The sequence below is a fragment of the Pinus tabuliformis genome, chromosome 4_1, assembly GCF_031772625.1.
Source record: "Pinus tabuliformis cultivar Carrire ecotype Pingquan chromosome 4_1, CPIR1, whole genome shotgun sequence".
In the NCBI taxonomy this organism is placed as follows: domain Eukaryota; kingdom Viridiplantae; phylum Streptophyta; class Pinopsida; order Pinales; family Pinaceae; genus Pinus; species Pinus tabuliformis.
Genome location: NC_142303.1, coordinates 469497867 through 469642045, shown reverse-complemented (window position 1 = coordinate 469642045; position 144179 = coordinate 469497867). Strand labels below are relative to the sequence as shown.

The 144179-nt window shown below is 36.7% G+C and overlaps 1 long non-coding RNA gene and 1 pseudogene across 3 annotated transcripts; one reads left to right on the top strand and one right to left on the bottom strand.

Annotated features, from left to right (window-relative positions):
* Nucleotides 1–66987: 66987 nt before the first annotated feature.
* LOC149176476 (uncharacterized) lies at nt 66988–68659 on the top strand. Of its 3 annotated transcripts, none has more exons than XR_016258651.1 (3): nt 66988–67415; nt 67524–67658; nt 68316–68659. It is a non-coding gene; the product is annotated as an uncharacterized LOC149176476 (long non-coding RNA). The 3 variants fall into 3 exon arrangements; XR_016258650.1 differs by having other exon boundaries at nt 68197–68332; XR_016258649.1 differs by lacking the exon at nt 68316–68659 and having other exon boundaries at nt 67524–68189.
* Nucleotides 68660–72413: 3754 nt separating this feature from the next.
* On the bottom strand, nt 72414–120718 carry LOC149176475 (heat shock cognate 70 kDa protein-like; annotated as a pseudogene).
* Between the last annotated feature and the right edge of the window lie 23461 nt (nt 120719–144179).

Genomic DNA, 144179 nt, shown 5'->3' with positions numbered 1-144179 from the left:
TTAAATTCGAATTTAGTCTTAACAACTACTTGGAAATAATTAATTAATTTAATTTAAATTAATTATTTGGAGAAATTCAAGTTAGAAGTCTTTCCGAAGTCATGCAAGAGTTATCCCTTAAATTAAGGAGATAAGATTGAGTTAGATTTGAGTTGTAATTAGTTAACCCGGTTTATTGAGTTAAGTCCAGTTAAATTAGTTCCAAATTGTTTGAGGAACTAATAGTGAGTTAATAGTCAGTGGATGCATTAATGCACTCAACTAGTGCTACTCTAGTTAATTGAAGATTCCCTCATCAGAAACTCATGCATGCAGTCAAGGATTTATCCTTGAGGATTGTGCAGTTTTGATGGATTGGTTTTCCACTTGGTTGAAGGCTAATCATCCAGAAGGAACAACGCAAGGAAATAGGAGCTTGGAGGGAAAAGAGGAAGGCTAGAGAGGAGCCAAGATTCACTGTGAGCATCTGTGAGGATTGTACTGAGAGCTGGCTAGCTGTGAGAGCTAAGGCTTTGTATAATTCCTATGTATTGTGCCATTGATTCTTCTTCTTCTGGTTATATTGTTTAGCTCGATCTTTAAGCTTCCGCAAATTGATAGTAGAAGTAGGTTATAGTATTCTGCTTTGATTTATATTGCATTATCAGGTTAACCTATCACATATTTTCTACATGGTATCAGACCTAGATTTGTAGAAATTATCTACATGGTATTAGAGTTGTGAACAGTATACTGAGAAGAGAATTCGAAGTTTGAAGGTCGGTGTTACAAGTGAAAATCAAATTCATATCATACTTCAAGGTTGGACAATGGCATTCTATGGCTTCACACTCGAGTATGCCTTGGAAGGAAGCTCAAATTACATAGCATGGAAAGATAGAATGGAGGTTGTATTAGAAGATAGTGGCATGAAGGAATTCATTGATCAAGAAATCGCAAAGCCAGCTTCAACTAATGCACAAGAGTTGGTTGAGTGGAAGAAGTGTGTGGCGAAGGCGAGACAGATCATCCTTGAGGGAGTTCAAGACCATATTGTCTCAAGTCTCCATGGGAAGGATACTCCATTTTCAATGTGGAAGACATTGAAGGACCTCTACCAGAACAATAGTGACCAGAGGAAATTGGTGCTCAAGGATAAGCTTCGAAGAATCAAGATGGAGAAGGGTGATACTATTTCCATATATTTGAACAAGCTCACCACCTGCAAAGATGAGCTTGTGTTGATGCCTCTAAAATCTCAGCACCAACATTGGGGATAACCACCTAGTCTGGACCTTAGTACAACTCCTTTTCCGTTTGGTGTGGTGGCTCCGACTAGATATTATGGGACTAGTTTCCCATATAATGAATGGTTTGATGGATGATTGTTTTATAATGTGTAATAAAGATGATAAGTGTCTTAATATATAACTCAAAAAATATACAAATATACTTATCTAACCCGGATAATGTACTAACAATGTGATTTCTGATTATTTCTAATAGATAAATAATCATATAGATGAATTATTGATCGATAGAAAGATGCATTCATAGATAATGATTACTTTATTTAAGAAATTAGACGAAGAAATTATTGATAAAACATTTCGCATTCATAACAATGTATATCGCTGATATATATCTTTAAAGTAAAACAATTCTAAATCTTCAGAAATGACATGATAAAGAATTATTTGAACAACATACATATATCAACAATAGCAACTTTTTAAAAGGAATGTTTCATCACATAAGGAAACAAGACAAAAGAACAGTGATAAAAATACCGCATGCATTTGAGTCTTTCCGATGTAAATAACACTCCGATTCCACTTTCTTATTTGAGAAAACTTCTAGGAGATACAAAAGTGCAGGTCTTGAAAAAGTTTCTTCACAAAAATGTAGAACCTTGATCCACTATTGATAAAAAAATATTCAGAAGTACAAAAATGCCACTTCTCAAGTCAAATCTTATACAAATTGAGGACCCTTTCTTCAAAGACATGAAAGGGTTTAAATAATAAAATAAAAACTAACTGTTAATAAAAATCGCTTTGAGTTTTTGAAACTGCAAACATGAAAATCTGGGATTTGATTTATGAAAATATCAGTGTGATAGCCTTTTAACTGATTCATTGTATCTACTTCTTCTCTTGCACTTGTAGCTGGCAAATTGAGAGAATTTGTTGAATTTCCAGAGGGTGACTCGGCCTAGAATGTAGTTGAGTTGTGTACATAGCATTTGAAAGTTCGGGAACCATGAGATTGACAACGTTGGCAAGGAATTTGGTGGCCATCTGCTGACTGTGCGGCTTTACTAGGAAAAACAAAAATGCATTCCAAGTCAAGTTTTTCACTTTGCCAATTTGTTCTTCTTTAGTGGCCAAATCTTGTTTCCATCGATCTTCTAGCACTTTTTTTTTTGGGAGCTTTCTTGGAGAGAAATCGGAGATCAAGTTAGTTAGATATAAGTTGTCATTTACCAACTCGATCACACTGTTCCTTGTCGCCCTAGCTTTGGAAGTAGCTCTTTTGGTCTTAATTAACTGTGATTCCCACTCTCAAAACAAGATTTCTTTGTGTAATTCTTGGATTTTCGATAGGTTAGCAGCCATTCCTTCTTTTGAACTTTGCCAAGAGAGAAATTTTGTTACCTTATCATCTACATTTTCAAATTCTAGCCTGGTATCAACTACCTGTTCAATGAGTGATGCAATTATAATGCACAGTGGGTCAACCAATAATATCTTATGGAAAAGGATATTTAGTTGCCGAGATAAGGCTTTAGTCACTTCCAGGGCTTCTTTCTTGAATTTATTAATCTTCAGTTAACCCTTGAAATTTTCTACTTGTAATTGCAGTTGTGCAATTTGTTCTTCTTTAGTTTTCTTTTCCTACTGAATTGCCACTTGAAGCTTGTTGAGTTCTTGAGACAACTTTTGTTGTTTCTGAAGAGCCTGTTGATCGATCTTTTGCTTCTCCAGACTTAGTTGTTCTTTTAGTTGCTCATTCTGTTGTTTTTGCTCTGCTAGCTGTTGCTCAAGCTGTCTGATCTTCTACTGTTCCAATGCTGTTTGCTCTTCAAGTTGGGTGATCCTTAGATCCTTTTCCTTGATTAGTTGGCTAACTTCAGAAGCCTTGTCCATTGTAGCGACTGTATAGGCACCTGCATACTGAGACAACTTTGTTAAATCCTCAGAAGGGTTGACTTCTGAGTCTTTCCATACCACATTCATTAGTTCAACTTGAGGAGTTGAGAGTGTTCCTTGGTCAATTTTCCTCCATTTTCTTTGTCTTTTGACCATAGCCCTATGCTTTGGACTGTAAAATACATCCAGGGGTGGTATTTGCTCTACCTTCAATACAATCTCTTTAGAAGGATTCTCTGGAATTATTTCAATGTCCTACTGAGTGTTCACTGTGCTGAGTACTCCTTCAATTGTAGTACTAGTAACAATAGGCTCTTGTGTTGCGAGCAATTCTGGTGTAACGATGTTTTGGGAGTCATTCTGGTTCTCTATCATTTGATCGAACTACTCCCATTCCTTGATTAAGTTGGAATCAATATTTACATCGGTATCTAGGAGCTCATTGGTCTTTTCATTTATCTACTCCTTTTTTGGACTTTGCTCCTTTTCGTGACTCTTCTCATTTTCAAGACTCTTTTTAGTAGTTTGTTCTTCACTGTGGCCTTCTTGCTGCACCATAGGGGTAATGGCCAATAAATATAGAGGTAGTGTTTGTAACCTCTGTGCCCTGAACTGCATAAACTTATCTCTCCCCCTGCTCCTAACTTGATCTGTGCCAGATGTTTTACCCGTGAAAATAACTCAGCCGAAGTGAAAAAGTCATCATATTCATCTATCTCATGTTCAAATTTGGCAAGTTTCACTTGACTGGTGAAGTTGTAATCAACTGCTCTTGGATCATACTGTCTCTTAGGAATGACTGGTAACCTCATAATTTTTATCTTCTCCATTTCTTTCTCTGCATATTTGAAATCATGTAGTGTGTAAGTACCACAGCGGAGGGGAAATGAAGGCCACATTTGTTTCTTGGACTCTTTAAGGTTCTTGGACGTTCTGTTTCTGTTATCTAGTAAGCTATTTATCTGGACAATAGCTTATCAGGAATGTACAAGGGGATAACATGTGGATCTTTGGTGCTACCAAAAAGTCTGACATAGGTGAACATTTCTTCATCGAGCCAACTGCCGATTGATGTTAGGTAAATTTTGGCCTCGTCGGATAACCAAGGAGCATGTTTATTGAATATGGCCTGATGGACGGGTAAAATAAAACCATGGCAAATTCTATATATATGATCTTTATAATGGGACTTCCACAAATACTTATGATAAATGTGAATAGGGGTTGGGTCTTGAGGCATCCATTTCCAACCTAGAATGGGGTAGTCAAAATTGAAACATATGGTATCCATGATGTAGGCGCTCATATAGAATGGGGGTATTGTTCGGGTAGTTACAAACCTATTTCTTCTATAATCAAGGATTTGGTTGGCCATTTTATCTGATAAAATGGTTTCCCAATCCATGATATAAGAGTTAATTACTGCTTCCATTAAAGGCACCATTTCTATGGAAAACCTAGTTGAATCAGAGACTCCAAAGAGTCTACATATCATAGCACCAACATAGCAATAGGGAGATGCTAAGGAGTCTACGAAGTACATACCAGAGGATTCATGCTTATGCTTGTTTGGGAAATGCCTCCATTGCCTAATAGGGTCTGACTCTACATCGTTCTCCTTAACAAAAGCTTCTAAAAATGCTTTGTTGTACTGTTTCTAGGGATCTAGCAAATGGTACATCTTCTTGACATCTTCTGCCCTAAATGTCCCAAAAATCCTTCCATCGGCTGTATAGAAAGTTCTGTCAGTTATGTTGATACTTTCTATAAGCCATCTCACTAGGTCATTGTATGGTAACACTTTTGCATGGGCTGCTATTCTGTGGAGGAAGGAGCTGGCTAAATCGTAAAGAGTATTTTTTGATTTATTAGTTGAACCAGTCGTTGCTCCTTGTTCTTCAACTTTGCTTGGATCCTTGGCTTCGAGTAAATTATTTATGCCCTCCGATGAAGTCTTGCTTGGGCTTGCACAGGTAGTGTCAACTATTAGTACCAACTTTTCTAGTTTATCTTTTGCTACGATGGGGACCTTTGCTTTCCAAGCTCTCTTAGACATTTTTGCTGGACTGATGATTTCGGATTCGCTCTGCAAAATGAAACAGAAGGACGTAACAGTGGAAAAACTTGTTCAAAGCTAATACGCAATGCACAGGACTAACAACAATTAAGCGCAATAGATGCTACGGATCTATGATATATTAAGCCACCATGGATGAAATCCTTGAAAGATTCAACCATAACTACTTCTTAATGATTTCCCCGTAACTTCCAACATGAAACTTTAATGTCGTGATGATATGTCGCATTGAAAATTTATAACGGTCATTTTTAGAATGGGTATTGTGACTTCCTGATCAGCGATTAGCGATAATCACATATCGCAGATCGGGAGTTACAAGTGTCGTGCTTAAATGGTTCCTTTGCATGGTTGCGATTGCGATCAATGGTGAGCTGGCATGGGGAGGCGACATGCTTTAAAATTAATAAATCGTTTAAATTTTCATTATAATTGACTTATAAACTTAAACTGCACATGTTCATAATATTTCATGTTTTGCCTTTATCGAAAGCACGCTTCATGATCATAAAATCACATTGGCAAATTTCAGCGGAAATTTTTGGGATGTATCTTATGATTTTAGCGATGCGCGATTGCGATCAGCTCATTACATCAGAGGTTTTCTATGGAAGACGTGGAGTGATTTGTTGATGAGTAGCGATATGCGATTTCCGATAGAGTTATTGCAACGGCGGATCTCAATGGAACACTTTAAGTCCATTATTGAAATAAAGGATGTGCGCGATGTGATATTTTTCCTTTATAATTGTTTTCGTTCAATAAAGCCTTATGATAAGGTTTTATTATAATTCAAATCGGATCGGACCTTATCAAGAGGACTTTCATGGGTTTGATAGATTTGCAAATTGCAATTGCAATTTAACCTACCCTAAAAGCAAATTTTTAGATGACTTATTATAAAATTTAATTTTCAAACATTTTATTGATTTTATTTATATTCTAAAGGGTACCCATTTCTTATTAAATTTTTTTATGAAAAATTTTGAAATGGGGAGGGTTGTTGTATAGCACAACAATTGGCGATTCACTGGGAGAAACAGTTATCTCTGAAAAATAATGCAATATCTAAAACTTTCTGAGTTTGGAAACAATTGAGGATAAAGAAAACCATCTAAGAATAGCTAGACAAAAATTAACTTTGAATGAAATGATAATTTTTTGCAATTTCTTTTACAATCCCTTAAAAATAAAAACATTTTTTGTTTCTTCAAGTTTGGATTGGTTGATAAAGATAAAGTAGGGGGCTCTTCCAACTTAGCTTTTAAATTTACTCTTTTTGTCACAGTAGTGCCTCTGCTGCCAGCAAACATTTATAGTCTCGAACAGGGTTACCTTTTGACCATCAGCCATCATTGTCCCATCCATCTAAGAGTATAACTTCTGAAAGATAAATCCATAAACATATGTTCATACATATATATATATATATATATATATATATATATATATATATATATATATATATATATATATATATATATATATATATATATATATATCTTGATTTTATATTCTTTTAATTTTTTAAGATAAAAAGCCATTGTCCTGGTTTGGGAGTTAGCTAATGACAATACCATTCACTAGTTATAATTGAACTGAACAAGTTGGCTCATGATGAGACCCCTTGTCTTATGATTATAAGCCATTACCTTGTTTTGATATGCAATATTGGTAATGTCAGTTTAATTAGTTCCCTATGATCATGGTAAGCAGGCTCATGATGAGACCTCTTATCTTTTATATCAGACATATTTTAGAATTACACTCTGAAAAATCATAAACTTAGTGGATGAGGTGAATGAATTTCTCCTTAAGAGTTTGTGGATGAAAATTTTAGAGTTATGGATGCTAAGCTTGGAAAAGTCTTTCCTTTTTATGAATAAACTCTCTTAACTTTATAAAACTTAGAATGATTTACAGTATTTTCAAGGTTTTGTAAGATTTTGCAAATTTTAAATAGGTCTTTAGAGTTTAATGTTTTATTCAACTTTCCAAAACTATAATCATTTCCTTAAAAGTTTCTAGCATTTGAAAGCAAGTATTCACAATATTCTCTCAAAAAGATTTTCAATAGTAAAAGGCCAATGGAAGACTATTTACAACTTTATTTTCTATAATAAACAAACTTGCATAAAGAATATTTACAGGTAAGAAGGGGTTACGTTCTTAAGAAAAGAATTTATTTAAGATAAGCCCATTCACAGGAAGAGAATCTCTCTTTCTTGATAAATCTTGCAGTATGAACATTGATGAGCCTATCTTTTCAATGATTTGAAATGGTCCAAGCCACATATTTTGAAATTTGGTATGTTTACCTTTGTCTTCATGTGTTTTTTCCCATTTCAACACGAGATCACCAATTTGTAATGTTTTTCTGCCAGTAGAAATTGTATCGAAAGAAGATTTAATGACTTGTTGATGTTTAGCATTAGTGATTTTGGCCTTCTCTCTTTCTTCCTCCAATTTAAGGATTTGGTCAAATCTTAATTGAATAGAGGAAGAAGGATTTTCTTCAACAAATTGTACTAGGGCAAGAGATGGGAGTGCTAAGTTTAAAGGTATTACAACTTCTTTCCCATACACTAAGTTAAAAGGAGAAGTACCTATTGAGGCCTTCTGAGTTATGCGGTCTGCCCATAATGCAAATATCAAAGATTTATTCCAATTCTTTTGATTTTGATCAACAATTATTTTAATAATCTTAGTGAGATTCTTATTAGTTGATTATGCCAAACCATTACCTTGAGGATAGTAGTTTGCAGAATATTTTAATTTAAAACCTCTCTTAAGAGCAAATTCAACTATACTACTCCCAGAAAAATAAGATGCATTATAAAAAATAAGAGCACTAGTTACACCAAACTTGGTAATGATGAATTGATCAATGAATTCAATGATTGCATTAGAATTGGCTATCTTTAATGGAATTGCTTCTACCCACTTTGTAAAGTAGTCAGTGGCTGTAAGGATGTATCTGCGTTACTTGGAAGAATGTGGAACAATCTCTCCTATGTTATCAAGCCCCCACTGTTCAAATGGTTGCTCAATGTTTACTGGTTGTAAAGGAAAGGCTGGTTTCCTTTGTCTCCCACTAGTAGTTTGGCATATTTTGCATTTCCTGACATAATCATGGGCATCTTTAAACAAAGTGGGCCAATAATATCCAACATGTATGATTTTGTGAGCTGTACTATCTCCTCCAAAATGTCCACCTACTGGACCATCATGTAATTCCTGCAAAACCTTTTGTACTTCAGTTTTTCTAGGCATATTAATAAAATTGAATCATAATTTATTCTGAATAACACATCATCAATGATTTTGAAGTGTTTTGTTTTTAATCTTAAGGCACGTTTATTTTTGTGACTGAAATTAGGGGGAGCATATCCATTTTTCAAGTAAAAGATCAGATCAACATACTGAGATTCAAAATTTATGATACTTATCTCGTTCACTTGAAGAGTCTTATCTGAATCTTCATGTTCTAGAATATTAGAAGCTCCTGCTAATAACCTGCAAAAACCTTGCCCTCTCACAATTTTCGTTGGTTTAATATCAATATCATACTCCTATAAAGTTGTTACCCAATTAGCTCTCCTTTCTCTTACTTCCCTTTGTACTAACAATTGCCTCACTGCAGAGAATGGGACTAATACTTTTGTGTGTATTTTTAGGAGAAATGGTCTAAAGTGTTTGATAGATTTAAACACAACAAAAGCTTGTTTTTCTACTTTCGAATAGTTGAGTTCAGCACCTTGCAAATTGGCACTAAAGAAAGATATAGGTGCTTCTACTTGCTGATCATTGATTTGTGTTAAAACAACAGCATAAGATGTTTCGGCGGTCAAAGTACACAAAATAAAATGATTAGAAAAATTGGGAGTATTCAATGCAGGAGCATTAATAATCGCTCATTTAATTGAGTCAAAGGCTTCTTTTTCCTTATGTCCCCATTTGAAAACTGTTTTTTTTCTTAATCATAGTTTGTAAAGGTAAGACTATATGAGAAAAGTCAGGAACAAATCTTTTCACAAAATTTATCTGTCCTAAAAATGATTGCATTGATTTCTTGTTATGCGGCAAAGGAATATCAGAAATCCATTTTATCCTATCAGGGTCAACATATATGCCATCTTTGCATACAATAAACCCTAATATTTTGCCTTCATTTAGAGCAAAGAATGATTTCTTGGGATTTAGAGAAATCCCATACCTTTTACATCGCTCAAAGATCTGTTTTAAATCATGTAGATGATTGGCACTTTTCTTGGAAAATATAGTTATGTCGTCTAAGTAAACAACAACTGACCTATTGACCAAACCTTTGAAGGCTATATCCATGGCTCGTTGGAAAGTAGCTCCAGCATTTATCAAACCAAAAGGCATTTTCTGATAAGAATATGTTCCCCATTTATTTTTGAATGTAGTTTTTAGTCTATCATCTGGATGCACTAGTATTTGATTGTATGTTGAAAAACCATTAAGAAAGAACATTAACTCTGAACCAGCTATTGATTGAAGTATCCACTCCATTGTTGGTAATGGGAAATTATATTTTTGACTTGCCTTATTGAGATCTATAAAATCTATGCAGATCCTAATATCACCATTCTTTTTCCTTACAGGTACCAAGTGTGAAACCCATTTATAATGTCTGACTGGGAAAATTATTTTAGCTTTTAGAAGTTTATTCAACTCTGCTTTGATTTGACTTTTCAGATTTGGGTGAATTTTCCTTAACTTTTGTTGTACATGTTTTTCATCAGAAATCATTGGAATTGTGTGTTGAATGATAGAAGTATCATAAGTTCTCAAATCTTCGTAATTCCAAGCAAAAACATTTTTGTATTCGTTTAATAATTTGATGAAATCAAATCTTTCTTTTGATGTGAGTTCAATCCCTAGATTGACATTTTGTGGTTTGGCCTCAGTGCCTAGGTTTACTAATTCAAACCTTAAAGTAGAACTTTGAAGTTTTGCATTAGTGACCTTTTTAAATCTATCTTTGATATCATAGAGATCTTCTAGCTTGACCACAGATTTAGGAATAGAATTATCATTTAGTCTTTGTTTTAGCTGAAGATCATGATCACTTTCATCAATAATCTAATCATCATAAGATTTTTCAGAAGTCAAAAAATTTAAAATGTCTCCATCATGATTAAATACTCGCCAATTGGTAACATTGTCTGCAACAGATGGCCGAAAAATTAGTTCAATTGAAAACCTATCTGGACTATAATCCTCGAATGGAAGGAGCTTAGAAGCAACATTAGCCAATAAATCAGTTGTTGCATTCTGAGATCTAGGAATAGGAGAAATGTTAAATGCCAGAAAATGAGTTATGAGATCTTGAACAAGGGATTGATAATGTTTGAGATGACTTGAGAGACAATTAATAGTGTTCCTTACTTGTTTGATGACAATTTCGGAATCACCAAATACTTTCAGATATTGAATATTTAGGCCTATTTCTTTACAGAGCCCTTGGATCAATGCCTCGTATTCTGCAGTGTTATTGGTACACTCAAATTCTAGTCTGCATGATAGCATAGTTTTTTCCCTTCTGGACTAACTAAAATACACCCTACTCCTACACCGTCATTGGATTTTGATCCATAAAAATATAAAGACCAAAATAAAGGCTTATCTACAGATTTATTTACATGTTCATCAACAATACTAACACATCTTGAGGTATCAGTATGAGAGAAATTTTCAATTTTTGATGTGATACTATTAAAATGAAAAGGCGATTGTTGAGCATTAAAATTTCCAAAGAATGACTCAGCTGAGTAATTTCCGATAATGTTATTATTGAAAGCTACAGGTTGGTTTTCTTGTTCAAACTCCGTTACTGTATGAGTCATGTGTTTTTCTCGATCTATTTTGATTTGATTTGGTTTCCCTTTATAAGTAAGCCACATATGAGACCAATAAGTGGAAATGTAACCATGGAGTTTCTTAGACCAATCCCTGCTTAGAATTAAACCATAGAACTCAGGGATGTCAGCAATCAATATATCAATTCTTTGAACTACTCTAGGATCAGCCGATAGTCTAATGGTAACTGAATTAATCTCTCCTAAAACTTGAACTTTAGTTTGATCTAATTGAACAATATGAACTGTAGATTTCTAGGGCTCAATGTTTAATTTAGAGCAAACTGAGGCTGGCATTATGTTTGATGAAGCCCCTGAATCTATCAGACAGTTATGCAGATTTCTATTATAGATTTCATAAGTCAAGAGAAAAGGAGGAGTATGAGAATTAGACCTATCTCTGATCAAAACAGCATCAGTAGCATCTACTTTATTCGATGGTGGTTTACCTGATCCTTTAGCTACCTTGGATAATACGTTGGTTGGAAGAGGAGAAGAAGGTACCACATTCAATTCTTTTAGTAACAACTTTTGTTGATTTTTTAGCTTGCTAAGTTCATGTAAAGAAATATTTGCTCAAGTCTTCTTCATGTCCTCCACAATGTTGTAATCCATAGAGTCAGAGACTACTAATGTTTTAGATGATGAGGGTGGATTGGAAGATGATGGTTGGTTTTGGGTAGGCACAACTAGATTTTTTTTATGGGAGCTTTGTCTTTAGTAATAGGGATTGAATTTTTCTTCTTTGGATTTGTTTGAACAGGCTCTGTTGCATTTTTACTTTTGGTATTTACTGGGAGACTTCCTGTTCACTTTCATTGTCAGAGTTGGGCAAGATAAAGTCCCACATCCCATGACATTCAATTGTTTCCTCTTCTTCCATTTCCTCCGATGATAAAATTGTGTATTCATCTTCCTCGTCATCTAGAGTTGATTCTGCATTTGATATAGCATTAGGTGGTTTTGGTTCAGTTGACTGATTTCTTCTAAAGTTTCTAAACGGTTTTTTAGTAGAAGTTTCAGCTACCTGCTTTTCTATTTCCACCATTTCATTAGACATAGTTTTCAGAACCTTTTTTAAACCTTCCATGCCATATGGGTCTTTAACTGATTTTTTTTTTGGATCATTATTTAAAGTAACCTTCTTGGATTTTCTTTCTTCAAGAGCATTTTTCTTTTCCAAAACTATGATACGTTTTTCAACAACGATCACTTCCTTCATATTTTCTGCTAATGTGGGTTTGGCAACCCTATCAACGAAGATTGCTATATTTTAAGGCAAGGCAGAAATATACCATTCACTTCAGACTTCTTCACTAGGTTTGGATGTAGCAGGAATTTTATTCAGCAGTTTATTAAATTGGGAGTTGAAGTCTTTGATGGGTTCCTTTGATTCAGATTTCAGATTGGAGAGATCATTAATTAAAGTTGTTGTGGACCTATCATCTCCAAACCTGGTTAAAAATTGTTCCTAAAAAGCATCCTAGCTATTGATGGATCCTGGTGGTAATGAAAAATACCACGATCCAGCTACCCCTTGTAGAGTGTATGGAAAAATCCTAACAACAACATCTTCTTTTGTTACCCCATTCAAGTTTATTGACAACATGAAATTGTTTATATGTTCTTCAGCCAATATGCCAATGTCTGGATTAAATTTTGGTAACCATTTTTCAGGATGAGCTGGTAATTGACTCAAGGGTGCAGGCATAGCGACAACTCCTGGATTTGTCCATGGCCTTGGTTGAGGTTGATTATGTGCCATTGTCAAACTAACAACAGAAGAGGGTGAAGAGGCAGTTGAAAGTGATTGGGTAGAGGATGTTGGAGTACATGTACCCTTATGGACTATGATCTTGAGTTGGGGAATGGATGGATGACTTTGCAATGGTTTAGATGGAATGGATGATGATGAAGAAAGAGTCTCACTGTCAGACTCTAAAGGTGTCTTCCTATCTCTTTTTCTACTTGGCAGAGGAAATTCAGTTGGTGGAATACCAAGCTTTTCACTTTGTGCTCTAGTAAGAGGCTGGGATGGAATATATTGCGAAGTCACACTGCCTTGGGATAACTCAGACTATTCTTGGGATATTGAAAACCCTTGGAGTTTATGAATCAAGGTCTGTACTTCAGGGGGTTCAAGAGAAGAATTGTCAGGTGTGTTTAAGTTTTCAGCAGTGGGTGTTGTATTTTCCTTTTCAACTTCTCGCTTAAAAATAGGAGATTTAGAATGCGAAGGAGAAGTTGGAGGAGATTGTGAGGGGGTTTTACTCTTAGAATGGCCTATGGTTTGGCTTTGCTCACCATTCACAGTTCAGGCCCTCCTTCTACCACCAAAAATGTTAATGCCTCTAAAATCTCAGCACCAACATCGGGGATAACCACCCGGTCCGGACCTTAGCACAACTCCTTTTCTATTTGGTGTGGTGGCTCCGACTGGATATTATGGGACCAATTTCCCATATAATGAATGGTTTGATGGATGATTTTTTTATAATGTGTAATAAAGATGATATTTGTTTTATGTATAACTCAAAAAATATACAAATATACTTATCTAACCCGGGTAATGTACTAAAAATGTGATTTCTGATTATTTCTAATAGACAAATAATCATAGATGAATTACTGATCGATAGAAAGATGCATTCATAGATAGTTATTACTTTGTTTAAGAAATTATAAAAATTAATTATTGATAAAACATATCGCATTCATAACAATGTATATCGCTGACATATATCTTTAAAGTAAAACAATTCTAAATCTTCAGAAATGACATGAAAAATAATGATTGAACATCATGCATATATCAACAATAGAAACTTTTTAAAAGGAGTGTTTCATCACATAAGGAAATAAGACAAAAGAACAGTGATAAAAATACCGCATGCATTTGAGTCTTTCCGATGTAAATAACACTCTGATTCCACTTTCTTGTTCGAGAAAACTTCCAGGAGATACAAAAGTGCAGGTCTTGAAAAAAGTTTCTTCACAAAAATATAGAATCTTGATCCACTATTGAAAAAAAAATATTCAGAAGTACAAAAATGTCACTTCTCAAGTCAAATCTTATACAAATTGAGGACCCTTTTTTCAAAGACATGAAAGGGTTTAAATAAGAAAATAAAAACTAACTGTTAATAAAAATCACTTTGAGCTGTTGAAATTGCAAACATGAAAATCTAGGATTTGATTTATGAAAATATCAGTGCGATAACCTTTTAACTTATTCATTGTATCTATTTCTTTTCTTACACTTGTAGCTGAAAAATTGAGAGAATTTGCTGAATTTCAAGAGGGTGACTCAGCCTAGAATGTAGTTGAGCTATGTACGTAGCATTTGAAAGTTCAGGAACCATGAGATTGACAACGTCGGCAAGGCATTTGGTGGCCATCTGCTGACTGTGTAGCTTTACTAGGAAAAACCAAAATGCATCCCAAGTCAAGTTTTGCACTTTGCCAATTTGTTCTTCTCTGTTGGCCAAATCCTGTTTCCATTGATCTTCTAGCGCTTTTTCTTTTGGGAGCTTTCCTGGAGAGCAATCAGAGATCAAGTTAGTTAGATATAAGATGTCATTTACCAACTCAATCATGTTGTTCCTTGTAGCCCTGGCTCTGGAAGTAGCTCTTTCGGCCTTAATTAACTGTGATTCCCACTCCGAAAACAAGATTTCTTTGTGCGATTCTTGGATTTTTGGTAGATTAGCAGCCATGCCTTCTTCTGAACTTTGCCAAGAGAGAAATTTTGTTACCTTATCATCTGCATTTTCAAATTCTAGCTTGGTATCAACTGCCTGTTCAATGAGTGATGCAGTGATAGTGCACAATGGGTCAACCAATGATATCTTATGGCAAAGGATATTTAGTTGCCGAGATAAGGCTTTAGTCACTTCCAGGGCTTCTTTCTTGAATTCATCAACCTTCGGATAACCCTTGAAATTTTCTACCTGTAATTGTAGTTGTGCAATTTGTTCTTCTTTAGTTTTCTTTTCCTGCTGAACTTCTGCTTGAAGCTTGCTGAGTTCTTGAGAGAACTTTTGATGTTTCTGAAGAGCCTGTTGATCGATCTTTTGCTTCTCCAGACTTAGTTGTTCTTTTAGTTTCTCATTCTGCTATTTTTTCTCTGCTAGATGTTTCTCAAGATGTACAATCTTCTGCTGTTCCAATGCCGTTTGCTCTTTAAGTTGGGTGATCCTTAGATACTTTTCCTTGATCAGTTGGCTAAATTCAGAAGCCTTTTCCATTGTAGCGGCTATATAGGCACCTGCATACTAAGACAACTTTGTTAAATCTTCAGAAGGGTTGAATTATGAGTCTTTCCATACCACATTCATTAGTTCAGCTTGAGGAGTTGAGAGTGTTCCCTGGTCAATTTTCCTCCTTTCCCTTTGTCTTTTGATCACAGCCCTATGCTTTGGACTGTAAAATACATTTAGGAGTGGTATTTCCTCTACCTTCAATACAATCTCTTCAGGCGGATTCTCTGCAATTATTTCAATGTCCTGCTGAGTGTTCACTGTGCTAACTACCCCTTCAATTGTAGTACTAGTAACAATAGGCTCCTGTGTTGTGGGCAATTTTGGTGTAATGATGTTTTGGGAGTCATTTTGGTTCTTGATCATTTGATCGAACTGCTCCCATTCCTTGATTAAGCTAGAATCAATATTTACATCGGTATCTAGGAGCTTGCTGGTCTTTTCATTTGTCTGCTCCTTTTTAGGACTTTGCTCCTTTTCGGGACTCTTCTCCTTTTCAGGACTCTTTTTAGTAGTTTGTTCTTCACTGTGGCCTTCTTGTTGCACCATAGGGGTAGTGGCCAATAAATCTAGAGGCAATGTTTGTAACCTCTATGCCCTGAACTGCATAAACTTATCTCTCCCCCCTACTCCTAATTTGATCTTTGCTAGATTTTTTACCTGTGAAAATGACTCAGCTGAAGTGAACAAGTCATCATATTCATCTATATCATGTCCAAATTTGGAAAGTTTCACTTGATCGGTGAAGTTGTAAGCCATTGCTCTTGGATCATACTATCTCTTAGGAATGACTGCTAACTTCACAATTTTTATCTTCTCCATTTCTTTCTCTGCATGTTTGAAATCATGTAGTGTGTAAGTACCATAGTGGAGGGGAAATGAAGGCCACATTTGTTTCTTGGACTCTTTGAGGTTCCTGGACATTCTTGTTTCTATTATCTAGTAAGATATTTCTCTAGCTAATAACTTATCAGGAATGTACAAGAGGAGAATATGTGGATATGTGGTGCTGCAAAAAAGTTTGACATAGGTGAACATTTCTTCACCGAACCAACTGTTGATTGATGTTAGGTCAATGCTGGCCTCATCAGATAACCGAGGAGCTGGTTTGTTGAATATGGCCTGATGGACGGGTAAAAGAAAACCATGGAAAATTCTATATATATGATCTTTATAATGGGCCTTCCACAAATACTTATGATAAATGTGAATAGGGGTTGGGCCTTGAGGCGTCCATTTCCAACCTAGAATGGGGTAGTGAGAATTGAAATAGATGGTATCCATGATGTAGGCACTCATATAGAATGGGGTTATTGTTCGAGTAGTTACAAACCTATTTTTTTTATAATCAAGGATTTGGTTGGCCATTTTATCTGATAAAATGGTTGCCCAATCCATGATATAAGAGTTAATTGTTGCTTCCATTAAAGGCACCATTTCTATGGAAAACCTAGCTAAATCAGAGACTCCAAAGATTCTACATATCATAGCACCAGCATAGAAATAGGGAGATGCTAAGGAGTCTACGGAGTACATACCATAGGATCCATGCTTATGCTTGTTTGGGAAATGCCTCCATTGCCTCATAAGGTCCGACTCTACATCGCTCTCCTTAGCGAAAGATTCTAAAAATGCTTTGTTGTACTGTTTCTGGGGATTTCGAAAATGGTACATCTTCTTGATATCTTTTGCCCTGAATGTCCCAAACATCCTTCCATCGGCTGTATAGAATGCTCTATCGGTTATGTTGATACTTTCTATAACCCATCTCACCAGGTCATTTTATGGTAACACTTTCACATGGGCTACTATTCTGTGGAGGAAGGAGCTGGCTAAATAGTAAAGAGTATTTTCTCAGTTGAACCAGTCGTTGCTCCTTCTTCTTCAACTTCGCTTGGATCCTCGGTATCGAGTAAATTATATATGCCCTCCCATGAAGTCTTGTGGAGGCCTTCACAGGTAGTGTCAGCTATCAGTACCAACTTTGTTGGTTCATCTTTCGTTACGACGGGGACCTTTGCTTTTCGAGCTCTCTTAGACATTTTTACTAGACTGATGATTTCGGATTTGCTCTGCAAAACGAAACAGAAGGACATAACAGTGGAAAAACTTATTCAAAGCTAATACACAACACACAAGACTAACAACAATTAAGCGCAATAGATGTTATGGATCTATGATATATTAAGCCACCATGGATGAAATCCTTGAAAGCTTCAACCATAATTGCTTCTTAATGATTTCCCCGTAACTTCCAACGTGAAACTTTAATGTCGTGATGATATGTCGCATCCCAAATTTATAATGGTCCTTTTTATAATGGGTATCGTGACTTCCTGATCAACAATTAGTGATAATTGCATATCGCAGATCGGGAGTTACAAGTGCTATGCTTAAATGGTTCCTTTGCATGGTTGCGATTGCGATCAGTGGTGAGCTGGCGTGAGGAGGCAACATGCTTTAAGATTAATAAATAGTTTAAATTTTCATTATAATTGACTTATAACTTTAAACCGCACATGTTCATAATATTTCATGTTTTGCATTTATCGAAAGCATGCTTCATGATAATAAAATCGCATCAGCAGATTTCAACGAAACTTTTTGGGATGTGTCTTATGATTTTAGCAATGCGTGATTGCGATCAACTCATCGCATCGGAGGTTTTCTATGGAAGACTTGGAGCGATTTATTGATGAGTAGTGATATGCGATTTCCGATAGATTTATCACATCGGCGGATCTCAATGGAACACTTTAAGTCCATTATTGAAATAAAGGATGTGCGCGATGTGATATTTTCCCTTTATAATTTTTTTCGTTCAATAAAGCTTTATGATAAGGTTTTATTATAATTCAAATTGGATCGGACCTTATCAAGAGGACTTTCATGGGTTTGATAGATTTTCAAATTGCGATTGTGATTTAACCTACCCTAAAAGCAAGTTTTTATATGACTTATTATAAAATTTAATTTTCAAACATTTTATTGATTTTATTTATATTCTAAAGGGTGCCCATTTCTAATTAAAGCTTTTTATGAAAATTTTTGAAATGGGGAGGGTTGTTGTATAGCTCAACAACTTAACAGTGTGGGAATAACTACTTCCGATGATGATATGGTGAGCCTCGCTCTCCTTGGCCTTCCAAAGAGTTGGAATAGCTACCAGGACTCTGTGAATGGAAGGGAGAAAATATCGGATTGGGAATGACTGTGGAGATCAGGAGGAGCAAATTTTCATCCAAGAATGATGATGAAGAAAATTTGGCCTTAGCAAGTAAGGCAAGGAAAGGGAAGGGGAAGGCTTCCCATTTCAAATCGAATTATTCTCATGGAGGGAAGAAGGGTGACATGTCTAAAGTAAGATTCTTTAATTGTCACAAGATGGGACATTATGTGACTAATTTCCCATCAAAGAAGTCCAAGAACGGATCCTCGAAAGGATCAGAAGGTGAGGTATTAACCTCTCAATTCGAAATGGACTTCACCCTCATCGCATGCATGGTGTCATCAATGATGGGTTGTGTCTGGTATATTGACAGTGGAGCCTCATTCCACATGACCGGTGATAAAATTTATTCAGTGCCTTGGAGGAGAAAGACCTCAAGATGTGCACAGAGATGGGTGATGACGAAAGGTATAGTGTTTCAGGAGTGGGAACAGTTGCTTTTCAAAGGGAGCATGGAGCTCCTCTCACCTCGATAGATGTGATGTATGTGCCTGGATTGAAGAAGAACTAGGTATCGGTTACAATGTTGGAGGACAAAGGCTACGATGTTGTCCTCAGTAAAGGAAAGGCGTTCCTAAGACACATAGACACGGGTCAAACCAGGAGGATAGGGATTCGGGTGAAGAATCTCTATAAACTAGAGGTAGATGATTGTGTAGTATTGAGTACGAAAGCAGAATTGGTGCAAAGCCAAGACATTGGCAAGTTGTGGCACAGGCGGTTGGGCCATTTACATCATGGGGCTTTGAAGATAATGCAACAGATATATATAGGACTTCCCAAAGGTAAACTTGAGCAAGTTGAAACATGCAAAGGTTGTACCTTAGGAAAGTACACCAAGTCTTCCTTTCATGATCGAGACAGTCGAGCAGAGGCTATCTTAGAGTGAGTTCATACTGATTTGTGTGGACCATTCTCGACGGCATCCACAGTGAAGCAAAGGTATTATGTGATTTTCATTGATGACTATTATCGTAAATGTTGGATTTATTTCATGCAGAAGAAGGACCAAACTTTTAAAAAGTTTTGTGAGTTCAAAGCTTTGGTCGAGAAAGAGTCAGGGAAGAAGATCAAGGCATTGAGAAGAGACAACGGTGGAGAATATGTCTCTCAAGAATTTAAGGACTTCTATGCAGTGGAAGGAATTAAATAAGAGTTGACGGCACCTCATAACCCACAACAGAATGGGGTGGCCGAGAGGAAGAACAAAACTATTGTAGGGGCAGCATGGGCAATGTTGCATGACTAAGGCCTACCATTTCACTTGTGGGCTGAGGCATGCAACACAAAGGTCTATTTGCAGAATAGAAGCCCGCATCGCATACTTGGGATGAAGACACCAGAGGAATATTTCTCCGGTAAGAGGCCAAATATAGGTCACTTCAAGATCTTTGGCTCATTGCTATATTTCCATGTGACAAAGGATGCGCGGAAGAAGCTTGAACCGACAGCAGAGTTTGGGATATTTTTGGGGTACACTGCTACACCTCACAACTATCAAGTGTACTTTCCTACTAGTCGGAGGATAGTGGTTTGCAGAGATCTCAAGTTTGATGAGCAGAAGGCCATGCGAGTTTCCCTTGAGAGGGAGCTCCAACTACAAGCTATGGAGGAACTGTTGGTTCCTAAGGAGGAGGAGCCTCAGATGTGGAGAAGCCGCATGCAGAGGTTCCATGAGTGGAGACATCCACTCAAGCAGAGTCTTCTAGAGATAGATGGAAGCGCACAAGAAAAGCTGACAGATTGTTGGAGGATGCGAGAGAGAATGTGGGAGCACCATATTCTCAACGCAGAAAGAGGAGGTCACCTGAGAGGTACAATGGATACATGGCCCTTGTTGGGGAATGTGTTGAGACCAAGCCATCTTACTTTGAGGAAGCAGTGCAGCAGCCGATTTGGGTTGATGCTATGGTGGAGGACTATGACTCCATAGTTCGTAACTATGTTTTGGACGTGGTTCTGAGACCGAAGAATAAGTCAGTTGTGAGTTCTTGTTGGCTTTATAAGGTAAAGAAAGCTGCTGATGGTAGTATGGAGAAGCATAAGGCAAGATTTGTTGCCCATGGCTTTTCACAGGTCGAGAGGATCATGTTGCTGCAGCATATTTCGACAGAGAAGAAAGATGCTGACATTTTGACAAAGGCATTGTCAAATTGTAAATTCGAGTTCCATAGAGACAGGATCAGGGTGGTAGATAATCCCTTTCTTATTGAGAGGAAGTGTTGAAATATGGCAACAAGAATATTCCAATTTATTTTTTCCTTGAATTAAATTGTGAATTAAAATCGAATTTAGTCTTAATAGCTACTTGGAAATAATTTATTTATTTATTTTAAATTAATTAGTTGGAGAAATTCAAATTAGAAGTCTTTTTGAAGTCATACAAGAGTTATCCATTAAATTAAGGAGATAAGATTGAGTTATATTTGAGTTGGAATTAGTTAACTCAGTTTACTGAGTTAAGTCCAGTTAAATTAGTTCCAAACTGTTTGAGGAACTAATAGTCAGTTGATGCATTAATGCACTCAACTAGTGGTACTCCAGTTAACTGAAGATTCCCTCATTAGAAACTCATGCGTTTCTATTCTGAGAAAGAACGTGTTGAGATTAAAGTTCAAGGACAGTGTACTATGAGTTGCATGTGTTTTCTCATGGAGAAAACTCATGCATGCAGTTAAGGATTTATCCTTGAGGATTGCGCAGTTTTGATGGATTGGTTTGCCACTTGGTTGAAGGGATGCAGTCAAGGATTTATCCTTGAGGATTGCGCAGTTTTGATGGATTGGTTTTCCACTTGTTTGAAGGGATGCAGTCAAGGATTTATCCTTGAGGATTGCGCAGTTTTGATGGATTGGTTTTCCACTTGGTTGAAGGGATGCAGTCAAGGATTTATCCTTGAGGATTATGCAGTTTTGATGGATTGGTTTTCCACTTGGTTGAAGGCTAATCATCTAGAAGGAACAGTGCAAGGAAATAGGAGCTTGGAGGGCAGAGAGGAAGGTTGGAGAGAAGCCAAGATTGCCTGTGAGCATCTGTGAGGATTGTACTGAGAGTTGTCTAGCTGTGAGAGCTAAGGCTTTGTATAATTCCTATGTATTTCCACCATGTATGATAATACAATAGTGTGGGGTTTTTAGTTGAGGCTTGCCCCAAAAGTATTTTCATGTGTATTATGCCATTGATTATTCTCCTTCTGGTTATATTGTTCAGCTTGATCTTTTATCTTCTGCAAATTGATAGTAGAATTGGGTTATAGTATTCTGCTTTGATTTATATTGCACTATCGGGTTAACCTATCACGGATTTTCTACACAAAAAACATAAATTATTTCACAATCAAATATTTTATAACAATATGACAAGATTGTTAACCATGGATATTCACCCTCACTTTACCATGGATATTAACTTGTAAATCCACTTTGTTACAATACCATGGGCCAATAGGATGGTTTATCAATACCACATGTCAAAAAACCATAACTTATTTCATAGTAAAAATATTTTATTTTAAATTAATTTTACTACATTTTTTTAATTGAATCTAAAAGGGAAAATGTTACAATTTGAGATATATCTAAACCCTTTATCCTCAAGACTACTAAAAATATTCCCATAGAAATTAAAATAAGGTTTTAATAAACTTAACCTAAGATGGATCTATGTCAATTCTTTTATATATATATATGTATATGTATATGTATATGTATATGTATATATATATCTATATAGATCTATGCCAGTTCTTTATATATATCTATATATATATATATATATATATATATATATATATATATATATATATATATATATAAAGAATTGACATAGATCCATCTTAGCTAGGGATCCAAGGGATGAGAGCAAGAAAATTGACCAATTATAATAGATTAAATATAGTGCATGATTTTTTAAAGTTTTTCATTATTTTATTTTCTTTGACATGATTGATCCAAAATATAGGTTTAATATTTTACAACCAATACCATGGCTTATCAATACTACAAGTCCAAAAACCATAACTTATTTCACAACTAAAATATTTTTCAACAATATGACAAGATTTTTAACCGTGGATTTCACCCCCACATTATAGTAGATATTATTAACTTGTAAAAAAGAGTCTTTGTTACAATACCATGGATTATCAATACCGCGTGCCCAAAAAACATAAATTATTTCACAATCAAATATTTTATAACAATATGACAAGATTGTTAACCATGGATATTCACCCTCACTTTACCATGGATATTAACTTGTAAATCAACTTTGTTACAATACCGTGGGCTAATACCACATGCCAAAAAACCATAACTTATTTCATAGTAAAAATATTTTATTTTAATTTATTTTTACAACATTTTGTAAATGAATCTAAAAAGGAAAATGTTACAATTTGAGATATATCTAAACCCTCTATCCTCACGACTACTAAAAATATTCCCATAGAAATTAAAATAAGGTTTTAATAAAATTAACGTAAGATTATATATATATATAAGAACCGACATGGATCCATCATAGCTAATGATCCCAGGGATGAGAACAAGCAAATTGGCTAATTATAATAGATTAAATATAGTGCATGATGTTTTAAAGTTTTTCATTATTTTATATTCTTTGACATGATTGATCCAAAAGATAGGTTTAATATTTTACAACCAATTAAGTTTTTCTAATTTAGATAATTTCTTGAAATACAATGTGATCAAATTTAAGAGAGAGTTTGGGAGGGGGTGGAGAGAGGGAGCAAGACGGTGAAAATGTTGGAGGATAGAGAGAGAGAAAGAGAGAGTGATGGGGGGGGGAGAGGAAGGAAGAGAGAGAGGAGAGAGAGATGGAGTTGGAGTGGGAGAGAGGGAGGAAAGAAAAAAGACATAGAGAGATATAGGTGGAGAGAGAGAGGAGTGAGAAGGGAGAGATGGAGAGAAAGTGAGGGAGAGAGAAGAGGAGGGAAGAGAAAGAAGAGGAGAGGATAGAATTAGGGAGAGAAGGGGAAGGGAGAGAGATGGAGAAGGACAAGGAGAGGGGGAGATAGTGATAGAGTTGGACGGGAGAGAGAGAGAGAGGGGGAGAGTGATTTGGGGGGGGGAGATAGAGGGAGGTGGGAGATAAGGGATAGAGAGGAAGGAAGATAGAAATGAGGAGAGAGAGATGGAATTGGAGGGGGTAGGAGAGGGAGGGAACAAGAAAAACATAGAGGCAGAAAGGTGGAGAGAGAGAGGGGGTGAGAAGGGATTCATGGAGAGAGAGTGGGGGAGAGAAGAGAGCGAGAGGGAATATAAAGAAGGATATAGATAGAGAGGGAGAGAAGGGGAAGAGAGAGATAGACAGAGAAGGGGAAGAGAGGAAGAGAGAGTGTGTGTATGTTTGGGGGGTGAGATAGAGAGAGGGAATAACAAAGAGACACAAATACAAATATAGATATTATATAGTATTATATAACCAAACTATATCCATATTAACCCTAAAACTATCAAGTGCTGAGAGGGATCCAATCTCTCGAGGTGAAAAGATTTCTGCAAGTTTTGCACTAAAAAAAAAGTTGCACCTCGAGATGTTGGACCCCTCTCAATGCTTGATAAATCTGGGGTTAAGATGGATGTAGGTCAGTTAATATGAAATTAAAGTAGTTTTTATTTGATATTATAGTCTAAAAAAATAAAATTTTCCGTTAAATTAATTTCAAATTAGAACTAGATTGAATTAGATTCAATAAATATATTTAAAAAAAATACATAAATTAATCTTTTTTATTAAAAAATATATTTTTAAATTACAAATTATTAGAGATACATAGTGCAAAGTTGGCTCACCTATACACCATGTGAGGATGAAGAAGTGTTTAAGGAAGGATAATCTTTCAACTAATCTTTAACAACCTTTCAAACCCTTATCACTTGTAAGTTTAGATTGCTTGACACAATTAAGATGACTAACATAAAAAACAGATCCATATTATTGTAGTACTTGTTAGGTAGTTTAATTTTTGTTCTTAGACTAAATTAGTCATTCATGTTAGTCATTTTTAGTTGTATTACTTATTATTTAGTCATATATTTTAACCCGTGACTAAATTAGTGATTTATGTTAGTCGTTTTTAGTTCGGTCACTTAAGATTGCTCATTTTTTGTAGTATTTCACTTGGAAAAACTGTGGTGACTAACTTTTTTAGTCACCTAATCACTAATTGCTCATTTTCTACTAGTGTATTAATGAATGCAAAAGCCAACCTGGTATGGGACTACCACGTTCCACCCGACCATAGATTGGCTGAGCCAATTCTCTCTTTAGCCATTCACCCCCATGCCATATTCCAATCATGAATGTGGGACTCAAACCAAAAGAACCAACCAGGGCATCCCGAGGCTAAACCACCTCACCCTCATCAATAGAAACCAGGCTTTACCATGATCTCCACCAGATCACTAGGCCAAAACAAGCGTGGATTCCACCAGATTTCTCCACCTACATTGTGACGAATTTTCATGTCTCCTAGTCTCTAGGCTTTATCACAATCCACAGTCTGATCCAGGGATCACAAAGCCATAATCGAGACACCAGTCTCTGGGCTTTACCAAAAACCACACCGGATCACTATTCCTTAATTGAGACTCCACCCTCTAGGATTTACCATATATATCGCCATTCACTGACAAGGATTCCTAGGCCTAATCAAGGGCAACCACCTATAGGATTTACCATATATCCCACCATTAACTAGTTGAGGATTCCTAGGCCCACCGAGGCACACAACACCTGGATTTACCGTAACCCATAGTTCGGTTCAGGGGTCACTAGGCCAGTGGCTTTATTGAAATCCACAATTCGGTTAAGGGATCACTAGGCCATGTGTTCTTTCTTTCGGAGATCCACCTCACTGAGCGTCGAATCCATTCGACAATCCATCTCAATCGAAACATGAGAACCCCATCACACCATGGCTATCTGGAAATCAAAAGGCTAGGTTGAAAACACTATCACACCTGGAAAACCCATGCCATGACAATAAAGAACCACATGCAATACCATGCATTCCAAATCTAGTAAGGAAAACACACATGAAAATTGATACTTTCAAATAATCCTATTGTAGCTGCTTGATCATGCTCTTCCTTGCTTGCTCCTTCCTTCCTCTTGCCTTCTTTTCCTTTCTTGATCCAATTCCAAAGTGATCCAAGAAAACTCTAAGTGTCCAAGAATGAGAGAGAGAGAGAATAATGAGAGAGCTCCAAAATTGAACTGACAAAAATGTTACACTAACCAAGTCTAATCCAAAAGCTTGCTAAATGATCCTCATAAGCCTTTTTATCATTGAGGCCTATTTTTTCTTCAATTTCCATTATTTTCCTTCATTTTCCTTCTCACTTGCAACCTGTGACCTTTCACCTTCCTTTTCTCCTAATTTCCATTATTTTCATAAATAAATGTGCCAAAAATGTCATTTTGCCTTTCCAAAGCCTTTGCCCTTTCATGTGCCAATTCCTTTAGACATAATAACCAAAATGAACACCCACTAGGATGTTTTTACCACCATTCATCTTGGAATATGTGTTCCGTGATCGTGGTCTTCTATATTTTTTATATAAATTTTTAACCAGGGATGTTACATTCCATGTCATAGTTGGACATCACAAACCATCACCATATTGGTCTCTACCCAAGCCTTCTAGGGCTCCAGAGCGTTTGTTCCAACCAAGGATTCCAAGACTAGTAACTCAACCCACAACTATCGTCGGGCTTCTAGAGCGTTTGTCCAACCAGGGCTTCTAGGACTAGTAACTCAACCCACCAAGGGCTTCTAGAGCATTAGCGCAAGCAAGGCTTCTAGGACTAGTAACTCAACCGAATTTGTTACAAGGCTCCAAAGCGTTTTTCCAACCAAGGCTTCAGGAACTAGTAACTCAACCCACAACTAAAGGAACATGATAACTAACCAAAAAACAAAAGGAAAATAAACCCACAACACCATGGATACCTAGGAAATGGAAAGGCTAGGAAAATCCACTTTCAATCTAGGAAATCCTCCATGAAAATGACATGTCATAACCAAGAAACCAGATGCATATGCCATGAATGCCAAAATTAGTGAGGAAAACATACATGCAACTTGGTACCTGCAAAAAAACCCACTGTAGCTTATGATATCGATGTCCTCTTCTGATTTCTTGCTCTTCCTTTGCCTTCTTGCTCCAAGCATCCAAGTATGCCACACTCTCCAAGAGTGCTCCATGAAAACTCTAAGTTTTCAAAAGAGAGAGAGAGAGAGAGAGAGAGAATAGAAAGAGAGCTCCAAAACTGAACTAACAAAAAGCTTACCCTGACTAAGCTTGCCCACTAATCCTCAGAAGCCTTTTTATCAATGAGGCCTCTATTTTCTTCAATATCCATTATTTTCCTTCATCTTCCTGCTCACATGCAACCTGCGACCTTTCGCCTTCCTTTTCTCCTAATTTCCATTATTTTTATAAAGAAAAGTGCCCAAAATGCCATTTTTCCTTTCCAAAGCCTTTGTCATTACCTTTGCCAATTTCCTTAGCCATAATAACTGAAATGAACACCCACTAGGATGTTTTTCCCAACGTTTAGCTTGGAATATGTGTCCCATGAATGTGGTCTTATATATCTTACATGAATTTTTAACGAAGGTTGTTACAAAACCCTTCCCCTTGGGGGAACACCATCCTCGATTTCAATGACACCTATAACCAACAAGACTATTGAAAACAAAACATACTGCCCATGGAGATTTATAACAGAGATCGTTGTAGTATTTACAATGGCCACTATTGAAACATGACAATCATACTGTTTATTGGAGCTTTATAACACAACTCATTACGATATCTATAATAATAACCACATATACACACACACATTTGCTTCAACCAATAAATAAACATACTATATATGGAGCTTTATAAATTCAGCTTGATACAATATTTACAATAATATACAAATATGCACATTTTCTCAACCAACAAATAAAGGGATACAATGCCTGCATCCGCAACAAGGGAATCCAGAGGCTCACACCTCCACCCTCAAAGTAATACCAGGATTCACCTCCTTCCCAGGTGTCGTACTATGTAACAACACCCCCATTTATAGGGATTAATATTTAGTATTTGAAATATAAATGGGTACCCTTTTAAATTTTTAGCTTTTGAAAATAAGCGCTAACTCTAAAATTTTCCTTAAACCTTTAGAATAGAACCAAGACTTAAACTTTTATCATCAAAAATTCCATCTCGTAGTTTTCCATGTGACAATTATTAACATCCTAAAGAAAATCTTGAAATGCGATATGCAATAAAGTATCCATTGCGATTTTCCGATCGCGACACTCTAAGAATATGTGATCGCATTTCATAGATCGCAATTTAACAAGGCATGCCACTGTGTTATCCCTTAAAAATTGTGAAATGCGATATTGTGATGGTTCGCAATTGCATTTCACTTTATCTACGAATAGCGGTAAGTTTAGGGTTTGAAAGTAGCAATGCCGCAAATTAGACATAAAGTGTGACAAGTTATTGAGTTTTTAATGAAATATCAAGTGGGTTGACAAAGAAATTATTGTTTAGTAGCTCGAGGAGAGAAGTTAATATTTTCAAGTCATGGCTAGTTAATATAGAGATTGCGTTCAAATCTTCCCATGATTCAAGTCATTTCAAAGAGCTCTTTAGCCTTAATTTCCCTCTACTGTTTACTCTGATATATCTCTCTTTCATTTCAGGAAAGCTTCAAAAGAGATGTCCTTATAGAAAGTAATGCAAAAACAGAAGCAATGGATTGTTTCAGAATCTAAGTTTATAGAGATGCCGCCCATCTTTTCTGATATAGTTTGCACTGCTGATGGAGGAGCAATGGCGTGGAAAGTTATCTATAATAGACTTGAAAATGAGTAGCCTATAGATACTGTTACCAAGGCAACAATAGATTCAATACTACCCTCGACAGCTTAATTCAGAGATGCTGCTTGCTCTTTTCTTCACAGAATAGGAGCAAGAGCCAAGATACTACCATACACGGATATGGTTAGATGGGTAGTGGAGAATGTCAATATTGAAGACAGACAATTCAAGAATTCAAAGATGGAGTTGATGGGATCATTTAAAACCGAAGATTTGAAACAAATGTATCATCTTCCCGACCCTTAGGATATATATGATAGATCATTTTTGGCCAAGTTCGTGAAAGAGAATGAAGAACCCTTTAAGATGATTCAGGGGTGGAGAGTCAAAGAAAACAAATTCAAATATGACAAGATGGGTATGTACCCCATAGCTTCTTTAGCAAATCCCCATAACTATGCAACCTCCATGTTATGTAGATTGTATGGAATGCCTGATAATACCAAGTTCTCTATAGAATGGGTCCCTTTAATCGATGCATGTATCAATTCTCATATAATGAATTGGGATACTATCCTATCCGACAACTTAGCTATGACTATTTCTGAATATCGTCAAAAGAGATCCACCACAGAAATCTTTCCTCCATTTTTTATGAGTGCTTATATCATGGAATCTATCTGTTTCTGTACTAAGTTTCCAATTATGGGTTGGAAATGGACCTTGCAAGACCCATACCCCATCCATCTCAGTCACAAACAAATGTGGGAATCCCATTTTATACCCCATTTTTACAAGATATGCAATGGTGTTATGCTACCATTACATCAAATGATTTTTGATAAAAAGGCCCCGAGATTTTCTAAGGAAGCCGCTACAGACCTTCTTGTAGTAGGCAAGCACTTTTCTGAGCAATGGTTCACATATATCAGAGTTTACGACAATACAACAAAACCACATGTACTTCCTTTGTATGTCCCCGACAAGCTGTTAGCCAGAGAAATAGCTCACCAAACTGTTGGAAAAGGCTTAACCAAGACTTTGAAAGATATGAAAAAATCACTATGGCCACCCTTTCCCATCCAGTGTGGTGCTTTTTCATTGGCAAACTTCAACCATGAAATCAAAGAATTATAGAACTTAGAGAGGCTCAGGTTGGCTACTCTACCAAGTAGGCAAATTGACCCAGAGAAAGTAGCATACAGGTTTACTATGTCAGTAAAGGTCAAACCCTTTATCCATGAAGTTCATGAATTTGAAGATTTATTACAATCAGCTAAGTCATTTGAACAAGCATTCAATTGGGCAAAGGTGAATTTGAATCCTAATGACTTCAAAAGGTTTCGGGAATTTAGAAATCAGAGGCTTGAAACAATCCCTTTGGATTTGTTAAGAACTGATAACAAACCTACACCCAGTGTGACCATTAACAATGAGGAACCAAATTCTCGAACAAAATCTTAGGTGAATGTAGCCCAGAACACAGGGAAGACACAGGAAACAGAGGCTACGATAGAATCTAGCAAAAAATCAGCTGAGAAATAGGTCAAAAGTGACCTAACTCTGGATACCGGTCCTAAAGGAAAAAGAAGTGATATGGAGAAGGAATGGGACCAGTTTAATAAAAAAATCTAAGATACTGTCAAAACAACAGATGTTCAAGAAACTAAAGGATATCATACTCCACAAAAAACTCAAAAAGTTTCAGATTCTAAGCCAATGAACAAACAAGGGACAAATTCACATAATGCAGAAATCATACCTACATTTCCGACATCTGAGATTATCCTAAAGGTTACAGAATACCTCCTTTATATGTATTCTACATCCCACTGAATAAGGTTGTAGTAAGAATATGGAGGAAGATAAGGAGAGTGGAAATACCTAAAATCCCACCCGGGAATGAAGCAATGGATATAGTCTAGAAGGATATTCCTTCAAATCCAACAGAAAATTTAAACAGACTGTCACAATTTGCAGGGGCACATGCTACTACAACCATTGATAAGGCCACTGAAGTATCTGTTTTGTTAAGAGAAAGAGAATAAAGGATAGCACATCTTAAACAATAGTTGGAAATTGAGAAAACAAATGTGAACAAGAAAGCCATTGAACAAATAGTCCAATTGCAACAAAGTATGGAAGTACTTAGGATAAGCCACGAAGCAGATATCTCATAAAAGAATATGCAAATCCAAGAGTTGCAAGAGACAATGGCGAAATATAAAGTTGTCCCCACTATTGATGAGTTCATCAAAGAGGAATTGGAGCTAAACTCCATTTTTTCAAAACAGCAAGGTCTATTCTGCCAGAAGATGTCCAATATAACCCCTTATTTGAAGACCAGTGATCAATTAACAAATAAGGCTATTGATCAGAAAATTGGGCTTAATGACTTAAATACTAAGATCTCTGACTATATTGAATGGCAAGAATCTGAAGAAGGAAGAAGCACTAATATGCCAAAAATTGAAGAAACACACAAAGACATATTATTCACAGATTGGAATGCACAGATTAAGCAGGAAAAATTGGTAGTAGCAAGAGCAACAGGAGTGGAAAAGAATATAATAAAGGAAGTCAATCATACTTTGCGCACCACCAACTTGATAAAAGAAGGTGATCCAAATTCACTACTAGATATGAAAGACTTGGATAAAAACTGGAAAGCAAAGATGAAAATACAAAGAGAGACAATCACGAAATTATCAAAGACCGACTAGGAGGCATATTGGCAATTTCTTGTCAAACCTCACAACCAAATTATGACACTGAATTGTTCACTCAATCCAACACAAAGAATGTTGCCACCTCTTATAGATATCATCTTTACAGGACAGGTCAGAACACAATTATGAGCACCTCCTCAAGTAAAACCAACGTCCTACATATGCAACCTCAAGGAAAAGCTGGTAGACAGTAAGACATTTTCATAACCTCGAGTCATCAAATCGATTTTATTTTTTAGAATTAGTTACCATTTAAGAGGAAGGTTGTTTGAAACCTCCTTAGATATTTTGTATAATCTATTTTAAAACTTTAGTTAGATACTATTTATACCCTTCTCATGCATTTAGAGAAGGGTCCACGATTTTATCAAAAAACATTTATAAAGAATGCACTTTTGTAAGTTTGTAGATGCTTTGATGAAATTATGGAACATGGTCATTACTTTTGAATATCAAACTATTGTCTATTGTTGATGCACCACTGTATGCTTGGAGAATAATTTGATTGAAGAAAGGAGTTGAATATTTCACTAGTCAAATGAGCAAAACCTCACACATATGGTACTTTTATCTTGTATGATCAGTTCCGTTTTACTAAATTAGTGATAACATTTCATTTCATGAATTATATATGTATGTTCTTTCTTTTATGTGTTAATTTCACTATTGTATAATACATAGTTGAAAGCGTTTAATTTCATATATGATTATTAAATATATGTGATATAATTTCCACGTTTATTTAACTAACTATTTAGTCAAAGAAATTATGTTTACATGTTATCATCTATGTTTAACACGTGAATTATCTTTATCACCACGTACCAAACAAATATCTTTTTAGATCGCATATCACATAGAATACCCCGAGTTTATATTAGATTAAGTTAATTAGATATTTGCATGTCAGAATAGGTCATTTAGTTATCATTATTCTTATTGCAATCACTTGAAAACCACCCATCATCATTTTCAAACCCACATTGGGAAATTGGTCCCATCATCCCCAGTCGGAGCCACCATACAAAACGGAAAAGGAGTTGCTTTCTAAGGTCCGGATCGGGTGGTTATCCCCCATGTTGGAGTAGAAGAAATCCGAGGCTTCAACATTATGGTGCTAGAAGGAGGGCCAATTCGACTATGAATGGCATCTAAATCTAAAGATCAATTGAAAAACAGTCATAAGAGTCAAATCCCCTCCAGAACTTCTACATCTGCTGGATCTCGTTCAAAATCTCCAAATCAGAAATATGAAATTGTAGAAACTTCTCCCTCGTCTCTTGAAGTATTAAGACAAGTACCTTCTTCAGATTACACTCCTGAGTCTCCCAAAGTTCACTCCTTAATACATAAATTGGAACAGATATCCATTTCTACTGAGAAACCTGAAAAACCTGAAGCTTCTAAAGAAAGTATCCATTCCCTATTATGAGATACTGGTGTATTAACTCGATTACAAAGTGAAGATCTTGGAGTAACCCCTTTTGAGTTTCCCATTCATTCACGATGTAAGAAAGTTGCCACATCAAAATATGAACAAGATACCAGCGAGATCTCATCATTTTCCCCTCCATATTCTCCCCCTTTCACTTCTACTCGATCCGCCTCTTCTCAACTATCCATTTTTTCGACTCAAACAATTAGTGCTGCTACCAGTAGTACTAGTCCAGTAGTAAGTTCTTCACTATCCCTATCTACTTCTGGACCTGCTTCCTCATCTTTGCACGCCTCAACACAAGTTATGGCCAATCAACCTACTCAACCTTGGACAAACCCTGGTGCTGTAGTGGTTGCTAATCCAAATGCTCTTCCAGCAAACCCAGAAAAATGGTTACCTAAGTATAATCCCGATGATGGTCTTCCTGCTAAAGAACATATAAATAACTTTATGTTAGCCATGAACCTTAATGGAGTTGTGCATGAAGATGTTGTTATCATATTGTTTCCTTATACTCTCGAGGGATCTGAAGGATCCTGGTATTTTTCCCTTCCAGCGGGCTCAATAAGAACCTGAGATGATTTTGAAGAATATTTCTTGCAAAATTTGGTGATGATAAGACTGTGGCATCTTTAATCAATGATCTTTCCAACCTAAGAGCAAGTCCATATGAAAGGATTAAAGACTTCAAATCTAGATTCAACAAGTTACTGAACAAAATCCCAGCTGCCTCTAGACCTGTAGTAGATGTACAAATAGAGTGGTACATATCCTCCCTTCCCTCTAATATCGTAATTTTTGTAGATAGAGCTAATAAGGCTGCCCTTGTAGAAAACATGAAAGAATCACTTTCTGTAGAAAGGAGAATTATTGCCTTATAAAAGAGATCACGGATAGAAGAAAGGAAATCAAAGAAAGTGACATTCAAGGAAAATTCAAAAAACAAAGCTCCAAAGGACCCTTTCGACCTTGAAGGCCTTCAAAAGGTGCTAAAGACCATGTCAAATGAAATGGTCGAAATCAAGAAACAGGTTGCAGAATCATCTACTCCCAAGAAATATTTTCACTCATTTAAAATAAATCCTTCTTCTACATCCCAACCACCAAATACTATTTCAAACAGTGAATCCGATCAAGAACCAGAAGAAGCTTCATCAGCCGAAGAAGAAGCAAAAACTAAGGAATAAGTTGAGTTAAATGGAATCTGGGATTTTATTCTTCCAACTGAAGAGGAAGCAAAAGCTATGCCAATAACTACAAGAAGTAAAAGCTCTACTGATATGTCAACATCAAATCAGAAATAGAAAGTTGCTACTGCTGTAAAGGAGAAAACAGTAAGCAAGAAATCCAAGACTACTCAAACCGATTCTATTCCATTAGATCCTCCAATTTCTTCTAAAAGTTTAGTAATCTCGGATACAGTGGAATGAAATATATTCAAATATATGAAAAAGACGAGAGAAAATATTTCATTACATGAATTGACTAAACTCAAACAACAACAAAAAATCATACTTAGAGTTAAAAGTAGTTCATGTAGCTCCTTTACCAGCCCTTGTATTACTCAAGCTACTAAAGATGTGGGAAAGCCTCCTTCATCTTCAAACAAAGTAAATCCCATAGATCTAGTTCTAATAGGTGACAGGTCTATCTCTCATACTCCTCCATTTCTTCTTACTTATGAGATTTTTAACAAAAACATCTATAATTGCCTTATTGATTCAAGATCCTCTTCAAACATTATGCCAAGAACTATGTGCACAATTAAATATCACACCTCAAAATCTACTGTACGCATAGTTCAATTGGACAGGACAAAAGTAGAAGTACTCAGAGAAATGATATCAGTTTCAATCAAGCTTTCCTCCAACCCAAAAGTTTCACAGGTAATCAAAATTCTAGTGGTTGATATCCCTGAATTTTATGGTTTAATTTAAGAAGGGATTGGTATGAAAATTTACACGGATGCTTTTCAACTAATTGGTCTCATATGTGGTTTCCATACAATGGTAAACCTAACCAAATCAGAGTAGACCATGAGAAATTCATGAAGTACATAGTCACTGATCTCGAGGGGAGAAATGAACCAGTAGCTTTCACCAATAATATCATCGGAAACTACTCAGCTGAGTCATTCTTGGGATCCTTTAACACACAAAGATCTCCCTTTCCGGATAATGCTATAGTATCTCAGATAGAAAAAAATTTGCAAACATATGCTTCCAAATGTATAGATGTAGTCAATAAACTTGTAGATAATTCATTATTTTGGACTCTTTATTTTGATGGTTCCAATTCTGAAGATGGTGCAGGTGCTAGATGTATCTTAATCAGCCCGCAAGGAGAGAAAACCATGTTAGCCTGCAGGCTTGAATTTCAATGCACTAACAATACTGCGGAATATGAAGCATTAATTCAAGGGCTATACAAAGCCATTGGCCTTGATGTCAAGTATTTTCAAGTATATGGAGACTCTGAGATAGTTATTAAACAGGTAAGAAACACAATCCATTGTGTGTTTGGGCATCTCAAACATTATCAATCCCTAGCCCAGAATCTTACTTCTTACTTCATTGCTTTTAACATTTCTAAGCTTATACCTTTAGAGGAATTTAGTCCAGATAGATTTTCTATAGAGTTGATTTTTAGACCATCCATCCTAGATAATGTAACAAATTGGAGAGTGTTTAATAATGATGCTGATATAATTGATTTCCTTATATCAAAACGATCTTATGAGGAACAAATCATAGATGAACACGAACATGACTTGCAAATCAACCATAAACAAGATCAAAATCCAATTCCAAAGTCTGTAGTCAAAATGGAAGATCTTTATTATTTGAAAGACATATTTAAAAAGATTACCAACTCCAAGACTTAGAGTTCTAATTTGAGATTTGAAGTGGTAAACCTAAGCACATATGAAAAGCCTCAAAACGTCAACCTAGGTCTTGGTTTATCATCCGAAGAAAGGATATCATTCATCAAATTGTTGAAAACATATAAAGGTGTATTTGCTTCGGATTATTCATATCTCAAGACCTATGATACCTCTGTAATTCAACACACTATACTGATGACCTCTAATGAGAAACTAGTTCAACAGAAGCTTAGAAAGATTAATCCAAACCTTGAAATCCAAATCAAATCTGAATTAAACAAACTTCTGAAAGAAAAGATAATCTTTCCCGTTATACACTCAAAATGGGTATCAAATATGGTTCTTGTTAGGAAAAAGAATGGAGATATTAGGATTTTTATTGACTTTAGGAACTTAAATAGAGCTTGTCAAAGGGCTAACTTTCCTCTGCCTACCATGGAGAAAATATTGCAATCAGTTGCAGGCTCTGAGTTAATGTCTTTTGTAGATGGATTTTTAGGATACAATCAGATTCTTTTATATCCAGATGGCAGACTAAAGACAACATTCAGGACCAACTAGGGGACATATGCTTATTAGAAGATGCCTTTTGGACTTATCAATGCAGGTGCTACATTTCAACGTGCCATGGATATTGCTTTTAAAGGTATGATTAATAAATCAGTTGTTATTTACCTAGATGACATTACAGTCTACTCTAGGAACATAAACAATCATTTGAATGACCTGAAGCATATTTTTGAAAGATGCAAGAAATATGGCATTTCTCTAAATCCCAAAAAGTCATAGTTTATATTAGAAGAAGGCAAACTTCTCGTATTCATAGTGTCCAAGAAAGGAATTTATATTGATCTTGATAGAATCCAAGAAATTGGAAAGATTCCTCTCCCATGTAACAAAAAGACCATGCAATCATTCCTAGGCTAGATTAATTTTGTAAAAAGATTTTTTCCCGACTTTTCACAGATTGTTTTACCCCTTCAATCAATGATAAGAAAGAATTCAGTCTTCAAATGGGGTAAAAATGAAAGAGAATCATTTGAGTTAATAAAAAAAAGCTATCATCAATGCTCCTTCTTTAAAAACTTTGTACTTTCTTAAACCTTTTGTATTATACACATTTTCATCTGATACATCATATGCAACAGTTTTAACACAACTAAATGATCAAAACATCGAGGCATCTATCTCTTTCTTCAGTTCCAATTTACAGGGTGCCCAACTAAACTACTCAGCGATTAAGAAACAAGCTTTTGCTGTCTTTAAAGCCTTAAAACATTTCATACCTTTTCTCCTCAAAACTCATACAAAAATAGTAGTACCTTACCCTGCAGTAAGGCAATTATTGATTCAAAGAGAAGTGGGGGAGAAAAGAGCAAATTGGGTCACTGCACTTCAAGAGTACTATGTAGAAATCCGACTAGCTAAACTTGTTAGGGGCCAATGTTTTTGCAGAATTCTAACTGGAGCTTCCCATTTATGAACAGAAGAAGACCAAGGTAATGAACTGCAAATATCAGAGGTAAGCCTCAATGATGCACAATCATAGTATGCTGATTTGAAGTTTTATTTAAAGAATGGATATGCTCCTATGCATCTCAATTACAAAACAAAGCGTGCTTTAAGGTTGAAATCAAATCAGTATGAATTAATTGATGATGTATTATTTAGAAAAAATTATGATTCAATATTATTAAGATGCCTAGAAATACTTGAAGATGAAAAGGTTATGCAGGAGTTACATGATGGACTAGCTGGAGGTCATTTGGAGGAAATACCACAACTCACAAAATCTTGCATGCAGGTTATTATTGGCCAACACTATTCAAGGATGCACATGACTATGCAAGAAAATGAAAAATTTGTCAAACTGCAGCTGGAAGAGAAAAGAAACCAGCATTCCCATTACAGCCAGTGAATATCCAACAACCATTTGAACAATGGGGATTAGATATAATTGGTGAGATTGTTCCTAACTCTTCCAAGCAGCACAAGTACATCCTTACAGCTATTGATTATTTCATGAAATGGGTAGAAGCTATCCCACTAAAGGTAGCTAACACAGAAAGTATTACAAACTTTATTGATCAATACATAATCACTAGGTTTGGCTTACCTACAACTTTAATGTTTGATAATGCATCTTATTTTTCTGGAAATACTATGGTAGAATTTTCGTTAAAAGAGGTTTCAAATTTAAGTATTCCACCAACTATTATCCACAAGGTAATGGATTAGCTGAATCAACAAACAAAAATCTTATCAGAATCATCAAGCAGACTACAGACCAAAATCATAGGAATTGGCACAAGACATTTCCATTTGCTCTGCGCAAATAGAATAACACAGAAGGCCTCAATCGGTTCTTCCCCTTTTGCTTTAGTTTATGGAAAAGAAGTAGTTCTCCCCACAAACATAGAAATCCCATCTCTCGCCCTAGTGCAATTTATTAATGAAAATCCTTCCTCTTCTCTTCAAGCAAGACAATTTCAGATCCTTAAGCTTGAAGAAGAAAGAGAAAAAGCTAAAGCCACCCATTCCCATCATCAATAGTTAGTCAAATCCTCTTTTGATACAACCTTTGCCAGTCATAAAACCTTTGAAGTAGGCGATATGGTTTTGAAATGGGACAAAGCACACGAGGAAAAGGGCAAACACTCCAAATTCCAAAAACTGTGGCTTGGACCATTCCAAATCATTGAGAAAATTGGTCCATCAACATTTCTTTTACAAGACTTGTTAGGTAGAATAGATTCTTTGCCTGTTAATGGGAAAATTTTGAAAAAATACTTTTCCTAGAAAACAACCTCTTCTAATTTTGTATCATATTGTCTTTAAGATTCTTAGGAAAAATAAAAGTTAAGTAGTATTTAATTTTGGCTTCTCAAAATAAAGTCTCTGAGAATACTTCGATTTTTCACTTCTATAAATAGGTAAAGTTAAAGAAATAATTAGAGAATTTGAGTATCAAAATGAACCCTATTTCTTTGGAAAAACTTGACCTTGCTAAAAACAATTATTCTATGAACACACTATTATCTTTATAAAGTATAGATGTTTTGTTATCAGTCAAGAAAAGAATATTTAACCTAATAAGGACTCTCTACAAATGAGCATCTCAAAACTCTATTATTATCATCCAAAGACTCTTAAAAAGAGCTAATGATTCACCTCATCTGATAATTTTTTCTTTTTTCAGAGTTTAATTTAAAAATGTGCAAAACTTAAAAGATAATAAGTCACATTACGAGCTTGTTTACCATGATCATAGGGGAATAATTAAACTGATATTACCAATACTTCATATCAAAACAAGTTAATAGCCAATGATATAATCAGTCAAAGGACAAGTGGTCTCATTAAGAGCCATCTTGTTCAGTCTAATTACAATGAGTGAATGGCATTGTCATTATTGGGTTACCAAGCCTAGACAATGTCTTTTAAGAAACTTAAAAAGAAAAATTACATAAAAGGAAAAAACAAGATCCAAATGAGAAAGAAAGAAAATGAATATCATTTTGAATTCTAAAAATTGCTTTGGATGGGACAATGAATCATTGTTGGTTAAAAGATAACTATGTCGAGGCTATGAACGCCTGCTGGTAGCAGAGGCCCTATATATGATAAATGAGTAAACAATAAAAAACTAATATGTAGAAGACACCTACTATATCTCTTTAAATTTTAGTATAGAATGATGCAAACATTTATATTTTTATCATTACAAGAGTAAAGTAGTTGAAATTAAATTGAGTGATGATGATTTCAGAGAAATGTTGTTTAGTTTGTAACTCATGTAATTATTATTCCTATAACTCTTCTAATTTTGAAAGTTTTAGAGATTTCAAAAGACCAATCAGAGATAGTTGGTTCTCCCAAGTGAATCACCAATTGTTGTACTATGTAACAACACCCCCATTTATAGGGATTAATAGTTAGTATTTGACATATAAATGGGGACCCTTTTAAATTTTTAGCTTTTGAAAATAAGCGCTAACTCTAAAATTTGCCTTAAACCTTTAGAATAGAACCCATACTTAAAATTTTATCATCGCAAATCCCATCTCGCAGTTTTCCATGTGACAATTATTAACATCCTAAAGAAAATCCCGAAATGCGATATGTGATAAAGTCTCCACTACGATTTTCCAATCGCGACACTCTAAGAATATGTGATCGCATTTCACAGATCGCAATTTAACAAGGCATGCCACTGTGTTATCCCTTAAAAATTGCGAAATGCGATATTGCGATGTTTCGCAATCGCATTTCGCATTATCTATGAACAACGCTATGTTCAGCGTTTGAAAGTAGCGATGTGGAAAATTAGACGTAAAGTGTGGGAAGTTATTGAGTTTTTAATGAAATATCAAGTGGGTTGACAAAGAAATTATTGTTTAGCAGCTCGAGGAGAGAAGTTAATATTTTCAAGTCATGGCTAGTTAATATAGAGATTGTGTTCAAATCTTCCCATGACTCAAATCATTTCAAAGAGCTCTTCAGCCTTAATTTCCCTCTACTGTTTACTCTGATATAGCTCTCTTTCATTTCATGAAAGCTTCAAAAGGGATGTGTTTCAGAATCTAAGGTTACAGAGATGCCGCCCATATTTTCTGATATGGTTTGCAATTCTGATGGAGTAGCAACGATGTGGGAAGTTATCTATAATAGACTTGAAAATGAGCAGCCTAAAGTTACCGTTACCAAGGCAACATTAGATTCAATAGTACCCTCGACAACTCAATTCAGAGATGCTGCTTGCTCTTTTCTTCGCAGAATAGGAGCAAGAGCCAAGATACTACCATACACGGGTATGGTTAGATGGGTAGTGGAGAATGTCAATATTGAAGATAGACAATTCAAGAATTCAAAGATGGAGCTGATGGGATCATTTAAAACCAAATATTTGAAACAAATGTATCATCTTCCCAACCCTCGGGATATTTATAATAGATCATTTATGGCCAAGTTCGAGAAAGAGAATGAAGAACCCTTTAAGATGGTTCAAGGGTGGAGAGTCAAAGAAATCAAATTCAAATATGACAAGACGGGTATGTACCCCATAGATTCTTTAGCAAATCCCCATAACTATGCAGCCTCCATGTTATGTAGATTGTATGGAATGCCTGATAATACCAAGTTCTCTATAGAATGGGTCCCTTTAATCGATGCATGTATCAATTCTCATATAATGAATTGGGCTACTATTCTATTTGACAACTTAGTTACGGCTATTTTTGAATATCGTCAAAAGATGTCCACCTCCACAGAAATATTTCTTCCATTTTTTATGAGTGCTTATATCATGGAATCTATCTGTTTCTGTACTAAGTTTCCAATTATGGGTTGGAAATGGACCTTGCAAGACCCAAACCCCATCCATCTCAGTCACAAACAAATGTGGGAATCCCATTTTATACCCCATTTTTACAAGATATGCAATGGTGTTATGCTACCATTACATCAAATGATTTTTTATAAAAAGCTCTGATATTTTCTAAGGAAGCTGCAACAGACCTTCTTGTAGTAGGCAAACACTATCCTGAGCAATGGTTCACATATATCAGAGTTTACGACAATACATCCAAACCACATGTACTTCCTTTGTATGTCCTCGACAAGCTGTTAGCCAGATAAATAGCTCACCAAACTGTTGGAAAAGGCTTAACAAAGACTTTGAAAGATATGAAAAAATCACTATCGCCACCCTTTCCCATCCAGTGTGGTGCTTTTTCATTGGAAAACTTCAACCATGCAATCAAAGAATTATAGAACTTAGAGAGGCTCAAGTTGGCTACTCTACCAAGTAGGCAATTTGACCCAGAGAAAGTAGCATACAGGTTTACTATGTCAGTAAAGGTCAAACCCTTTATCCATGAAGTTCATGAATTTGAAGATTTATTACAATCAGCTAAGTCATTTGAACAAGCATTCAATTGGGAAAAGGTGAATTTGAATCCTAACGACTTTGAAAGGTTTCAGGAATTTAGAAATCAGAGGCTTGAAATAATCCCTTTACATTTGTTAGGAACTGATAGCAAAACTATGCTCAATGTGGCCATTAACAATGAGGAACCAAATTATCAAATAGAATCTCAGGTGAATGTAGCCTAGAACACAGGGAAGACACAGGAAACAGAGGCTACAAAAGAATCTAGCAAAAAATCAGTCGAGAAACAAGTCAAAAGTGATCTAAATCAGGATACCAGTCCCAAAGGAAAAAGCAGTGATATGGAGCAGGAATGGGACCAGTTTAATAAAAAACACCAAGATACTGCCAAAACAACAGATGTCCAAGAAACTACAGGATAGAATTATCCACAACAAACTCAAAAAGTTTCAAAGTCTGAGCCAGTGAACGAACAATGGACAAATTCACAAAATGCAGAAATCATACCTACATTTTTGACATCTAAGATTATCCTAAAGGTTACAGAAATACCTCCTTTAGATGTATTCTATAGCCCACTACATAAGGATATAGTAAGAAGATAGAGGAAGAGAAGGAGAGTGGAAACATCTGAAAGCCCACCTTGGAATGAACCAATGGATATAGTCGATATTCCTTCAAATCCAACTGAAATTTTAACCAGACTGTCACAATTTGCAGGGGCATATGCTACTTCCACCATTGATAAGGCCACTGAAGTATTTTTAAGAGAAATAGAAGAAAGGATAGCACAACTTGAACAACAGTTGGAAATCGAGAAAACAAATGTGAACAAGCAAGCCACAGAACAAATAGTCCAATTGCAGAAAAGTATGGAAGTACTTAGGATAAGCCACGAAGCAGATATCTCAGCAAAGAATATGAAAATCCAAGAGTTGCAAGAGACTATGGCGAAATATGAATATGTCCCCACTATTGATGAGTTCATCAAAGAGGCATTGGAGCTAAACTCCATTCTGTCAAAACAACAAGATCTATTCTGCCAGAAGATGTCCAATATCACCCCTTATTTGAATACTAGTGATCAATTAACATATAAGGCAATTGATCAGAGAACTGAGTTTAATGACTTAAATACTGAGATCTCTGATTATATTGAATGGCAAGAATCTGAAGAAGGGATAAGCGCTAATATGCCAGAGATTGAAGAAACACACAAAGACATATTATTCACAGATTGGGATGCACGGATTAAGCAAGCAGAATTGACAGTATCAAGAGTAGCAGGAGTGGAAAAGGATATAATAAAGGAAGTCAATCATACTTTGCACACCACCAACTTGATAAAAGAAGGTGATCTAAAGTCACCGCCAGATATGAAAGGCTTGGATAAAAACTGGAAAGCAAAGATGAAAATCCAAAGAGAGACAAACAAAAAATTATCAAAGATTCACTGGGACACATATTGGCAATTTCTTGTCAAACCTCACATCTAAATTATGACAATGAATTGTTCACTCAATTCAATGCAAAGAATGTTTCCACCTCTTACAGATGCCATCTTTGCAGGACAGGTCAGAACACCTCCTCAAGTAAAACCAATGTCCAACTTATGCGACCTCAAGGAAAAGTTGGCAGATAGCAAGAAATTTTCATAACCTCGAGTCATCAAATCGATTTTATTTTTAGAATTAGTTACTAGTTAAGAGGAAGGTTGTTTGAAACCTCCTCAAATATTTTGTATAATTTATTTTTAAACTTTAGTTAGATAGTATTTATACCCTTGTCATGCATTTAGAGAAGAGTCCACGATTTTATCAAAAAACATTTACAAAGAATGCACTTTTGTATGTTTGTAGATGCTTTGATGAAATTATGGAACATGGTCATTACTTTTGAATATCAAACTACTGTCTATTGTTGACACACTACTGTATGCTTGGAGAATAATTTGATTGAAGAAAGGAGTTGATCTATGTCACTAGTCAAATGAGCAGAACCTCACACATATGGTACTTTTATCTTGTATGATTAGTTTTGTTTTACTAAATTAGTGATAACATTTCATTTCATGAATTATATATTGAGTATGTTCTTTTTGTGATGTGTTAATTGCACTATTATATAGTACTTAGCTGAAAACATTTAATTTCATATATGATCATTAAATATATGCGATATAATTTCCACATTTCTTTAACTAACTATTTAGTCAAAGAAATTATCTTTAAATGTTATCATCTATGTTTAACACGTGAATGATCTATATCACCACATACTAAACATATATCTTTTTAGATCGCATATCACACAGAATACCCCAGGTTTATATTAGATTAAGTTAATTAGAGATATGCATGTCAGAATAGGTCATTTAGTTATCACTATTATTATTACAATCACTTGAAAACCACCCATCATCATTTTCAAACCCACATTGGGAAACTGGTCCCATCATCCCCAGTTGGAGCCACCATACCAAATGGAAAAGGAGCTATTTTCTAAGGTCTATACCGAGTGGTTATCCCCCATGTTTGAGCAACAGAAATCTAGGGATTCAACACAAGGAAGTCCATAATTCACTACCAAATTAAAAAATGCATGTAATGTCCAACACCACAATCCTGAGCCACTTGTCCTCTAAGTGAATAGTTACCGGATCAGTGTTATAGGGTGCACTCCCAATGTGCATATGATTCCATCTGGAAATGCTAATGACCAAAACAAATCCATCCCCAACCTTCCCTTCTCTGCTACATATTCCCTCGGGCAATCCGCTCACCCCCCTTCCGTGCAGTCACACACTTCCAATTTCCGCTAGCACCCCCATCCTGTGTAGTCCATCCCGCAGCAAGGTTTCCTCACATCAGAAGGTCCAAAAACCAAGGCATATCCCTTCCATAAACCATCATATTGGTCATATCATGCTCATGGAAATCAATGGGCACTATTGGGTACAAGTGTCCCACAATGACCCTGCTTCTGAAGTGATTTACCAGCATACTATTATCTGTTTCAATTCCTTTCACTAACACTGATAGCTCTTGCGATCAATTTCAATCATCTAACCGGTCATTTTCATGTTTTCATGTACCAAGCACATAATTTCCATTAGATTCAAAATAATTTGAAATGACTTCAAATCCTACCTCATTGGTACCCCGTCAACAAGGTATACTTGCAATTATGTTCGCTTCCTGTCACAACAAGTCAACTAGCATCTTTGACCAAATCATCATGTATAAACATATCACATCAGGTTAGCTCAAAACACAACCATCATAGAATAAATCACATGTAACCATCATAAACCAAAATCATAAATCACATGTAATCATCGTAGGCCATAATCATAAATCACATGCATAATAAAACTGAAATAAAATATTGATACTTATCCTTTAATCAATCCTTAGCTTCTACCTTTGCCTTTATTCTGTACGTACACCTGATTGGTTTCCACACCCGAAAAACACCCAGTTCCTTCTCTTCAACCATGTACACATACACATAGTGTAAATCACACACATATAACCACACACGATATACAATGCCATGCAATACATGCACCTACACCTAACATACAACACATACACCTACACCCAGTCTACAACACAACACAATGCATATTCCTACATCCGGTGTACACCAAAAGACAATACATAGACCTACACCCAATGTACAACACAATACATATATGTACAAAGAGTAAAACATAGCGAATACACATTTCACTATACCACGACTACACAATGCACATACATAGTACTTCATGCCTGCAACACAACATGTATGACATGAACATAATACCACGTTTACAACATGTACATAGTACCACCTATACACATCACCACCTGCACAATGTGTACACACCATCACATGTACACGTCACCATCGGCGCAATGTGTACACAATGCCACATGTACATCACACCATCTGTACAATGTGTACACAATACCACATGTACACATCACCACATGCATGACATGTACACTACGCAACACACACGACATATACACAACACCACATGTACAACGTGTACACAACACCACATGAACACAACACAACATGTACAATCATACACACAACACCATATGCACATAGCACCACATGTACAACATGCAAACAAAACAATATGTACTTAACACTGCATATACAACATGTACATTGCACCATATGCACACAACACCGCATATCCATCATTCACACAATACAATATGTACACAACACCGCATATCCAACATGTACATAGCACAATCTATACCCACCACTGGATATGCAATATGCACACAACACCATATATACAATAGGCATACAACATCATATATACACAATACTACATATATAGCATTACACATCACCATAGGTACAATCATTAAATATACAACATGCACAACATATACACAACAATAACACTGCACATCCAAAACCATACTTCCTCTACCAAGAAACCTTGATTCTAGTGTCTATCTGCAATCCATGCTTATCCTAATATGTCACAAGGCACATTGTTTTCATTCCGCTGATGTATCTTTTAGTGTTATCTATCATAACATAAACATAGGCGTAATACAAGCATAAAATATCAATTCATATCCACATGATACTGAACTCATATATTTGTCATGACTACTCTTCCCACTTGATTCCTCATAAACCAAGAACCTCTTCATGCCATTCACCTACATAAGCAATCATTCCTCTAGAAGAATGATCCCTAGTGACCCTGTCAGACAACGAAATACATACATACATGTATATATATAAACATCAACATAAAACAATCATGATCCCTGATGACCCTGTCAGATAACAACATACATATATACATATAAACATTAGCATAAAGAAACCACGATCACAACATAATTACTAGATATCGCAAGACCAAGGTCAAGAGAACTTCATTTGTTCATGCACAACATGAAAAATATTGAGAACAACAGTTCCCAACATAGCCAAGGCATCTGAAACCTCAAATCCATTTACTTTACCCTTTCTGTTACCTTTCTCATGATTGTCCTATCGCCTTCCATTTACCACAATGGACCCAACCAATCCAACTAGCATTCATTTGCTTGCCTTCAACTACCCTTATACATATACTGATCTTCATACATGCCTTACATCACCTGTTGTGTACCACACAACTCTCTCCAAACTCCATTAAATTTTATCTTTCCCAACCAATCCCCAAACTCAAAACTTAAAGGCAAGCACAAGAAACAAATAAGAAGAAGACCATGAAAATCAATAACAATACAACACTGCAACAAAGTGGTAAGGCCTTGCACTAGACATAAAAAAAGAAACCACAAATCAAGCTCAACAAATCACAAAAGATCAAAAGCACAACACTGGTAACAAACAACATGACTCCATCCCCATGGGTTTCCAATGCTTCCAAGTGAAAGCTCAATCTGAGCCTTCTTTAATATTTCATGGCAATCTCTTTTTCCATTTAATCCCCTGCACCATACTTCCATAAGCACATAACTGTTAGTGCATAAATGAACATAACATTACACCAATTACCTTACCTTGCTGCGCCATGCATGTTTCCTTGCAACTTCTCACGCATGTCAACCACATGTTCCAACGATCAAGGAAACATATCTACTAATTTGAAATCAACCTTAACCAATACTAATAATCATGTGATAATCCATAGTCAACTCATAGTCATTAGACATAATGCTACAACTATCACCTACTTACACTCAAGTACATATCAATTGTCTCAATACATATGTGTTAGTATAATCATCTTAAAACAAGATCATTTGAACACATTCTCATATTATGCAATTCATCAAACATTCAACCAACTTGTAAACATACCATGTTAAATAAATCAACTAGATGACATAATAAAACACTCAAACATCAAATAGATGACATAGTCAAATCAAACCTTAATGTTATAAACCTAACCATCTACATAGGCCAATCCAATTTAACATGATACATATAACATCAAGATATTAATGCGATAACGCTAATCATTAACTAACATATAGCATGCTCATCAACAACATCTAACATAATCATCAAGTTAACTATCGTAAAACAATAATAGAAATGCATACAACCACAAGTTACTATCATTCATGACTATTTGACACATGTGCATATGAAGACACTAATCAACTATCATTTATCATACATGTAACCATAATAATAGAATGACAAGCATATCAGTAAACCTAATGCTTATAATAAACATTAACTAACATACCTACATGCCCACCATACAAACCTGTATGATGATGTGCTCTTTCCCTGAAGTCCATTGTGTCAACTTCACTTTAATGATCTACATCTCCTGCTTTATCTCAGTAAACACATTATAATCATAACATAATAATGATATCATGATGACATAACTACATATAATGACCTCACAATGCATATCTAACCTATTATGCATGCATAACCATAACCATAAAAATGCATGCACAACAACCTATAGACATTATCATGCATAGAAAATACATATACAACTGACATGCATTCATGATAAACACATCCCAACAACAACATCATCAACTTTGACATGGCGACACAACGATAATAATGACCACCACCATGCATACACAACAAGAACATATTCCACAAAAATAAAGAACACATATGCAATGGACATGCATGCATGAGAGACACATTCCGCCTATCTAGTCCAAGGGTTGAACCATGCTTTGATACACTCTTTGGTATCAGATATCACCCAAAAAAGAACGAAAATCAGACACCACCCAAAGAGAACAAAACCCACACTGATACCACTCTGTGGTATCAGATAACACCCAAAGAGAACAGAAACTAGACATTCCCCACCGAGAACAGAATCATGCTCTGATACCACTCTGTAACACCCTCCTCCCACATCTACTCAAGTAACCAGCTAATTGGGGTAAACATGTGACGAGAAGTTACTATTATATGATTTGACTCCTTATATGTCAGTTAAGGAAGTGAAACCAACAGAAAAAATTACACAGGCCGTCCACATCAACAACAGAACTCGCAGGAGCCATCCCAACCACTGAAGTAATCATCCCCTAAGACCAACTAAAGTTTTAGTGCATCAAATCCCTAGAAGCTCCCTTAATATGGATAAGGGGGCATCTAGGAGGCTCAAGAAACTCCCACAACAAGGGAAAATGGAGCTTCTGGGGACCTTTTTCCCTAGTATTATTCTTATGGCTCCTACATCTGTGCCACTTTTTCATGCCTAGAGCCCAAGTCACTTCCGAGAACTCAATGATACCTTCAAAGATGAATTTACACAACATAACAATGATAAATTTGCAAAAAAATTGAAAAGGATTAGACTAGACCCCTACTAGCCATGATAGGAATTTCTCTAAATATGTCACAAACATGAAAGCTATAGGTCTTAAAAATAGATGCCTCAACACATTAGCTTCAATTTCATATATTATGTCATAGATACGTTGTTCATTCATTTACAAGTAAAAACATGATATGAGCCAAACATGAAGAGAGTCATAAAACTCATTCATAACCAACATATAAACAACAAAGATGCTAAGCATAGAACAACCATATCAGCCATATAACAATACGCATATTTACCCATGAATACCATAGGAAAGAGTTTTTATTGCCACAAGCAAAATGCAACTAAGTCTGAGACTTCCACATACCACTTGATAATAGACATGGATGAGCCAAATTTCTCTTCAACCAGCCACCCCCATGCCATATTCCAAGCATGAATGTGGGATCTCATGGAAAAATCCATTAAACTGAAGTAGGGCTTCTAGAGGAAAAACCACCTCAACTTATCAAAAAATGATTCAACCTCATGGTCGGAATCACAAACCATCACCAGATTGGTCTCTACCCAAGCCTTTAAGGGCTCCAGAGAATTTGTTCCAACCAAGGCTTCCAGGGCTAGTAACTCAACCCACATTCCATGGCATTTGTCCAACCAGGGCTTCCAGGACTAGTAACTCAACCCACCAAGGGCTTCCAGATCGTTTGTCCAACCAAGGCTTCCATGAATAGTAACTCAATCCAAGCTGTTACAGGGCTCCAGAGCATTTGTCCAACCAAGGCTCCAGGAACTAGTAACTCAAACCACAGCTAAAGGAACATGAGAACCAAGTAGAAAAAAAAAGGAAAATGAACCCACAACACCATGGCTACCCAGGAAATGGCAAGGCTAGGAAAATCCACCCTCAATCTAGGAAATCCTCCATGCCAATGACAGATCATAACCAAGAAAATATTGGGAAATACGAGGGGGGGGTGTGGGGGGTGTGAATTAGTATTCCTTAGCAATTAGAACTTTTAAATGTTTTCAAAGCATTAGTTAATCTTCAATTATCATTAATGTTTATGCAGTAACAACAGTGAATAAAAGAACACAGGAGGCACACAAATTTTAGGTGGAAAACCCCCTCTAGGTCAAAAACCACCAAACACTTTTCTAATAATTCTTTAATCTTCAACTCCAATTGAAAAGAAAGCTCCAACTTCCTAGAATCTAGAAAAGCATTATTCTCTATCTCCCATTGGATGGACACTCCAATGCCCAAGATTCTTCAGTAGTCAACTGAACGAATGCCCCAACACCCAATGAGCTACAACTCACCCTAGCACCACCCTACCACCCTAAATTTTTCACAGGCTTGAACCTGTTGGTGACTTCATGCACCAGCCTAGCACCACCCTACCACCCTATAGAAGAATAAAAGAAGAATGGACTCCCGTACTAGGGAAAATGGTCCACTTTACAATGATATAGAATGATGTAGAAGAAGATGACACACTAGACCATAACCCCAACTATGACACAACCACCTAATGATGATCCTAGACCTCCCGACACTGCCTCTTCAACTCTTGGCAGATATACACTTGTACAACTTTTACAAAGATGATTTTACAATGACTCTATACAATGATACTTTTACAATGTCTGTATGCAATGCTGCCCACTTGAAGACTTCATGTGGTGAACTTCTTGGTGTTGTTCTACACCTTGATTGCTGCTATTGTCATGCTACCGTTTCTCATTCCTCAAAACATTAGATTATGCATTAAGTCTTCTCTTGATGAATATATAATACTTTTAAAAAGTCTTCAAGGAAATACCCATGACATGATAATAGCAAAACTTACCTCATCCTGCAGAGCATATGTCAGTGCTAAACAAAAACAACAAATTAGAATACAAAGAACCTAATGAAATTAAGAGATAAACATGCATATACAAAAGATACTTAGTTGTAGCTTACCTCTGCTGCATCATTTTGCTACACCTTGCTCTTTGCTACCCTAGAAAGTCTGGTCCTTTGCACCCCTTGACAACACTTGATCTAATTTTTCTTGCCTCCTAGGAGCATGATATTTAATCTGATGTATATCTGATATTTCAGATCTCCAACATGTGATCTTCGGTCCTATAGAATCACTCTGAGTCTTCTTTCCAATGCCATATGTCTAATCCGATTTTCACTCTTCAAGGCAAAGTTATGCCCAATCTCTCACAATGACCTAATTATAGACTAGTTCAATAGAGCAAACTTGTACAATGTGCCACGTGTCACTGTTTCCTCCTTTGGCTCTGAAATTGATACACAGAAAACTGCAGTCCGTGCACTATCCGCCACTTTTTACAAAATTCCAATCCTTTTCTCAGAGATAGAGTTATGACGATTTTCCCAGGGTCACTTCTTGGAGATGAAATTCGGCAGCTTGCAAAAATCCCTAACTTCCACAGATCATATCTCCGAAAATATAGCGAACCAAGATCTGAAATTCGGTCATGACGTTCATCTGGACTGCAAATCAAATGGGTTTTAATTTTAGAATCTAAGACTTCATAGAAATGAATCTATAGCGAATATTCCATGATCACTACATTTGGAGGATATATGAGATTTCTTTTTATAGAGTTGAAAGGGGCTTTTATAGAGAATGTTGGAGGGATTTTAGGAGCTGAAAAAATTATAAATTAATGAATATTCAATGACAAAAACCAATTATGAGTTCCATGCCACAACCCCATAGGGTTTTAGCCCACTAACTCGGGTTACTAACTTCAAACATGAATATCTCTCAAACCGTGAAGAATTACTTGGTGTGCCATATATCAACGAAAACATCTTGAAGAGTAGAATCTATATAGAAGATCCTTGACTCAAAATAGAGTAATTTTTCAAGTCAAAATTCCCTTTCAAGATCAGGGTATCCCCTGATGCTGCTTGGGTTGACATCAATGACAACCTCAGATCATCTTTAAATCAACAATCTCCCCCTTTGGCATTGATGGCAATACAAGTACTCCCCCTGCGGTCAGGGTGCCTCTTCCTACTGCCTTCTCTCCACCTTTAACATCAATGGCAAAGGGTAACTCCCCCTGAAACACAACCATCTTGCAGACCTATACACACTTCCACTCCCCCTTTATTTTCTAAATAAGGAAAATCTAATGAGAACTTGGGAGAATCCCAAGCTTCTGGTGAAGATATTCAAATGCTTCACGAGGTAAAGGTTTAGTGAAGATATCAGCGATTTGTTCTTTTGTACCAACATATTCAAGTTTGATATTCTTTTCAGCGAATTTTTCTCTAACAAAATGATATTTTATCAGAATGTGTTTTGTTTTTGAATGCATGACAGGATTCTTGGAGATGCTGATGGCACTGGTGTTATCACAAAAGATGGGAATAGGCTCACTGAATTGTACTTGAAGATCTTGCAAAGTTTGTTTCATCCAAAGGACTTGAGTACAACAAGCTGTCGCTGCAATGTATTTTGTTTCCACTATAGATAACGAGATCGAGGTTTGCTTTTTGCTCAACCATGATACGAGACAACCACCTAGATAGAATGCTACACTACTAGTACTCTTACGATCATCAATGATTCCTACCCAATCTGCATATATAAAGGCTTGAATAATGAGATTGTTGCCCTTGGGATACCACAAAACATATTCTATTGTGCCCTTTAGATATCGAAGAATTCTTTTGACGACAATAATATGTGATTCTTTTGGTGCTGCTTGGAAGCTTGTTACTTGTCCAACTGCTTGCATAACATCCGGTTGAGAGGTTGTTACACATAGAAGACTACCAATCATAGATATGTAAAACCTTTGATCCACATCCTTAGATGAGTCGTCTATGCTCAATTTGCAACCTGTTACCATCAGAGTAAGGAGGGGTTTGCAATCATCCATTTTGAATTTCTTGAGCACTTCCTTGATGTACTTGGCTTGACATATAAATATTCCTTTCTCTTGTGGAGACATTTGAAGCCCTAAGAAGTATGTCAACTCACCAAGTAATGACATCTCGAACTCACTTTGCATCTTTGTAGCAAATTTCTTACTTAGTCAATCAGCATTGCTACCAAAGATTATTTCATCCACATATACCTTAACGATTGTTAAATTATCCTTATCTATTTGTACGTAAAGATTGTTATCAGCAGTACCTTTCTTGAACCCTTGTTGACGTATATATCCATCAAGATGAACATACCATGCTCTGGGAGCCTGCTTGAGACCATACAGAGCCTTCTTTAACATGGCACTGGGGGGGGTGTGAATTAGTATTCCTTAGCAATTAGAAATTTTAAATATTTTCAGAGCATTAGTTAATCTTCAATTATCATTAATGTTTATGCAGTAACAACAATGAATAAAAGAACACAGGAGGCACACAAATTTTAGGTGGAAAACCCCCTCTGGGTCAAAAACCACCAAACAATTTTCTAATAATTCTTTAATCTTCAACTCCAATTGAAAAGAAAGCTCTAACTTCCTAGAATCTATAAAATCATTATTCTCTAGCTCCCATTGGATGGACACTCCAATGCCCAAGATTCTTCAGTAGTCAACTGAACGAATGCCCCAACACCCAATGAGCTATAACTCACCCTAGCACCACCCTACCACCCTAAAGTTTTCACAGGCTTGAACCTGTTGGTGACTTCATGCACCAGCCTAGCACCACCCTACCACCCTATAGAAGAATAAAAGAAGAATGGACTCCCGTACCAGGGAAAATGGTCCACTTTACAATGATATAGAATGATGTAGAAGAAGATGACACACTAGACCATAACCCCAACTATGACACAACCACCTAATGATGATCCTAGACCTCCCGACACTGCCTCTTCAACTCTTGGCAGATATACACTTGTACAACTTTTATAAAGATGATTTTACAATGACTCTATACAATGATACTTTTACAATGTCTATATGCAATGCTGCCCACTTGAAGACTTCATGTGGTGAACTTCTTGGTGTTGTTCTACACCTTGATTGCTGCTATTGTCATGCTATCATTTCTCATTCCTCGGAACATTAGATTATGCATTAAGTCTTCTCTTGATGAATATATAATACTTGTAAAAAGTCTTCAAGGAAATACCCATGACATGATAATAGCAAAACTTACCTCATCCTGCAGAGCATATGTCAGTGCTAAACAAAAACAACAAATTAGAATACAAAGAAACTAATGAAATTAAGAGATAAACATGCATATACAGAAGATACTTAGTTGTAGCTTACCTCTGCTACATCATTTTGCTACACCTTGCTCTTTGCTACCCTAGAAAGTCTGGTCCTTTGCACCCCTTGACAACACTTGATCTAGTTTTTCTTGCCTCCTAGGAGCATGATATTTAATCTGATGTATATATGATATTTCAAATCTCCAACATGTGATCTTCGGTCCTATAGAAGCACTCTAAGTCTTCTTTCCAATGCCATATGTCTAACCCGATTTTCACTCTTCAAGGAAAAGTTATGCCCAATCTCTCACAATGACCTAATTATAGACTAGTTCAGTAGAGCAAACTTGTACGATGTGCCACGTGTCACTGTTTCCTCCTTTGTCTCTGAAATTGATACACATAAAACTATAGTCCGTGCACTATCCACGACTTTTTACAAAATTCCAATCCTCTTCTCAGAGATAGAGTTATGACGATTTTTCCAGGGTCACTTCTTGGAGATGAAATTCGGCAGCTTGCAAAAATCCCTAACTTCCACAGATCATATCTCCAAAAATATAGTGAACCAAGATCTGAAATTCGGTCATGACGTTCATCTAGACTGCAAATCAAATGGGTTTTAATTTTAGAATCTAAGACTTCATAGAAATGAATCTATAGCGAATATTCCATGATCACTACATTTGGAGGATATATGAGATTTCTTTTTATAGAGTTGAGAGGGGCTTTTATAGAGAATGTTGGAGGGATTTTAGGAGCTTAAAAAATTATAAATTAATGAATATTCAATGAAAAAAACCAATTATGAGTTCCATGCCACAACCCCATAGGGTTTTAGCCCACTAACTGGGGTTACTAACTTCAAACATGAATATCTCTCAAATCGTGAAGAATTACTTGGCGTGCCATATATCAACGGAAACATCTCGACAAGTAGAATCTATCTAGAAGATCCTTGACTCAAAATAGAGTAACTTTTCAAGTCAAAATTCACTTTCAAGATCAGGGTATCCCCTGATGCTGCTTGGGTTGACATCAATGACAACCTCAGATCATCTTTAAATCAACAATCTCCCCCTTTGGCATTGATGGAAACACAAGTACTCCCCCTGCGGTCAGGGCGCCTCTTCCTACTGCCTTCTCTCCACCTTTAACATCAATGGCAAAAGGTAACTCCCCCTAACACACAACCATCCTGCAGACCTATACACACTTCCACTCCCCCTTTATTTTCTAAATAAGGAAAATCTAATGAGAACTTGGGATAATCTCAAGCTTCTGTTGAAGATATTCAAATGCTTCACAAGGTAAAGGTTTAGTGAAGATATCAACGATTTGTTCTTTTGTACCAACATATCAAGTTTGATATTCTTTTTAGCGAATTTTTCTCTAACAAAATGATATTTTATCGGAATGTGTTTTGTTTTTGAATGCATGACAGGATTCTTGGAGACGCTGATGGCACTGGTGTTATCACAAAAGATGGGAATAGGCTCACTGAATTGTACTTGAAGATCTTGCAAAGTTTGTTTCATCCAAAGGACTTGAGTACAACAAGCTGTCGCTGCAATGTATTTTGTTTCCACTATAGATAACGAGATTGAGGTTTGCTTTTTGCTCAACCATGATATGAGACAACCACCTGGATAGAATGCTACACCACTAGTACTCTTACGATCATCAATGCTTCCTACCCAATCTGCATCTATAAAGGCTTGAATAAAGAGATTGTTGCCCTTGGGATACCACAAAACATATTCTATTGTGCCCTTTAGATATCGAAGAATTCTTTTGACGACAATAATATGTGATTCTTTTGGTGCTTCTTGGAATCTTGTTACTTGTCCAACTGCTTGCATAACATCCGGTTGAGAGGTTGTTACATATAGAAGACTACCAATCATAGATATGTAAAACCTTTGATCCACATCCTTAGATGAGTCGTCTATGCTCAATTTGCAACCTGTTACCATCATAGTAAGGAGGGGTTTGCAATCATCCATTTTGAATTTCTTGAGCACTTCTTTGATGTACTTGGCTTGACATATAAATATTCCTTTCTCTTGTGGAGACATTTGAAGCCCTAAGAAGTATGTCAACTCACCAAGTAATGACATCTCGAACTCACTTTGCATCTTTGTAGCAAATTTCTTACTTAGTCAATCATCATTGCTACCAAAGATTATTTCATCCACATATACCTTAATGATTGTTAAATTATCCTTATCTATTTGTACGTAAAGATTGTTATCAGCAGTACCCTTCTTGAACCCTTGTTGACGTATATATCCATCAAGATGAGCATACCATGCTCTGGGAGCCTGCTTGAGACCATACAGAGCCTTCTTTAACATGCAAACATAGTCTTCTTTTTATGATAGTAGAAAACCTTCAGGTTGTTCGATGTAAACTTCCTCTTCTAATTCTCCATTTAGAAATGTTGACTTAACATCCATTTGGTAGAATTTTATTTTTCTTGAACATGCATAGGCAAGAAACATTCGGATAGCTTCCATTCTGGAAACTGGTGCAAATGTTTTGTCTAAATCAATTCCTTCCACTTGTGCATAGCCTTTGCAAATCAATCTTGCTTTGTTTCTGGTAACTTGTCCATCTTCATTCAATTTGTTCATGAACACCCATTTAGTCCCAATGACATTTTTATGTTTTTGTCATGGAACTAATTCCTAGGTGTTATTCTTCTTGGTTTGATCCAATTCTTCATTCATATCTGCTACCCAATGTTCATTCTGCCTGGCTTCCTCAAAACTACTAGGCTCAAATTTTGCTAGAAAAGCAATGTGAGCTTGTTGTGATGAACGAAGCGATCGACCTTTTCTTGTTCCAATTCCTTCATTTATGTCACCAATGATTTGATTTGATGGATGGTTCTTTTGAATCCATTCTTTTGTTCTCTTCGGAGGAGCTTCTTGTTGTTGTTCCTGTATATCTTGTTGATCATTATTTACTTCTTCTTGGTTGACAGTTGCTTCTTGTTCTAGAATTTTCTCTGTACCTTTTTCAGCCTTTGTCTCAAGTTTCAAAGATTCTAGATCCTCATCATTATTTGTTAGAACACTATCTTCGTCAAATGTAACATTTATGCTCTCCACTATCTATTTTCGTCTTAGATTATAGCATTTATAGGCCTTTCTTTTGCATGAGTAACCAACAAAGATACCTTCATCAACACGCGATTCAAACTTACCCAACTTTTGATCTTCTCTTTTGATATAACATTTGCTTCCGAAGATTCTGAAATATTTTACATTAGTCAGTTTTCCTTTCCATAATTCATATGGGGTCTTATTGCAATTATTTCTGAGAAGACTTCTGTTGATAATGAAGACTGTCGTATCAATTTCTTGAACTCAGAATTTTTCATCCAATTTTGAGTCCTTCAACATTGTTCTACCCATTTCCTATACAGTTTTGTTCTCTCTTTCAACAACTCCATTTGCTAAGGTGTTAGTGCTATTGAAAATTGTCTTTTTATTCCATTTTCGTCATAGTATTGCTGAAATAATTTGGAAGTGAATTCTCTGCCATTATCTGATCTTAGACACTTTATTTTTAAATCAGTTTCATTTTCGACCAACTCCTTATAGATCTTAAAGCACTCAAATGCTTCAGATTTTTTCTTTAGGAAACTGACGGCTGTCATCCTAGTATAGTCATCTATCATTAACATGAAATATAATTCTCCATCTAAGCCTTTTGTTCCCATAGGACCACATAGATCAGTATGTATCAATTCCAATTGATGTGATCCAAAGTGTTCTTTTGTTTTAAATCCGCATTTTGTCTGCTTGACATGCCGACAGGCCTCACTTAGTGTGTTGGAAGGTTTTGAGATTTTCAACATTTCTTGAACTGCTTCCTTTTTGCTTATCCTGACAAGATTGTCAAATTTTATGTGACCCATTCATTTGTGCCATAACCAACTTTCATCTTCTTTAGCTAGCAGGCATGCTTTAGTTGCTTCATCCAGAACATATATGTCGTTTGGAGCTCGACTTGCTGTAGCCAAAATTTTACCATACCTACCTTTCCTGATTTCACATTTTGTGGAGTTGAATAGCATTGTGTGTCCTTGATCACACATTTGTCCAACACTGAGCAGATTGTGATTCATGTTTTCAACCAATAGAACATTCTTGGCTAGAGCATCTTTTCTTCCGAGACTAGCGGTACTTGATCCTATAACATTTGAAGATCCATCATTTCCAAAGGACACGATTCCATCCTTCTTCTCTTTCAGAGATAAAAATTTCTTTCTATCTCCAGTCATATGTGTTGAGCAACCGCTATCAACATACCACACATCTTTGTTTTTTTGAGCCTTGAGAGCGAGAGCACAATTATTAGTGTTCTTCTTCTTCCATGTTCGTTCGTTCTGTGGCTTCGAAGATTCTTCTGGAGGATTTTCAAGTTTGCAGTCTCTCGCTATGTGTCCAAAGTTTCAACATTTGTAACATTCAATATTACTTCTTAAATGTTCAAATATATGATGTTTTGTTGAGCCCTGGGAGATGAATATTTGACAGATCTCCTGGAATTGTATTGGTTCCTAGGGTACATGTGACATTCTAAAGCTTTATGACCAAATTTTCCACATGAATAACAATAGCCATGAAAAATATGTTGGTACTTGAATGGAAATCTTCGTCGGGGAATTGTCTTCCAAGGCTGTTCTTGTGAATCTTGTTCAATGAATTCTACATGCCTGTCAGATCTCATAGGTTCATTGCATTTTGTTGTAGAAGATCCTACTTCTTCTTCTTTGTAACCGAGGCCGGTTCTGTTGTTGTAAGATTGTTGATTGTTGATGAGTTCTTCCAATGCCCTTAAGTTGTTGGCATAGTTTTGGACAATTATTCCCTTCTTCACTTCCTTACGCAGTGAGACTACTTCGGCTTCTAATGCTTCCCTTTCTCGGTTTCTTTATTCCAACTTCTTTTGAAGTGACTCTTCAATAAATCTGTGTTCTTCAACTTCAATTTTGAGACCTTGAACTTTTTCTTCAAGTGTATTGGAACAGATCTTCTTAGCCTTGAGCTCTTGCTTATTGTGCTTGGCCATAAACAATACTCTCTCATTGGCTTCTTCTTCACTGTCATTGTCTTCATCGGATGATGAGCTATCTTCTTTAGATAGAAAGTTCCTTTTGAATCCTTTCTTCTTTCCTTGCTTATTGAATTTATTAAAGCCTTTCTTTCCTTTTGAGTTTCCATCACTTCTGTTCGGACATTTTGCTGTGAAATTCCCAACCTCACCACAACCGAAACATATCAATGGAAGTTTACCCTTGAATTTTCCCTTACCAATTTTTAGTTTTCTCATAAAGTAAGCGTATTATCCATCTAAAAAACCTTCTTCATCATCTTCCTTTTCTTCACACTTGCAGGTGTAGGTGCAAGTCTTTGCCTTTGAAGGTTGTTTGTCCTTATTGGTTTTCTTAGATGCAACAAACACAGTTTCTAAATGCGAAGCACCCTCTTCTTCATCAAGTATCATTTAATATGCTATGAGAACTCCATGTAATTCCTCTTTGTTGAGTTTGTCCAGATTTGCATTGTATTCTAAGACCGATACCTTTGGGTTGAATCTTCCTGGTAACGTTCTAAGAATCTTTCGTATAATAGTCTTCTCGTCATTAGGCTCTCCCAATCCTTCCAGAGTGTTGGTTATTTCATCAACGTGTTGGAAGTATGCAACAATGTTGTCATCCTCTTTCATTTTGAGTTGCTCAATTTTTTCTCTATAGATTTGAAGCTTTGCTTCTTTGACATTTGAGTCACCTGCATATATTCTCAAGCTTGTCCCATACATTTTTGGCGGTTTTACAACCCAACACCTTATGATAAGCAGATTCAATAAGTCCACTGATAATAATATTCTTTGCTTTTACATGATTTACCAAATTCTTCTTACCTTGTTCATCCGCGGTTTGTGCAAAGCCATTTTGAATAGTGTCCCATACTTAGTAACCATGTATCAAGAGATAGACCTCCATTCTTCCTTTCCAGAATGCATAATTGTTCTCATTGAATAGAGGTACACCATTCTTGGTATGCTCCATGATCTCCTTCTAGTTGTTAAATTGCTATTGAAAGAACCAAGCTCTGATACCAATTGTTGGAAAACACTGAGAGGAGGGGGGTGAATTAGTATTCCTTAGAAATTATCACTTTTAAATCTTTTCATAGCATTAGTTAATCTTCAATTATCATTAATGTTTATTCAGTAACAACAGTGAATAAAAGAACACAGGAGGCACAAAAAGTTTAGGTGGAAAACACCCTCCGGGTCAAAAACCACCGAACACTTTTCTAATAATTCTTTAATCTTCAACTCCAATTGAAAAGAAAGCTCCAACTTCCTAGAATCTAGAAAAGCATTCTTCTCCAACTCCCACTGGATGGACGCTCCAACACCCGAGATTCTTCAGTAGTTAACTGAACGGATGCCCCAACACCCAATGAGCTATAACTCACCCTAGAACCACCCTAACACCCTAAATTTTTCATAGGCTTGAACCTGTTGGTGACTTCATGCACTAGCCTAGCACCACCCTACCACCCTATAGAAGAATAAAAGAATAATGGACTCCCGTACCAAGGAAAATGGTCCACTTTACAATGATATAGAATGATGTAGAAGAATACGACACTCTAGACCATAACCCAAACTATGACACAACCACCTAATGATGATCCTAAACCTTCCGAAACTACCTCTTCAACTCTTGGTAGATAGACACTTGTACAACTTTTACAAATATGCTTTTACAATGACTCTGTACAATGATACTTTTACAATGTCTATGTGCAGTGCTGCCCACTTGAAGACTTCATGTGGTGAACTTCTTGTTGATGTTCTACACCTTGATTGCTTCTCTTGTCATGCTACCCTTTCTCATTCTTCAAAACATTAAATTATGCATTGAGTCTTCTCTTTATGAATATATAATACCTGCAAAAAGTCTTATAGGAAATACTCATGACATGATAATAGCAAAACTTACCTCATCCTGCAAAGCATATGTCAACGCTAAACAAAAACAACAAATTAGAATACAAAGAACCTAATGCAATTAAGAGATGAACATGCATATACAAAAGATACTTACCTGTAGCTTATCTCTGTTGCATCATTTTGCTACACCTTGCTCTTTGCTGCCCTAGAAATTCTGGTCTTTTGCACCCCTTGACAACACTTGATCTAGTTTTTCTTGCCTTCTAGGAGCACGATATTAAATTTGATGTATCTCTATGATTTCAGATCCCCAACATGTGATCTTCAATCCTATAGAATCCCTCTGAGTCTTCTTTCCAATTCCACAGGTCTGACCCAATTTTCACTCTTCAAGGAAAAGTTATGCCCAGTCTCTCACAATGACCTAATTATGGACTAGTTCAATAGAGCTAACTTGTATGATGTGCCACATGTCATTGTTTCCTCCTTCGACTTTGAAATTGATATACAGAAATATACAGTCCATGCACTATCTGCCCCTTTTAACAAAATTCCATTCCTCTTCTCAAAGAGAGAGTTATGATGGTTTTTCTAAGGTCACTTCTTTGAGATGAAATTCGGCAGCATGCAAAAACCTTAACTTCCATAGATCATATCTTCGAAAATATAGTGAACCAAGATCTGAAATTCGGTCATGACATTCATCAGGATTTCGAATCAAATTGGTTTTAATTTCAGAATCTAAGACTTCGCAGAAATGAAGTTATAGCGAAAATTCCACGATCACTACATTTGGAGGATATATGAGATTTCTTTTTATAGAGTTGAGAGGGGCTTCTATAGAGAATGCTGGAGGGATTTTGGGAGCTTAAAAAATTACTAATTAATCACTATTCAATGACAAAAACAATTATGAGTGCCATGCCATAACCCCATACAGTTTTAGCCCACTAACTGGGGTTACTAACTTCAAACATGAATATCTCTCAAACCGTGAAGAATTACTTGGTGTGCCATTTATCAACGGAAACATCTTGACGAGTAGAATCTATCTAGAAGATCCTTGACTCAAAATAGAGTAATTTTTCAAGTCAAAATTCCTTTGCAAGATCAGGGTAGCCCCCGGTGCTACTTGGGTTGACATCAATGACAACCTCAGATCATCTTTAGATCAACAGAAACCACATGCATATACCATGCATGCCAAAACTAGTGAAAACATACATGCAACTCAGTACCTGTAAGAAAAACTCATTGTAGTTGTTGATCCATATGTCCTCTTGTGCTTTCCTGCTCTTCCATTTCCTTCTTTCTCCAATAATCCAAGTATGCCACACTCTCCAAGAGTGCTCCAATAAAACTCTAAGTGTCCAAGAGTATGAGAGAGAGAAAATAGAATGAGAGCTCCAAAATAGACATGACAAAAAGCTTACCTTGACCAAGCTTGCCCACTGATCCTCAGAAGCATTTTTATCAATGAGGCCTCTATTTTCTTCAACTTTCATTATTTTCCTTCATTTTCCTCCTCACATGCAACCTATGACCTTTCACCTTCCTTTTCTCCTAATTTCCACTATTTTCATAAATAAAACTGACCAAAATGACATTTTTCCTTTCCAAAGCCTTTTCCATTACCTTTGACAATTTACTTAGCCATAATAACTGAAATGAACACCCACTAGGATGTTTTGCCCAACATTCAGCTTGGAATACGTGTCCCATGACCGTGGTCTTATATATTTTATATGGATTTTTAACTAGGGTTGTTATAGTAAGATTGAATGTTTAAGCCTAAGGTTTGAGTGCACAAAATGAATGATTACATATGTGAGTGACTCTATGCTTATTGTGGAGTCTCAACCATAAGTAAGTATTCTTTATTTTATTCTTAAATATATACATGGTTTTAAAAATTAAATAAATTGTAGACTTTAGAATTCAACACATCAAACATGTTCCTTTGAATATAATTCTAGTGGATAGGTCAAACACGTCAAATATAAAAGGTACATAGAAAAGGAGTTCATTTTCTTTAGGGTTTTTCAAAATGACATGAAATAAATTATGAACATGGAAATTATGAGATATCTATCAGTTAAATATATCACTGGCACTTGGGAGAAACAAATTTTATCAATAAGTTGTTGAGAATACGAGCGAAAAAAAAAAAAAATTACAAATAGAAATTTTGTATCAAGAATGTTGTGAAAGTACTTGTCAAAAGCTCTGTGATTGGGACAACTAAGTATGACATACCTTTTAAGAAATCAAGGAAAGAATGGAGGCACATGTATGTAAATCGGTGAAATAGGAAAGTGACAAAGGAAAAATTAGGAAGCTCAAAGTGGAAAGTGACAAACCAACCTTTGTTCGTGGCCTTCAACCTCGATGTTCTTGTAAATCCATTCATCACTAAAAAATTGATCCCTATTTAGTATATATTGGCACCTATAACTCATTATGTACTTCTTGGCATAATTGGAGTTGGAGTAGACAATGCAACAATCACATTTGGACTTTCTTGCATATTGCTAGAAGCCTTCTTATTTTGGTTTGTTTGTGAATCTCTAACACTTGACATTGTTGGAGTAGGTTGGATAGTCTAAAAAGTTGTCTGTCAGTTTTTGGAATGTCCTTGTGGATTTTATAGAGATGGTGCACTTGATAATCTTGGGCCAATAGCTATGGATTTCCTAACATGACCATTGGTTGCCACTGACATTGAAATTGTTGGGCTTTGAGATGGGGGAGTGGTTGTCTTTCCAGACTAGAAATTTCCATTTCCAGGAAAAACATAATTGCTTGAGCTTTCCATCATTAGTTTCATTCAATTGATTCTCTAGGAAATTAATTGCATTGATTATATAAATGAAAATTCTCTCATACTAAAGAGAACCTACAAATAACAAAAAGAGTATAATAACAATAGCAATACCCACTTGTTACCTAATTTGGCACCTCAACACTGTTTAAAGTGCCATGTGGTCAAAAATGGTTTGATGGAGGAAGATGAAAATGGATGAATCTTATTGGTTGGGATGAATAGTGTCTGACCAGGCCAACCCCACAGAGAGACACCTTCGATGTAACTAGTGAAAAGTGATCCAACCTTTGATTCTAGATATCACGACAGTTGTAGTACTATCACTTGCAATCTTGGTCTAATACCACCTATCATGGAGTGACAATAATAAAGAGTGTCTCACTTTCAAACTTGGTTTTGTCTCACATACCACTCTACATCCTACCAAAGTGTTTTGTTACCACATGGCATAGAGACATAGTGGTGAAGAGCATCAAATAATATTTTGTCAAACGTGCTCTAATACCACCTCTCATAATGCTGAGGACCCATACAAATATGTGTGCTCTATTGACCTTTGGCATGCAACACTAACACCTTTCATCTTAGTGGTGTGAGAAACCCGACTATACTTTGCTTGTACTATGCCTACTTCTTTACTTTTGTTATTAAATTAAGTATTGTTTGCAATAATTTTACACTTAATCAATTAATCATGCCAATGCAAAGTGTCCAACACAACACATTGAACACAAGTAGCTTTTGTGTGGGTGATGCAACTTGACCCAACACCCATATACAATAGTTACAAGGTGTTTACAACCCTAGGCGTTACAACCTAATACAAGAAATACAATGAGGAAATGGTATACATGATCGTGCCAAAGGACAAAGTCATGAAACTCCCTCGTGCACACACTCTCCCAATTCACATGAGTTGGGAAATGTATACCACATACAACCATCATACCATGCATCTCCCATTTGTTTTGTTGATTCATGTGATCCACTACTTGATACGACCTACATTATCCCTTGTGGTATAATCTACACTCGTATCACGTTATGTCTTTCCTTTTCTCTTGTTCACTTACTCCTTGTGACTTGCTCTTATTTGTTTGTTGCTTGTGATTTTCTCCCCTTATTCGACTCATTGTGTGGTATATTTATAGGTGCACTCCATCTTCTTGATGATTGGTTATGTCTCCTTGTTCAAACTCATATCAACCCATTTCATCATGCCTCTTTATGAGGAAACCCCAATTTTTTGTGGGCTTCCCTATCCAACATCTTGCAAATGTGTGCACTTTCCCAATCTCTTTTGATATGTATTGAGTCAACTTTCCATTGTGTGCTCCTACCTTTCTAACGTACCCATGATATGTTGTGTTCATTCCTTTTCCATTCACTCTAGCCCACAAAACCAATCCAACCACCTCAGAAATGTGTCAATGTCATGCAACCCATGAGCTGCTGACAACCATGATGTGATGGGCTTGTTGCACTCATTGTGCATGCCATCCACAAAATTCGACGCATCCATGTGTACCATGTGCCTATCCAAATGCTCATATACTAACCAAGACACCCACTCAACTAACAAAGTGTGCCAAATCCTCCTCATGAGTCATCCATGAAGTTCATGCATGGAAATGTCCCCTTGCTTTCTCACACAACCAAGATGACATGCCATGCTTGATATAAGTGTGGAGTGTCATGGACTATTCAATTTTCTCCCTAGTTGGTGTTGCGACAACCCCAACTTTAGTCTTGATGAAAACTTTGGTGAGGTCATGTGCACCCATCTCAATGAATGACTTAAAGTGTATTTATATTTGAATATAGAAACAATTATAATATTTTTATTGTGATATAAAGCTCATATCAATATAGGCTAGTTTACATAGTATGTTATAACTAATTGAAGAAAATTAACAATACATTTATGGTAAAATAAATATTATCTATTTATTATTAATAACCAATATAAATCCATCTTAACTTAGGATCTACCAAAGGTCGAGAAGAATAAAAAGGAATCAAACTCTAGAGGTGCAAACATTTTCTCAAGTTTTGCACTCAAAAAAAGTTTGTCTCTTAAGAGATTTGATCCCTCTTGACACTTGATAAATCCAAAATTAAGAAATTAACATACATAATTTCTAAACAAATATACATTAACAATTTCAAATAAACATACATAACTTTTATATAGCACCTCTAAATAATATACTTAAATAAACTTTCTCATATCATTTCTATTACTCATTCTTAATTATTTTAATTCTTACATACTTTGTTTTAACGCTAACCTATTTCAATATTTTTTATTTCCTTCCCTAATTTAAAAGACTTCTTCTTTCCTTTGTTAATTTAAGACCTCCCTTATTATACCTGCCGGCAGGTATATAGCGATCGATATCGCTTTGACTACGAATTAATTTCGTTTGACTTTTTAAATATCAACGGTTATTCAATACTTTAACTAAAGTTTTACGTAAAAAGTAAATTTTTTAAATTATTTAAATATTTTTCGATGATTTTCATTGGCCATTCAGCTTTGGGGTCTTATTGCCGACCTCGAACTTGCTTTTAACCGAAGTTTTGCCTTTATCCAAAGTTTTTGGAATATAATTTCAGAGGCTGAACTTAAGTTTTGCCTTTATCTAATGTTTTTAAAAGCAAAATTTATTGGTTTGTGTTTATCTAAAGTTTTACGTTTATCCAAAGCTTTTAAAAACCAACCAAAGTTCTAAATAACTTTATATTTTAATAATATTTTAAAACAATTTGTAGCCATCGATATCGCTGCTACTAGCATTAGTTTGAACCAAAAATGGAAACTTAATATAAAGTTTTTTCGATTTATATCATGTTAAATAAATTTTTAACCCATTGGATATTGACAATTCCAAAAGGAAACTTAATATAAAGTTTTTTCGATTTATATCATGTTAAATAAATTTTTAACCCATTGGATATTGACAATTCCATTCATACAGTTCAGAATCTTATTACCATTGATCTTTATTTTTTGAAGTAAACTTAGGAAATAAATCAAAACATATATCAAAATTCAAAATAAATCAAAACATATATCAAAATTGGACCCCAAATCTGATTAATGCTAACTTTAAAGCCAACATTAAAACATAACATTTTATGTTAACTACTTTCCACATCTATTTGTTAAGATTTTCGACATTATTTAGTATGCTTTGCCACATAATGGTATGCTTCCATGCGCCCCTACATGTGTATGTGACTGTTGGCATGCGGCAGTTGGCACGTTGTCTGGCCAACGACCCGTGGCTAGAGCATGATAAAGGCGAGTAGATGCAGTTTCTTGCAAAAGGACAATGAATTCGAGGGCCAAAGGACATATATCATCCATGGTGGTTCTGCTGCAGAAAGACGCCCTAGAGTTTTCCACAAAACTCAGATGTGATTCAAATTTAGGGTAGGCAAGTGACATTTCAAATCCCGGAGATTCATCCATAGAAGAGAACTGAGGCAGCCTCCCGCAAATTTTCAGCGAATTGGTGCCTCAGATGACCAGGAAATTCAAAGAGACTCCGTGGAAACGATTCAGTGTCGAGGGACAACGACATGATAAATGTCGCCACAACGAGTGGCAACAGCGAGGGGGTTTTGCAGAGACCGATTTATAAGAATCCGTTCGCCTGTTATGAGTCGGAGGCAACGGGCACCTACTCGAACGGAGACAATTTTCGTTATCCTCACGGTAAGCTTTCCCTTTTCACCTTATTTTTTCATGAATTACATGAAAGTTGAAATAAATAATCCATGGTATATATCTTTATACCTTTCTAGCTGGTGTATTTTTGTACAGAGCTTAGGAAACTTGCGGAGAGCGTCGAGGGTTTAAAGAATGGAGACTTTGCAACATCAGATTAGAAACACAACATTTCTAACTTGACCAGAGATCTGAAGTCGGGGAATCCAATCACGATGTCCATCAGAAGAGGTAAGGAACCAAAATTTAGGTGACTGAATCTTCTCTGCCAAAGCTCACATAGATTGTCATTTCGTTGGATCTTCTAACAATCTGTAAAAGCCACCCTCCCTGATTCGTCCAAGACTTGACGAGGATCAGAGAATTGATATTTGATGATCATTAAACATAAATTGGGCCAGTAGATGCTCTGGAATTTAGAAGGATAATAAATTCTGCCAGTTGTTAATTTCTTCCTTGGAGATGTTTCTACTAAATATTCTCTCATATTTTCAGATGTAGAGTTGAATTGGAATGCCTTTTTCAAAGCAATTGTAGTCTAGCGGTATCTTAACTTTTGGCTACTTTTTGGTTAGTGTTATGCCTATTAGTATTGATGTTTTGGACGTCAGATAAGACTGCAACTTTGTCATGCTTTTTTCTCTAACCTAGAATGCGGATTTTGAAAAAAATGTGGATAAATTCAGAGCCAAGAATGTTTTTATGGGACCCCTTAAAAATATGATGGATTAATGCCTAATGCTATTATGTCTACCACATCTCATTTCAGCTTTATTACAAAATTCATGAATGGCATATTGAAAATTTGGGGCTGCAAGATGGTTTACGGTTCTCCAAACAGGCAAACTCTCAATACGCCGAGTGTTGTGAGTGCATTATTTTGTGTAGGCACAAGGATTAGTCCAAGCGGTTTGACTTGCCATATGCCTAACATCCGTTCGCCAAGGAGGTTACAAGGTCAAAGCCACCTGAGTCACTTGGGGCTAGGTGTACATGTCTGCCACAAGTATTTACCTGAGGTTCCATTCATCAAACGAGTGAGTCCCTGGGGGATTTTCATGTGGGAATGTTCCTTGCAATATCCAAATAAGATTTGATCTATCCTAATTATACGTAGAGTGTTCTAAGAATTTACCGTATCCGTATCTGTGCACATATCTGTACCCAGGAAACTATTTTTTCCCTTTTGAATTGTTGAATAAAAAACTTCAGCATCTCTTCATATTTCATTTATGGAATGGATAATTGTTGTTCAAACAGTGTTTCCCGTCATATTTCTGTGACACGCTAACTTAAATGTGATCAAATTTTTGTGAGATCTTTGGGCACTTGACAGTCCAGCAGAGTCACTAACATTTTTGGTCGTTAAGACCACAGCGTTCACAAAGTATGGTGGTCCCTTTATCATATACCACCAAGTTATTGGATCCCTTGATAAGACATTACTTGGTATTATTGAAAAATAGTATGTAAATATAGTGAGGAGCAAGTTCAAAATGCTTTTAAAAAATAGAAACAGTTGTTAAAGAGCATGTTTCTTTTGCATGAAAGATTAATGACTGTTTGCATAATAGATTAATGACATGTCACAAGACTGAGGTTGAACTCGTTGGTGGAAATTCACAGGTTTACGTTAAGTAGGGAAAAACCCCCTGTAGGAGGGGATGTATGATGTCTAAATCCAAGAGAACTTCGAAACCGATTAGGAAAAGTTCTCATTGTAACTAATACATGGGAACCATAGAAGAGAGATAAGGGTGAATACATTACCTTAAAAAATTAGCAGAATCTATGGTGATTGGATCGATGAAGATTGACAATGGTGGGAACCAAAGTGAAGGTTGCTTGAATTTGTATATTGTTATGAATGAATGTATATCCAAGATGTATTTGGAAATGATCGATTGAAGAGAAAGGTGATTTCTCTTTGGATTGTCCCCTTGCAGTCATTTTTCTACAACTCTGGGAAAGGAGTGCAGGCTTCCAGGCTTCCACGTTTTTGGTTTTTTTTTTCCCTATTTTTTACAATTCATCTCATATTAAATACATGTAAATGCATTATCAACATGGTCTCCATTTGGTAGACATATACAGAAAACATGTAAATGCATTATCAGCATGGTCTCCATTTGGCAGACATATACTGTTTTCTGGTAAATATATTATCAACATGGTGTCCATTTGACAAACAAACACTGTTTTCTAGTAAATTTAAACATTTTTAAATAAAAAGGGTCATGAAGAATTCATGCTTATATGCAGCCTAAATTATCTATTAGTATTAGAGTTCCAAAATTATGTATTAGTATTAGAGTTCCAGTTTATTAGTATTAGAGTTCCAAAATTATGTATTAGTATTAGAGTTCCAGTTATACCAATTATACAAAACTAAGTTATACCAATTATACAAAACTAAATTTTGTACCAGAATAGTATGTGGTTAAATTTAAACATGGTTAAATAAAAAAACTTATCAACATGGTCTCCATTTGACAAACAAACATTGTTTTCTAGTAAAACTATTCTGGTAAATTTAAACATGGTTAAATAAAAAAACTTATCAACATGGTCTCCATTTGACAAACAAACATTGTTCTCTAGTAAATTTAAACATTGTTAAGTAAAAAGGGTCATGAAGAATTCATGCTTATATGCAGCCTAAATTATGTATTAGTATTAGAGTTCTAGTTATACCAATTATACAAAACTAAAACTAAATTAGAGTTCTAGTTATACCAATTATACAAAACTAAAACTAAATTTTGTACCAGTAAATTTAAACATGGTTAAATAAAAAAACTAAATTTTGTACCAGAATAGTATGTGGTAAATTTAAACATGCTTAAATAAAAAGGGTCTTGAAGAATTCATGCTTATATGCAACCTAAATTCTATATTAGTATTAGAGTTGTAGTTATACCAATTATACAAAACTAAGTTTTGTACTAGAACAGTATGTGGTAAATTTAAACACTGTTAAATAAAAAGGGTTCTGAAGAATTCATGCTTATATGCAACCAAAATTATGTATTAGAGTTCCAGTGATACCAATTATAAAAAACTAGATATTCGAAGTGAGATATGGACAACTTAATAACAAACAGACCAGCTTAACAATATGTCATATGCACTGGTATCAAGGTTTCTCATTCTCAACATAAGAATGAACGCAATGTTTATGACATTGCATATCATATTCTTTACATAAAAATGAACTTTGTTATTTATTTCGTTATGTCATATGCACTGGTATCAAGGTTTCTCATTCTCAACATAAGAATGAACACAATGTTTATGACACTGCATATCATATTCTTTACATAAAAATGAACTTTGTTATTTATTTCGTTATTTGGTGCACTATAGTTCTGATTAGAGTTAGCAACCTTGGTATAATGGAAACAATGAATTATGAAACCTAACAGTGAATTATCAAACCTTAGGGGAGGCGAAACACTTCAGATTCGAGAACTATCTTAAATTACTAATGTGTATCTTCCAGGGGAAAGTGAGTCATATGAGATAATGTATCACTCATTGAGCAACATTCTGCCAACAAATTCTGCTTTTCCATAGTCTGACTGTTTACCTCGTGTTGTTCTACAAGATTTGTAGAGCTACCATTGCAGTCTTGCGTCTTCTGTGATTTGCTTTTATGCTATTAGTTGGCCTTCCATCTTGCTCCGCAAATGGTGCAGGTGCTGAGCTTTCCACAAGTGCAGGATCTTTGGATTTATTGACTGGACTAATGAAGTTCCAGTCTAAGAAGCAGCTGGGCGGAAGACTAGCAATGTATGGTCAAACTGGAAACTAATACTTTGTTAGTCATGTGTCCTATGCTTCTTTTGAACTTGGTCAATCGACTTCGCTTATTATTTTAATCCAAGTTAATATACAAACTATTTTCGGCAGGTATGCCGTGTGCAACGCGAACTTGTCGAACTTGTTTAAGAATAGTGTTGATCTCTTCAAACTTTGACTAATAATGAGGGGCTTTGCCTCGTAGTACAAAGATACAAGTTAGACATCTATGAAGGATTTTGGTTGAAATTATTTCTGTGGTTGGAATGGAAAGACATCGATATATTTCTATGAATTTATGGGTTATTGAATTCAATTTCATGCTCACTCTGACAAATCTTTTAGTGCATATAAGCAATAATTTGGAATATATATGATCAGCGCATGGACATCTGAAATCCCAAAATACACACGTTTTTTTGAAATCATAATTATAATATTATATCATGGAGCCAGACTATATATATTCATGTTATCCCCTTAGAACTTAACAAACTCCCTTAAGTTTTCACTTCTCCCTTCTCAATTTCCTTTATGAAACTGTAAGTCATAGCTCCGGTTGATGTAATCTTTCAAAGCACATGTTCACAACATTTGTATTGTTAAATTGATTGGGTAATCTTATCTCTCTTATTAAGACTTAATAAGTATAAAAATGGATATATAACATGAAAAGCATGATTATTATATATAATATTTTAATTGAAGCACACGCATTTAGTTTTGTTGGGTTCTATCATATCCATTGAATGAAGACGGGACAAAGGAAATCGATATAAGTAGAATACACTGTCCATTTAATTAAATATTTAATGGTTCTTGTGAAAATTTAATTAAAAAGTAATAAATGCGGTGGAATAATCTTAAAATTCACATTAAAGTGTTTGTATTTGTTTGTCTTTTTTCTTTTTTTTTACTGCAAAAAATCTAGGCGCGTTATATTTCTAGATATTCTGAAATGAGAAAACACTTTTAGTTAAAATATAAGGTTTAAAACTCTCTGTATGAAAGAGTTCAAAATACTACATATTACAAAGAAAAAGAACCCTGAGTCTGACAAAAATGGCTATATTTTAAATTTCAGAAATTCCAGCCTGAGTTATCCAAATGAAATAACAAAAACACATAAAAGGTGATTATAAATAATTCTAATCCACTTCCTCTAGCTGGGGACCAGGGCCACTTTCACCCTCCATAGTCAGCTCCAGAAACTCCACCAATAGCATCAGCACTAGGAAATGCTGCACCACCTTCACCCTGGGACATTTTTGCAATGATAGGATTGCAAGTGGACTCAAGCTCTTTCAACTTGTCCTCAAACTCTTCCTTCTCAGCCAAATAGTTTCCATCCAACCAACTGATAATTCCATCAAATACATCCTCAATTTTCTTCTTGTCAGCCGGGTCCAAATTTACTGCAATCTTGTCATCACTTATGGTATTCCTCATGTTGACAATGCATAGTGGTTCCTTGGCTTCGACCTTAAATTTCAGCTCTTCATCCCGACTTGTATTTCTCTGCATCATGAACCATATTTTCTATCTCATCCTTTCTTAACATGCCCTTATCATTGGTAATGCTAATCTTGTTCTTCTGCCCAGTTGTTTTATCCTCGGCAGAGATGTTCAAGATACCATTGGCATTAATGCCAAAGCAAACAATGATTTGAGGTACACCCCTTGGGGCAGGAGGAATGCTAGACAAATTAAACTTATCCAAAATATTAGTGTCCTTCATTCCTTCTCTTTCACCTTCAAATTCTTGGATCCAAACACTAGGCTGATTATCAAAGTACGTTGATGTTCTTTCTTCATCACAATCATTGTGTTCCGCGGGATCAAAACAATTAGCACTCTTCTGGCAGTTTCCAATCCAAGTGACACCAAATTCTTGGATCCAAACACTAGGCTGATTATCAAAGTACGTTGATGTTCTTTCTTCATCACAATCATTGTGTTCCGCGGGATCAAAACAATTAGCACTCTTCTGGCAGTTTCCAATCCAAGTGACAGTGGAGTGACAACAAGAAGAAAAAATTCTTGCTCCTTCTCATTTCCTTCTCCGTTAAGAATTGCAGCTTGAACCGTAGCACCATAAGCAACAACTTCATCGGAATTGATACTCTTGCAGAGCTCCTTTCCATTAAAGAAATCATGCAACAATTGTTGCACTTAATTAAAAAAAATGCAACATCCTCAATTACAATTACGAATAAATTGAAAAGGTCGTGCACATGATGTTGTTGATATTAGTACCTTTGTGTTATGAAGAAAAAACATGAAAGGACATGAATCACAATACATAGTTTGTTGGCCTAACATGGCCATTTAAGTACTCCCTTACGTTTTTACGTTTTTAGTGAGATACTCAAATCAGTGTAAAATTCTTTGCTGAGTGTCATGGGCCAACTCTGAGTTCTCACAATGAGGTGTTTGTGACAGTCACTAGGGCATACCACTATTTCTAGGTCGATACCTGCATTCTTGAGTGCTCTCTAATCCTAGAGAGCAGAGTTCCTCGCTTGCGGTAGAGGGAGCTAAGGAAGGATTATCTGCCTCGAATTCTCTGAGAATATACACTAGCTTGTGTCTGAACACTTTCATCTCTTTGCTGGTCGACCCTTTGAGCTTCCCATGATTAACATAGTTTCCTTTGACATATCTTCTGTTTGATTCCATGATTGTTTTTCCTTTAGCAAACAGTCAAGATCTTCCTACTGTCCTTAAATATTTGAATACTTTTTCCTTTTGTGTTTTATTGTTTAGAAATGATACAAGAATATCAATCCTTTTTGTTCGTAATATAGTTGTCACTCACTTTGAATTCCATTTTTTTCTCATTTGGAAACGCGTTGAGAGTGCATATATTATGCTCTTGAATGTACATTCTAGAGGTTTCACAATTAATTTTATCAATTTAGTTGATTTCGTGAGATTTCTTTTCTAGTTTCCAGTTCCATATAGTCACAAGTTCTTAAAATCTGTTCGAGTAGAGAAAGAGAGAAGAATTCAGTCATATCATTTGCAAATGCATAACCTTTTCAAGGTTTTTCAATCACAGTGAGAGTTTGGTTGGATGTTAGATGTTGAATCCAAATGAGTTTCCAGATTTTATGGTCATTTTATTTTAGTTCGACCCTGCTAATTGATTATTTGCTTTGTCCTATGCAGAGAGCCTCATTGTTTTGGTTTTGTGTAGTATTTTGATCTTGAAGATGCAGTAGAAGCAAGATATCATATGGATAAATAGATTCTTCTTGGGCAAGAGATTATTGTTGTATCTGCTAAAGGGAGTAGGCAGAAGTTAGAGGCAAAGCAGGTAGAGGTAGGAGCCAAATATTTAGAAGAGATAAAATAGTATCCGAATAATTACATATTCCTCCTTTGTAGAAGTTGGTTATGAAAAGAAGTTGACTGTATAATCCATGATGACCTGGAGCATGATCCGGATTTAAACAGGAACCCAACAAATTACAGATACAACCATAAACATAGAGATGCAGCGGAAATAATACTTCATTTCTGTTATGAAACCAGCTCACAAAAGATAAAAAAGAGAGATCAACACCTTAGAATTTAGCTTCTTCGAGGGGGAAACCTCCTTTACATTACACAAATGAACAATTCTTGAATGATACAAATGAAAAGACCTCCTTTCTATATATAGGAGTCTAAGGGGTCATAATATAATCAGAGCCAACATAACAATAATAATGTAAGGGCACAATAATAACAATAGTGGGCTTCTATGGGGCACAATAGTAACAATATGGGCACTACATGGGTACATCAATATAATAAGGGGGTTGTACTAATAACAATAAGGGGTTACACTAGTAGTATAGGGGCCTAACATGCCCCTCTCCTTCAAAAAGTGTTGTCCTCAACGTTTAAGTAGTTTTTTATGCTTCTATATAAAATTCTTGTCCTCCCATGTGGAATCTTCAGCGAGTAAGTTCTTCCACTTGATGAGATACTCTGAAATTGATCGATTTCATAGTTGTTGAGTTCTTGTTTCTGTGACTACTCCAGGTTCCAATATGATTTTTCTTTCCTCTTCAATTTCTGGCAATATTGTGTGAATTGGGATCTTTTGCAACTTTTGAATAAGTGGCCATACTTCTTCGTCCTTCTTCCATTCATCCCTTGCTTCGTTTATCCAATCTGGTTGGATAATAGAAATAGCACAAAACAATGCTTCCACATCCTCATCCTTTCTTGAGAGGGCATCTGCAACAAAATTTTGCTTCCATTTTCTATAGATGATGTCAAAGTCATAACCCAACATATTTGTGACACATTTTTTCTGTTCTTCTAAAGATAATAGTTTTTCTAAAAAGTATTTAAGACTATCATGATCCATTTTTACCTTGAAGTGTCTTTCCATTTGGTAAGGTCGCCATTTCTTAAGTGCATGTAGTATTGCCAACATGTCCTTCTCATAAATAGCTTGCTTGAAATGTAGTAGTAAAAATACCCAATCACCTACATCAAAACATTTTTCACTACGATGTTGATCTACCTATTGTTTCATTTGATTTTGCACCAAAGTGGCCTTATCCTTTAAAAGTTGGAGAACTTGTTGTTGATGCTCGATGTGATCTTTCACTGCTTGAACCTTTTTCTTCTTGATATGTCCTTCTATCTTTAGAGTTTGAGGAGGGGTAATTTCTTCCAATCCTTTACAAGATATGGTCGGATTCATTTCTTGATGCTCGATGTGATCTTTCATTCTTGAACATTTTTCTTCTTGATATGTCCTTCTATCTTGATAGTTTGAGGAGTGGTAATTCCGGCCAATGAATTACAAGATATGGTTGGATTCATTTCTTCTTTCTCGATGTGATCTTTCACTTCTTGCACCTTTTTTTTCTTGATGTCCTTCTATCTTGAGAGTTTGAAGAGTGGTAATTCTTGCCAATGCTTTACAAGATATGGTCTGATTCATTTTTTCTTTCTCTGGGGTTGGGTCCTGGCGTATATCCTCTTCTTTTGATGTTTCTTGATCCTTTTCTTCCTCCTCTTCATACTCTATGTAAAATAATTTCTTCTCAGGACACTTATGACCTTTAGTGCATTTGCTATCACAATTGTAACAAAGCTCTTTTTCTCTTTTTTCTTCCAATTGTTGTGGTGTAACCCTTGTAGGTTGTGGAAGGCTAGGAGAAACAACACTTCCATATTTATAGTTGTGAGGGGTAGATTCCTTGTTGCCATAATTTTACTTTCCACTATGTCACAAAGCCCTTTTACTCTTTCTAATTGTTGTGGTGTTGCTCTAAAGAAGGTGTTGCTCTTTGTATCCTCATAATGTGTTATCATTTCCTCCGTGAAAATTGACCACATAACAAGTTGTTTACGAGAACAAAGCCCTTTATACCATAAAAATTGATCCGATTCTAAATATGAAGATGCAATACGTACCTTTTGTAACAGTGGTACACCATGTAGATCAAAATATTACTCCATATGAAGTATGCAATTTACCGGATACTTGCCATCAAACTTCTTCATATCACCTTTTCTTTATTTTAGGAGCTTGATCTTGAAATGACTATAACTCCGTAATTTCGGTTCTTCCAGTTCTGAAATTGTGTTCTCTTTCTAATGCCACCAGTCTGATCGAATTTAGATTCTCCAAGAAAGAGTTATGCACAATCTCCCAAGATAACCTGATTATATACCTTTTCAGAAGAGCGAACTTGTATGAAGTACCACGTGTCATTATTTCGACCTTAGGATATGAAAAATATACACAGGAAACTACAGTCTGTCCTCTTTCTGTAACTTCTTACTAAATTTTAATCTGATGCTCAAAAAAAAAGTTATGAATATTTTCCCCAGGTCACCTGTTTGGAATGTAATTCAGGAGTTTGCAAAAAGACCGACTTCCTCAAATCATATCTCCTCAAATATTGCGCGAAAAGATCTAAAATTCGAACCCAAGGTTCATCGTGATTTATTCTCAAATGGGTTTTTTTGTAGCATCTGAAACGTTGTGGAAAAAAAGCTATAGCGAAAATGCCACAATGACCTGTTTGGAGCAGCAAAACCCTAGAATTCAAAGCTCTAATACCAAATGTTATGAAACCAGCTCACAAAAGATACAAAAGAGAGATCAACGCCTTAGAATTCAGCCTCTTCGAGGGGGAAACCTCCTTTACATTACACAAATGAACAATTCTTGAATGATACAAATGAAAAGACTTCCTTTCTATATATAGGAGTCTAAGGGGTCATAATATAATCAGCGCCGACATAACAATAATAATGTAAGGGCACAATAATAACAATAGTGGGCTTTTATGGGGCACAATAGTAACAATATGGGCACTACATGGGTACATGAATATAATAATGGGGTTGTACTAATAACAATAATGAAATTTACTGGATCCTTGCCATCAAACTTCCTCCTATCGCCTTTTCTTGATTTTAGGAGCTTGATCTTGAAATGACTATAACTCTGTAATTTCGGTTCTTCCAGTTCTAAAATTGTGTTCTCTTTCTAATGCCACCAGTCTGATCGAATTTAGATTCTCTAAGAAAGATTTATGCACAATCTCCTAAGATAACCTGATTATATACCTTTTCAGAAGAGCGAACTTGTATGAAGTGCCATGTGTCACTATTTCGACCTTAGGATCTGAAAAATATACACAGGAAACTACAGTCTGTCCTCTTTCTGTAACTTCTTACTAAATTTCAATCTGATGCTCAAAAAAAAAGTTATGACTATTTTCCCCAAGTCACCTGTTTGGAATGTAATTCAGGAGTTTGCAAAAATACCGACTTCCTCAGATCATATCTCCGCAAATATTGCGCGAAAAGCTCTGAAATTCGAACCCAAGGTTTATCGCGATTTCTTCTCAAATGGGTTTTTTTGTAACATCTGAAACGTTGTGGAAAAAAATCTATAGCGAAAATTCCACAATGACCTGTTTGGAGCAACAAAACCCTAGAATTCAAAGCTCTGATACCAAATGTTATGAAACCAGCTCACAAAAGATAGAAAAGAGAGATCAACGCCTTAGAATTCAGCCTCTTCGAGGGGGAAACCTCCTTTACATTACACAAATGAACAATTCTTGAATGATACAAATGAAAAGACTTCCTTTCTATATATAGGAGTCTAAGGGGTCATAATATAATCAGAGCTGACATAACAATAATAATGTAAGGGCACAATAGTAACAATAGTGGGCTTTTATGGGGCACAATAGTAACAATATGGGCACTACATGGGTACATCAATATAATAATGGGGTTGTACTAATAACAATAAGGGGTTACACTAGTAGTATAGGGGCCTAACAATTTCATTAATGTAAAACACTGAAATATGCTTACAAACACGAATGGAAATAAACTAGCTAAGGCGATGGTAGCTTATCTCTGAAAAGAGATGTGGCGACTACATGCCTCTGAACTGTGTTACAATGAGACTCGAAGGGCTATTTATTGTTGAGAAACAATGGAAAACCCTAAACATCCAAAAACCTAACCCTAGAAGATGAAACGCCAAACTGTGGACCCCATTTCAGGTAAATTGGTACATCAACTTCCCGGGGTCGTAACTTTGGCATATGATCTCTGTTTGACGCGTACAATAGCTCATTAGAAAGATATATCCGAGCACAACAACTTTAGGAAGAGCAACATGGGCCCATGGACCTCCCAGATTTCCCAAAAAAAGTTGTTTAGGGCTTCAAAACAACTCTGGAAGTTCAGGACCCGAAAAACTGCTAAATATAGTAAATTGTGTTACAATTACGGAAACTGAAAAACTGAAAGAGACAGTTGTGGGGGTCCAAATGGGATCGGTGGGTGGCCACCAACATCCACCTGGATCAGAGCATGACTAAACCTTGCATGATGTCATTTGAATCTCTATAGTGGCAGACGAAAAATATCTACAATGTTAATAAGTAAAATCTCACAATAAAAGTTCCAATCAACGTAATTATATATTTGTACTTGCATACCCTTTTAATAATGAACTCATCTCCTTTAGCTATCTTTTTTCTTAACAATTCCTATATATTACAAATGGGAATGTAAATGTCCTTATAAGGTTTCTTCATCGAAAATCGAGTGCTAAGAATTATTAGACTATTTAGTGGAACAAGGGACAAAACATAAAACAACTACAAAATATCTGGAAAATAATAAGTTCTAGACAGAGTTGCAAGTTTGTGTTATGAAGATATGAGGAAAAAGTAAATCTCGTAAAGGATTATGCGGTTAGAGGCGCGCGGATTGTAATTTTCCAAGCATGGATTTAATCATTTTTATGCCTACCGAAGGTAGAGTATATTGTAATTAGTTTGGTCAAAATGCTTTGGCTCTTAATTAATTTTCAAATTTTAAGAAACTATTTCCAAAGTTTATTAAAATTTTGGTAAAATTAAATATTAAACTTATCTTTTTAAAAATTGAAAATTATTTTTTGAATTTTTAAAATTGAATTTCTAATTTTTGGTTGGTGGATGATTAATTTTATGTGGTTTAAAATCAATTTTTCGAAATTAAAAATGTTTTTAAAAAAATATAATCGCCAAGTGTCCTCATAAATTAATTATCGATTTTTTTCCCAAATTTATTGATTTTCCCATAATTAATATTTTATTTTCAAAAAAAAAATAGTTTCTATTACATTTCAGTGTTTTACTAACCATGGAAACTGATCGATTTAAAAAACAAAAGCAGAAACACTTCATATTACACTGACTTTTCCTTTTATGCTTTTCTTCATATTTTTCCCTTGTTGATTTTTATTATTGAATGGACTTGGTTCAATAATTTTCCTCAATAAACCTTATGATGCATATATATATATATATATATATATATATAGGAATATTTTGCACTCACATTTGAGCCTTTTTGTAACTAAATTTTTTATTTTAATTTACTAGACATTGTAATTTTTTATATTAGACATTTTATTACATATGAATCCTTTGCCATGCCATTAAGACGTCACAATATACTTCATATCAATTTTATTTTTTCGACATAGAAATTCTACCATAGATTATTTATTTTCCATTTAGTTAGGACGAGTATAAATTTAAAGTTAAGTAAATAGTTTGTTAAAATAATTAGCTTTTTAAAAAAATATTTATTTTATTTACATCATATAGACATTATTTAATATAAAGATACTAGACATTGTAATTCCTCCTCCTTATTTGGTCCCATAAGCTTAAGATGGAATAAAATGTGCACAAGCACAATTCAATAAACTCCTAACTTTTGTAACAAACGATGATGTTAGGGCTAATGATTCATCAAAAATTATCTATGCACCTATTTCTATTTTGCTCCAAGGTTATTTAATCCATTAATTACTTTAGTTACTTCCCTTCGTCGTATTCAAATGTGTTTCATTATTAGATTTATGAATTTGTTCAAGCATTCAATAATTGCTACTGATTACCTTTTGCATAAGAGATAGGTACTAAGCAAAAACGTTGTATATTACACTTGTTCAATTAACCATTGAATATTTCCAATCTATATGGCATTCAATACATATTCCTTCCAAAAAAAAGTTAATATTAACATATCACCTATAATAATTTTGATTTTATTCGTGTTGGTATGGAACAAGAGTGGAAATAAGGAAATAAAAACATTTTCCATAAACCTTGTGGAGACCACACACTTCCTTACAACAACCCCTATACCATATCAAATTGATTTTTAATCATTTCACATAGGTTGGGCAATAGTATTCCCATCATCATGTATGTATATATGTTCTTCTTTGGAGCCCACCACGAATTGATAATGCCAAACTTCGAACATTCTAAAGAGAATTTCTTTCTAAACACACTCCTTGTGGTCACATTTATGCGAACCACCTCCATCGTGGAATGCATTGGATGAACCCACCAATATGAATTTAAAGGATTTGAAAACAATATCGGGGGACAAAGAACATAATCCATTGTTGTCCCTAGAGGCTCCACTGAAGAGGAGTCATTTTCTAGAGTGTTGAGGTCTAGAAGGTTGGGTTGTGTTGCATCATTTTCTTGCTTAGATGCCAGGATTGATTTGATAACAAGGGAACTAGAAACATGATTATGAAAGAAACAAGGTGATGATAGAGTGGAGAGTGGGCCATTTAGCTTACATGTTGCTAATCTTCCTTTCAACTCTGACCATGACATCTATAATGATGATCCTTTGTCTTGAGATTGAGCGACCTTAACCTTGCAAAGAGATAAAACAAAGACATTATTGTCCTCAAATCTATAGTTTTGAGGACCCACAGTCGGTCTTGGATGTCCCCAAGGGCCCACCAAAAAGGTCTGTGAATTGAATGAGGGATGTTGAGAGAAATGATAGATTGAGGAAAGATGATTAATACTAAGAAAAATCGGGGGAGGTTGTGCTCCCCACCTGGTCCAGACACAAAGTCAAAAAATTTGTATGTTAGACAACCCTAAGGGATGACAAGCATCTTATAAAAAACCCATGGATATAAATTGATTACCCTGAGTTGTTAAACCACTTATGAGAAAGCCTCTAAATGGTTCATCCACTACCATGAATGACCAAAAATCTATCATTATGAAATAAACCAAACGAAAGGGCTAGTTCCATTAGAGTCACCAAGCCAATGAGTTATCGCCAAGAAAACCACCAAGGTACCCACACATAGAGATGTAGAAGATGGGAAGAAATAACACAATAGAAGATCCACATGGAAAGAGAAATTGAAAAGGTGGGGAATGTGTGGTGAAGTAGACATATGACCAAAGTGTAGGCCTTCCCTTAATCAAAACCTTTCTCAACCTAATAAGTTCCAAACATAAACCAAACTAGTCAATTGAAGGTTTTTGCTATATTGCATCCCCAAAATATTTGTTTGACGTCCATCACACGAGTGAGGGACACTAGATTCATAATTAGAACATTGGATTGGTGTGAGGTTGTTGCATCACTCCTAATCCAATGAAGTTTTTAGGGGAATTTTGAGGTGAAAAATAGTCCTCAAAACAAATTGTATTAACAAAATCAACCTTAAAAGAACCAATAAGATTCAAGATGATGATGTCATATCGAGGGGTAAATAATTTTGGAAGAAAAAGAAGAACACATTTTTTTAATTTTGTTTTTGGCTTATATCCTTATAGGTTTACTCATATGTCAAGTACAGGCACCCACTGGTTATGGAATTAAATTCCACATCCAATGAGTACCTGTTGACAGCGCTGGACCTACCAATATTCAGGGGATCTCCCCGATATGAAGTCCCAACTAGAACTTACACCATTTGGAGTAGGAGTCCCAACAATGGGTGGTAATGTTATGCCTTGACTGCGAAAACGTGTAGATTGAAGTATTGTGACTTTGTGTGAGAGAAAGTGTGTGACCCTGTGGAGAGTCAAGTGCAATGCATGAAGGTTCCAACACACAAAAGGAAAAGGAAGTGCTCCATTTGGAAGCCTATAACAGTACGTAACTTGAAAGGAACACATGAGCATAATGACATCACAAGCTAAGATGTAGAATAGTCCACAAGTTAAAATGATGAATTAATACAACAACATGCATTCAACAAGATTCATACAAATTCAAATGAAATAGTTCATAAGCATAAGCGTAAGTTAAATAACATACGTTGCAAATACAACAAGAATAGTCCTGCTATATTCACACTGACATATGCATGAAAGCGTGTTGGCTCTAATTTTAATATTATAAGTGAAAGTTCCATTCATACATACACCATTGACAGATCACTAGCCCTAATAGTGGAAAATTAAAGTAAAGAACACCTGCTCCTCCAAAGAAGTGTACTCATTGTATGCTAAGGAGAGGCCAAGGCTCTTCACAATACACCCAAGCTCCTTTTAAGCATAAGTCTAGCCAAAATATTGGCTCCCAAAAGCCATTTACATGAGTTATGAGGATATATTTATAACAAGAGGGGGTGGCTCTTCAACTCCCCCTTGTGACCTTTGGACTACCCTCTTGACTCTTTAACTTCTTTACAAAATGATTCATTACATTACATCATGAATCTTCATATTCCAATATTGACACTTGGAATTTCACTTACGACATAATTACAAATAATATTACAATTTACACTTGTACCCATATAAGACAAAATAGGGTAGAGACAACTTGAAATCCTAACAAAACACAACACTATGATGCTTGAGTTTGGGAGAACATTAGGTCAACAACCTCCACTTGTTGCTTCTCGGTCACATATTGGTTCCAAGCTCAGTATTGTTCAATGATACCCCCAAACTGCGAGATGGTGTCTGGTTGGAAGTGAACTCTAGCCTCCATAGCATCTGGGTACTACAACTTGGAGCCAATCTTAACCTATTTCTCAACCAGGAGCAACATGCAACATTGGTTTTGCATGTTCTGTCTATTCAAATCCAAATCCTCCTTGGTAGCAATCTATTTCAACTGCTCCAAATACTTTTCAATCTCTTGCCTAACTTGATGTTTGTGCTTAGCTTCAGTGAGTGAGCTAACTGATGGGATCTTGTGGGTTCTCACCATGAAATCCAAACTATTGTACAATCATACATATGAGGCCTGAATGTTTCCAATGAATGAGGTGAAATGTTTGTTGTTCTGAATCAACATTCGAACTCTTGATTTCTCCAACTCTGCCTGCAACTTCATCTTCTTTCCCAAAGTAAGTGATGCCCCTTTGTATCACATTGTCCATTTTGGCACGATAGTGATGGCAGTTTTCACATTCCTAAGAGTCTTGACAAATTCCTTGCTATGATGCTGCAAGATATGCAAGTGGACAACTTCCTTACGTACAGTCATGAGCTCCTCACAGAGGTCCCGCATGGTCTCTCCAAGTGTTTATCCTTCACCAAGTATTGTTTCCATCATTTCCCCTAAGTAGACCTATGTGGAAGTTGCATTCTATGTTTCTCTGTAGAGTTTTCCCATCTCTTGCTGGAAAACATGTATATTTGGTACCAATTGCTTACTCTCGACCGTCAAATATAAAGTGTTTGATATGGTCGCACTCGTGAATGCCAAGTTGTCTTCGACAATGGCATCCTACTGGTGTCCACCACTATCACCCTTTCTCTAATGAATGCAAGTGATGTATGATAATCCAGAAAATGATTTCTCCATGTTTGTACAATTCTCTCTTGAAGTTCATTATATAACAGTTTGTACACATCCATTACCAGATAATCATCAAGGGGAAGTATGCCCCCTTCCTCCCTCGGGGCTAACTCTGCAGTTGGAGGTGGTGGAGATTGAATGATGACCTACAATGCACTAAGAATCAGATCAATATTTTCATCCCAGGGCTCTAGTCCCAACTCCATGTTCCAAATTCAGTAAAATATTTGATCGACTTAGCAAGCTCCCGGTCTTGCATCTGTTCTCTCTCTCCCTCTACTGTTGGTTGGTTTTGTTCTTTCTCTTCAACTTGAAGTGACATCGTTTCTTCTGTCATTTCACCTTGCCTTTCTTCTTCTTCCTACTTTTGCTTCTCCTCCTATTCTCTCCTTCGTTCCCATTCTTCCCTCAACTCTTGTCTTGTTTTATGCTCCCTTAGGTTTTCTTCCTACGAGCTCTATGTTCTCTCTTCCTTCGCTCTGCTCTCTATACCCTCTGCTTCCTATTTTCTTTCGTTTCTGAAGCTTCTTGCATAAGGATTTAATCCGCTTTCACTCTGCAACTTTTTCCCCCCTCTATTTTGTCAACAAACTTTCTCTTTCCCTTATCTTGTACTGGATTGTTACCATTTGCTAATGTTGTTGGAATTGTTGCCATGTTAGTGTTGACTCTTTTTCTATAAACAATTGAGTGTCCGCATATATTGGCAAGTTAACTGGCACTTGTTCAAATGCTTCCCCAGTACTGCTTTCAATGATCTCTTTTGAAGCATCTCTCTTTGGTGCCATGGTCACAATGACTGTTGGAGAAAGGTGCTAAAAAACTATGGTACCTGTGGGATAGGAAAGACACTCATGGCAAGAAAACATCAGTCTTAAGAAAATATAATTACTAGGCATGATCAAGCAACAAACTGGGCATCTGATGGGAAGGACTGTGTAATTTTTCAACAACAGGAGGGATTGGTTGCCTATGGGAACTGCACACTGTGCAGTCCCAACAACCAGGGATGAATTTTTTGGCTTGAGATTGCATAATCCATAGTTTAGCTTGGGCAGTGGTATGAGAGAGACTGTGCATTGTGCAATCTCAGTGTCCAGGGAAGCAAGCTGAGCCCTGGAACTGCGCAATGCACAGTTAGGCCATCTTGTACTATGCACTACACAATTCTAGAGGTCAAACTCTCATATTGAGCCTTATGATTGCATGGTGCCCAGCTGGGCAAAGTGAAAACTGACCAAGGAGTGCAGATCTACCTAAGGGAAGTGTGGAAAATGATCAGATCTGAGAGATAGTGTGATCTTGAGTGAAGATATAACAAACATGAATAAATAATGATAGATCAAGCGCAGAAACAGAATAAACGGGAAGAAAATAAAATTCGTGAGGAGGGTCACTGGAACGACGACCATTAGTGAAAAAAAAAAGAAACCAATCCAACGCTTGTGAAAGGAAAATGATAACTTGAAACAACACTTCTACAAGCTAAAACAAGATGAAACACCAGTAATCACGAAGAGAAACAAGCATAACAACACTCACACAAGCGAAACGACAAAAAATGACAGAGAAAGTGGCAAAAGATGATAAAATAAAAACTCGCCCGAAAAAGCAATGAAAACTCCATGGAAGGTTCCTTAATCTCCTTGGGAATGCTAAAGCTCCAAGATTGAATGTGCAAATGAGCTCTAGATGCATCGAATAACTAGACTTAAGAAAATGAGGGTTTATGACATGCAAACCTAATATCAAGGAAAAGCGACACTTGTTGAAAACTTCTAAAAATAGCAATGTTCCATCTTCGAGAAACTAATAATGGATCCCTACTTCCTAGGAATGATTTTTGCCCTTTATTTTTCTTGCCTTACTAGGGAAACTAGCCATGCACGTTGCCGAGAAAGATTGCGCAATTCTAGAGAATTGGGCAACTTTCCAACTCAGTGCACTGCGTAGTTTCTGAGCTCAAGGGATGCATTGTGCAATTTTTGGGCTTAGTTTTGGGTTGCCTTCCATGACTGCGCAATTTTTGAGTTCATGGTAGACTTTCAATTAGAACTTCGCAATTCCAATCATTAAGGCTACTTGCCCTCAAGGATTGTGCACTTTCTGGAGGCAAGCCCAAAACTGTTGAAAGACCAAGTTAGCAGGTTAGCTTGTGACGTAGAAAGATAGGTTACGTGTGAAAACAAGTGAACACAAGAACAAAGTGAAAAGGATAAGTCTCAATCAAATCAAGAATACTTGGTATCAGTGCAAGATAATCTCGTGTGAATTAAAGGTTAGGCTCCAAAATCTATGCATAGGTAAAATTTTGGAGGGTGGTTGTAGCCGCTACAAGAGTACCCACTCTACATGCTTTTGATAAGAACCACATAAAAATAAATCAATAGAAAATACATGAGGAAACCTATAAGGAGATAAGCCAAAAATACAATTAAGAAAAACTAGTTTTATCTTTTTTTTCATTTAGAAATTCATAACTCTTATTTTATTTTTTCCTTAGGACACCCATTTTAAACATAAAAAGCCCCATAATGTTCATTTATGGCTTTGCATGGGAGTCATTTTGTGCTTAAATTATAATATGACATCATTTTTTAGTTTAATCACACTTAGGGGATACGCTAATAATTATGTTTTCCACTGAGTTTAAGAAAACCATGGTTTTCCCTAATGGACATACTAGCCCAAAGATTGTTTTTTTTATTATTTTATTGATAAGTGTGAAAAACCTTTACCATTTTGTTGCTCCGCAACACTTTTATATTCTAAATGAGAATTGATACTACTCTATAGTCGACTAAATTAGTTTCTAGGACCACGTGTCATATTACAATTAGCAAATCTACCCCTATGATCAACATGGGGATTTGGAGAGAGGATGTAATTTGAACTCCATGAAGGAGGGCATACACTTCCTCTATATTACTTGAGAGGGTTCCTAACCTCCACGCATATGTGCACTTGATCTTAGTCAAAAAATTTGACCCATGGTAAAATTTATAACATCAAATAGGTAACATAATTTTGGTTAGCATCTCTGACCTATGGTACATCACTAGCATCAACTAGTCACCCTAATTCTGGTTGACTCCTGTTACCCATAGAATAATGACTAGTCTTGGTTCACCATCACCCTGATCAATCTCTTTGACTCATGGTAAAACCATAGGGACACATTCAGTCCATTTGAATATTCTAGTCCAAATCCAATGGCCTCACTCTAAGCCATAATGTTAAGGCTTACTCAACCTATCTAGAGAGTAATCTGATCCTAATGTTGAATGAAACCTACTCAACTCTGTGGTTGAGTAATTTGGGCCTCTGGGACCATTCTTCCTAATCCTGGTCAACATTATTCCTTATCTTGGTTAACATACTTGACCTAGGGAGAATGCTTGTCCCTAATGCTAACACTCCCTCTTGCTAAGACAAGAAATCCTAGCTTGTGCTTGAAGTATACAAACCTTATCATGGAACAAAGGATTTGTCAACAACTTTCTTGACGTTAGAATAGTATTGGAGCCACATTGCTTGCCATGTCTTAGTACTAGATCTCATTGTGCTTTGATTTGTCATCATGGTCGTTACCTGCATTTGATCAAATAATCCTACAAGTAGTTTCTGAAGCCATACTGCTTCTCAACTTGCCAACTAAGATATAATATACTTGGCCTCTGCAATATTGAGTGTCAAGGATGTTTGTGTCTTGTTAATCCAAGAAATCATAACGGAGCCCAAACTGAAGTAATATCTTGATGAAACCTTTTTGTCTTTTGTACTCTCTGCCCAATTTAAATCTGTGTATCCCTGCAAATGTACTTCATTGTTTGAGACATATCTCAAACAATAAATGGTTGTGTCATAACCAACTGTACCATGTTGGTACTTTAGCACATGTTGAGACACATTCCTTGGCCCATCCATAAGTTGATTGGCTAATTTCTGGTTACTCTAACTAGGTGATCTTTCTAAAACAAATCCTATTATGGCAATCCTGGTTGCTCCCTTTTTGTAGAAGCTATCTAGCTTAACAATCTCAATGATAGTCCACCATCCCAAAACTCTCTAAGGTATCTCAACAATATTCTTTAAGGAAGTAATAAATCAAATTTAGGACTTTCATCTCGAACTCAGATGTCAAATCCCTCTGAAGCTAAAGCAAGGCTCCTTATCTGCTCCCTATGTTATGAAAGTAAATATTTCTATCACAACTTCTCCCCCTGACACATGAGTCCTTCTACTTCCATAAAAAACAAACCATATAGGATCAACCTTGATCCATCAATCCAAGTCTGAGGTACAATCTTCTATTTGTAAGCAGGAGACTCTTTCATGATCCTCAAAGCTTGGCAATTGGAGCTAATGTCTTTTCATGATCCTCTCCCTCTTACTAAGAGAACCTTCTAGTCTTAGGTATCACTTTGTACTTTTTTATGCTACCATATGTTGTATGCTAGATCTTGTAGATATATTTGGAAGTCACCATTGACTTCCCTTCGATTCTTTAGCACACAACCCTTCATCATGACATCCTTCGAGCTTGCTAGCTTTTTTGTTCCCTCTTAACTGGAAGCTCTTATGGTCATCTAACATGATTCTAGATTTCTTGATCCATTCCCCCTCTTGAACACATCACTCAAGTTGAGTTTGTGCTTTGTCCTGAGAGAATCCTCTTGCCATATACTTTTGTTCATTTTTCTTGGTGCTTCCATTTGCTTCCAGAGTCTTGGAAACCTTCATAATGTACCTTAAAATATCACCATGAAGCCACAAAAGAACGATTATAACCAAGAAAAAGGGATATAAAGACAAAATATTGTCCAAAAATAAAATAATAACAATCAAGGAGGAAAAATATAAATTGCTTATCTTTAAGGATTAAAGGGGATTTTGTTAGCTCCCTCTTTATCCTTGCCTTGCATAAATCAAAAAATTAATTTATGAATCCTTCATCTTCACTAGAAATTAAGGCATGCACTATATTTTCCTTTCTTGAATGAATTAGGGTTTCTTCATGCAATGAAATCATTATCTTTCAATACTTTGGGTTTAAGGTTTCGTCCACAAACCATAGAGCTTTCGTAATCATATATTTCTAGATTTTCTAGGGTTTATAAACCCTAGAACTAGTAGATATTTTAAGGTCTCACAACACAAGTGTTATGACACTTCTTTTCAGCTCCTCCTTTATTGATGAAATTTTTTCCATATACGAAACAACCAATGGATTTATGATCTCAACAACATATCTTAGCTAATATAATCATGATCAATACAATGCAAGACATATTTTGACAAAAACTCTTGCTCAAGTATTTTCATACTAGTACAATATCTAGTATTAGTATTCCAGAGACTTTCTTCTTGAAATGTAGATTGCACATTTTTATGTCTTCATGATTAAGAATTAGTAACCTTGCAGCATTTTCCCACAATATATGAACACTTCAATACATACCTGTCACATCATCAAATTAGTCATGTGCTAATATTGATGGGGAAGATCATCTAAACCATAGTAGGATAAGAATATGTTATGAGGTCCAATTCTTCTTGTGAAATTTTTTATACCAATAAGAAACTCCTTTCTTGAATGACTACTAATAGACTTCAAATGAATAGTTTTTTATGCTTGTCCAAACAGGCCTGAATGAGATCCTTTGTCTAGGCCCCGAGTCTTGCATCAATTCTGACCCTGTTATTAATCTCTCTAAAACTCGTATAACAGTGTGACTTATTGTATTCATTTTCCCATAAGGTTCATATTTCTAGTCGCAGGATTAAGACAAGCTTTATTCCAAAAATCATATCTTGCGATCACATGCCAAAAAACTGCACCATTCTTGGAATCACATTATAAGATATCAAACCTTTGTGTTCTCGGTTGCACTCCTTTTAATCAATTTCAAACTTTGGTTCTACACATGATAATTGTGACTTTTAAATGCTCATCCTCCCACGAGTGTGTTTCTAATGCACACATCACAACATGACCAATACTAATTAGAATACTACACACTATAACCAATTTACACCTTGCATTGGTTCTTGATCAAATATTGCATCAATTCTGAATGTAAACCATATCACATTCCAACAAACCATTGCACCATCATGCAAATCATTGCATCAAAATCCATTTCTCATGGAACCATAACATATCTCTATGCAAACCATATCATCAACATTCATTCCTTTTACATGAAGGCTATCACAAAAATTGAGATGGAAGCCAACATACCGATCCACAAATAAAAAACTACTATCACAACAATAAAATCATCAACGCACTCGTTGTACCAATGACTCATAACATTAACTACCATCTTTATAGACTATATTAGGGGAAATTTCAACCTAAATGTGGCCTCCTAAGGAAAAATAATAAAATAATAAAATAAGAGTTATGAATTTTAGAGGGAAAAGAAGAAAACTACTTTTTTCATTGTATTTTTGGCTTATCTCCTTATAGGTTTACTCAAATTTCAAGTGCATACATTCGTTCAATGCGGAATTAAATTTTTCATCCAATGAGTACCCATTATGCATACTTTTGCGAATACCCACATAGATAAAATTTGAACAAACATAAAAAAATGTTTTGAACACGTTTTTTTTAATTTATCTTCAATTTTTATCAATGTGGATCTTCTCAGAAGTATGTGTGCTGGGTATTCGTTGGATGCAAAATTTAATTTTGCATCCAATGAGTGTTTGCACTAGAAATTTGAGTAAACCTATAAGGAGATAAGCCAAAAATACAATTAAAAAAAATAATTTTTCTTGTTTTCCCTCCAAAATATTTACATGTACCTCTTTTTAAATTTAAAGAATTTTGATTGGTTTACATATTATGTATGTGAAAATTTCATGGAAACTTTTAGGCTGAAATTTCCTCTAATGGTCCATCGTACCAATTGAATCCTCATCACACAAGTTCAAAGATATCACTCAAATGTATACTTGTTTGACACCATTAGACCAAGACAAAGATTTAAACTCTCATACTCTCATTGCACTGCACTAGATCAAATAAACACATCAGCATGGACTCAGAGTTCTACTCTTGTTGCAAACTTTCATCACACAATTTGAGGTTCGGCCTCTTACAGAGCTACACTTATTGAGCTTTCCATTGCGCGAAATATATCACTATGAAACACAAACAATTCAAAGCTTTCACCTTTTCTTCAACATACATTGTTCGTATACAAATTATTCCCCTTAAATAATCCTCATTGATCACATTAGCTCTACCATCATCACATTACTCATTACAGACCACTGAATTACTTCTCTCAGGCTTATTGAATAATTACTGTGCTACTTCTCACACACTTTATTATTGAGAGCAAATCATTTCACTACATTAAGAAAACATATAATTAGGAACTGTGTTAATCAATATGAGTTTTATGTTTCATCCTTGATCAATCTTCCTAAGGGAAATCCTGTGTCTCTTGACCCCTATACCCAACTTCTGCAACCCTTTTGACCTATCTGAGATTCAGACTAAGGATTTTCGGCCTTCTACACAAGATTCCTATCTAGGGTTTTTCAAGGAAATAGAACCTGAAATTTAAGGTGGCTTCTAGGGAAGACTTCTTTCCTTAACACACAGACTAGTTGACTATGGATTCCTTTTCAAAGATCTTGGTTTTCTTCAAGACTTGGAAATGATTTTCTTTCACCCAAGCTCTGAAACCATGTTGATTTTTCATGGGTCTTGTAAATTGATAATTACTTTTAATCTTTTCATATTTCCAATCATCAATAAGCAATTACACAAAAGACATCAACAATAATATTTATGATAATAGGGCCATAAAAACACATCCAAACAAGAAACATAAACAATTTACCCTCAGAATACCCACATGGAGAAAAATCCCAACAACCTTTTCCTTAAAGAAATTATCTAATTCAACAAGAGATACAATCTGATCCTAATAATCAAATTAAAATCAAAGAAAAACCCAGGTCAAACCTAATCAATCTGCCTTGAGATAGGTCTTCCCATAATTATACCTTCTTTCCCAATAAGTCTTCCCAAACTTCAATATGTCATATATGGTATGTCCATAACTTTCGTTTTTCTTAAAAGATGATTTTCTCATAGCTCGACTTGCTATCCTTTCTTCTTCTTCACTCTAAGAGAAGAGATTTGAATTGCTTCAACAAGCGATGATGTGAATTACTTGGACATATGATAATCTGAATTGCTCTTTGAGGAGGAGATCAAAGACTTTATATACATTCTTATAGTAGGCAAAATGGGTGTCTCTTCCAACTAGGCCGACTTGACTCTTGGAGGGACGATTTGACTTTTCTTGCAGCCAAAAATTAAAATTTAGAAAGTCAAAATATTACTTTTGAAAAGTACATGAAGATCATGTCTTAAATTTTTCATATATATATATATATATATTTCAAGGGCTAAAATAAAATGACACGAAGAACATGTCTTACACAATTCAAGTTCTAAAAGATTAATTATGAAGATTGACCATAGCTACAAAATTCAACAGATTGTACCTCTTAGGTATGAGATAACCCCACCTACGCTTATCACCCAATCTTTCCTTTTTAAGTCTCTATCCAAAAACAAAGATGAGAGGATTACTCAAATTACCATTTCTAAAAGTCCTAACAAGAGACTTGAAGTTGCAAGCATGGGTGATGAGAATGGAATTGAAATGACTAAAGGATTGGAGGAAAAGAAATTGAAGCACTGAAACCATAAAGACACTACCTAATCAAGAGTAGAGTCAAGAATGAGAGGAACCCTTTTTGAGATAAGGAGCTTTCAAAGCATGATTGTCACCTTAGATGCAATCTATTATGGTGTGCACTTCATGGTGTTGGAAATTTGCATGATTTCTTGCTAGCGAGACTTTCCAACAGACATATTTAGACATAGCCACTCAAATACTTTTAAGGAGAGGTTACCATGTCTGAGATCCAATTTATTTGCACTATCATGCTTCAAATAACTTTTTTAATGTAGTGTTTAATATTTGCTTCAAACTTTGTAATTCTATTGACCAGACTTAATTTTATAAACATACAGCCTGAAAATATATGGGAGTTGTTTCTTCATGAGAGAGGTGGAGTGGGAACTTTGGGGTCTAAGAAAGCCCCTCTTCTTTACATTTTTTGACATCAAGATTGTTTCTTAGACCATCGTCCAAAAAAAATGTTGATCTTGGGAAATCCATCAGTGCCCCAAATATTATTCTAGATCAAGGATTTTCAAGGGATAGGAGATTGAGAATGTAGATGTGAGTATCTTTGCTTAACAAAATAGTATGATTTATCCCAACCTCATATCTTAGAGATGGTTACCTTTTTTAGATTGCATCCTTATAGTTTCTCTTCAAGATTATTCAATAGATGAACTAGATGGGGAGGAATATCTTTGAAGTACCATCCTTTCCAAACTCCTGATCTTTTGTCCCATAGAGAAATGTCATACAAAGAAAGTTTTCCTTGATCAAATAGCCATTGCTTTAAAGGTGCCAACACTATAAGTTTATCAAGAAGAGGCTTTCCCAAGATACTATCTTACTTGAGGTTAACACATTTTTTGCTTTTGGGGATCCATGATAAGCATTCTAGCAACAAAGGGAGGGCCATATTGAGAAGATTCTAGCTTATTGGTCCCTTATTTCCCTATTGGGTATTGTTATACAAAATTTTCACGATTGCGAACAAAGGTGAATTCCCTAGATCTAGTAATTTGATCTAGAACAACAAAGGACAAAAATATTTGAGTTTTCCTTAGAGAAATTAGAAAATAGGAAAGAAGTCTACTTGGAATTTGAAGCAAGCCTTCCTTTCCTCCTTGCTTGTAAGTTTTGACTCTAGCTCAAAGTGTTATAATTAGAACCTGCACACATGACTAAAATAAGAAAAGAAATTGTAATCCACGTAGCAAAATCTAAAATATCTATTCAATGAATCAACATGGCATTGAAATACATGAGTGCAAACATAACAAAACAAATATAGGAAAACATGATACTTTTTGTATTGAAAAATATACAAGAGAGTTTACAGCCATAAATAGAAGTTGACTTTGTAGATGTCCCCCCAAGTTGACTTGTCCTTATTTGTCACAAATAACACCTCAATATCAACTCTAATGCATGAATATGTTGCCTCTTTTAGGCTCAAAGCAACAGCATGAGGGCAATATCAATCTCCAAAAGCCAACCGAGACCTTATGGGAGGCAATAAATTTATAGGATGAGTGTGGTAGTTTAGGAATTCTTATCCAATTACCAATCTAGGCTTGAGATCCACATATGATGGGAGGATGAGCTCAAGGGATAAGAGATAAGGTCTCAAAGATAGGATCAGATATGAATTCAAGCTTTCTATCCATGGTAAATAGTTAAAACTACCTTGGAAGCCTCTAGAAGAGGAAGTTTCGAAGATATTTTTTATTTTTACCAAATTTCTAAAATCAGTGCACCTGCAGAAGGGAGTAACATGTGATGACTAGCACTAGCTATAAGGTATGCAACATGCGCTGAATGCAGGTGGCTAAGCATGCAAGGTGCGATGGGGTTAAAAACAATGTTTTTGAGCTAATTGTCTCATAAACTCAGAATTTTTGGAGAATAATGCTCAGGGCTTTGTGAAGGGTTTATGATAAGTATTCTAGGATGTTGATTGATCCAGTTTGCAGGCCTATTAGACTAATGTGACATAATGGCCTGTAACAGGTATGATCAAGAGAATGTTATCTCTCCTCCCATATAGGTATTTTCTTATTTATTACCATTGTCCACCACTCATTGTCATTAACGACTAGTATCCATATATTTTTTTCTCATTAAGTAATAGTCATTATTGTTCGGTCCTTAATGCCTACCCCATCATGGGATTTTGGGGGTTAAACAATTTTCCATTTAACTAGATGATACCACTTGGAGTTAGATTTACCCCACTTCCAAAAGAATTTTCTAATTTCCTGCTCTTAAACCTATTTTACACAAGAGAGAGCATGTAAGGGTAGAAAATAAAGGATTAGAAGAGCTAAAAGAATTTCTTTAATTAACACTAGTTTACCTAATTGGCTTAACTAGTTAGTGCCCCATTGAGTAAATTTTCTTTTTGGTTTGATGAGAGTGGTTTCTCAAGACTGAGGAGTGCAATCTAATCGACATTCCAAGGTATTCGAATGAACTCTGCTCTTCCTTATAGTTGAATACTAAAATCCTTAATATGGAGAGAATTGTTCCCCTAAAGGAATTATAGGCATAAACCTAACTTTAATTATAGTTGATCAACCCACCTTGGATCTGGAAAACTACCTCCAACAAATATTTTAATATAGGTGCAATAATAGTTGCTCCTCCTAGTAGTAAAGTTTAATAAACTAGGAATTATTAGTTTTCTTGGTTTTTCACATAATCTTGATTCCCGGTAAATTCCCTTTGATTCTTTGACTTTCCATCTTTCTATTAACAACATTTTTCATGATAACATGAATATAGTGTGATAGAGGAGATCCCGTTTTAAGTCCCCTACTAACTCTTAAAAATCATGTAGAACAACTTTTGATCAAAGCGACAATCTATGGGTTGCTAATGCAAGATAATATCCATTTCATAAAAGGAGAACTAAAGCTAAATTTATGCATCACACTTAGGAGAAAATAATGTCAAACATGGTCAAAATAATTGACGATGTCCCTCTTAATAATCATGCCCTTATCCCTTCACAATTGACTAGGGTGGATGGATTCTTACACCATTATTATGTTGTCCATGATTTGATGTTTCTCTATGAACCCTCCTAATTTGTGTCTAATAATCTTTGCCAATGACTTTATAAGTCAGTGGATTACGATTTTAGTCATGATTTTTTCAGCAACATTAGGAGAGTTTGACTTCCTTGGGGACAAGGGTTGGGAAGGTTTAGTTCATGCCTCCTTTTCTAACTAATTGTTGGATGTATTGCAACATTCTTGTCATATTAATTTTTATTGTGCCAACAACTTCTAAAGAAATATATTGAGAGCCCATTAGCACCAGGAGCCTTTTCCATTTCTAATTACTAAATTTATTGATATCTCTCATGCTCTGAAATCTCTTACGAATATAATTTTCTTCAAGGAGGATGAGATGAGGTATGTGTTCTAGCATGGTTGTAGTTTCCTATGGTTTTTCCCCCTGTTGATCCATATAAAGATCTTCAAAGTGTTTATAGGTTTCCCCTTTTATTTGTTCAAAATTAGATATGGTTTCACCTTTTGGTAAAACTATTTTCTTCACATTATTCTACCACATTCAAGCTCATCCCTAGTGGTGGAAGAATTTTGTGTTTCTATCACCTACTTTAAGCCATAGGCTTCTGGATTCCAGTGTCCTTTATTCTTCCTCTTTTTCTTAATTCATGTTGATATTTCTTAAATAGCTCTTGCTCGTGATGTAGAAGTCCATAATTTACTTTTTCTTAATCATTTTTTCCCTAAATAGATGGAAGGATATTGTGATAATATTCAATGTATTTTGCAAAAGGAGAAGGGTTGAACTTAGCCCATTATTTGAAGGACCTTTTAGTGGCTTTGAGCTTTTATTCCCAGATGTGGATGGGGGGGCCAGACACCCGAGAGATTTGGGTTTTATAAATAAAGGGCATGGCTAATTGTTCATGGAACCAAATAGGATTAAACTTGAAGGTAAGGGGCCCAAAGTTAGGAGAGTCAAGAAGAATAAAAGAAATGGTGTGATGATTAGGGGTGGCCCAAGCTTGAGAATTGAAGAGAGTGAAATATCAAACTCAAGGAAAGAGATATGAACAAGAAAGTGGTATAACCTAGCTACAATATGTCTTGGTTATGTGAAGTAATTAGTCCAGATGAGTTTTCCTTTTGAGGGCTTGACATCTACCAGATCCAATACAGATATGAGATATTATATTCACCCCCAACAAGGATCACACACTATGCTCCCTCATTTGTTTTTCTTTTGGCTGAGGTTTGTGTCGAAATCAATGTTAAAGTGCTCTAAATAACCATCATTCCACAAATTGAAGAGGGAGTTCCAACACTTATTTTTTTCTTCCTAAACCAAAGGCATGTGGGCATTGATGACTAAGATTGCTTCCCTACTATGAGCATGAATAATCCTTACCGTAGAAGCTAATATTGAGTTTGAAGGATATGGTCCAGTTGATGGTCCTAAATGACCTCATCAACATGAAAGAGAGACAACCCGATCAGGAACTTAAAGTAGCTCTTTTTCTATTTGGAATGGTGGTTTTGACTAGTTCAATTGGGTCTAGTTACCCTCTCTCTTACTCTGCTCACTTATAGTATGTCTATTAGTTTCTGTTATCACCCCAAGAAACTCACCTAGGTTGCATATCGGTGATGCTCGGGAACATTACAAATTCAACAAAATAGTTGGATAAATGGAGGATGAATGAAACAAATGATGCATATTCAAGCCAGATAACCACTTCTACTATGATTGACCCCAGACATGGGTGAACAACCCCATACTACAAGGCTTTTAACCACCAATTACTCACAGTTTGAGGATAAGGTGATAATGGAGGAGACTGACTACACCAGCAGATGCACAGGACCCTGTGATGGCCGACTGCAACCAGTTAAAAGGTCTGTAAATCTAGTTTCTAATACATAGACAGGATGACAGCTCTCTATGCATTAAACAACAGAAACCTGCATACACGTTCAATGATACATGTTAAATCCTAACACAGAGGTGGGATGACAGCGCCTCTAATGCTAAACATTAACAGAACATGAATCAATGCAAACAGGCACAGCCTGGAACAAGAAAGAGAAGTGGAAAGTGAGCGTTTAACAGCAAAAGAAGCTTGTATTAGCTGGAAATGAAGACCAGACGCTACAGGTTACAAAGTAGTTACAGTCTCCAGAAGTTGAACCTTACAACAGAGTCACCTTCATCTAACACTCATCCCCCCTTCCACTACATCTGCTTTTTCAGTATATATGGTGTCTCATTACACAATATCTCTGTTAGCTATGCGTGGAGGAGCCCATAAATGGCCACCAACAACATTTACATTTAGGAGTGGGCTTCTGGTACAAATCTGGTTGTGCTGTAAATGGATTTGACTTCTCTGTTGCTCTGCAGTCCTCCTTTGGAGCAGGTGGCGTGAAATACCAAAGGAGCCATAACCATTGAATGCATTGATCTGCTAAACGGTGTCCCGCTTCCTTCTCGGCCATACTGCTGATTAATTGCAGCAGCTGAACATTAAAAATGGTTCCATTATGACTGTTTTGCTTATAAACAGTGAAATGCTGCCCAAATTGTTCATTCCCACCCATCATTGTTTCAATCTTGACTTAAAAAGGTTCGGGCATGGTTCAATCAACTATCGGGTCCGCCTTTAAGGTCGCAATTCATATTATAACAAGCCCATCCTTTGTATTTTTTATATTTCCTTATACACAGAAAATGCGCCCAAAACCATTGAAAATGGCTCAAGTGCGGATTTGAAATTTTATAAGCAATGATTCATAAAATATCGGGTCCGACCCATCGGGTCCGAACTTCATCACAATCAGCACCTGCCCAAGGCCTCCTTTTTAATTTCTTTATACAAAGAAAATACATAAAAAACATTAAAAACGCAAAGGGCGTGGACCCGAAATAATATGGAATGGAGTATTGTATAGCCGTCGGGTCCGGCCCATCGCATCACAACATAACCCATGTTAAAGCCCGCCCCTTTGAACGCGCTGATAGCGATATTGCCGCAGACCCGATAATCTATCAGAAGGAATTAACCCTGCCGTCGGGTCTGTTAGAGTCGGTCTAGTAGCCCTCCATCAGCGATCAAAGCTCTTTGCATTTGCATAAGTAGGTGTCTCATCAGTGTCATCTTATTGCATTCCATTAGGCATGCCATAACCCTGATGGAGGAGCTGGTGTCTTTATTCCCCTCTTGGCACTGTTGGATCAGGTTGTTTTAGTCATTAAACTTTTTCAAGGTTACTTGTCTTGTCTTGAGGTCAAAATTCTAGGTCTAGGGTTTAGGTTCAATTTGTCTTCAAGGTTATGTCTCTAAAAGTCAATAAATGCCCAGCAGGCCAGAGGGATGATTATCAAAGTGTTTCTTTAAAAGATTTCATCTTGTACAACTATTTTTTTTACCTTGGATTTAAAAACCCTGTTTTTAAAGCCAAGGTCATTTCTCAAAATTTTGTAAAAATTGTAAAAATTCAAATTTTTCAAAAGACAACATGCAGCCCTGGTCCCCTTTGCTAAGACTCCTTAGAAGTCATCCCTGCAAAAATTATCAAGGAAAAACATCAATTCAACCAATTTCAGGACAAAAGGAAACCAAAAAAGTCAGCAACATTCAAAGTTTAAAAAGTGTCATGAAAAACATTAGAAATAGGGTTTTGACATGAAATTAATTCAAAACAAGGCTATAAAGTCTCTCTTTTCCTCCATTAAGCTGCATTGTGCCTTCAAGCAATAGAACAATCGTTTTCAAGAGCATTTGGGCGATTTGGAGAGAAATTGAGCAAAATTGGCAAGCTGAGCCTGCGCACGACCTGTCAACACTTACGCGCGACCTATCGAGCGTGCGCGACCTATCAGGGGGGTTCAATCAGTTGAAAAATTGCACTGGCGCGACCTATCAAGCGCGCGCGACCTATCAGCACCTGCGTGCGGCCTGTTGGGAAATTCATCTACAAAAACCGCCAGTAAACTCCCAAACAACCTCAAAATTCTTCAAGGTTGCAGGTAGGCTTCTGATCATCAAAGTATTTTTCTTGGAAAAGACAAATGAGCATGGGAAAGGTGTTTTAATGTCGTCAAATTGAAATAATAGGTTCATGTATGTTTGCTTTAAAAATGTCAAAATGCTTGTAGAGCTATGGTTTGTTTTGTTGTTTCAAGGTCATCCTTGTCACCCCACTTTTTCCCCACTCCTCTTTACCACCTCCTATATCATTTCTACCTAATCTCCCTACCAAAATATCAAAAGCCCTTAAAACCCTACCCCTATTCCTAAAAATTAAAAATCAAACCCTAAACCCTACTTCCTATAACATCCTTGCAAATAGAATTGTATGATGATATGTATGTCATGATTCTTCCCCCTTAACTCCCTATTTCCCTATTTCATATATTTTTCCCAATTTCCCTTCAAAGTCTCCCTTCCCTAACATTTCCCTTGTGCTATTTGTCCCCTTGAAACAGCATTACAAACAAGGAAAAACAGCAGGTCATTTGAGCAAAAGCAGCAGTACATTTCAGCCACTTTGCTCCTGAAACCATGTCAGAAACCGAAACCGACTATGAGCAAAGTGATGACCATGAGTCAACACCAGAAATTGTGATACAAAGGAGGCCTCACAGGGGTGGTAAGAGTGGTCACCATAAGAGAGAGGAGCCCACCTCTTTGACCGATTTGCAGGCTTGTCCACTTGCGGTCACATGTTTCTGCTACCTCTCATGCTATGAATTTTGTGAGAGGATTTCTCAAATTCAGCATCATAGGGAATTGGCTCGCTTGTTCGTTTTGCATTTGCATAATGGGCATGTAAATCTTGCAGGGGTGAATTTTATATTGTCATCTGAAAGTATTTCTCAAGCAACAGGAATACCAAATGTGGGAGAAGAGTGGAACAAACGCAAAGTGTTGGACAGATTTTATTATGAGCCCTTTGTTAAACCTGCATACATGAGATCCATAACTGATATGTTTCCTTTCAGATTTTTGAGGGATGAGTATGCTCCCATGGTGAGGCTCATCATGCTCTATTTCACCTGTGAGGGCAAGTTTGCATATGTGTATTCGTACCATATTCGCTTGTTGATGCATTTCACACGGGTACGAATGATGAACATACCATGGTTCATCTGTCGGGATATTGAGAGGATGGTGCCCTTGGTGCAGAGAAGGAGCCCAGCACAGCAACACAGGAGCATTTATCATTATGGTTTGATCCAGCTTGTGGTCATGCATCAGTTGGCTCAGCAGGGTATCCCATGGGAGGAGTTTATCTCTCGTGAGTTGTTCACAGCACCACCACCACATCCTGAGATTGTTCATGAGGAGGGAGGACCATCACAGCAGCATGATATCCCTGAGATTAGACATGTCAGCTCTCCTCCATTGGTCACCTATCAGAGAGGCCACAGGGCTTTATTTGCAGCAGCTCGGCGAGTATTTTCTCCACAGCAGGTGGAAGGGGTCTCACCTTTTTCATCAGCTCAGCGAGTGTTATCTCCACACTAGGTGGAAGGGGCCTCGCCTTCTTCAGCAGCACAGGTATCAGAGAGGGGCAAACAGCCCAGGATTGATGAGGGGCCATCAGGTGTTCCAGACATAGAGATTGTTGACCTTGATATCAGTTCTCCTAGCCTAGAGTCAAAGGAGATCATTCAGCACCTAAGAGCTGAAAATGATTCATTGCAGCGAAGATTGGACATGGCACAATGGACGATCACATATTTAGAGCAACGCAACAAGCAGTTGGAGGATGAGCACACTCTTGATGAGTTGCGGAGGATTCATGAGGACCGCAACTTGGCTCGGAAGAGACCCGGTGATTTGGTACCCGTTGAGCGGGATGCTATGCTCCTCCGGGTCAATGCTCATTTGGAGAGGCTGCTGGCTAAGGCCAACAAAGATAAGGACCTGCTCAGGAATATGAAAAACCACTATTGGGCCCGAATGCACGTATGCAAGGCGAAAATGAGGGTGATTCAAGGGCGGTTGGCCAAGGCACTAAAACGACGGAGAAGGCCCGGACCCCTCCACATCTTGGCTGAGGCTTCCTTGAGGGAGCATGATATTAAATGACCTCACTACAGCGCAAATTTCAAAAAAATTTGAGCATTTTTGGTCACTTATGAATTTTTGGGCAAAAAACAGGTTTTTCACATTGATAGGTCGCGCGCCGCGCGCGACCTATCCGATGGGCAACTTCATTTTGGAAAAACTCAGCATTTCTGGATTTTTCATGCAAAGATACACCTGCTCAGCAATTACCAAGAGATTTCATCAAGTTTTGAGCCTCCAGAAGGTCAAAAAACATGCAAAAATTGACTTTCTGCCACCTTTTTGACAAACAGGGAGCAGTCTTGGGAGATTGCAATTTTGGAGGGGCAAATGGCCACCAAATTCAGAAATTCTAGTTGGGTTGGAAAGTAGACATCTAGACCTTTCCAACAAGCCCACTTTTACCTCATTTGGACACCTGGAAGTGCCTCAAACGGAGCTCCAAAGAAGCGTGACCTATCAGGCAATTTTCATAATTTTTCACCTACAGCTCAGGAATTCGCCCAGCTTTGGTCAGTTTTGACTTGGGATGGGATTTTTCACCCTCTTTGACGTAATTAATGTATTTTCATGTTGATATGACACTTATTTACCTATTCTAGAAGATTCAATCATGAAATAGCAAACATTCAATGAATGAATTGGTTTCCTAGCTTATAGCGGCAAGTTGTTTTGACTGCCTAGATTTTAGTGCTCAGTTTAGAATTAGTTGAAACAGCTCCTAGAAGGATGAGCTCGACCCCTAGAGGCAAGGAAAGATGCTAGATTGCCTATATTATGTACTTTCTTGGTCATTTTCATGGTTGGACTCTTGAGGGAGAAGCTCTTATTGTATTACTCACTGTATCTCTGCAATTTTTGGCAAAGGAAGAAAGACCAGGGTTTTGCAGTCCTTTTTGGGATTCTTGTGGTTACATGTGTTGATGGTGTGTTTCTCTTTGTACTTTTAAGTGTGTTATGTGAATCATTTCCTTACTTTTCCTTCTGCAAATTAGGCAAATGAAGTGTTAAAGTAGAATTCATGACTGTCATGCTCTGCTTTTAAGTTTGCTTAATATCAATGTTTTCAACTGTTTAAGGGGAATTCAAGGTTATTGCTTGCTCTCCTTAACTCCTCATCGGTCATTCTCATCCATCCACCTCTACCAAAGGTATCAATATTGTTTCCTACCTCGCCCCAAAGAACCCCCTGCAAAAACTATGTCCAATCCCCGCACCCAAAATTACCTTTTCCCGATTTTCCACCAAAAACCTAAAAATCCCAAATCAAACCTCTTGATCAGTTTACTAGCCTAAAATCAGTGTTTCTTTATTGGTTATCTCTACCCGTTGAAGATCTTTGCCGAGATAGACCGGAGAGAGCCCTCTCCTGCCCCGTAGGGCTAGCTACGAGGCTAAGTGGTTTGATGTTGCCTTGAAGTTTGCCTTTCTCAGCCTGAGGTGAAATTTCAAGCGCTAACATATTGGCGACCATACTGGGGAAGAACATTCGACTTGTTGATTGTCTTGTCCCAGTACATGAAATCAAATTGCAGATCTGATGCTGATGGTGGACAGCAGTCAGATACATATGCAGGCTGAACCATTCACCTGGCGACTTCAATTCAATCCAGACATTCCAGTGCTTGCTGATCCCTTCATGCAATGGTAGGGTATGTGGCAAACCTTACCCTGTGTGAAGTTGTAGAAGGAATAAGAAAGGAGTTAGCAGATACTGAATTTTATGAAGATGTTTTCAGTGCCTTGCTTCATTTGTTGAAATCTCCAAAGTTCCCTTGGTTCAAAACTAGATTTTGTGAGTTAATTGTTGAAAGAATCGAAAAGGAGATTCAATGCTTAGATGAGCAAATCCAGTCATATGATTTCCAAGACCCTAAAAAGTTTTTGGAAATCCTTCCTCCATCGAAACAAGAAATAACAGACTTGCCTACAGATGTTTACATTGACAGTGTGCAGCTGGAAGTATGTATTGCAGAGTTGGGGCAGCCAACAGAGTCTGGGTTTCGCGATCCAATGGCAACATATATGGACATGTCTTTCACTTTGATTGATAGATCAGACTGTCTTGTACGTGACCAGGCTCATTACGTGCATGAAGGGCTGCCGGCAATTACATCTGTGTCCTGGCGGAAGCACTCTCAAGCGGCATCATTTTCAGGTTTACTTGAATGGTTAATATGGTATTTCAGTATTACCTGATCTATTGTTTGTACAGCAAAGAAGGGTAGATTTTGTAAATAAATAAGCAGCCAAAAGGCAGCATTTTGTTCCAGTTTCATTACAGTTTAGTTTGAAGTTTGCCAAATTAGTCTTTCAGTTTCAGTCAGTTTCCAGTTAATAAGTTGAGTCTTCAGGTGTGCTGATTTGTTGAAATAATTGACTCCATTGCCCAATGGGTGGAGGCACTATCTGCTCTCCCAAAGTTCTGCGGTTCTTGGCACCTCCAAGAAGCGGCAGCTGCCATCCCAAGTGGAGCCAATGTTAGAGTCGGTCTAGTAGCCCTCCATCAGCGATCAAAGCTCTTTGCATTTGCATAAGTAGGTGTCTCATCAGTGTCATCTTATTGCATTCCATTAGGCATGCCATAACCCTGATGGAGGAGCTGGTGTCTTTATTCCCCTCTTGGCACTGCTGGATTAGGTTGTTTTAGTCATTAAACTTTTTCAAGGTTACTTGTCTTGTCTTGAGGTCAAAATTCTAGGTCTAGGGTTTAGGTTCAATTTGTCTTCAAGGTTATGTCTCTAAAAGTCAATAAATGCCCAGCAGGCCAGAGGGATGATTATCAAAGTGTTTCTTTAAAAGATTTCATCTTGTACAGCTATTTTTTTTACCTTGGATTTAAAAACCCTGTTTTTAAAGCCAAGGTCATTTCTCAAAATTTTGTAAAAATTGTAAAAATTCAAATTTTTCAAAAGACAGCATGCAGCCCTGGTCCCCTTTGCCAAGACTCCTCAGAAGTCATTCCTGCAAAAATTATCAAGGAAAAACATCAATTCAACCAATTTCAAGACAAAAGGAAACCAAAAAAGTCAGCAGCATTCAAAGTTTAAAAAGTGTCATGAAAAACATTAGAAAGAGGGTTTTGACATGAAATTAATTCAAAACAAGGCTATAAAGTCTCTCTTTTCCTCCATTAAGCTTCATTGTGCCTTCAAGCAATAGAGCAATCGTTTTCAAGAGCATTTGGGCGATTTGGAGACAAATTGAGCAAAATTGGCAAGCTGAGCCCGCGCGCGACCTGTCAACACTTGCGCGCGACCTATCAAGCGCGCGCGACCTATCAGGGGGGTTCAATCAGTTGAAAAATTGCACTGGCGCGACCTATCAGCACCTGCGCGCGACCTGTTGGGAAATTCATCTACAAAAACCGCCAGTAAACTCCCAAACGACCTCAAAATTCTTCAAGGTTGCAGGTAGGCCTCTGATCATCAAAGTATTTTGCTTGGAAAAGACAAATGAGCATGGGAAAGGTGTTTTAATGTCGTCAAATTGAAATAAGAGGTTCATGTATGTTTGCTTTAAAAATGTCAAAATGCTTGTAGAGCTATGGTTTGTTTTGTTGTTTCAAGGTCATCCTTGTCACCCCACTTTTTCCCCACTCCTCTTTACCACCTCCTATATCATTTCTACCTAATCTCCCTACCAAAATATCAAAAGCCCTTAAAACCCTACCCCTATTCCTAAAAATTAAAAATCAAACCCTAAACCCTACTTCCTATAACATCCTTGCAAATAGAATTGTATGATGATATGTATGTCATGATTCTTCCCCCTTAACTCCCTATTTCCCTATTTCATATATTTTTCCCAATTTCCCTTCAAAGTCTCCCTTCCCTAACATTTCCCTTGTGCTATTTGTCCCCTTGAAACAGAATTACAAACAGGGAAAAACAACAGGTCATTTGAGCAAAAGCAGCAATACATTTCAGCCACTTTGCTCCTGAAACCATGTCAGAAACCGAAACCGACTATGAGCAAAGTGATGACCATGAGTCAACACCAGAAATTGTGATACAAAGGAGGCCTCACAGGGGTGGTAAGAGTGGTCACCATAAGAGAGAGGAGCCCACCTCTTTGACTGATTTGCAGGCTTGTCCACTTGCGGTCACATGTTTCCGCTACCTCTCATGCTATGAATTTTGTGAGAGGATTTCTCAAATTCAGCATCATAGGGAATTGGCTCGCTTGTTCGTTTTGCATTTGCATAATGGGCATGTAAATCTTGCAGGGGTGGATTTTATATTGTCATCTGAAAGTATTTCTCAAGCAACAGGAATACCAAATGTGGGAGAAGAGTGGAACAAACGCAAAGTGTTGGACAGATTTTATTATGAGCCCTTTGTTAAACCTGCCTACATGAGATCCATAACTGGTATGTTTCCTTTCAGATTTTTGAGGGATGAGTATGCTCCCATGGTGAGGCTCATCATGCTATATTTCACCTGTGAGGGCAGGTTTGCATATGTGTATTCGTACCATATTCGCTTGTTGATGCATTTCACACGGGTACGAATGATGAACATACCATGGTTCATCTGCTGGGATATTGAGAGGATGGTGCCCTTGGTGCAGAGAAGGAGCCCAGCACAGCAACACAGGAGCATTTATCATTATGGTTTGATCCAGCTTGTGGTCATGCATCAGTTGGCTCAGCAGGGTATCCCATGGGAGGAGTTTATCTCTCGTGAGTTGTTCACAGCACCACCACCACATCCTGAGATTGTTCATGAGGAGGGAGGACCATCACAGCAGCATGATATCCCTGAGATTAGACATGTCAGCTCTCCTCCATTGGTCACCTATCAGAGAGGCCACAGGGCTTTATTTGCAGCAGCTCGGCGAGTATTTTCTCCACAGCAGGTGGAAGGGGTCTCACCTTTTTCATCAGCTCAGCGAGTGTTATCTCCACACCAGGTGGAAGGGACCTCGCCTTCTTCAGCAGCACAGGTATCAGAGAGGGTCAAACAGCCCAGGATTGATGAGGGGCCATCAGGTGTTCCAGACATAGAGATTGTTGACCTTGATATCAGTTCTCCTAGCCTAGAGTCAAAGGAGATCATTCAGCACCTAAGAGCTGAAAATGATTCATTGCAGCGAAGATTGGACATGGCACAATGGACGATCACATATTTAGAGCAGCGCAACACGCAGTTGGAGGATGAGCACACTCTTGATGAGTTGCGGAGGATTCATGAGGACCGCAACTTGGCTCGGAAGAGACCCGGTGATTTGGTACCCGTTGAGTGGGAGGCTATGCTCCTCCGGGTCAATGCTCATTTGGAGAGGTTGCTGGCTAAGGCCAACAAAGATAAGGACCTGCTCAGGAATATGAAAAAACCAGTATTGGGCCCGAATGCACGTATGCAAGGCGAAAATGAGGGTGATTCAAGGGCGGTTGGCCAAGGCACTAAAACGACGGAGAAGGCCCGGACCCCTCCACATCTTGGCTGAGGCTTCCTTGAGGGAGCATGATATTAAATGAACTCACTACAGCGCAAATTTCAAAAAAATTTGAGCATTTTTGGTCACTTATGAATTTTTGGGCAAAAAACAGGTTTTTCACATTGATAGGTCGCGCGTTGCGCGTGACCTATCCGATGGGAAACTTCATTTTGGAAAAACTCAGCATTTCTGGATTTTTCATGCAAAGATACACCTGCTCAGCAATTACCAAGAGATTTCATCAAGTTTTGAGCCTCCAGAAGGTCAAAAAACATGCAAAAATTGACTTTATGCCACCTTTTTGACAAATAGGGAGAAGTCTTGGGAGATTGCAATTTTGGAGGGGAAAATGGCCACCAAATTCAGAAATTCTAGTTGGGTTGGAAAGTAGACATCTAGTCCTTTCCAACAAGCCCACTTTTACCTCATTTGGACACTTGGAAGTGCCTCAAATGGAGCTCCAAAGAAGCGCGACCTATCAGGATTAAGGGCGCGACCTATCAGGCAATTTTCATAATTTTTCACCTACAGCTCAGGAATTCGCCCAGCTTTGGTCAGTTTTGACTTGGGATGGGATTTTTCACCCTCTTTGATGTAATTAATGTATTTTCATGTTGATATGACACTTATTTACCTATTCTAGAAGATTCATTCATGAAATAGCAAACATTTAATGAATGAATTGGTTTCCTAGCTTATAGAGGCAAGTTGTTTTGACTGCCTAGATTTTAGTGCTCAGTTTAGAATTAGTTGAAACAGCTCCTAGAAGGATGAGCTCGACCCCTAGAGGCAAGGAAAGATGTTAGATTGCCTATATTATGTACTTTCTTGGTCATTTTCATGGTTGGACTCTTGAGGGAGAAGCTCTTATTGTATTACTCACTATATCTCTGCAATTTTTGGCAAAGGAAGAAAGACCAGGGTTTTGCAGTCCTTTTTGGGATTCTTGTGGTTACATGTGTTGATGGTGTGTTTCTCTTTGTACTTGTAAGTGTGTTATGTGAATCATTTCCTTACTTTTCCTTCTGCAAATTAGGCAAATGAAGTGTTAAAGTAGAATTCATGACTGTCATGCTCTGCTTTTAAGTTTGCTTAATATCAATGTTTTCAACTGTTTAAGGGGAATTCAAGGTTATTGCTTGCTCTCCTTAACTCCTCACCGGTCATTCTCATCCATCTACCTCTATCAAAGGCATCAATACTGTTTCCTACCTCGCCCCAAAGAACCCCCTGCAAAAACTGTGTCCAATCCCCGCACCCAAAATTGCCTTTTCCCGATTTTCCACCAAAAACCTAAAAATCCCAAATCAAACCTCTTGATCAGTTTACTAGCCTAAAATCAGTGTTTCTTTATTGGTTATCTCTACCCGTTGAAGATCTTTGCTGAGATAGACCGGAGAGAGCCCTCTCCTGCCCCGTAGGGCTAGCTACGAGGCTAAGTGGTTTGATGTTTCCTTGAAGTTTGCCTTTCTCAGCCTGAGGTGAAATTTCAAGCGCTAACAGGGTCCGGCCCATCGGCGATTGCTCATATATATGCAAAAGGCCATGCTCCATTGGAAACGCCGATGCGATATCGGCGATCGCTCATCAGCGAAATAAAAAGCCCTTTGTAAGTCCTCCATTGCAACTCGTCGATGCGATATCGACGATCGCTCATCGGCAAGGTCTCCTTTGTCGCTGCCACTGCCTCCACTCGACTTGCGATATGCCGACGCGATTTGGACCGTTGATCGGCCAGATCCAACGGCTGGGATTAAAGCGGATCCTTAAGCATGTAACTTTGATTTTTACATGGTTTTTGGGGTATTTCGGCCTCCCGATAGTGTATTTCTGCCCTCCAAAGAGCTTTCCCCTTGCAATTTTTTCGGTCGGTGGAAGTCTTTTAGCCATAATTTGAGAATTTGAGCAGCAACCATGGATCCTTTGGCATATTTATAAGTGTAATTGCAGCCTTTGGGAGTGTTTGAATCCATTTTTGATGCCTTTGCACAGCAAAGCTAACATTGGCTCCTTCTGGGGATGAGATCCTCCCTGTGAGGTCTCAAGAACTTGCAGATCAATGCCTTTCCAGCAACAAACAAATTAGCCAAAATTCCTAGTGTTCCATTGGGCATGGAGTCTACTACAGCTATAGTAAAAACTGATAAAAGCAAAATATTTACAGCTTTTAAGGCCCAAAGACCTTAAATCACATAATTTTTTAAAAGCCACCCATTAACTGGGCCATCAAAGATTGGTTCTCCTCCCATACTTTTCAGTATGAAGGTATTGTTCCCTTGAATCTATGAAATGATGAAAGGGCCTGTCCAGAGAGCATCAAATTTCCCATGATTGCCTTTCTTTTCTTTAAATGCATCCAATTTCAGAACTAAATCCCCAACTTGCAAATTATTCCTTTTTGCCTTCTTGTCAAAGAGTTCCTTGATCTTTTGCTGATGTGCTATAGCTTTTTCAATCAACTGCTCTCTGATCTGACATAATTCAGTTAAATCAGTGATTCTATTGGCCATATCATCTTCTTCATTCTGCGCTGTTTGGAGCAACTTTGCCACAGGGAGGGTAAGTTGAATTGGAAAAATAGCATCAGTACCATATACCAGCTTGAAAGGAGAGCAGCCTGTAGATCTTTTGATGGTCACTTTGTCTGCCCAAAGCGCATATTTGAGCTTGGTATCCCAATTCTTCTTATTTTCCTCTAACAGCTTCTTAATAATCCTGATCAGACTTTTATTAGAGGATTCTGCTAGACCATTCCCTCGGGGGTAATAGGAGGTGGAATGAACAAGTCTAATGCCCATTGAATCACACATTTCCACCAACTCTTTTGCCTTAAAGGCTGCTGCATTATCTGTTATCAGCTTATGTGGGCAACCAAATCTGTTGAAAATGTTTTCTGATAAGAATTTCAGGACCACATTATGATCATCCTTCCTTGTTGGAATTGCTTCAATCCATTTTGTAAAATAATCAGTGGCAACTAATATCCACCTGTTTTGGCCACTGGAGTGTGGGTTGATTTCACCAATGAAATCCAAGCCCCACTGCTGAAAAGGTCCTTTTGCAATTATTGGCTTTAGAGGCAGGGATTTTAACTACTTCTTACCTTCAAATCTTTGGCACCTGTCACAAGATTTAACAAAAGCAAATGCATCAGAAAATAAAGAGGGCCAATAGTACCCAGCTCTGAGAATTTTTTGGGCTGTAGTTCTCCAATAATGATGTCCTCCACACATGTTGTTATGGAACTGCTGCATAACTTCTATTGACTGTTCCTTGTCCAGGCATCTTAAAAGCACTCCAAATGGATCCCTCCAATAAAGCAAGCTATCATTTATGCAATATTTCGTTGCCTTGAGCTTTAACGTTCTTGCTTGACTTTGAGAAAATTCTAAAGGAACTTCTAGCTTTAGCAGGAAATTAATTATTGCAGCATACCAGTTACATGAAGCTAGGTTCTCGGCCACTGACTGTCCTCTCTGCGTTTCAGCAGTTTCATGCTCTTGCATTAGACCATTTTCTTCTACATTGAACAAGAAATCGATGTCCAAAGATCTGCAATTTTCTTCAGCCAATAACTTGGCAAGCCCCTGACCTCTTACCAGCTTGGTGGGCTTCAGCTCTATGTTAAGCTCTATCATTTTTGCAATCCATTTCGCTCTTTTTCCATCAGCATCAGGCTGCATTATGACATCATTTATTGCAGCAGAAGGCACATATGCAACTATTTTGGAATGCAAGATGTATACTCTGAAAGCTTTCAAAGATTTGATAAGAGCATAAGCCTGCTTTTCAATAATATCATACCTTAGTTCAGCATCCCTCATATTCTTGCTGAAAAAGGCCACTGGATGCTCTTGCCCTGCTTCATCTTGCTGTAACAAGACAGCTGCAATGGTATCCTTAGAGGCAAATGAAAATAGGTGAAACTCCTTGCTATAATCAGGGCTTATTAAAGTAGGGGCTTCCATAATAGCCATCTTAATGGACTCAAAAGATTTTCTGGCCGCATGAGTCCACTTTACCTCTGCTCCCTTTTTCAACATGGAGGTTATGTGCTTAACTAGCTCTGCAAAATTAGGAAAGAACCTCCTTACAAAGTTAATTTTGCCCAAAAAAGACTGTATATCTTTCTTTGATTTTGGCAGAGTTAAGGCCTGAATCGCTTTGACTCTTTCTGGGTCAATTTGAACACCTGCAGCAGACACTACATGCCCCAACAGTTTGCCTTCTTCCAAAGCAAATTGGGATTTTTTGGGATTGAGCAAAATTCCAAACTTCCTGCACTTTAAAAAAACCTTCTTTAAATGTTGTAGATGATCATGATGGCTGCCAAAATAAACAGTTATGTCATCAAGATATATCAGCACGAATTTATCCTTTTCACCCACAAAAGCAATATCCATAGCGCGTTGAAAGGTGGCTCCAGCATTCATCAGCCCAAATGGCATTTTGGCTTACATGAACGTGCCCCAAGGAGTGGTAAATGTTGTCTTCTCTTGATCATCTGGATGCACAGCGATTTGATTAAAGCCTGAAATTCCATCTATAAAAGACATTACTTTGGCATCTGAGACTTGCTACGACAAATGCTCCATTTTTTGCAGGGGATAGTTATCCTTTTTAGAGCATTTATTTAGATTCCTGAAATCAACGCACGGTCTGATTTCTCCATTCTTCTTTCTCACAATAACCAGATTGGCCACCCATTTAGAATATCTGAGAGGCACTATAATCTTAGCAGCCAGCAGCTTTTTAATTTCTTTCTCAACCAGAGGAAGGAGCATAGGATTCATTGGTCTCAGCTTCTGTTTGAAAGGAATAGTGTCTTTCTCAAGCGGAATTTTATGCTGAATTATATTCCTGTCATACGTTTTTAGATCATTGTATTCCCAAGCGAACACATCAGCAAATTGCTTCATTAATTTGCAATATTCAGCACTCTGATCAGAAGATAAATTAGTGGACAAATTTATGAATTTGGGCTAACCTGGATTTCCTATATCATGCTTACAAACTGCAGACTGATCTTCTTTTTGGGAAGCTTTGTAAGGCACATCATTGTGGTCAAACAATCTCTCAAGAGGAATTAGACCCTTAGGGATATGGTTACTAGGAAGCTGGACTATGCTATTCTTGCCAATCTTATTTCTAAGTTGGGACTTGGGATCTTCAAACAAAGCATCATTATTTTGGTCAATTTGCATTTCAGAGAACTCATCAATGACTTGAAGGAACCTATTTAATTCATCATCATCATTAAAAACCTTCCAATGGTGGACATTATCAGGCACAGAGGGTCTATACTTCATTTGTACCTCATAAACTAGTTTGGGAGGCGATGGAGGGATGAACAAACTAGCAGAGACAGCAAGGGAAACAACAAGCTGATTTTGGGTTCTAGGAATATATGAAATGCAGAAAAAATCAAAGAACTCTTTGACTCTCCATACCTCATTTCTGTAAGCTCTCAGCCTTGTGTGCTTTGCTTGGAACGTTTTATTTACTTGCTGAATTATCAAATCAGCATCTCCAAACACTTTCAAATTTTTTATTCCCCTATCTTTGGCTGCATGAAGGCCCAACAACAGTGCTTCATATTCTGCTATGTTGTTTGTCACTTGAAAAACCAACTTTAGAGACAACTGAACTGTTTCTCGTTGTGGAGATACTAACACCACCCCTGCTCCTGCAGTCTCCTTGGTACATGCTCCATCAAAGAACATCTCCCAAATCTAATCACCTGTATCATGCTCAGCCTGAGTTGTTGGTTTCCTGATCTGCAATGCAGCCTTCTGAGATTCTTCTATTTGGAGAATGCAAGCTCCAAAATCAGTGTCCACTTCATATATGGGATGGTTTGTAGGATTCTTCTCATCACTAATGATATATGCCAGTTGTGCTTCTCTATATAACATCCTGCTCTCTCCTCCAAACACTGGAACAGTTGCATAAGATAGATCATTCTGCAATGTCCCACCTAGTCTCTTAATCCACCCTCTAGACAACAGCATACCAAACTTCGGAGGAACATCAGCCAATACTATATCCATCATCATACTTTTCATGGGCAGCTGGGTTAAGGTAATGGCCAGATCCTTGATTAATCCAAGGCATTTTACCTTCCTTGAATTAAAAGAGAACAAATCATGATAAGGTCTAGTGATATCAAGGCCTAACTCTTCCATGGCAGTTTTAGGCATTAGATTGTGGCTGGCCCCTGTGTCTAGCAGGCAATTGTGGAGGATTTTATCATGGATAGTTAATGAAACATAGAAAGATGGAGAACTATTGTCAGCAGGTTCAATCATGGGGCTAAGCACAATAGCAGGCTTGTCATCTTGCAAATTGACAGAGTCAATGGAGGTTTGTTTAGATTCAAGTTCAAGGGCCTCAAGGATGGGTTTTCTGAATAATTCACTCTTCACCAATTCAGCCAGAGGCATGGATATTTTCAATTTCTGAACTTCTGACTCAAGACTAAAAGAAGAGAATACTTTATCAGCAGTTTTTACCTCTTGAACTGGAGCTTTGAGGGTGATAGGATCAGCCGCTGGTGTTCTTTTCCTGCTATTCTGTGGCATTTTTTGAGTAGCTGCTTCTTGTACAAATTTTTCTTTGACATTATTTGCATTGGATCTTAGATTATATCTTTGCTGCTGCTCACCAGATTGCAGAACAACACCATTGTCCCACCTCTAATTGTTTTGCTCTTGTAGTAATGACTCTTCATATTTGGCCGATGTTAAAAATGCAGCACTGCCTTTATCCTCCAAGCAGTGAATTTCATCCTCATCTTCTTCAAATTGTCCCCCCTCCATGACTGCATTTTGAAAGGGAGCTTTTACTTTATGATCTTCTTTTACTTCTTCACCCCTTTGCATAGTTTGTAGCTGCTCATTTGCTTTTCTAAATGGGTTTGGATTTCTTGGAGCAAATGTGTTTTTCTGCCTTGTTTTGCCTGAAGTCTGCTCAACCTTTAACTTAGAAATTTCAACAGCCAATGACTCGATCATTTTAGTCATTTTCTCTAATTTAGGCTCTGAAGTTGATGTAGGGGAAGAAGAAGCCTCACCTCTTGGCCTTCTTCTATCAACTTGACTCTTTAACTTCTCTGCTGCCAAAATATTGGATTCCACCTCCAGGTCTGCCTCTTGCATATCCCCCAGAGTAGCACATCATCTTTCTCTCAACAATAAGCAGAAATCAGAGTCAAAAGCATTGGCATATGTGAGTTTAGCAGCAGTGGGGGTAGGCTTTACCTTAGCTGGTATTTTACTATACATTCTATTAAATCTTTTATTGAAGTCAGGCAAAGACTCACCCTTTTCTCTTTTCAAGTTTCCAAACTCTGTATGATAATACAACAAGTCCTTCTTATCTCCCCATTGCTTCAAAAATGCATCATCTAATGCTTCAATATCTATTATGGATCTTTGGGGTAATTCTCTAAACCACTTCCTAGCCTCTCCATCAAGGCTTTGGACAAAAACTCTCATCCATACATCATTCTCACTTATATCTAAATTATCAGCATAACTGTAAAAGGCTTCAAGATGTTCTTCTGTTGTTACTCCCTCTGTTCCAGTAAATTTAGGCATATATTTTTGATATTCTCCCACAGGCATAGCATTTAGAAGCACAGGCAATACCAAAGGTCCATATCTAGCAGCAACAATCCTCTCAATCCTAGCAGGTGCTTGCTATCCTGCCATGTTTGGAATATGTGGAAGAACACTAACAGATGGAGCAGTAGGAAATAATGTAATGGATGGCAGAGATATTGGGATGTTTTGGACAGTATGGGAAGCTTTCGTTGGACTGAGATTCAAAGGGGAACTAACTGCGGAAGGGGCTGAACTAATCTCTGAAGGAATTTCTTTATAGTGCTGGGCTCTAAGACTTCAAGCTGTAATTCTTCAGTTATAAACTCATCTTTCAGAGATAAATTGGAGTTTTTAGGCTTACCTGATCCCGATGCCCCTTTTTGTGACGATTTCTTCGATTTAACAACTTTCTCAGGGTCACGCAATGGTCCAGCTGGAGATTTCTGCGGATTTCTTCTAGTATGCCTCACAAACTGAGTTAGAACTTCAAAGTGGAGTCACCAAAGGATAGTCTTCCACCAATGGAGTCGCCAGACAGAAGATTACAACTAATACTGTGTTCAAACCTTGTCTGTCATCAAAGCTTGAAACTATGTCGTTCTCCCAGGGAAGCTTGAGCTCCAATTCTCCACTCCCCGGCAACGGCGCCAATTAATGTTATCACCCCAAGAAACTCACCTAGGTTGCATATCGGTGATGCTCGAGAACATTACAAATTCAACAAAATAGTTGGATAAATGGCGGATGAATGAAACAAATGCTGCATATTCAAGCCAGATAACCACTTCTACTATGATTGACCCCAGACATGGGTGAACACCCCTAGACTACAAGGCTTTTAACCACCAATTACTCACAGTTTGAGGATAAGATGATAATGGAGAAGACTGACTACACCAGCAGATGCACAGGACCCTGTGATGGCCGGCTGCAACTAGTTAAAAGGTCTGTAAATCTAGTTTCTAATACACAAACAGGATGACAGCTCTCTATGCATTAAACAACAGAAACCTGCATACACGTTCAATGATACATGCTAAATCCTAACACAGAGGTGGGATGACAGCCCCTCTAATGCTAAACATTAACAGAACATGAATCAATGCAAACAGGCACAGCCTGGAACAAGAAAGAAAAGTGGAAAGTGAGCGTTTAACAGCAAAAGAAGCTTGTATTAGCTGGAAATGAAGACCAGACGCTGCAGGTTACAAAGTAGTTACAGTCTCCAGAAGTTGAACCTTACAACAGAGTCACCTTCATCTAACACTCATCCCCCCTTCCACTACATCTGCTTTTTTAGTATATATGGTGTCTCATTACACAATCTCTCTGTTAGCTATGCGTGGAGGAGCCCATAAATGGCCACCAACCACATTTACATTCAGGAGTGGGCTTCTGGAACAAATATGGTTGTGCTGTAAATGGATTTGACCTCTTTGTTGCTCTGCAGTCCTCCTTTGAGTAAGTGGCGTGAAATACCAAAGGAGCCATAACCATTGAATGCACTGATATGATAAACGGTGTCCTGCTTCCTTCTCGGCCATACTGTTGATTAATTGCAGCAGCTGAACATTAAAAATGGCTCCATTATGACTGTTTTGCTTATAAACAGTGAAACGTTGCCCAAACTGTTCATTCCCACCCATCATTGTTTCAATCTTGACTTAAAAAGGTTCGGGCATGGTTCAATCAACTATCGGGTCCACATTTAGGGTCACAATTCATATTATAACATGCCCATCCTTTGTATTTTTTATGTTTCTTTATACACTAAAAATGCGCCCAAAACCATTGAAAATGGCTTAAGCGCGGATTTGAAATTTTATAAGCAATGATTCATAAAATATCGGGTCCGACCCATCGGGTCCGACCCATCGGGTCCGAACTTCATCACAATCGGCACCTGCCCAAGGCCTCCTTTGTAATTTCTTTATACAAAGAAAATACATAAAAAACATTAAAAACGCGAAGGGCGCGAACCCGAAATAATATGGAATGGAGTATTGTATGGCCATCGGGTCCGGCCCATCGCATTGCAACATAACCCATGTTACAGCCCGCCCCTTTGAAAGCGCCGATAGCGATATTGCCGCGGACCCGATAATCTATCAGAAGGAATTAACACCGCCGTCGGGTCCGGCCCATCGGCGATCGCTCATATATATGCAAAAGGCCATGCTCCGTTGGAAACGCCGATGCGATATCGGCGATCGCTCATCAGCGAAATAAAAAGCCCTTTGTAAGTTCTCCATTGCAACTCGCCGATGCAATATCGACAATCTCTCATCGGCAAGGTCTCCTTTGTCGCTGCCACTGCCTCCCCCCAACTTGCGATATGCCGACGCGATCTGGACCGTTGATCGGCCAGATCCAACGGCTGAGATTAAAGCGGATCCTTAAGCCTGTAACTTTGATTTTTACATGGTTTTTGGGGTATTTCCGCCTCCCGATAGTGTATTTCTGCCCTCCAAAGGGCTTTCCCCTTGCAATTTTTTCGATCGGTGGAAGACTTTTAGCCATAATTTGAGAATTTGAACAGCAACCATGGATCCTTTGGCATATTTATAAGTGTAATTGCAGCCTTTGAGAGTGTTTGAATCCATTTTTGATGCCTTTGCACAGCAAAGCTAACAGTTTCCAAGAGAAAAGAGACATCAGATCTGCCCTCTTGCACAGATCCTGTAAAAAGGTGATCCTTAAGTTGATTTTATGGCTTAACCCAGCCACTCTAAAGTCTGCCCCTGTATAAGAGGACTACTAGAATGCAATATTTTAAACTAAATGCATATGTAATCTAATTATGCTAGTAACAAAAAATAAATTCTAAATACATCTCGATTTAAAAAAGGATTAGTCCCCCTCTCAACCAAGAGCAAGGTAAAAGGGGATTTGAACCACTTTTGAATCTGGAATAAATTTAAAGTCAATAAGTCATGGAAATAGTTCCAAGACTTATTACTAGTTCAAACAAGTATATGTATTCAACTATCTTATAAATAGTAATCAGATCTCTGGTGCACATACATCCAAATTCAAATAAAATGAATTCAAACTAAAAAAACATGATTGTATTAAGGAAATAGTTCTCATAAAACAATCACAATTAAAATCAAGATAAACTTGACATGAATTTGCTAAATAATTAACAGTTATGTCTTGCTTATCTATTCGAATTCATAAGTTAACTTGATAGCAATTAGATCCATCATTAACAAATATATTTCAAATTATTAAATCAAGCATGTATTAAATGAATTTACAATAGTGCAAAACTTTAGGAACACATACTTATGTGGATCAAGAATTGCCTCAAATTTATTAAATGAAAGTCATCAATCAACCTCTATCTCTGATAATAGTGTACAAGAGTTAAATATTTGATTAGAGCCTTTGATAATAGTGTACAAGAGTTAAATATTTGATTAGAGCCTTTGAGTGCATGCAATTTAAAGAAAAAAATCATTATAACATGAAATTTTCAGAGCTGAAATACATCTCTTTTAATCTCAACAAGTCTGGTCCAAACTAGCTAATTCTCTACAAAATTACTGCTCCCTGCAATAGTGTAAAAATCCTCTCGTGGCAGAGAATTTCTTTCCCCTCCCCCTTGTACATTCTACAAAAGCCATATTTATAATTAGAAAGGAAAATCAGAATGAGAGAGTTGTTGGGAAATAAAATTGCTCCAACCAATTTTAATTGGCCAGAAATCTTCTTTTTCTTTTACTCGTGAAATTTCATTGCTTCAAGTCTTCTCTCCCTCATCCCCCAACTACTCACTTACCAAAAACCAATCAAAATTCAGAAATTAAAACAAATTGGTGCACAAAATAGAAATCAAACCACTTCTCAACAAATTGTTAAATTAAAAATAAATTAAAATCAAATTAAAATCCAAAAAAAATATCGTGTTATGGTTTCTTCAAATGGACCAGAACAATCTTTGGGAATTGTTGGGAATGAATTATTCACTGCAGTTTTCCAATGCCAATAAAATTTGCCCAAATCAAAAGAGAAAAACTATTTTTTTACCATCCCAAATTATTCTCCTTTGTCTTAGTTTTCCAAAGAACTACTGCAAACTTCATTTGGTTGAGTGAATCTTGAGATCTGCCTCTCCGAAATTGAAGTGCCAAAAATACCAGAATTCTGGAAAAAATTATGCTTGGACAAACTTTCGAAAATTTAATTAAAAATATAATTTAATTAATTATACAATTAAAATTAATTAATTACTAATTAATTGCAATTAAATAAATCATATACATTTTATTTAAAATCATTAAACTAAATTACAAACTATTAAAATATAATTTACACATGAATAAAATAAAATTAAAAGTTAATTGAATTAAAAACAAAGTTTAAAATAATATTAAAATTAATATTAAAATTCTATTTAACAAAACGTTACAAAACCTTAGATGTAAATAAAAACAAAGGCATATAACATATTGACCATTAGAGAGGATAACACATCGGGCCATCGAAGAGGATTGTGAATAAGAGGTTTTATAAAAACAAAGGCTTCGAGGTCAATCAAACACACACAGGACATCGGGAATCAGAGCTATAAGAAATCGTAAGTTTATTTAAAACAAAAGCCCTAAGGTCATAAAAATGTCGAGGTTCCGATGCGGCCTTCGCAGGTTTTTAATATAAATGAAACTTTTACTTGTAATAATGTTTTGACACATCGGAGTTGAATGCATGGAAGAATGAAATTATCAGAGATTTGTTTAAATAGAGTTACGAGGTTATATGTCCTGAGGTCCCGATTATCATATGCCGAAGGAATGTAAGGCATCAAAAATTTTGAAATATCAAAGGTTCTTTTAAAGAGAGCTCTGATGCAAAAAGGTCTTGCGGTTCCCATATGGGACTTTGGTTGAGGTAATTTAAATCACACAATCAACAAGCCATCGGAGGTATGAAAGTCATCGAGGTTTTATTAGTCCTTGCCATCTGGCAAGACTATAGTAATCGAAATGGGTCACTTTAGTATTAGTTTGTGTGATATTTTATGACTTATATGACTTATAGCTTAATGTTTTTCTGAGTCGAGTTTTTACGGCCAATGAAATTTCAGTTTCAATTTTCATCGTCTTATTTGGCCTCATACCGAGGCATATGAGGCTAAAGCTTATGGTAAAATATATATTAAACCACCATTTGAAACGATATGAATTAATATTAGCATTAAATCTTAAACATTTTATGCTAAAGCACATATACCACTGCTACAATACAATAGCATATGTACCCCTCCGACCACATGTAGGCCTGCCACTAAATGTACCACCGTTAGATGTACGCCTGCCACCACATCTATGCCTTTTGTGGGCATGTAACAGGTGCCAACTTTCCTCTTTACTGTGCGTTAACAATATTAATATTTCTTTGCTTAAAGCACTGCAATAAAATTCAAATTCATTCACTTGAATAGATAGAGAACTCACCGGATGAACCAGGCCCCAGGCATAGGGCGAGAGCAGCCATCGATTCCGTAACAATCCTTCATTATCAGGGAGACTAGTTCAGTAGACCCAGCAGCAACATCCCTTCGCTTAGAGCCGGCAACATTCCTTCCAATTACAGATCGATACCCAGCCCTATTAGATTATAGACATGGAAAGCCAGTTACAGACCTTCATGAGTGAGATCCATATATAGTAGCTTCTTCCCTTCGCTCAGTTCCATACATAGATCCTCCAGCATCAGTAACATACCTAGAAGCATAGATAGAGACAAAGGCAGGGACAAGGTAAACTCCTGCTTCTGGGTCATCAAATGAATCAATGGATCATGGGTCATCAACTGAATCTCGAATAGGAAGGGGTGCCGGGCGAAGTGAGGGCTCTTTAATAGGCTATTGAACGGGGATGCCGGCTTTGCCTTTGCTTAAACCGCTTATTCCGCTGATTATGTAGCTGGATCTTTAGACGGTGCTGCTTCACCGACTGGAACTGTAAGATCCCTGAACCGCATGGGAACTGTAAGAGTATGCCTTCGCTCAGCGAGAGCTGGGAGCGCCAAATCATCTCCACTGGTCTGCATTTTGTGTTGTAAACTCTCTGGAACCCCATTTGCAGAAAAGTTGAATAACTCTAGACAATGTGTTTCCTATAGTTTAAATCAGTGTGAATAATGGTCAATGTTATCATTTCTTAGAAATTTGAAAAATGTCCATGACGTAATTGTACTTACTGCTATGTAAATGTACAGAGATCTTGCTTAAAATTTAGATTTCAGTGAAAATTTTGAAAAACAAAGTAAATACAATAGGTTTGATTTAACTCATTGTAATATTTTGAGAATGGTATCCAAAACTAGGCTCGCTGTAATTAAAATCTGCTGTCACGAAGCCTTTCATTTTTATCTATTTTTTGTCATTACATCACTGAATGATATGCCAAATAATAGACTTAATAGTAGTCCTCAGAAGATGATGATGAATGATACCTTGATTAACTGGAAAGGTCTCAATATAGAGTTGCTGTTACGTGCCACATGCAATCCGCAACCAGCCACGTGCAATTTTCTCAATGATCTCAGCCCTTCCAAACCTGCAATACGTTTAACATTTTCACATTTTGAAATTGAAAGGTTTTGCAAGGATTGCTGGGATGCAAAATCAGGCAATTCAACAAGTTCTCTGCAGTTGTGTATTCTTAGTAGCTTCAATCTCTTCATATGTGACCAACTCGATATTTTCCTTAATCCCAAGTTATCTTCAATAAATAGTTCAAGCAGTTCTTTTGGAAAAGTTGATAATTCTATGAGTTCTGTGCAGTGCTGCAGGTAAAGTTTATTTAATCGAGGAAGACTGCTAAAACTTGCAGGCAGGGAGGAAAATTTGTATGATTTCAGGCATAGAACTTCTAATGATGAAAAATCTCCAATATCCTGTGGAAGGCGACACCCACCTGATTTTAGATGCTCCAATGAAGTAAGTCTAGAAAAACTAGGTGGAAGCACTGATAAACTATAGTTTTCTTCCATTTCTAGAATTCTTAGTTTTGAAAGATTTCCAATGCTCTGAGGAAGTTCACACAGATTGTAGCATCTATTCAGAAATAACTCTTGTAAACAAACCAGATTTCCAATTATGTTCACTGCCTTAACAACTAGGTACTGTGGTGGGTTTAAGACTTTACCATGAAGAAGCTATTACCATAAGCAGACGATGGGGTGGTCCAGGAGATGCTTAGACAGCTCAGACAGTTTTAAGAAGAGGCACTTTGCTTCGTCGCTACGCTTCAACCTGGGAGACAAGCTTCTCTTTGCTACGCTTCCACCATCAATGTCAATAGACAAGTCGGGGGATCTTTGTCCTGCACCCTTTCTTCAACCAATTTCTCCATAATTGTCCCCCTCTGTTAATAATACAATAAAAAGTTGTCCCCTTTTGTTAATAGTACAATAAACATGAGGCAAAGAAGATTGCAATGCTAAAAAATAAAACCAAAAATTTGAGGAAACTGGTAAATGCCCACCTCTGGATCTTCCAGAATCCAATGACGACTATTGTTCTCGGCAGAAGCAAGAAGATCCTTCACCACTTCATTATTTCGATGGCATAAAACTTAAAGAACTTATTTTCACTTTGTGCTCAGACCAAACTTGAGACTAGGGATAACGACTAAAAATATTAATGTCTGGTGGAAATGTCAGAAATCAAATACAATATGGGGAACTTGCAGATTAATTAGAGCAGCTCTGTGTCGTCCATGGAAGTCTTACTTTACGAGCTACCTTTGCTTCTATCCCAGCGTCTGTAACCTCTGTGGTGGCCTTGCTCCTACTTCTGGAACTTGCTGCATCTGGTGGAACTACTCGCTTTGATTTTGCACCTGAAATGCCAGACTGTTTGGTATACCGCTAGTACTTTGTGAGATGGCTGTTGCTGGTTCAAGGTCTTCATATAGACCACGAGCAGAAGAATTGAAGCTAGAACTAGTTAGCATATTCGAGAGAGATAAGGGATTGCTCCATTAGATAGGTTTTTACAGTCGGGAGCTAGCTGGTAATCGACATTGGATCCAACAGTTAATGGACGTCGCTAATAGCCAAGCTAACCTTTGTTCCACCGCCCGCTACGAAATGATTTCTTTATGCCAGAATGTGGAGAATAAAACACAGTGACAAAGCAACAAAATAAAAATCTAGCCCCAATACCTCGTCAATATCCCTGTAAATATCCATCACGACACTATCTGTGATGCCCTTCATCGTATATGTATTTCCACTGTTGGTTTGTACATATGCAAATATTGTTGTTGTAACACGTGTAATACATGCGCCATGCTCTCCACATGTAATACATGCGTCTTGGTGCTCCATGTTGGCTATTATAAAACAATTAAATAAATTTTTGGGCCTACATTAATTTATTAATGTATTGTTATATCTCTTGCTTAGGTTACTGGTTATGTTTTATTTTTCATATAACATCAACATATCATTCTGATTAATAATTCCATTCACTCGGATCTAGTGTCCTATTCTGATAATGGCACAATAATAGGGAAATGTTGACTTTGCTGTTGTACATTAGATTATTAGAGACCTAAGGATCGACCCCTGGATCGAGATTTGAGGGTTGTCGGCAGACCCCCGGAACCCCTAAAGATTGTTTCCAGATAGCTAAACTGGCATCGCATAATCAAGTAGCAGGATCAATTGCATCGATTGCATCAACTAGCGGCTATATACAATGACCTTCTGGCAATGATGACTATTGGACTGGTTTATCGATATGCTCATAAGTAAACAAGCATGCCCCAATGGCTCAATCTCATCTGTTGGGAACATGGGAAATCTCTTGAATCTGGCGATCGTTCAAACTAGGCAGGTCGGTGCTCCCCCCGAACCGACGGTAAGCAACAAAGCAAGTAATGAAAGCAGTACTAACTTTTCACTCAGTGGAAGGGACTTGCTAGTCTCTGGCTACTGTGTTTTTTCTTCGCTCAATAGCGGGGACTTGCTGCTTAGCAGCCTCCCTTGTTTAAATAGTTTCCAATATAACAACATGTGCCGAGGTTCCGATGAATTATATGCCAAGCTTTTTTAGATGTCGGGAGTTATAAGATGGAGTGAAGTGAGATTTCAGAGGAGACAGAAAAATAAATTTTGGAGGCTTATAAGATGAAGTTCTGATATAAAATAGTTCTGAGGTCCGAAATGGGGAGAAAGGTAAGAGAATAAGAAAAGAAGGAGAGGGCCACGTGGAGTGGATCTTTCTCTAAAAAAAAATATTAAATTAGAACCATTTGTTATTAAAAAATTTAAAATAAAGAACTACAACCACTTTATAATTTAGGGATGCTAGAGCTCGTAATTTTTTTTAAATTGGGATTTGAAATAGAATTTTGAAATTTGAAAACACCGTAATTTTAATTGTTCTACAATTTGGCTGCGGTGATTTTCTAGGACCATTATAAAAGTTAATTAATTAGTAAAAATTAATCAATATTTACAATTAATTTACAAAAATTAAAATAATATACATTTTGTACATTTTTAACCTTGACGATAAAAATTATCGAACTTCAGATTAGCACCATTTTCAAACCATGCATCCAAATGAGATGAAATGAGAACTGATAGAAAGCTAGTGAAAAGTATAATGCAATGAAGCAATCAGAAGGAAAATCCAAAGAAAATGAAAATATGGAAAAATTGTAGGACAGTTAACCAAATGAAAAATATTAAAAACTGATTTAGCCAAAATTTACAAAACGGGTCCCCATTATTTGAAATAAATAAGTCAAATAATGGGGGTGTTGAGTTTTCACCTCAATAGGTCCAAATGATATAAAGAAGAGACTAAAATGGTGCATAATCCTCCAAAATATCCACCAGATCTTACTTCCTAACCAATACTATAATTTCAAAACTTAGTACTCAACTTAATAGCCTCAAGGACCTCAATTTTCATCCTCTAAACAATGGCAATAATGGGTTTATATATTCTGATAATATCCTTAACTGAATCTACCTTGGTAGAGGTACCCATGCCTCAATAATTGCATGAGAGATTAATTTCTCTGGGGCCCTCTAGTTCTTGGTCTTCTTGGTCTCCATTAAGTAGATTTTTCATATTCTGTGTTGTGTATGTAGGTAATTCCCTTTCTCAAGAATTTCCTCCTTGGCATCTTTTTCTGGTTTACACTTGTAATTTCTAGTTGGTTTAGAGCTTGATGCCTTCAAGATGGATTCAATCTCTATTTTCTTCTCTTCATGAGGCTCCATGGTGCTTTGTTGTGCATTCTTTCCACAAGTGATAGGTTTTGATGAAGGACATGCTATACTTTTTCTTCATGCTCCAACTATTGGTTTGGGTTTTACATCATGGGGACTTTTGGATTTTTTATGGACCCTAATTTGAAAATTTTATAATTAAGATAGGTTTTCATACCTATCATATGGGACAACCTAGTGATAATGTGTTCCACTAATTGAGGGACCCTTCACTTTGGCACTTTTTCTTATTGTAGTTAAACTTGTGAAGTGTGGGTTGTTGAGAGCCTATGTTGGACTAGAAGGATTTGCATGATAAGTAGAAGTAGTGGAATGTCCAACTGCATTTAGAATGGTTAGTTGTGTACTTACTAAATTCTTTTTTTTTTTAATAGCATGGTGTTGGCATTGACGTCAACCCTAGGATATAGTCAACCACTTCAGATTGGTATTGATATCAACATGTTTCTAGAGATTTGCATGATGCCTATTGGTTGCAAAGGTTTGTTGTTATGTTGTAGAGGTTCTAGAGGTTATACAAGTCCCTAAGGAAGTGTTGAAGCAGTGACAACAATTTCTAGGCAGTGACATTTGAAGTTTCCCTGATTAAAGGTATGAACACTATTTAAGAATGGGAAATCCATGTCTGCAAGTTTTGAGAGTCCGATTTGCAGTGGAAAATCCACATCCACACCGAGGATAAATAGTGAATAATCTACATCTACGCCTGTAGGTGAATAAAATTAAAAACCAATGGCCAAACCATCAAATTGCCCAAGGTAAATCTTGTCATAGGGGGGTTCAATGTCTATTTGAGTTTCTCAACAAAAGACCATCAAACAAACGATGGTTTTTTCCCATGGTAATTGAAGGGTTTAGAGCTTATAAATTAACAAGATGATTTGACATTTGTGTGCACTAGAGGAGTTTGATCTAGCACCCCCACTTATCTTTGTATTTGTTTGTTTCGTTCTTGTTTTCGCATAGGTAGTTGCTTTGATTAATTGATGAGATAATGTGAGACCTGGTGATAGTGTGCTTGGAGAGAAAATCAATTAAGATTATTCATTAGAGGAAAAAAATATGAGTAATGTTATTGCTTGATATAAGAAATAATGCATTAGATATATGTGGATCATTTTGGTTTTATTGATCAAGACTTGATATAGTCCCTATTGATTATAGAATGTGATGGATCTGATCGGAATTAGAAATGGACCGAGCTTAGTCTAGACAGTGTGTGTTCAGTTAAAATATTGTCTACATATGAAGTGAAATGATGATTAGAATAACAAGGCATACCTTTAGAAGTGTATAACCTTGGAGAAAAGGCCAATTAGTTTGTGGTGCATGGGAAGATAGAGAAAGTATGCATGCGAGTTGGGTAGTGTGATCTATTAGTTGAATATGTAAAAGGAGAGCCAACATTGGAATGAGTGAGAGACATGTGTGCACGGATGGATGCTAGATGCTAGTCTATATAATGAGACAACATATTGTTGGTAAAATTGAAGGAGGTGTTGTAGCGACCACAACATCCTCCAAAATTTTGGCTTGCACTCAAATTTCGAAGCCTTCCTTGGTATTTCCCTTGATTGTTGCAAACACTTAATCTCATTTCATGAGCTTTCCTAAAGTCCTTTGACCCCTTTTGCTTGTTGGATCAAATGTCATATTTTGGCATATTTTATTGTTTTCCCATGCTTGCGGACCATTTCTATAGGTTTCAAAGGTTGATCTTTGGTTATACGAGTTGTTGCAGCTATGTAAACATTTGTCGCACTCATACACAAATTTTTCATCATTGTTGCACAAGTGTCATCACGGTCATCCTAAAGTCTATCTCAAGTGTCGCACTTGTCACTTTTTGTTATGAGACAGTCATGCAGAGGGAAATGCTTTATTGTTGCTCCGATGGTCTATGTTTTCGTGTCATTAAAGTATGCTAAGTGTATGATCACAAGTCAAGTTCATCACAAGTCTATCTTCATCTCACACTTAGCCATTTTTCCGAAAATCTTCTCGATCGGGCAACTCAACTTCACCGTACGCTGACTGAATTGTTCATTACGCAGTCCCAGCGCTCACTATTGTGACCTTGCTACCTAGAACTGTGAAGTGTGCAGTCACTGTCCTTCCGGGTAGTTGCACTACGCAATTCCAGAGCCCAGCAGCCTCCCTTGACCCCCAAAATTGCGCAACAGTTCCTCCCAGTCTGACTTGAACTGTGCACTTCGCACTTTCATTCGTCAAGATTTTCCCCTTGCCTACTAGAACCCCGTAATGCATAGAGAACCCAGTCTCGCTTGGCCTCCAAAAATGCGCAGAGGTGTCCCCCCAGTGTCCTCCCTCAGCGAGAGCTCACTGACCTCAATAACTACGTAGTTGTGTCCTCTAGGTCTCTCTGCTACCCAGTCCCCCTTGCCTCTGAAAACTATGCAGATTTGTCTCCCTGGATCTCATCCCACATCATCCGCTGTCTACCTGAACTGTGTAATCCTGGCTCCCAGTGGCCACTACACAATTTTTCTCCCCAGTGAGGACTGTGCTCAAAAGTTTCTCAGTCAATCTTGAGTTGCGCTCTGCGCATTCTCAGTGATCAAACCCCTCTCCCTATCGCCTGGAACTACGTAATGCACAGTTACTGGGCCTTCTCTCCCAACCTGTCACTAGTTCCGAGCTTAGTTCATGGATAATAATGCATCATCTTAGACTAGGGATTTTTCGGGATTAATGTCATCCCGTCATGAATGAATTGCAGGAACATGTACACTTTCAAATCATGGGGAGATGATAAAGAAGGAGAAGAATGAGGAAGCATGCCTTAAGACTCACTTGTATCTGAATGGATGAATGAATCTACCAAGAGCAAGCAAAAGGAACGCAATTTTGCAACCATCTTCCAAGACCGAAGATTATTGAAGACCCCGCATCATCAAGCTATGCAGAGGAGAAGAGAAATCATATCCAAAAACACATCCATCACTCAGCAGCAATAACGGCTTGACATTGCAACATCATCAAGCTAGTCCATGTCAGCAGTGTCATGTCAATTCGTGTCACAAGTTATCATATGCCACATCACTATTGTGGGCCATGCATATTGTAAATCAAATGTATTGTAAAGTGGAAGTCCAATGGACACACATGAATATGAAGAGTCACGTAAGTTTCAAAGTCATAGGAAGTTGAACAGTCATGAGGGTAGTCGAAGAGTCACAAGGGGTAAACATCACCCCTTGGTTATATATACCCCCTCATTATATGAGCAAAGGAATTTTCACCTTGGCTCCTCTCGCAAGGCATTAGAGAGATCAACTAGTTCTTTTACGAGCAAGGAGTGGCTCCAATGTCCCACTACTGGGGCTAGTGATGTACAATGTAAATATATGTCTTGGAACTTTTTCTTAATAATAGAAGCCTTTTAAGGCCAATGCGTTCTTCATGCATGACTTATGAATGTTTGTAAGAGTATTTTGTGAACGTTTGTATTTCATGTTTTCTTTCACATGTACTAAGATAGTTGAACTATTTCAGTTATTTTAGTGCTTATCTTGTTGGGAATGTGTTGTAATGGTTTTCATTGATGTCTCATCCTTGTGGACTATTCCGTGGGATACTAGACAGAACTTTCTTTTCTTATCATTTATAACGACCGTCACATCCGCTAGATGTTACATGGATCTTCCCTTGTTCATTGGTTGTAACAACTGTCACATCTGTTGTGGAATATTCGGTTGGGTGTTGGACAAGCCTTTTTGGTTCATGTGTGTCTGTTCCTGGGTGGTACTATTACCTCTCACTTAGAGTCACATTTTTCTCCCCCCTTTTTGCAGTAAGAGAACCTAGACATAGTTGCGCTGCACACTCACCTTGTTGTTCGAAGATACCATTGCATCACTCTCTTGTGCTAACAGCTAGAGCTAAGGCAAATATTTAAGGATTTGGAAACCGGGCCTTTATATCAGATGTGATTTCTACACCAAACAGTGTGAGGTCTGTTTGGGACTTCATATCAAGGAGATCCCCTTGGTTGACATATTTCTAGCACCATCAATAGGAGGCTAAGCCTATACGCATCAATCTGGCTCGATTGATCTAGTATGTAGTGGAGCAAGTTGTAAATGCATTGATAGATATGCTGGCCAGTGTATGGTTTTATGGTAGTACCAATTGAATTTTGTAACTATGGTCAGTCTTCATAATGTATATTTTTAACATTTAATGTATGTAAAGCATGTTCTTAAGCTATAGTCAAAAGAAAAAAGGATTTTTGAGTCATGTCTTAATAGAATTTTGAAAGAGAAAAAATTCAATTTTCAAAATCGAATTTTTTGCTCCAAAATTAGTCAAGTTGGCCCTCCTCCAGGTCAAGTTGGCCTAGGCAGAAGAGATGCCCATTGGGCCCAACATATAAGGGAAAACTTGACATGGGCCAACTTGACCCCACTATATAAGGGCATTTGACCTCCTCCTCCAAGGCAACAATTGGATCTCTCTCAAGTTAGAATCTTACGGGCATCCAAAGGAAGGATAAGAAGGACAAGGAGGAAGAAAAAGAAGGATGAATTCATCTCTTTCTATATCTATATAGCTTGCAAATGTGAATGATATATCTCTCTCTCTCCAGCTCGCGTAATTTTTTGGACAAGTTGTAGTTGCAAGATTGAAATTCTAGGTTTTTATGGAATTACTGGGAAGCTAAATTTCTTCCTAGGGTAGAATAAGAAGTCTGAGTTAATGGGGTAGATTGGAGGCTTAACTTGGAGGTTGTTGACCAGGTTTGACCATATATTTTTTGAAGGTCAATTTTGACCTAGTTTTTTACTAGAAGTCTAAGTGTGTCTCTTGTTGAAAACAATAATTTCTCTATTGAAAAGGTTGCTAGGTTTCCCCCCAAGTGGGTTTTTCCACAGTAAATCTTGTGTTCTCTTTTTGCATTATGATCTCTATTGTCCTATTGGTTTTATATGGTTGAATATCTAAAGCGTAATTTCTTAAAGATATACTGGAAAAGTAAAAGAAGACCAATATCACTTGAAGTAATTATCAGTTTTCAGAAATATTGTGCTTGTATCTTTTCACTTGAAAAATCAACAGTATCTATGTGCACAGTGTTAATTGACTCAACTATAGATCCAATTAATGGTAGAACGATGAGATGTTGTGGGATCAAGTGCGTATGTGGTAATATTTGGAGTGGACATCATTCTATTACATATTCGTGCAATGTGCTAAGTGGAGGTTTAACTGGTATGCATATGATGTTAAGAGTTAATGAAAAGGTGAATGTAGTGATAGAGAAAGGGAGAGCAATTAGAGTGAAGAGGAAGAATCTGTATGGACTGTGTGATAGAGGTCAAATAGACTACACATAAGAAACAAATCAAAGTCAATGAGATGGGCAGTTTGTAGAGAGCGTATGATTGTTAAGAGTGCGCTGAAATGATTTATTATGCATTGGAGCGTATTTGATAGAGACTTGATGTCAGATCTTGGGTAATGGAGTATTTTCTTCAGTGGTTGTAGTAAAGTTTATGTTGTTGAGTTATATATATAACAAATGGTTTATAGGGTAAATTGGAATTGGTTGTGTTGCAGGGTTACAAAGAAGTCTTGTTATATGGTTGTAGCCTTGATATATGTTTGGTATGGCTGTGAGTAAGCTTGTGAATTGTACACAACCTTGAATTATCATAGTACTAGTATATGATGCTTATATTGGCCTTGTGACTATGTAATTTTTTTGTTGTCATGAGGAGAGTATGTGTTGTATAAGTGATATGCCTTGTAATGCTTGCTAGGGCAGTGACTTAGAGTGAGAGGGTGTATTATATGTTGCTACTAATGTATGTGTGTAATATGCAAATCCTAGGCTTATGGGAAGAGTATTGATATAAGTTGTTTGGTTTCATGTGATGGTTGCTTGAATACGTGTGTCTGATGTGTGAGAGGGCTTGGTATTTTACTACTAAGAGTAATTTTAGACTGAATATTTGAAGTTGACAGTATTATGTATGGCAGAGATTGTATGAGAAATCTTGAGATTGGTTATGATGACATGTTGTTGATTTTTTTGAAAATTATTTGATGCTACTAGGGTTAATGGCAAACTGATAATTGATTATGTCCATCATGGTTTTCTATTGATGATAGAAAATATTAGATGTTTTGGATATAATGAATTTGGTTCTCAAATGGTTTTATATCAGATTGATCGTTGATGTATGCAGTGAAGTATTGAGGATAGATTTCCTAATTATATTTTAGAGAGAGGTTTAATGGTTTGTATTGCAAAGAGAGGTTTGTTGGTTGATGTACTTTTCTTGTTGATTTTCTTGGTGATTGTATGAGAAATTTTAATGAGCATAATGTTGTATGTGGGGCCAATTTGAAAATTGGATGAACCTACAAGATTCGAGTTTTTTGTAGGTGGATCTAGTGTGAAAGGTTCTAAAATGAGGTCCACAATATTTTGAAGGTTGAATCCTCTAGTAAAGGAGTTGTATCTTCCTTCCAGTAGTGGTCGGAGAACTTGCACAGGGAGTGGTAGCTTCCTTCCAGTGGTGGCCAAAGAAGAATCAGGGAGTGGTAGCTTCCTTCTAATGATAGCTAGAGAAACAATTAGAGGCAGTAGCATCTAGAAGGTAAGAGCTTGTACAGTAGTGAAAGCTTGCACCAGTGTAAGATGTAAAAGAAGAATTTTCCTAATTCCTTCCAATGGTGACCAGAGAACTTGTGGAGGGAGTGGTAGTTTCCTTCGAGTGGTGACTGGAGAATTTGATCACGGAGTGATAGCTTCCTTCCAATGGTAGTTGGAGACACAGGTGGAGATGGTAGCCTCCAATAGGTAAGATCTTGCACACTGGCAGAAGCCTTCACCCATGTAAGATGTAAAATAATATTTTTCTTAAGAATAATAAGAAGAAGATGGAGATAACAACAACAATGGTTTTTCCCGATTTGGTTTTCCACCTAATATCCAACATCCTTGATGATGTTTATTTTTCATGGCTCGTGATTGATAATGGTTATACATATAGCTACTCATGATATTTATGCATGTTCTGCTAATTAATCACAGGTCCAGTTAATGTTTGTAAAGAAAAAGCTAATAACAGGATAAAAATTGATTCTTCAAGAAATGCTTATTCACCCCCCCAGTATTTCTAATATTTTATATCAAAGCGTGTCCTTAAGGAATCAATTTAATAGGTAGAAGGAGATCTAATGGATTATTGAAAGGAAGCACAAGAAGAAGACAACTCAAAAGAATAATTCAATTCAGGAGAAATGTGACTGTGCAAGTGATGTATCAAATTTAGTGGTTGTATCAACAATTTTCAATCAAGGACAATCGGTAGCAGAACATGTAAAGTAAGAAACTATGGATAATCAAGGTATACTTCTGCTCAATTATGCAAAATATTAGGTATCGAAAGAAAATATGGAGTCTAGATTAATATCCCCCAGGTTTGATATTTGGAATTTAGTGTGTAATGGTTATTCTAAAAATTCCCCGTTAAGTCACTAACTACAGAAGAATGATCAGACAATAAATGCAATTTACAGCAGCATACCTAATTCAGAACTTGAGAAACTCATGCACTATGAATCTGAAAAGGGTGTATGGGATAAACTATAGGCCATCCATGAAGGAGATAAGCTTCTATATAAAAAGATAGGTAATGTCGCTTCTTTCTATCCTAAGGATCACGAACACAAGAATGAAGAAACATTTAGTATATTTGAAGAAGTAAATGGTAATAGATCAAAATACAAGTATAATCATGAATTAGTTTCTTTCATATCTGATGGAGTTATAGATTCATAAAAAGAAAGTTTAGATAATGAATTTAATCTTAGAAGAAAACTTGTTTATGCATTGAAAAGGATTGAAAGTCTCAAAGAAAAGTTATAGGTATATGAAAACAAGGATCATGATGTGGATGTATCAAAAGACACTATAACGATGATTGAACAACTTAACGAAAGGAAAATACATTGTGAATGACTTGAAGTTGAGATCATCTCTCTGAAGACTAATCTAGAAAAGTCAAATGAACAAAATAAGGAGCTACTTCAGGTGTTTGAAGAACAATAAAATGGGCTTAAAGAGGAAATTATCAAGTTAAGAACTTATTTTGAAGAGGAAAGAAAAGTTGAAGAAATAATAAGCAATCAAATAAAAGAAAAAGGAAATGACTATGAGAAATTAGAAATAGAGGTAATCTCATTAAGAAGTAAATTAGCAGAAAAGGACAAACAATTGAAATTTCAAGACAGTAGCAAGATGTTGGACAATATTCTTAGCATTCAAAGGTATCCCTCCTTTAAATCATGCCTTGATTTCCATGAAACATCTAAGGGAGAATCTAGCTCATGGGAAGCTGTAGGAAGTCTCAGAGAAAATTTTGAAAACCCTAGTAGAGAATCAAATAAGAAACGTAACCAACAACCAATGAAAGTTACTTTTCAAAGAAAATCACTTGCTCCCAGTAATGAGTATGCAAAAACATCCAAAGAAGGAACAATAATTCACTCTCTCCCTTCATTGATGATATTGAGTGTTTTATCTATCACAACTTTGGACACATTGCAACCGATTGAAAAAGTAGATTCTTCAAGCCTCAAGCAAACAGTCTCTCCACAAGAAGATCATTAATTCCCATGTATTCAAGTTTCTTTCAAGGCTATTATTCTAAATGCAGTTTATTTGGTCATAAGGATATAGATTGCATATCATATGGAAATTAAAGAAACATGAGGCAAAATTCCTATGATTCATTTTCCCCCTTCTCTAGTTACATATGGTGCTATACATGCAATGAATTTGTACATGTGGCAAAAGTGTGTAGGAGAAAGTCAATGAACTCTTTTATACATTTCACTCAATAGGTAGAACCTATCCAAGACAAGTAACTAAAAAAGAATTCATCTATCAAAAGGCCTAAATCATATGCCTCCATCAACAGTCATCATACAAAAATATGGACACAAAAGGAAAAGAAACAAGTGATATGCGGCCTTGTACTGTGTGCATTTATGATCATTGGTACATAGTTAGTGGAAGATCTCATTACATCCCTTGCTACAAGAGTAGATTTGTCTCTTTCTAGAAAACCTAGGGCAGTGACGTTATTCTTGGAAATAATGCACCAATGAAGGTGATAAAAAACAGTAGAGCCAACCTTTATGTCAAAAATACAAAACTTATTGATGTCTTACTAGTTGATGGGTTATAGCACAACATATTGAGTGTAGGTAAAATGATTGATGGAGGACATGTACTCATATTCACTTCAAGAGGATGCAAAATTATAGAAGAAAATAATAGAAATATAATAGCAAAAGGAATTAGAACTATAGATAAGTTATACATTGAAGAAAATCCCAAAAGTAATACAAGACTAAAAGTAATATCTTCTTCATATTCTAAATAAACGAAGAAAGCCACAACTATAGTCCATTGCTATTTAGCATATTCACAAGGAGCAATACAAAATAAGATTGGCACAATCTCAAGGGAAGCTAATGGAAACAATTTAACATCTTTATGATTTGATGGATATTAGTATCACCATCAACATGGTGTACAAGAGTCCTCATGCATGAATAGGTCCACATAATAAGCCTGCATATTTGAGGTGTAGTGAGGTCATGGGGAGTTGTAATTGCATATGGGTTTCAAGTATTACACTCTACTTTTTTCTCATGTCTCTTGTAACTGATGCATTTATTGTTTTCATGGGTGAAAAATCATGTTGTACTTGTCATAATCAGCATATGTTTGTAACCCTAGTATGATTACTTCATGCATGTTTTAATCTAGCAAAAAGCATGCATTGTTACCAGTAGTCAGATAATAAGTAATTACACGAAACACATATATACAGATACAAGAGACACAGTAATGGAGAACTAGCATAAGATTACAAATATTTCTTTATTATATGTCGAACCAGAACTATTACATTGTTATGCAAACATAGATATATATAGACTTTGGAACAATTATGCTAGTCTAATTGTCTGACCAAATATGATGCTTAATCTTTCATTTGTTATCATTTCAATACATTACATGCTATTAACTTAACTTGGGCTAGTCAGCTGAGCCAACTAGCCCTTTTTAATCAAACTAGTTAGTTAGACCGACTGGATCCTCCAACATCTCCCCCACCCTCAAAGCCTTCTTCATCCCAAAGAAGGGAAGAGATGGAGTGTAACAAAGATTGAAAAAAAAAAAAAAATTACATTCCATGTCAGTGGTTCTCTAAAGTAAAATATTGAGTATAAACATTACAAAAAGAGAAGATTAAGATAGATAAACTAATGAGTCATCACCCTATTCTTCTATTATTGTAGTCGGAAACTATAAAGCTGGTTGTGTTGACTAGTTCACCGTTTGGTCAACTTCCACTTCATGAGAGTGTTGTTTTGAAGTTGTAGCATATGTTGAAACATTGGGTGCATAAAATTGATGTGTAGGTCATGGTAGGTGTGGTGATGTTGATCATGCTAGTGGTGATGGAGTCATGCTTGGAAAGGAAGTCTGATAAATCACTGGGGTGCAAATCTGCAGGTTTTCATTGAAGATAGACCATTCTTGTGTTACCACTCTAAACGTAACACTGGATTCTATGAGATCATACCAGTATTGCACATTTTCTTTCATAGATGTGTTCTCTACTATCCTCTAACTAAAGGAATTGGCTACTTCAATACTCATAACTTGGTTAATAATTCCCTGCAGAAATTCACATGCATTTGAAGCTTCGTGCTGAGATCTATTTCCTTATCTTAACCACTGGGGTGTTGTTGCAATAACTGTGAATAATTTTCCCTTTCCTGATACAACTAAGGGTTAAGTGTTTGTTGCACTCTGGAATTTGAAGTTTTTCTTTTCGACGACTCTCTGATAAGCAGCTCTTGAGCCCTTATTTCCGAATGAATAGAAGCCAAGTAGGTGGGCCATTTATTCAATGTAGTGTTGATGGCATCTCCTCTACCAAATGTGGCTTATAGAGTTTCCTTCGCTGCTAGAAACCCATTATGCTCCTTCTGCAGTGCCTATGTAAAATTAGGATTTGAAATGATTTTAGGTTGTGTCTGTAGTTCTGACACTTGTGCATGGTGCTGGACATTTTAATCAATAAATTGTTCTACCAGCTATCGGACAACAACAAGATGATCCTGAATCTTGGCTGGAGTTAGAATATGTAGTTTTTCTGTTTCCTAGCTTTGACATGCCAACCAAGTCTCCCTTTCTCATTCATATTGTTATTGGAGTGTGTTGGTATCCTTCTTCCTTTTCCAAAATATTTTCTTGGAAACCTTAACAAATTGCTCTATAACTTGAAAAATGTATCACTAGCGAGTTTGATGTTGGCCTACTTAGCAGTAATGTCAACATGATTATTTTTATCCTTAGTTGTTGGATTGGTTGTTGTAGTTGGATCTGCAATCGTGTTTGAAGTCAGAATGTGATTGGTACTTGGTAGATTATTCACAGATGTTGTATTGGTGATAGGAACCTCAGTTGTTTTTTCTTGTTGGTGCTCAGTCAACACACTCATTGTCTGATGAATATAATCTTTGATTGTTTCATCATACTCAGTTCATTTAGAGGAGTTGTATTTTGAATTGGCATCCGAATTATTGTGAATGTCTAACTGATTTATCTTTGATTAATTTTCATTTGATTGGTTTATCCCTGGATGGGTTTTTTCCAATTGAGTATGCTATGTTTTATTTTTCTTAGACTGGTCCTGTTCCGACTGATTTTTTTTATACTGCTCCTTCTTGGATTGATCTTTCTCAAAATGTTCCTTTTCAAACGTCTCTTCTTCGTATTGTTCCTTCTCAAGCTGCTCTTGGTTTGAACTATGGTGCTCTTATGAAATGTGGTTCAAAGAGTGGATAAGAGTATCATCTGTTAAGTCAATCTCAGTTAATGTAGTCTAGTCAGACTAGTTGTGAGAACCAAATGCAGTGTCTTTGTGTTGACATTGTTGAGAGGAAGAGATAGTATATGATTAGTTTTTTGAAAAACTTCATCCATTTTGTTTTGAATGTTGTTAGCAAAAACACCCTTGGTTCTTTCCATGGAATTCTAGATCTGACTCTTGATGGAAGAAGTTCTAGGTTTTCGAGTCTTCTTGGTTTCTTTTTCTTCTAGTTGCAGTTGTTTGATGACTTCATCTAGTTGATGTTGTTTTTTAGGATCATACAATTGGATTTCTTTGAGCACTTTCTACCACTAATATGATTTGTTTTTGGATGGGGTGGTCTTAGGACTAACGTATTATTTGCAAGAAGTCTTATGTGAACACTCAGGCAAGGGTACTGACATGTTGCCTTTAAATGGTTGCAGATATAAAGAATCTTGGATTTCTTCTTCGACTTCAACATCTTGCAAAGGGATAATGATGTCGCGGGATGGATCTAAAATTGCAGGTGGAATGACATAGTTAGTGTTGGAATTTCGATGCAGTTCATCAAATATTTGGTTAATGGGTGGCTGGTAGGGGAGTTCTTAAGGGTTGTCTTCAGCAGAGTTGTTATACCATACTTTGGTATGGTCTAAGCATAACTAAATATGGGAGCATGGGGGAAGGGCTTGATAGACATGTTGAGGGACTCTCCATTTTCTAGAAATGTTATTGATATTCAATAACCAATTTCTGAAAATCTCATTAGGGCCTAAAGATTGGGTTTCCCTAACCAACTATTGGAAAAAATACCGACTATGTTGAGGAATATGGAGACAATAGTGGATATGATCCATCTGACCATAGGGTCTTGAAATTGATTAATAACTAGATATCGTGAATTCTTCCCAGATGCGCCTCCAACAAACTTCGTGAGCCACTTATTAACATCGATTGTAGTTGGAACCTTGCTTCCTTTGTACGGTAACCTAGTTATAAGGTGGATTGTGGTACCAAAATGGATTATGGCTGACCCAGCCAAAGATTTCCATTGTCATACCTACTATCTAGGTATTTAGCGGCCTCTTATTTCATCCTTTGTAGGTCTGCTACTAACAGGGCGCCAAGAATGTTGCGAATTCCAACTTTTTCTAAGAAATAAGTCCATATTCCACTAATATCCCATATTAGCCCATTTAAGGTAAGATTAAAAAATATTTTCCCATGTAGGTTCATCAACCTTCGCCTGTTTGGTATTATGCATGTGTATTTCCAGTTCTATTTTCGCCTAGGGCTCAATTCTAATATGTTCTTCATTAGACCTAGTTTTTTGCTTTGCCATGGAAAAATAATTTCAGAATTATTTTGCTCGGAGGTAATCAATAAGTTAAGAGTAAAAAATTACATGGTTTGGTATATTAGGGATATCGTCCAAGTCACAAGGGGTGTCAATTGCAATTTCAGGAAAGATTTTCAATAATCCCAAGCGCTTTTTTATTTTTATAGTAGTGGCATTGAATGTGCCATTATTATCGCTTGATTCCTTTCCCTCGAAATGTCCCTTCAATTTATGATTAACTCTTCTATCATCACCATGCTCATGCATGCCTTTTGCTCGCCACCTTTCCCGTGGAGTGGGTAATAGTTGTGAAATATTTTGAAGTAATCTTTGCTTATCATATGACAATAATTGTATGTTTGGAATGTGTGGTGTGTCAGAAAGGAATGACAATACTTGAGTAATCTGGCTTATGGGTCTCACTTTTTGTATTTTTTGAAGTATTATGTAAAAGTTATATGTCGGGTGTTTATGTTTGTTTGATTTTCTCAAACTACTCCAGGGTGAATAGTTGACGTTCTTTCTTAGTTCGTTGATCTTTCAAATTGTACAATATGTGTCTGCTCTGTCAGATGCTGCTTCCATGAACCAAGTTGGTTTCTTCCTCTATGTTCTATCTGTCGTTCATCTTTATATTGATATCATTCTGAACTTTGTTTCACTCTTAATAGATTACGAAGGTCGAGTTCCTGCTCCATAATGTTATTTAGTCTAGTTACATATTGCATCCTTCCAATTGGTTTTATTAGTGAACTAACTATTATGTCAGTTATATCTGTAACTAATTTTTTAATTAATTTTATATATTTTATTTGAATACAAAGAAACGAAAACAATTTAGTAACTTGATAATTTTAATAAGCTTTATTTTTATAAATTTAGTATTTTACATATTAGTTTTTTTCCCTAGGGAAAAATCGCAATTTTCAATAGGATGTTGAAAATTACATATTGTAGATGCTTCATGAAGCATACGCAGAAGAGGGTGGCTATTGCCACAATCTGATAAACTGTCAAAAATCTATCCCAAGATGGGAGACTGATAAGTTAAATACAAATTTACATGTCTGAAAAAAATATACATGGATAGTCTGATAAAAATATAAACTATCAGATCACATAATCATCAAAAATCAGGGTCTCGCTACCCCAACATGTTGTTGATCACCATATGGTCTGTGAAAATATTGGTAGTATTCATGCCCTGTTTGCTCCTTGATCATCCAATGCCCTGAGGCTGGAGCGCAGGCTCCTTGGATAGTCTGTCAGAAATCTAGTTGTGCTCCCTGTATATGTGATGACAAATGATAGTGTCAAATTGTGATTTCAGTAGCAAAGCCTCATCCAAAATATTCTGGAGTGTGTGCATGTGATAGACAGATTATTGATTAAACCAATTTATGATGAGTTTGGAATCACCAAAAATCTAAATGTGTCTACATCCCTTCTCAAGTGCAAAGTGTAACAAGTGTCGAAGGGTAATAAGCTCAACATAATTGTTTGTTCCTTCTCCTAGACCCATCTGAATTTTGAAAAAATGATTGGTAGTGAGATGAAGGAGCACTCCCCCTCCACAACCATTCTACTGAGCTGATCCATCAAAATATGCCCATGGTATATTCCTATCTATAGTTTCTGCAATAATAGTGCGGGGTGGGTGTGGGCGATCATCCTCTGGAATACTGTTATAAATTGAGATAAGATGAGCTGAAGCTTGTGTCCATTGAGGTGTGATTCCCTTGAATATGAGCTTGTTTTTGTGCAACCATATACACCAACAGATCAGGAGAGGGAGGTTCCTGATTTTGGTGGGATGCGCAACAGTCCACCATGTTTTCCAAGCCTCCAAAATATTTATACCTTGCCATCTTTTGGATAAGTCTAATGTTGAAAGAACTTGATTCCAAAAAGATGTGGTGATAGATGAATGAAGAAAAAGATGATCAATTGATTCTGCAACTTTTCGACAGAGGATGCACTAGGTTTGGCCTTGGAATGAGCGCCTCTATAAGTTATACCTAGTGGGAGCTTTATTACGCAGGATACACCACATGAATAAATTTTCTCTTGGAGGTGCCTTCAATGTCCAGAGAGCGCGCCACCACCAGTCAACAACAAGGGGCTTATGATTAGAGAATATTAAGGGATAACCTTCCTTAGGAGAGTAGGAACCATGTTGTGCATGTACCCAAATGAGCTCATCCTCACCATTTGTGATCCGAACATGTGATTCAGAGAGGGCGTTAGTGTAGGAGTGCCAATCATTACACTAGATATCTAGAATTCCTAATTGGTCAGCAAATTTTCAGGCCTGTGAGAAAATAGTGGAGTTGTCTAGATCAACAATTTGGGTAAGGCGGGATATACCTAAGTTCGAGAGAAAAATTATGAGCTCTGGGGGAAGATGAAATGTGCTCCTACATCCAGACCAAGGATTCATACAAATGCAGACCAAGTCTCCAGATCTAATCCTCTAGGCTAGACCATCACAAATGTAAGATATAAAGTTCAATACAACTCACCAGATAGTTAAGATGTTAGATCTGTTCAAGTAGGGAGTCTGATCCAATAGAGGGGGTGGAGTGGACAGATATATTTTTGTATTACCACCTGGGTCCACAAATTCTTTGCAGTGAGAACTTACCATCCCGTCTTGGTAGCTAGTGCTTTTGCAAAGGCGTCAAGGTTTTTCATGCCCCATCCTCCCCATTTCTTAGGAAGGTGTTTGGTCAATTTAGTGTGTCCTAAATTGCTATTTAAAATGTCAATCTGAGAGTCGTAAACTGCTGAAGTGAAGTGCACTGTATATACAAGATAACCGATTTCTCATTTCTTTGTCGTTTTTGAGTTTTTGGTTTGTCTTTGGGTTTATCTTTTGTTGATTCCCTAATGTGAGATGACAGAATTGAAAGTCAAGTATGGATGGCAATGGTGACTTCTACAATGATTTTCCAAACTTTAAAGTTCTCAAAAAAAAATTCAAACTAGCTGTGATGAAATCAACTCCTAAGAAAAAAAAATAAAAATGTACCAAAACAGTGAGCTAGTGACAATGAAGCCCAGTATCCTTGTTGTTGTATAAAAAGAGAAAAAAAACTGAACTCAAAGCAATTCAAAGACTGTAAGTAAAGCAAACTAAATCACACTACTTCCACTCATATTCTGACCCCTCACCATTCGACTCGCTCTGGCTATAGGAGGTAATCATAAACAAATTGAGTAATCTGATATCTAAATTGCATGAAATGAAACTAACATTAAACTATGCATTCATACTTCAATCTCTGAAATGACATGAGTAATCTAATCACTAACTTGCAGAAAAGTAAACTAAATCATACTACATCAACTAATATTCTGATTCCTCACTATTTGAGTCGCTTGGCTATAGGAGGTAATCATAAACAAATGGAGTAATATGATATCTAAATTGCATGAAAGTAAATGAGCAAAACAGAACTGAAAGAAATGACAATGCTGGAATCAAAACTCAAAATCATAAATCAGCAGAAGGACAAGATGATTTCATGTCATTAGTCATTAAAAACTATGTAAACTGCTCGGACTGTCTACAAGAACCTGAAAGAAAAACACTGATCAGTTAACATGAATATCATGAGAAAGCATAAAAGAAAGTATGGACAACAGTTAACATGAATATCAGAATAGTGTAATATATACAAGCAAATGATTATGAAAGAAGTAACATAATGAAAGAAAGCAAGAAACTATACAGTAGTACAGAGCCTTGGTGTACAGGGGCCCTCTGCAACCTCGGCCAATCAATACTCAGTCACGAATTGAACTTAAGAACGTTGTCTTCTCATATATTAAAAAAAAGTCATAAGATAAAGATATAGCACGACACAGTGGGCTTGTAAAAACAGTCAAGATTACATATAAAAAGCTAACTATCAAGCGTATGACAACGCGTTATTTATAACTGAGGATGCTATAACTAATTCTTAATTTCTGCGTTGTCAAACAGACACGTGAATATCCACGTCCTGAGATCTGGCAGTATGGTAGCCGTGACAATTAAATCTATGGAGTGGTGGTTGTTCGATTTGGTTCACGGATCGATCCACAGGTGTTAGCACACCTCCGGAGATTGAGGAACTTGCCACGCAAAACTTCACATGGTAAAAACAGAGTCGTGCCACCGCAAAACTCTTGGTTTGACCACTGCTTTGACTGCTCTTGACCGTGGCTGTTTGTGAGTGATTCGGCTGAACCAAGGGGACACACTCCATGTACACATCATTTGCAGCTTCCCCATGTGGCCGGATTCTCCAATGGACACCTGTAACATGGTCTTCAAAAAAATGGCTACGGAAACTTGAGCTGGCTGCGGAAAGTGACAAGTTTCCGCAGTTGATTGAACAAAGATCTAAATCAAACAGCAGTCACAAGACATAGTTAGGAAACCATTTTATAAGCTCTTTTTAAACTAATATGCAATGATTTGACAGCTTGGTGGGTCAAGTAAATGGAAAAGAAGGCTGAAAAGGTGTATAGGGAAGATGCAAGTTTGGGACTCAACATACCCCCACTGTGAAGGTGTTGCATTTCCTCATGCAACCAAAATTTTAGTCATTCCCCTTTAATCCATATGTTCTGAAGTCTCTACTAGTACATCCAGTCCTCTTCTCTTCTTTCTTGGTGCTACCACCATCCTGGGTTTCCTTCTAAGACATCTGAATTTGAGATTGATTAATTCTCTGCTCAACTTTCTGCACTTTTTCTTTAGTTTCTTGTTCTTATTTTGCCATAGTCCCTAATGAAGCATAGTATTATCATGAATAGTTTTGTCCACTTTGCTCTGCTCCTTCAGTGCTTCATTTTCTTGCTTAATATGCCTATTTAGAATCTCTAATTCAAACACTTCTTGCTTTAAGGATTGGACTTGTGCATCTTGTGTCATGTGGGGCAGAGTAGTTGATGTACTCGGACCTGCAACTGTCTTTTCTAAAGATTCAAGGTAATCATACACCTCCTGTTGACTTGGATCTATTTCGGGTTTTTTTCTTGGACTGACTTCAAAGTCTTGTGGAGGAGGAGGATTGCTTTCTAGCTCTGGCCGAGAAGGGCTTTCACCAACATGTGGAGGACTAGTTTCAATACTTGGCTGAGGATGAGGTGGACTACGGCCAGCTGGAGGTTTCTCGGGTGTTTCCCCACCCAAGTCAATGAAGTGGGGTCGTTTCACTTGTGTTTTACTCCCCCTTCCTCTAATCCTATTGCTTCTTCTTAAATACTGTGGACTAGTACTCCCTTCTTCTATGTTCTGTTTTCCTTTTTCCTTCTTCTTTGCTGTAGCAGCTTGTTTTTGAAGATGCACTAGTCTCTCAAACAATGTTTGATAGTCTTCCTCTATAGATGGCTCAGGTGATTGGTAGAATTCTTCTATGTTTCTTTTGCCTTTCAATATTCTCTGTTTCTTTTC